The sequence below is a fragment of the Helianthus annuus genome, chromosome 14 (assembly GCF_002127325.2).
Source record: "Helianthus annuus cultivar XRQ/B chromosome 14, HanXRQr2.0-SUNRISE, whole genome shotgun sequence".
In the NCBI taxonomy this organism is placed as follows: Eukaryota; Viridiplantae; Streptophyta; class Magnoliopsida; order Asterales; family Asteraceae; genus Helianthus; species Helianthus annuus.
This window is the reverse complement of record NC_035446.2, coordinates 148,753,436-148,897,614: the sequence shown is the minus strand read 5'-3', so window position 1 is coordinate 148,897,614 and position 144,179 is coordinate 148,753,436. Positions and strand designations below refer to the sequence as shown.

The following is a 144,179-nucleotide window of genomic DNA, read 5'->3' as shown; positions in this document are numbered from 1 at the left end:
TTAAGATTTAAGTGAACCGTGTCACAAGGTTAAATCTAAGACTTAGCTATGAAATTTTACTTTCATCTACAATCAAAAGTTTTACACTCAAAAATTTTAACACGACTAGATAATATTTGTGGTCATATATCCTTTAGGAGCTTGATCTCCGGTGGTGGATATAGAGTGTAATAAGGGGTAACCTCCGTTGCCACTTAACGCTTCGACGGCAATGCAAATTTTCGAAAAAAATGATGTTTTTTTATTTCTTTACCCCTTTAGAAATTTGATTTTTGAAACGTTGCCTAATAATGATTTTCTAGATTCGTCACTTTTGATCTCCTCTCTAAATGAATAGAGATTTGATTAATGCTTTATTCTTTTTTGGAAGAAAAATATTTTGTAAATATTTTTTTCTCTTAAGATGAAGACAAGAGCTAGAAAGGAAGCTGACCTGTGTCATATCTATTAAATTGAAAACTCTTCCATCTTTTTTCACAATAATATAAAACATAACCAGAATTCTTAATACTCATATTAAAAAAATTATTTTAGCTATAAGACAAACCCATGTGATTCTTGCTTTATGTTACTGTTTTGATATAAAGAAATTAGATATCATTATAGTTTGTTTTTTAAGTGTTACGTTCATTCTCATGATTGAAAGGAAATTGAGAATTATCTCTATTCCAGCTAGGGGTGATTAATATACAAACACTAGGTTGGTTTGAGAAAAAGAAATGTGTTAGAAATAACTCGTTGATGTCGTCTTATGGATCATTTGGTAACATTACCAATATGACATAACTAGTTCCTGACAATTACTTGATGGTAGTAATTATAATTATTGATTAGTTTAAGGGGCAATTATGATTTTCCTTTAGGTACCTTTAATAGAGAATGTAAAGAGTTTTCATAACCGATCACTATTCATGATCATCATTCATTTTTTATGTTAAATATATATTGATCATAAGGCATGAAAGCTCCATAAGAACACTAATACTAAAATACTAAAATTCTCTCTAAGGTGATCCATCAACCCAAGGTACCATAACGAGAATCATGACCTGATCTTCGTCTTCAAAGATGACCACTCCCACAAGTAAGTGTCTCTAACTTGGTATCTATATTTACGTTATGATTAAATAAACATGATTAGGTTATATATTTTGACCCATGTTTAAAGATATAATCAACATGTGGTATCAGAGCAATGTTGATTATATGAATCCGATCATGTTAATTATTTGTTGCCCTGTTTTTGCTCAATCGATTTTATGTTTTGCGATTCATAATTATTGTTATCTTCAATGGCGTATTAACAAATCGATCTTATGAAACTGGAAACTAAATCATTAAAACATTGATTTGTTTCTATGGTCGGTGAATTGGTTTTCTTGAAGCAATCAGAACTAGCAAATCACCATGGTAAAATCAATTATTTCTTTAGTCAGAATTATGTGACGTTTCTTATTCTAGAAATACTCATTAGTTGCACTTCATGAATTGATTGAATGGATGATGTAATTCATTAAATATGCATAAGTTAATTGACTAAAATGATTTTTACCCATAAATTAAATATGCATATAATTTGGCTTTCATCCACATGTACTAATCGGTAACTAGAACGTTTCTTTATTTGTTATCTCCATATATGAGCAATACGTGAATGTTGATTTTTTTAGTGGATTCAAATAACAAAAGGGACTTATTCAAATTCTTAGAAATACTTATAAAGTGCAAATGCCCAACTAGTATTTCATCCCTAAAATAATGAAAGTCTAAAAGAATTTTATGATCTGTGATTTTGTCAAAAATCTAGTACTCAAATTTATTTTTTACTCTTATGTCTTAAAATAAAAAGTTTGGCATAAAACTATATAATGGTAACTTCAGTGAAAGATTAAGTGATTAATCCCAACGGTGCGCCATTTGATATGACATTGAAGTTTAAATGATACCATTTTATGTAATTATGTGTATAGTTATACAATTACTTGCGAATGGCCCAACTTTAATTTATGACATTTTATGTTATTAGATGTATTGTTGGATAATGAACCCAACAACTAATTGTTTGATGATACACATGATAAATTATTAGCCTAATTTACATAAATATTTCATTTATGGCCCAAAGGTGTTATGTTATATTTATGTGCTTTACCTTATTCTTTATGTACGTTCATCATGAAACATGAATTTTGGTCAAAGCCAAAGCGAAGCCAAAGTTCATGTAGAACATTGAGATAGTCTATATTCATGTGTGTTCGTAATATATGAATTTTGGTCAAAGCCAAAGCGAAGCCAAAGTTCATATAGAACACTAAAGATGGTCTATTATTTATATGGTTCATAATGTTTGAATTTTGGTCAAAGCCAACGCGAAGCCAAAATTTAGGTAGAACATTAAGCCGAGGTTTATTATTTTATATCGTTCATAATGCATGAATTTTGGTCAAAGCCAAAGCGAAGCCAAAATTCAGGCAGAACATTAAGTTGGTTTTATTTATTTATGTTCATAATACATGAAATTTGGTCAAAGCCAAAGCGAAGCCAAAGTTCATGTAGAAGAATAAGCCAGTCTATTATATATGTTCATAATGCATAAATTTTGGTCAAAGCCAAAGCAGAGCCGAATTTATTTAGAAGATCAAGACAATCTGTTATTTATGTACGTTCATAATGTCTGAATTTTGGTCAAAGTCAAAGCGAAGCCAAAATTCAGGTAGAACCTTAAGTTAGTCTATTATTTTTGGTGTTATAGTAGACTATATCTTCAATATAATAATTTGTGTCTGCCTTACTTGATTACCCCATAATGTAAATCACTCCAAGCTTCTTCTTAAGTTTGTATCTCATCTATTTCATCCACTCTAATTTCAAAACCTAAAATGTTTTGCTTATTAAAGAGTTTCTACAAAATTTCCTCTTGTTGGATTGTTGATTATTTCTTAAGATATGATAATCCTACTGCTCTTTTCTGATAAAAGTTTTACAGAAGAAAACTAGAGCATGACTAGTGGGATAAGTCAAACATTATATCTCTTATGATAATCAAGAACTCACTTAATTATTGTTATCATGTGAGCTATTCTAGATTCTAAATTTCCTAAGACTAATTTATTTTCTTTGTAAGAATCAAAATAACTCCTAAGACACATGCATTACTCTAGATTCTTACTATAAAGTTAGTGGCATATCTGAATACATCATCATGTACAATACCATGACCCATAATTTAAAGGTTTACACATGGAAATCAGTACACTTTTTCGGTGCATTACATATAACTTTTCCACTAATACCATAAGTTGCCTTAAGAATCATCTATACCACTCAAGAGTACCAAAGGAAAATGAGTGTGTTGATTAGCAGCATATATACAGGAAAAGGAATGCATGAAACTGGAAAATTAGATGTTGTTCATCTCACCGCCACTAAACCTAAAAGGAGGATACTTTAAAGATTTGGAGACAGTGTACAAGTTCTACTTCCAGCTATAAGTTTCTTCAAAGGAAAGTCTCACTGCAGACTTATGTCATTAAACTAGACATGAGCATCGAGACTATCCATAATTCAATGGGACAGCTGGCTAAGATAAGTAGTTAGATACTTATGATATTTAAGTCTGCTAATGATAATATTCCAATTAACACATGATGGGTTAAGCCTAGTTCTATACGGTTACTTACCAGAAATCAACAAATAATTAATATGAGAGTTAGTGACAAAATTTTATGTTAAGACTATAAGAACCATAATAAACTGTTTTATAATTGTGCTTTATGATACCTTATATATTCTGTAGATTATTCAGAATTTAGTATCAATATAAAAGCTACATTATGACAGTTGTGAGGTTTGCATGGTTAAAACAAAGTCACTCTTACCTTAAACCCTCATATTGTTTGTCATCTCAATCTGGATAGAAACCTTACAAGATAGAACTAGATGATGCTACACTTTTCCACAACCTTTTGTTATCATGAAAATGAAAATTTAACAAAAGAAAAATGAGACTTACAAATTCCATCCATTAAGACCAAATTTCATGAGAAATCATGACTAGGTTAATGAAGGATGAAATATTATCAAATCTCATTCTTAGTGACTTATGAGCATGTGTTATAAGCCTTAATATTTAATGGCTAAGGGAATAAATTAAGTTCCATTAGAAATTATATTTCATTGGAACTTATCCCGAAATGGAATATTCAGACATTATTCATTTATCATAATATTTACTTGTGTCTAATATGTCTCTAATGGATCAAGGCATTAAAGAAATTAATTCATATATACTATGATTCCTTCTAAATATGTCCCTCAAAATTTTTTTAAACATCTGGACATTAAGGAAATCAAGTTTAACATATATGACATGTTCCCACAGCACGTAAATCATTGAAACTTATCTTGTAGCATTCCTAGAGATCTAAAATGTTAGTGGGAGCATTAAATGTCTTTATCTTAACTTGCGAGAGTTGCAAGAGGTAGGGGAGTGAAAACTTGTTGTTACCTCAATTTGTACCACTCTAGATTATTGTGAAGCATCTTACAATATCTTTAAGAAACGATAAAGACTATAAGAAGAAGTTGATTACTGTTACCTTGATTTTGTAATATTCAAAAGAAACTAAAAGTCAATTTGGGGTAATCCTTATGTCTGCGGACAAATCTTACTCATGGAGGAGTCATAAGAAACTGTTAACAACAACCTAAATTACAATGACATAATATGTTGTTAATTAACAACGTAATTGTCTCTAAATGTTGTTGAAATTTTATCAGTGGACTCATAAACTTATTAACTCCATATAAATACTATATTGAAAACTTACTGTGAAAAGTCAGCTACCTTATTTCCTCGAACAATAACAGTTCGAGAGGTGCTGCATTATACTTCGATACAAAATTATTGTTCGTTTATGAACAAGAAGAGGAAACTAAATATTTGTATCGAATACATTTACATTCATGATATGCTTGCGGATCCGATAACTAAGGTCTACACTCGAAGTCTTTCTAAGAGCTCATAATAAAGACGAGTTTACTAAAGGCCTTACATAATAGCATATCGTACGTATGAATGATTAGTTATTATTTTTCCTCAATTACACAATTTTTTTGTCTATAAATACGTATGTGCACCTGATGACGTATAAACAAGAATTATACAAATTAATTTCAAAGGGCTTACCTCAGTCATTTTGGTCTTAAATTTACGTATGTTTTGATTTGGGGTTGTAACATGATTAATGGGGGTCTTGAGTTGACAATAACTCAATGACTGTATTTTTCTATTGCAATTTCAATTTGAAACATTGATTAATGTTTTAACTTGGCCAAACTTACTTATACATATCACAAATGATCACTCGGCCAAGTGGGAGAATGTTAGAAATAACCCGTTGATGTGGCCTTACGGATCATTTGGTAACATTACCAATATGACATACTAGTCCCCGACAATTACTTGATGGTAGTAATTGTAATTATTGATTAGTTTAAGGGGCAATTATGATTTCCCTTTAGGTACCTTTAATAGAGAATGTAAAGAGTTTTCATAACCGATCACTATTCATGATCATCATTCATTTTTTATGTTAAATATATATTGATCATAAGGCATGAAAGTTCCATAAGAACACTAATACTAAAATACTAAAATTTTCTCTAAGGTGATCCATCAACCCAAGGTACCATAACGGGAATCATGACCTAATCTTCGTCTTCAAAGATGACCACTCCCACAAGTAAGTGTCTCTAACTTGGTATCTATATTTACGTTATGATTAAATAAACATGATTAGGTTCTATATTTTAACCCATGTTTAAAGATATAATCAACAAAATGCATATGAATTCATTAAACTCATCTCAAATTAGAGAAATACTACGGTTAAAACGGGTCAATATTTACATATTGCAAGTGATTTGTAGTCTATATTTTATATTTCAAATATATTTCGTAATTAATTAAACTAGTTGCACTAACATAAACTATGGTGCATAAACTAATATATTATTATTATCAAGAAGTTAAATGATCCCAGACGCCCATTTTCAAATATCAATTACATATGCTTCAAAAATCATAACACGCCTCCATCAAACATATACACAAAACGTCCTCCCTTTTGCTAACCATTCCTTTCCAACTCTGCAATGTGTTTCCGTGATAGACAAAGTTTATATGACAATTAAAACATTAGTATGTTAGAAATATGATTGGATAACTAATTACACCCATGATTTTCTTTTTTATTTGAAATAAGATTGCATAACTAAAATATTAATATGTATTATTAAAAAACAATATACATTAAGAATTTATATTTTTATTTTGTATTAAGATTACGAATAATCCAAAACATTAGTTTATTTCATTTTCAATTTTGAATAATTTTGACGGTAAAAGAAGTAATAAGCCAATCATGGAGTTTTTTTAATATATTTTAGTGTGCAATATTTTATATATTACTTATATTTTATAAGCAAATACTTACAATGGCAGATACATGAATTTTTGGTAGAAGACGGTAATTAGCCGGAGCTAAAAGGTTTTTCTTAACTGTGAATATGTCCCTTTACTTTACACTAAAATTCTAAATTACTCTTCTTTATCTAAGTTTGAACGTAGAATCTCCGTTCTAAGTAGGCTCGCCCCATATTAATTGTCTTAGAGCTAAAAGAGTAAAAGGTGTGTTAAAAATACCAAAGACAGCCAATGACCTTGTGGTACAGTGGTGGAAAGTGCTTGAGTTCTCGAAAGAGGCTCAGGTTCAATCCCCACTCACTGCAAGTGAGGTGGTAAGGTTTACCCATCTTGGTGGGGTTCCTGACTGGGGTCACGGGTTCGAGCTTGGCAGTCGGGATTAAGTTTCCACGAGGTGCGAGGAAGGGCTCTGCACTGCACTCCCCCACATTCGAACCCGAGTGGCTGTGCTTTCGATAAAAAGGGTTGAAGCGCAGTCGGCAGTGGGTTTACAATCGACCTACACCTTTCAAAAGAAAATACCAAAGACACAAAAAAATTAATAAGTAATATAGTAAAATGTCATTTGAGTTCATGTGGTTTAGTTATTTTCGTCAATTTCATTTAAAAGTTTTTTTTTCCTCGCATCTGGATCTTTCTTGTTTCAAAATCTTGTTAGTTTAATCAATTTCTCGTATATGGGTTCCTGCAATTAATTTTTTTTCGTCATCTTGTTTAACTTATTTCAGAGTTAAAATTTTTTATATAAACTAAAAGTAGAGTGTTATATACAAATTTGTGAACTTCGATAAACAAAACTTCATTTAGGTGGTATTTGTTTTTTTTTAAAGATCTGTGTAGGCTCTTCTGTCTGCGTCATACAGACCATGCGCAAGCATTGTCATCTGCAGACTGTTTGTTTTTTCGAAGATGTTTCATCAAAAAAACATATGCGCGAGCTCTTCTTGCTGCAGACGTGGCCCAGCCACTTCTAAGATCTTCTAAGGTCTGTAGAGGGTTAAACATCACCACCCACTACCACCGTCCACCCCTACCACCGTCCACCACCCACCACCATCTACCGTCCACCACCTACCTCTGTCCATCACCACCACCGTCCACCACAACCACCTACTGTCCACGTCCACCACCCACTACCACTATCCACCACCAGTTTATTTTAGAAGTCTGCATACGTTAAAAAACAAACAACATTTTTCTTGCAAATTGCAGATGTTTGGTCCATCTCTTCTTCTACAGATGTGGTCCGCAGACTACAAACATTTTACCTTTTGAAAAACAAACATCACCTTAATGAATTTTACTAGTACTTAATATGTTAAAGTTAACTTTTCATTTAAAAAAATTTGAGTTTTTATAACAATATTGACCCTGCAGATTGTCTTGTTGTTTTCCTAAAAACAAAGATATATAATAATGATAATTAGTATTTTTTCCCATCGCGAGTTGCAGTGGAACCAGGAAATGAAGCATAATAAAAAATATACAGTCGATTATCTTAACTTCTAAGCTTTTGAGCTTCATAATAATATGATTGATTGTATATTAACATGAGATACAAAATTTACAATCAATTATTTTACGACGTAATATACCTAGGTCTAATCTAGTTTAATGACACCCTTATGAACTTCATGACGCGTGTAAAGTGTGTCTACGGCCACTTGCAATTCCGCTTAAGTTTTATGGATGTTACCACCTTCTCTGTTAGTTCAGTAATATTTTGTGTGATTTGACGATCCGACACGATGACATCCTCTAGCATCTTTTGGATTTGCTCAAACACGGTGTGATTTTCACCTGAATAAGACATTCTAACAAAAATACAAATACCATATACATAAGCAAAACAAAGTGAAGATAAATATATGTGATAAAGAAGGAGAGTAAGAAACCCCAAAACTAAAAACATGTTTCACAAATGAAACCCAAGATCACGACCATTGGTATTTGTTGTAATGTGGCTCAGACAAGGGAGGTTATCGTGGCTGCAAATAAAAGAATTGCCATGACATAACAATAACAACCCCCCCCCCTTTCATCATCATCGCCACGAAAATGAAACTTGTTACAACATCTTTTGTCTGTTAGGCCTAAAGTAGGTTATTGTGACTACAAACAAACCAATAGCCATGCCAAAACAACCATACCTTTTTTGTGACCATTGCCTTCTCATAGCAAAGTTGATAAAATTTGTCAAAAAGTGGTAAACCTTGCATTAGAAAGTTATATAAACAGCTACAGTAACTACTCCTCACAGAAAGAGGCAAAAAGGCTTAAATAGCCCAATGAAGAAACTTCATGATCTAAAAATTTATACAAACAACCATAGTAACCGAGCCTTACATAAAAATGATTAGTAAATAAAGGATAGTGGATAACCTTAGGCTTCGCGACAACCTAGGTTACTAAACACATATTGCAAGCATTAAACAAGTAACATATAGGACTGAATCAACTATCAAGCTCAAGATTCAGGGACAGTCATTTTCCCCCACTAGAATTTGAAACACGCATGACATTGCGGGAACCACATGACCAACATAGGGCTCATACAAACATCACAATCCAATAATGAAAAAAAAAACCTTAGGATTCCCAAAAATTGAAGTCAGCTGGGGTTGCCTTGTAAAATGCATATGACTATCACGGTAGTTTGACGACCATTACATGGCTAACAAAGCGAAAATTAGGGTTTAGTTTGGAGCTAAAGTAGGCATCATAGAGTAAACAATAATCAAACATCCAAAACCCTAAAGACATGTTGTAGCCAAAATCGGAAATTGCATGAACATCACAAAGTTAACAAAGCGAAAATTATGGTTCGGTTTGGAGCTCAGGTAAGCATCATAGTGTCAACAATAATCAAACATCAAAAACCCTAAACAAATGCCGCCACAAAAGATAAATTAGGGTTTCTCATACGGTATAAATTCATTTGCATGTCACCATCAGCGGCCCCAAGTTAGAGGTATAAACACATTTCTGTCGTCTACAACGACGGAAGAAACCGTCAACCAGAAACAGTGAGCTCCAAGTCATGAGCGGCCGGGAAAAATACCACTAAGCGACTGACCTATGTGGTAACGATCTTCGGAAACAGAACATTGATCGGGAATAGGACGAAGGTTGAAGACATAGACAAACATATGGCAAACACAAAAGACGCTAAAAGGTTTAAATAACCCAAAAATTAAACGTGTCGTTAGGGGAGACATGTGCCTACATACCAAACAAATGTATAAAAGACTTGTACAACCAAAGTTAACATGCTTAATAAGGAAGTACAAACTGCTATAGTAACCAACACCCACATAGAAGATTTGGTAATTAACTATGGTTTAAACTAGTTTATGTTTAGGTGAATTAGTGTTTTTTAATTACATAATATATGTAACACCTCGAAATTTTGTGTCCAATAATGTGTTGACACGTGTCATGAGTTTACACGTGGTATGAAACATTAAATAAAGGACTAGAGTTGACAAACCTTGAAAGTATGTAAATTCGAGGATTAGAAATGTCAACGAGGGGTAAATATACTGTATAGTAACCCTAAATGATGCTCGTACCTTCAAACGAATAAATCATGGATCGTACGGAGCGAAACGCGGGAGAAAGTGAGAGATTACAAGCTACAGGGGTTAATTGTGTCAACATGTTCAATTTATACCTCTAAGTGACCCTTTGACGAACCCGAGGCTTTGTAACAGTAAAATACGCTCACTAGAATATACGATATAAATTTCGCGAAGTTCCGGTATAAAACGAGAAAGTTATGATCAAATTCGTATGCAAGGGGTTAAAAGCGTCAACAATAAAAGTTAAGGATTTTCGGATAGTAATTAAACTAACCGGGGACTTAACAATGCGGGTAAAAGTCACGAGGCCCTTAATTGTAAATAATCGAGGGCCAAATCGCAAGGTTACCCCTTCGAAACCGAAAGGTCAGGTTAATGATTACAAAAGATTTGAAAATCTTGGAAATCAACCCTCAGGCGGGCCGCGTTAAGGAAACGGGTGAGCTAATGCGGGCCGCGCGCCATTTGAAGATTCGTTTACTGACTTAAGGATTCAGGCGGCCCGCGTCTGTGTTGCTTTAATCCTAAAGCGGGCCGCGTGAAGGTCCCAGATGCAGAAAGTTTGGACAGATTCAATGTTTGAGCTTGTAAACGATCATTGATGCATTAATTGAAGCATGGGCGCCCTCTACATGTCCCCTAGCACTATAGGACACCTGCTGATCATCCATGAACCATTGTAGAGTGAGTTGTAATGATCTTATGCCAAAATTTTCACTATAAAAGGCAATGCATTGCACCAATGTTCAACACACCTCAAACCTGCCTTCTAGTTCATCTCTGGAGCTCTAAAGCATTCCTCTAACATCTCTAGTCGTGCACCAAGCTTCTGTAAGTATGCCTACCCTTTTGTGGCTTAGTTTATGCATAGTTTAGCTTAAAAGTCAATCCGTCGTAATTAACGATTGACTTTGCGATAAATCACAAATGGTCCAGTGATTTGTCGAATCAAAGATAGTTATATGTTGGTAATCATGTGGGCTTTAAACCCCTAAAAGGGCACCCTCTGATTCCCACTCTAACTAGTCCGAATGTCGAGTCAAACGTGCTTAGAAAAAGTCAACAGAAATGCTCTTTTGCGATTTCATGCATAATTAGTAATGTAGATGGTGTGTAACCTGTTTTAACACTCATAAAATATGATAATAAGTATATTAACTAGTCTAAGCTTGTTTGATCCGACCATTTACTGTTTTGACCCGGTTCGGAGCCGAAAGTCGCAAAACGTTGACTTTTGCTTTGACTTCAGTTCTGACCCGTTAAAGTATGATTTAGATATGCCTTAGGACTCTCTTAGGACCAGGTTACATGATGGTATAGCCCTCTGTGACCGGTTCGTTGTTTATCCGAGTCTTCTACACCTTTCCGTTAAATGCTTAAAAGTTGACCGTAACGCCCTTTTTAATTTAAAACGAGAATTTCGGACATATGAAAGGATCATAACCTTAGTTACTGATTTCTAAGCATGTCCCTAAAATTTCACGTCAATCCGAGGTCCAGAATAGGAGTTATGCTAAATAGCGCAAATTACGGAAACTTTAGTAATTAAATAGCGCAATTAGCATAACGCCTATCTAAACCCAGATTTCGATACCAAACCTTTTACATACTGATGTAAAATAATATTTTGGGATTTTTAAAGATTTTTAATTATTTTTAACCTGCTCATAACCTGCGGTTATGGCAACGGTTTGGTAAATACCGAATATACCCTTTTCGGCCATAACTTGAGTTCTACAAGGTCTTTTGACCCGATTCCAGTTGCTACTGATTTTAAATAATAAATAAAGTATTTTGGACTTTATAAGCTGTTCGGGAAACATAGATTTCCTGTAGAACTCAGAAACCTCTTTATAAATATTTAAAATGACCGAAATACCCCTACGGGGCATAAAATGAACTTAAACTCATTACGGGCATTATGGAAGGTATCCTACTGATACCACAACCTCTTTAAAGCATATTGACTTGGGATACTAGTGTAGGACTCTTACGGTTACCCGTTGCGCCTTTTGCGCGCACGGTTCGGCTTATGTAACTAGTTTACATAAACTAGCCGAAACGGGTCAAACCATATTGTTTTGACCCCAAAATCCAGAGTGTGGTTATTATACCCATATAAAACAAGTCTTCAAACTTGTTGGGTCCAAATCACATTCCATTCCCGGTTTTCGCCTTTCACGCGATTAAACCGTAATTATCCTTTGAAACTGACCGGTCTAAGCTACGGCTAAATTAAAGACCCGTTAGGATTCTAATAGGTTATGTTAAACCTTCGTTCCAGAATAGGAGACCAGTAAAAGCTATTTTCAATTTATTCGATTAAGGATTTATACTTGCAAAGGTAAATACTTTTAACTTATTTTCCGTTATACGGGCTTGGGTTACGGTATATAGCATACCGCTTGATCGGGCATCAAATTCTCCACCATTGAGTGGGTAATTGAATAAATTTGATTGGCTCGTTTAAACAGTCTTGTTACTTAAAAGCCTTTGGGGGGTTAATGACCATGTCCCGGATATCCCTGGCAGCATTTTACGAAATGGCCACGACCTAAGCGCGGAGTGTAGGCGTACACTCGTCAGTGCATAAATAGTTGATGTGGTGTGTCTATTAATGTCACGGCCCCCGGCCCGGTTTGACCCGTTTCAGGAGCCGCGGGACAGAAGTCCCGTGATATTTATTTATGTGATTTATTTAGCAGCGGAACTTTTATCATCAGGATCGTTTTAAAGCTAAAGAAAACTTTCCCGATTATTTTATATTTCACAACTCGGGATAAAACCCCGGTAATTTACAATAACTTGGTTTTACTGAGAAATCTTTATTTTTACAAAACATAATTCATTATTTTATAATGTGCCACTATTTTAAGCCTGCACTGCTTCCCAGCACTTTTCCTGAATTACAATAGATCACCTGAAACATGTTTGAAAAAGGTTTTGTCAGTGGGAAATACTGAGTGAATCATTCAGTTTTCTGAAAACGACACATTTATTATAATTTACAGTATTAAGAGTTTTTACATATGTTTCAGATATCTACCAACTACCCACAGTATTTGTCACTCGACCGGATCTGTGACTGTGGTCATATCACCATTGGCTGCCCCAATGAATGACGTATATCACTTAATTTTAGGTTCGCCTACCTAATGTGATTAAAACAGTAGTAATGTGCACAATACCCCACATACTGGCTGTAATTTGGTGATTACATAAACTTAATCACTGTAATTTATAATTCTGGAAAATAATTTGGAGTATTGTAAAACAGTTGATAAAAAGAGAATGACTCACATTGCAGATTTAGCACGGACAGAATATGGATTAGCCTTGTTAACCTAATTTAATAATAATGCACACAAAACCGGGTTAGTGATCAATACAGCAGTTACGATAACTCACGAGATCAAATTCTCACAACGAACGACAAAGTGCGATACTTAAACATCCATCGATTTAACGACGAACGACAAAGTATCACCCTGATGTGGGCGGCACTTAAACATTCATTGGATATATTGATCGGTCGGAAAATGAATCGTAATAGCGATCGAGTTATTACCCTGTTTTGCGGCAGCACTTCGTGATCAGTGTGTGTTTTTTGTAGTAAACAGTGTCTAACTTTGTATACGTAAAGAATTTCAACGTCGAATTGAAGCCAGGAATCAAGTCCCAAGCCCCTGTATTTATAGCTAAATTTTGAACCTCCCGCGTGTCGCGACAGGATCACCCGTACCTGTCGCGTATCGCCTGGAATGTCAAACTAGCCTAGGGTAGGCTTGTCAGTTGTCACTGGTATAGGCTTGATGAATCAGTTACCTCGAGAATTCTCAGCTTAGACAACGAATAATTGTTGATAATTATCAACTAGGGTTTACCCCCTTGAGTTTTAGGGGCCCTGATCCTAATTCCGATTGTTCTGGAAATTTTAGGGTTAGTGCAGAATTACTTGGGTGTCTCAATTAGGGTTTTCTTATTGACTAATTATCATTCTAATTATTGATTTTAATGAGAGTTGTTACAATTAATCTTTAACCCGGACAAGATCCGGGCTACTGAACGCATAAGGAACATGTAATCCGTTCACAAGATTATAAATTTAAATAATTCTCCCAAGTTATAAAAGAGTTTGTGCCTTGTGCATTCAAATCAATTTTAATAAACATTTTACAAAAGTGTCGGTTGAATGTATTTACCAGTGTAAACTGACGTATTTTCCCAAAAAGACTAAATGCAGGTACTATGCGTAATTGGCTGGATATTTCTCCTTAGCATCATAAAGAGTCTCGCAAGCTTAAGATGCCTACGTCTGTTGAACAATATTTATATTTTTATTTGATCCCTTGTGGATACTTTTCGACTATTCGTAATACATTGATATTACAAACAATGGTTGAAATATAATTATCTTTATGCTTCCGCTGTGCATTCATACATTGTGTGGTTTGACTATATTGTTGCCAACTACGTCACGGTAATCCCCCACCGGGCCCACAGGTGAGACACGTGGAAATCGGGGTGTGACAGGTTGGTATCAGAGCCAACATTGAGTGAATTAAACACTATCCTTATGTGTTTAATCTCAATGACACAATTGCACATACTTGAGTCTAGACAAGAACATAGGACAAATTCGAATTGTTATTCCAGTTTGTCTTTTTATTGTTTATTGTGATTTAAAGTTTTGAAAGCAGGAAAAATGCCACCAGCAATTAGAAGAGGAAGGGGAGGAAGAGGCAAAGGGCCGATCACTCACAATGATCACGAGGCTGGTCCTTCGAACATGCGAGCACCTTCCAGTACAAGGAGTGAGGAACCACAGAGGCGAAGAAGGAACCTCTTTCAACCTGCAAGACATTCTACCTCGCACAGTTCAACACCTTCCTACCGTCATTCTTTTGGACCACACTCAGAAAATGACCCCAATAACCCTCAACCATCGTTTATACCTCTCCAACGATCTGCTTCGCACCGTTCTTATGGCGATCCTTCTCCTTTCTTCGTAGGACAGTTTAACCCAGCGGACTATGTCCAAGAGCCAATAGGGTATAACCCTTTAGGACCAGAAGATCACTTTTCTGAAGATAATGCAGTGGATATGGACGAAGATACGGATCCCGTCGAGCCTGCACGGGGTACTCCCAACCATCCAATCGAGATCTCTGATGGGTCATCCTTTCATGGAACACCCTATCAAGGTCCCGACAGTTATCAGGCGAGGTTTGACCAATGTAATTGGTACTTCACACCTTCACATCATTTCTTGCCTCATGACCAACAGCAACAACAGGATCCTTCTGAGGATTCGCGATTTGTGGCAGTTACGCCACCGCCTGCGCCACCAGTTCAACTAGTACTTCCTGATCCGCCAAGGCGTAGAAGATCAGGCGCGCGGATGTCCACCCGAGGAGGGGAATTCCATTTCAGCACCCCTCGCCACTCGAGTGCGAGTCACTTTCCGTCAGTGCCTGAAAAACCACAATTAGGTGAACCTTCGGGTCACCCTGCGGAGGTGAATTCTGCACCAGTTGCACCACCTCCACCACCTTTCGGCTATGATAACCCTATACCAGTGTACGGCGGTTCCACCGCGTACAATCCGTTTGAGCAGCCGACTCACACGCACTACAACTATAACTATGATGCCGATCCATACGTGGTAGCGGCTAACTACAATGCCCTCCATGGAACCTCTTGGAGACCAGATTACTCAGCTCATGGGTATCCAATACCTCCTAGACCTCCGGTTCAGCAACCGTCGCAGCAGCCACGTTTTTCTCCACCGGAGCAAGAAGAAATCCTACACCGTTTAAACCGTGTGGAACGAGACTTCGAACAAGAACGTAAGAGTAATCGTGGATTCCTCAAGGGCCTAGCAAACCTACTAAAAGGGAGGAAGAAACGAGATCATTAGTCTCCTTATGTATTGTTGTATTTACAATTTAGTCCCTGCGTGGACATTTATCGTATTTCAGTCCCTGCGTGGACTTATCTTTTAGTCCTTGTGCGGACATCTATCTATGTATTTGGTCTCTGCGTGGACTTGTTTTCCGTAAGCCTCTGCGTAGGTATTTACTTATTTAAAAAGTCCCGTTTGGGGCAACGTGTAATCATTACTATAAGTAATGGAATGTTATGTTATGAATTTCATTTTGTTATTATATATGAAATAAATCAAAAAAAAATCATTCCTTTTAAATTAATCTGCCTAAATAAAGAATCTTTAGAGCGAAACCTAGCCAGGTGTCATTTTAAGACCCGGCCAAGATGGTAAGACCTGATTAAAAGATTCAGATTTCCTGTTAACCTCTGTAAACATGTTAACATTCTTGGCAGATGTGATTCGTTAAAACCGCACGCGTCATTCTTATACGAGAATCCTTCTAAGGATTCCAAAGCCCAAATTAATGATTTGTAAATCATGGGTTAAATCGTCAATGAAGATGATCATATATTAAACATCCATTAGCGATGTAGTGCCTACGGGCCAAATTTATTAAACATCCATTAGTGATGTAGCGCCTACGGGCCATACTTATTGTCATATAAGACAAAAGACAGTTGTAGTCTATGACTCCCTGTCAGAAAAGGTAAAAGGACTACGGTTCAAACCTTCATGCCTTGATTCTCTGTAATCCCGGCTAATATTATAAAAACGTCCTTGTGACTAGGCTGTTGTGCCACTAACAATATTGTTTGTAATTAGGATAAGTTATATTCAAATCCTAAATTAAAGTGAGTAACAAATTAACCAGATATGGTCTCTGTTACCATGGTTAATGAATTGCCATAAAAGACAATTCCATAATAAACTCCTAAATAAAACTTTTTCGTTATCTTCTGTAGCAGATTCAAGTTACAATGGCTGATCCAAATGAAGTGAATAGTCATTCAAAAGAAGATGAAAATGATAACGCCCAAATTCATTTAACGGGCGCGGAATTAAAAGCTCTTGTCGACGGTGCTGTTAAGGCAGCCTTGGTTCGACAATACGAAGAGTACACTGAGTCCCGGAGCAGAACCATATCTAAACCACACTCAAAGCCGAAAACCCACTCAAAATCTCACAGCAAACCCCCGTCTAAGCCTAAAAAGGACGATGATAACCACTCATCCAATGAAAACAGTGTTCGTCCTAAGGAAAAAGTGTTTACTGATGCATCTCGCGCAAGGGGTTGCACCTACAAGTATTTCGTATCTTGCAAACCCCGAGACTTCACTGGGGAGAAGGGCGCGGTAGATTGTATGACGTGGTTAGATGAGATGAACACCGTGGTGGACATCAGTGGTTGCGCAGAGAAAGATGTGGTGAAGTTTGTTTCACAATCATTCAAGGGTGAGGCCCTGGCTTGGTGGAGGTCGTTGGTTCAGGCCTCGGGGAAGGCTGTTTTGTACAGCATGACGTGGGAGGAATTCATTTCTCTCATCAAAGAAAATTACTGCCCTCAACATGAGGTTGAAAAGATCGAGTCCGACTTCCTATCGTTGGTTATGACGAACCTTGACTGTCAAGCTTACCTCACGAGCTTCAACACGATGTCCCGGTTGGTTCCATATCTGGTAACCCCGGAACCAAAGAGAATAGCTCGTTTTATCGGTGGTTTAGCCCCCGAGATAAAGGCAAGCGTAAAGGCCTCTCGGCCAGCGACCTTTAGATCTGTAGCTGACATATCTTTGTCCCTTACTCTGGATGCGGTCAGACAAAGATCGCTGAGGAACAAAGAAGCTGAGAAGAGAAAGCGTGAAGATGATAGTTCACGAAGGTCGGGCAAGAAGCACCGTGGAAACGGTGACAACAAGAGAGGGTCTGAGTCAAGGAAGGATGGGCAACAATCTGGTGAGAAGCCCAAGTGCAAGAATTGCAAGAGACATCACTTTGGAAAGTGTAGACTCGAATCAAACTCGCAAACTCAGTCAAAGTCATTTGCTTGCGGGATATGCAAGTCCAAGGACCACAAGACCTTGGATTGCAAAAAGATAAAGGATGCAACTTGCTACAATTGCAACGAGAAGGGGCACATTAGAACCAACTGCCCTAAAAACGCCAAGAAGCCTGAAGAGGCCAAGAAGACTAATGCAAGAGTCTTCAGGATGGATGCGAAAGAAGCAGTGCTAGACGATAACGTGATCACAGGTACTTTCCTTGTAAATGATGTCTTTGCAAGAGTACTTTTTGATTCAGGCGCTGATAAGTCTTTCGTAGATCATAAATTTTGCAAATTGCTGAATATGCCTGTCAAAACCTTAAATGTGAATTATGAGGTAGAGCTAGCAGATGGCACCATAGAAACGTCTCCACTTTGTTAGATGGATGTGTGATATCCATTAAGAACCACTCTTTTCCTCTATCTCTACTTCCCTTTAAATTGGCCGGTTTTGACATCGTATTGGGTATAGACTGGTTATCTCACAACCAGGCCCAAATCGTCTGCAACAGAAAGCAAGTGGTGATAAAGACTCCGTCTGGTGAATCGCTTACCATTCGGGGAGATACCCAGTATGGATTGCCTGAGCAAGTGACTATGCTCAAGGCTTCAAAATGTTTAAAGAAGGGTTGTGTCATCTACATGGCACAAGTCATTATTGAAGAGCCAAAACCAAAGAAAGAAGACATTCCCGTCATTTCGGAATATCCAGAAGTTTTCGCTGAAGATCTACCTGGTTTGCCACCAGATAGGCAAGTGGAATTCAGGATTGATATCATCCCTGGAGTAGCACTTGTTGCTAGAGCACCTTACAGGTTAGCACCAACCGAAATGAAGGAGTTAAGGACACAACTGGATGAACTGCTAGCTAAAGGTTTCATCAAACCTAGTTCGTCTCCCTGGGGAGCACCTGTCCTGTTTGTCAAGAAGAAGGACGGATCGATGCGTCTGTGCATCGATTATCGCGAGCTTAATAAAGTTACGATAAAGAATAGGTATCCTTTGCCGAGGATCAACGATTTGTTCGATCAGTTACAAGGGGCAAGTTATTTCTCGAAGATTGACTTGAGGTCAGGCTACCATCAACTGAAAGTCAGAGATGAAGACGTACATAAAACCGCATTTAGGACTCGTTATGGTCACTATGAGTTCCTAGTGATGCCTTTTGGGCTCACTAATGCGCCGGCTGCGTTCATGGATCTCATGAATCGCGTTTGCAAGCCATACTTAGACAAATTCGTCATCGTTTTCATCGACGATATTCTTATCTACTCGAAGAACCGAGCTGACCATGAGAAACACCTTCCTGTATTCTTAAACTCCTACATCATGAGAAACTCTATGCCAAATTCTCTAAGTGCGAATTCTGGCTTCGAGAAGTCCAATTCCTTGGACATGTTGTCAGCGAGCGTGGTATCCAAGTGGATCCCGCTAAAGTAGAAGTTGTCATGAATTGGCAAGAGCCAAAGACGCCTACAGAGATTCGTAGTTTCCTGTGGTTAGCAGGATATTACAGGCGTTTCATTATTAATTTTTCAAGGATTGCTGCGCCCTTAACTTCCTTGACCAAGAAGAAAGTAAAGTTCATTTGGGGCACCAAGCAGTAAGAGTCCTTTGATATTCTGAAGCAAAAGTTGAGCAACGCTCCTGTACTGACATTGCCTGAAGGTACCGAAGAATTCGTAGTTTACTGCGATGCATCACACACTGGCATGGGGTGTGTGCTTATGCATAAAGGCAAGGTTATTGCCTATGCTTCAAGACAGTTAAAGGTGCACGAAAAGAATTACACCACCCATGACTTGGAGTTGGGTGCCGTTGTGTTCGCATTAAAACTGTGGAGGCATTATCTGTATGGTATCAAGTTTGTGATCTATTCGGATCACAAGAGCCTTCAACATCTGTTTAATCAGAAGGAATTAAACATGAGGCAATGCCGTTGGATGGAGACTTTAAATGATTATGATTGTGAAATCAGATATCATCCCGGCAAGGCGAATGTAGTCGCTGATGCCTTAAGTCGAAAGGAAAGGGTGAAACCCATCCGAATCAATGCCAAGAGCATTGAAGTGAAAAATAATTTGATTGAAAGGTTGTTAGCTGCACAGAGAGAAGCTGTGTTGGAAGCTAACTATCCTAAAGAAAAGCTAGGAGTAACTGAGGAGCAGTTAACTCTTAGCAAGGACGGAATTTTACGATTAAATGGACGAATATGGGTTCCAATTTACGGAGGACTACGAGATGTTAACCTCCAGGAAGCCCATAGTTCCAAATATTCTGTTCACCCTGGAGCTGATAAGATGTATCAGGATCTAAAGGCAAATTATTGGTGGATAGGCTTGAAAAAGTCTGTAGCCGCTTATGTAGCCAAATGCTTGACTTGTGCGCAAGTCAAAGCTGAGCATCAAAAGCCGTCAGGCTTGCTACAACAGCCTGAACTTCCAGAATGGAAGTGGGAATGTGTAACTATGGATTTTATTACCAAGTTACCCAAGACGAGGAAAGGAAATGATACAATATGGGTTATAGTTGATAGACTGACCAAGTCAGCACATTTCTTACCCATCAAGGAGACTTATAGCTCCAACATGTTAGCCCAGTTATACGTTGATAAGATTGTAGCCTTGCATGGCATACCTGTGTCTATTATCTCTGACCGAGATACTAGATACACGTCTCATTTTTTGAAAAGCTTCCAGCAATCTTTGGACACACGTTTGAATTTTAGTACGGCTTACCATCCTCAGACAGACGGTCAGAGTGAGCATACTATTCAGACGTTGGAGGACATGCTACGTGCATGTGCGATCGATTTGGGTGGTAGTTGGGATAAGAACCTACCACTAATCGAATTCTCCTACAACAATAGCTACCATACCAGCATTAAGGCTGCGCCCTTTGAGGCATTATACGGTAGAAAGTGTAGATCGCCCGTGTGTTGGGCGGAAGTTGGAGATGTCCAATTATCAGGACCAGAGATAGTCTTCGAAACGACGGACAAGATTGTCCAGATTCGAGACCGTCTCAAAGCTGCCCGAGATAGGCAGAAAAGTTACGCAGATCCAAAGCGTAAAGATTTCATTTCGAGGTAGGTGAAAAAGTGTTGCTTAAAGTATCACCCTGGAAGGGGGTGATGCGTTTCGGTAAGAAAGGCAAACTAAGCCCGAGATACATAGGACCTTTCGAGGTTATCGAACGTATCGGGTCAGTTGCCTATAAGTTAAACTTACCGGAGGAGCTCAATGGAATTCACAATGTGTTCCACATCTGCAATCTGAAGAAGTGCTTCGCTGATGAATCACTGGTAATACCACATACAGATGTGCACATAGATGAGAGCTTAAAATTTGTGGAAAAACCTTTGTCGATTGAAGATCGACAGGTAAAGAAGCTTCGAAGGAAGCATGTACCTATAGTAAAGGTCAAGTGGGATGCCCGTAGAGGTCCCGAATTCACGTGGGAAGTTGAATCCACGATGAAAGAAAAATACCCTTATTTGTTTCAGTAAATCTCGGGTCGAGATTTATTTTAAGGGGGTGAGGATGTAAGACCTCGAAATTTTGTGTCCAATAATGTATTGACACGTGTCATGAGTTTACACGTGGTATGAAACATTAAATAAAGGACTAGAGTTGACAAACCTTGAAAGTATGTAAATTCGAGGATTAGAAATGTCAACGAGGGGTAAATATACTGTATAGTAACCCTAAATGATGCTCGTACCTTCAAACGAATAAATCATGGATCGTACGGAGCGAAACGCGGGAGAAAGTGAGAGATTACAAGCTACAGGGGTTAATTGTGTCAACATGTTTAATTTATACCTCTGAGTGACCCTTTGACGAACCCGAGGCTTTGTAACAGTAAAATACGCTCACTAGAATATACGATATAAATTTCGCGAAGTTCCGTTTTAAAACGAGAAAGTTATGATCAAATTCGTATGCGAGGGGTTAAAAGCGTCAACAATAAAAGTTAAGGCTTTTCGGATAGTAATTAAACTAACCGGGGACTTAACAATGCGGGTAAAAGTCACGAGGCCCTTAATTGTAAATAATCGAGGGCCAAATCGCAAAGTTACCCCTTCGAAACCGAAATGTCAGGTTAATGATTACAAAAGATTTGAAAATCTTGGAAATCAACCCTCAGGCGGGCCGCGTTAAGGAAACGGGTGAGCTAATGCGGGCCGCGCGCCATTTGAAGATTCGTTTACTGACTTAAGGATTCAGGCGGCCCGCGTCTGTGTTGCTTTAATCCTAAAGCGGGCCGCGTAAAGGTCCCAGATGCAGAAAGTTTGGACAGATTCAATGTTTGAGCTTGTAAACGATCATTGATGCATTAATTGAAGCATGGGCGCCCTCTACATGTCCTCTAGCACTATAGGACACCTGCTGATCATCCATGAACCATTGTAGAGTGAGTTGTAATGATCTTATGCCAAAATTTTCACTATAAAAGGCAATGCATTGCACCAATGTTCAACACACCTCAAACCTGCCTTCTAGTTCATTTCTGGAGCTCTAAAGCATTCCTCTAACATCTCTAGTCGTGCACCAAACTTCTGTAAGTATGCCTACCCTTTTGTGGCTTAGTTTATGCATAGTTTAGCTTAAAAGTCAATCCGTCGTAATTAACGATTGACTTTGCGATAAATCACAAATGGTCCAGTGATTTGTCGAATCAAAGATAGTTATATGTTGGTAATCATGTGGGCTTTAAACCCCTAAAAGGGCACCCTCTGATTCCCACTCTAACTAGTCCGAATGTCGAGTCAAACGTGCTTAGAAAAAGTCAACAGAAATGCTCTTTTGCGATTTCATGCATAATTAGTAATGTAGATGGTGTGTAACCTGTTTTAACACTCATAAAATATGATAATAAGTATATTAACTAGTCTAAGCTTGTTTGATCCGACCATTTACTGTTTTGACCCGGTTCGGAGCCGAAAGTCGCAAAACGTTGACTTTTGCTTTGACTTCAGTTCTGACCCGTTAAAGTATGATTTAGATATGCCTTAGGACTCTCTTAGGACCAGGTTACATGATGGTATAACCCTCTGTGACCGGTTCGTTGTTTATCCGAGTCTTCTACACCTTTCCGTTAAATGCTTAAAAGTTGACCGTAACGCCCTTTTTAATTTAAAACGAGAATTTCGGACATATGAAAGGATCATAACCTTAGTTACTGATTTCTAAGCATGTCCCTAAAATTTCACGTCAATCCGAGGTCCAGAATAGGAGTTATGCTAAATAGCGCAAATTACGGAAACTTTAGTAATTAAATAGCGCAATTAGCATAACGCCTATCTAAACCCAGATTTCGATACCAAACCTTTTACATACTGATGTAAAATAATATTTTGGGATTTTTAAAGATTTTTAATTATTTTTAACCTGCTCATAACCTGCGGTTATGGCAACGGTTTGGTAAATACCGAATATACCCTTTTCGGCCATAACTTGAGTTCTACAAGGTCTTTTGACCCGATTCCAGTTGCTACTGATTTTAAATAATAAATAAAGTATTTTGGACTTTATAAGCTGTTCGGGAAACATAGATTTCCTGTAGAACTCAGAAACCTCTTTATAAATATTTAAAATGACCGAAATACCCCTACGGGGCATAAAATGAACTTAAACTCGTTACGGGCATTATGGAAGGTATCCTACAGATACCACAACCTCTTTAAAGCATATTGACTTAGGAAACTAGTGTAGGACTCTTACGGTTACCCGTTGCGCCTTTTGCGCGCACGGTTCGGCTTATGTAACTAGTTTACATAAACTAGCCGAAACGGGTCAAACCATATTGTTTTGACCCCAAAATCCAGAGTGTGGTTATTATACCCATATAAAACAAGTCTTCAAACTTGTTGGGTCCAAATCACACTCCATTCCCGGTTTTCGCCTTTCACGCGATTAAACCGTAATTATCCTTTGAAACTGACCGGTCTAAGCTACGGCTAAATTAAAGACCCGTTAGGATTCTAATAGGTTATGTTAAACCTTCGTTCCAGAATAGGAGACCAGTAAAAGCTATTTGCAATTTATTCGATTAAGGATTTATACTTGCAAAGGTAAATACTTTTAACTTATTTTCCGTTATACGGGCTTGGGTTACGGTATATAGCATACCGCTTGATCGGGCATCAAATTCCCCACCGTTGAGTGGGTAATTGAATAAATTTGATTGGCTCGTTTAAACAGTCTTGTTACTTAAAAGCCTTTGGGGGGGTTAATGACCATGTCCTGGATATCCCTGGCAGCATTTTACGAAATGGCCACGACCTAAGCGCGGAGTGTAGGCGTACACTCGTCAGTGCATAAATAGTTGATGTGGTGTGTCTATTAATCTTTAACCCGAACAAGATCCGGGCTACTGAACGCATAAGGAACATGTAATCCGTTCACAAGATTATAAATTTAAGTAATTCTCCCAAGTTATAAAAGAGTTTGTGCCTTGTGCATTCAAATCAATTTTAATAAACATTTTACAAAAGTGTCGGTTGAATGTATTTATCAGTGTAAACTGACGTATTTTCCCAAAAAGACTAAATGCAGGTACTATGCGTAATTGGCTGGATATTTCTCCTTAGCATCATAAAGAGTCTCGCAAGCTTAAGATGCCTACGTCTGTTGAACAATACTTATATTTTTATTTGATCCCCTGTGGATACTTTTCGACTATTCGTAATACATTGATATTACAAACAATGGTTGAAATATAATTATCTTTATGCTTACGCTGTGCATTCATACATTGTGTGGTTTGACTATATTGTTGCCAACTACGTCACGGTAATTCCCCACCGGGCCCACCGGTGAGACACGTGGAAATCGGGGTGTGACAATATATAACACATAATAATAAGAGTTAAATGCTATTTTAGTCCCTGTGGTTTGGGTCATTTTGCCAGTTTAGTCCAAATGTTTTATTTTTAACCTGTGGGTCCAAAAAGGTTTCACAGTTGCCATTTTAGTCCACTGGGTTAACTTCATCTATTTTTTCTGTTAACGAGAAGGCCAAATCGGTCATTTTATATGGCTGAATTGCCCTTTTAGTTAACAGAATTACATACAAAATGACCCAATTGGCCTTCTCGTTAACAGAAAAAATGGATGAAGTTAACCAAGTGGACTAAAATGGCAACTGTAAAACCTTTTTGGACCCACAGGTTAAAAATAAAACCTTTGGACTAAACTGGCAAAATGGCACAAACCACAGGGACTAAAATAGCATTTAACTCTAATAATAAACTATTTATGTTATTACATATCCTTTTAAGTTTCAACGTCTCTCATAAAATGTTAAATTACCGTTGACATAACCTATATCTTTAGTAGTATATTGTGATCAACATCATAGGACTACTGACTTAAGTCTTATCATCATTAGCAATTGCTTGCTATCACTAAGACTAGAAGGTATGGTTTGGATGGGTTTGGAGGGGATGAGCCGCCACGTAGACGCCACGTAGGAGTGGCTTGGAGAGGATGGACCTAGGGGGTGGGGGATGAACCCCTTTGTGTATATATATGTATATATGTATAGGTATATGTGAGAGAAGGAAGAAGGAGAGAGGCACGGCGGACCCGGCTGTGGGTCGCCGCTTGTGCTGGGCCGAGCCCCAGGGGGGCGGTGTGGGGGTCCGGCGCCGGGCCTAGCCGGGCATCAGCCGGCCCCCATACCTTCCAGTCTAACAAGTTACTTTGTTTTTCAATACCAACTTGCCATTAGTTTCTGGTTGGTGTTTAATAGTAAATAATAGTGCTAACAAGTTATGGATGGTAACAACTTTGTCTCTTGCCATTTCAACACTAATTCGCCCATTAATAGTAACATGCTGCCTTTCATCAATGATATAACGTTATCAACAAATCCGTACTACTTGTTGTAACAATCCATGAGCACTAAACTCTTTACTTTTGTAACACCAGCTTCAAGAATCAAACACTCAACATCTTGGGTTGGTCATAATAGTAACTTGTTTTGTTGTTAATGTTATTTGTTTTACTCACTTTTCTAATCCTCAAACATACAAGAGTGATTTATCTTGTTTCAAACATTCTTGTTTCTGAAATTTGTGATCGACACCTAGGGTTGTTCAAAAAGCTCGCGGCTCGGAGCTCGCTCGAAGCTCGCTCGGATTTAGCTCGGAAAAAGCTCGCTCGATTGGGCTCGGTTTAAAAGTGAGCCGAGCCGGCTCGGCTCGGTTAGAAAGTGAGCCTAGCTCGGCTCGGCTCGTAACGAGTCGAGCTGGCTCGGTTCGGCTCGCTTTGTAGCTCGGCTCGGTTTAGCTCGAATTATTTTACTTATAATAAGTTTTAATTTTATATACATTATAATATATTACAAAAAAAAAACTTATTATTATTTACATGTATATAGGTTTGTAATTTGATATTTATGGCATATTTGAAGATTGATTACCATACTAATGAACTAACATTATATTTTATTGAAATTAAAACTTATTTTGCGTTGTTAAACTTGATTTTGGTTTGAATTGTATTAGGTTGAACTTATTTTGAATATATTCTTTTAAATTATTGAATAATATTTTAGGCTATTAAATTTTAAGAGGTATATATTAGTTTTTTTTTTTTTTATAAAATCGAGCTAAACCAAGCCGAGCCGAGCTAGCTCGGTTTAAAACCAAGCCGAGTCCGAGCTTAGATTTTCAGCTCGGTTTCAAATTCGAGCCGAGCCGAGCCAGCTCGGTTTATAATCGAGCCGAGCCCGAGCTTGGCCTGGCTCGGCTCGGCTCACGAACAGCCCTATCGACACCAACATGAAATAATAGAGTAATTTATCTTGTTTTAAACATTCTTGTTTCTGAAATTTGGGATCCACACCATCATGAAAACACCAAACATCCTTCTTTCGTGTTTTGCAGTGGATCCTACAACAAACCAAAGCAAAAAAAGCAAATATGCGACAACACTAAACCATGGGTGTGTTCATGGTTTGATTCGGTCCTTTTTGACAAAGTTTATAACCCTAACCACTGTTTTGAAAAATGACATACCACAATGAAAACATAAAATATATATAAGACAACCGGTTTTAAATTTTAAACGTTCAACAAAACCATTAAACTGTCAAACTTCAAAATAAAACCATAAACTAAATCTTTAAAATGTGAAACCATCTTTAACAACCGATTTACTTGACATTTTTATATTAATTAAATTAAAGTAAAATGATTTGATTGATATACTTGTAAACACAACTAATCAATCAAATAACAATAATAATTGTCCCAAATATACCAATTTCATGATAAAGAAAAGAAAAAAAGAAGAAAAAACCCACAACTTTAAGGGGCATTAACGTAAATATGAGCAAAACAACATCTTCTCTTTTTCAACCAGTTTCTGTTTCTCTCGCGTTTACAAGACGTACACTTTTATCTCATCTCATCTCATCTCTCTCTCTCTCTCTATCTCTCTCTCTCACACACACACACACACACACACACTAATATCCATACAACAGGATTCAATTCACTTCAATCCAATAAATTCCCGATGTCCGCAACCTCACAATTATTTCCGGCGCCGGCGCCGCCGTTGATAACTCCGGAGATCCGAATTTAACTTATCTCCGGCGACTCTTTCACGATGGTTTACGGTGAGATCCAGATTTTATCTTGCCGTTATTGTATTCGGATCTCAATAATGAATCATAATCTTGGTTGAAAGATTATAACGTTTTAGATGGCTTTTGATCGATTTAAGTGATGCGACGTCGTTTCATACATGATTTAGGAACAATTGATACTTGCATTGAAAAGTCAAAATTGGATTTGGGTTATTGGGATAAAGATTAAAGAGGTATAGCAGATTCAAATTGGGGGTTTGTTTGTTTGTTTGTTGTTGAATTTTTTTGGGTATACATAAAGTCATAAACTTTAATTCAAAGATGAACAAGAATAATTCTTCCTTTGAATATTTGTTGGAGGAAGAAGAAGAAGAAGGAAATGGAATAAAAAGATTGAAGAACAATGAAGGAAAGTATGATGATGGTCAGATGAGATATAGATCAAATGATTCTCTTCTTCCTGGGATGTGTGATGATGTGGCTTTGATATGTCTTGCTTGGGTATGCCGATTCGATTACTCGTCGTTATCGTCGCTTAATATGAGGTTTAATTCGCTTATAAAAAACGGGTATTTGTATGAGTTAAGGAAGCAGTTGGGGATAGTAGAGCATTGGGTGTACATGGTTTGTGATCCTAGAGGGTGGGAGGGGTACGATCCGGTTAGTAAAAACTGGATGAGGTTGCCGAAAATTCCTTGTGACGAGTGTTTTAATCATGCGGATAAAGAATCGTTGGCTGTGGGTGGTGAGTTGTTGGTTTTCGGGCGGGAGCTTTTTGAGTTTGCGATATGGAAGTATAGTTTGGTTCGTAGGTGTTGGGTGAAATGTGAGGGGATGAATCATCCTCGGTGTTTGTTTGGGTCGGGGACGCTTGGGTCGATTGCTATTGTCGCAGGAGGAAGTGATCAAAATGGGAATATTTTGAGTTCTGCGGAGTTGTATGATTCATCGACGGGTAAATGGGAAATGTTGCCGAATATGCATTCACCGAGGAGATTATGCTCCGGTTTTTTTATGGACGGAAAGTTTTACGTGATAGGAGGGATGACGAATCCCAATGATTCGTTAACGTGTGGTGAGGAGTTTGATCTTAAAACAAGAAAATGGAGAAAGATAGACGGGATGTATCCTAATGTAAACCGGGCTGCACAAGCGCCGCCTCTTGTTGCGGTTGTTAGTGATGAGTTATACGCAGTTGAGTATTTAAGCAATATGGTTAAGAAATATGACAAAGTTAACAACTCGTGGGGTGTTTTGGGAAGACTTCCGGTTAGAGCTGATTCATCTAACGGTTGGGGTTTGGCTTTTAAAGCTTGCGGTGAACGGCTTCTAGTGGTTGGTGGTCAAAGGGGTCCAGAAGGTGAAACCATTGTTCTTAATTCTTGGAGTCCAAAATCAGGGGTCAAAGATGGCGTTTTGGACTGGCAGGTTCTTGGCGTTAAAGAACATTCTGGAGTATTCGTTTACAATTGTGCCGTGATGGGCTGCTGAAGACCTAACCATAGGTAATCTTAAGTCTAAACTTATATTTATCAGGGTTAACTTTGTCAAATTGGCCGCCACTTTTTTTTCAAACGTTATTGTAAGTCAAGTTCGGTACTTTCATAATCTGCAGCCTGTTTAGTCACAAGGGCTTTTCTTCATTGTTTTTTGTTTTTTTTTTATTTTTCATATCTTTTGTGTGCTTTCTTTGTTCCTTGGCAGCCTACTTGTTGTGCCAATAAACTGCAAAAGTTCATAATGAGGTTCATGTTGACTTTACTTGCTTGCATTGTTTCATGATCTCCTTTGTTAAGTCATTTAAACAACCTTGAACATATATCTTAAGGATAGATCATAAAATATTATTCTTAGTGTTCAGTTTACTAATGAGTACATAACCGTCGATAGCGAATAGCGACAAATAGCGACAAGGCACCTATAGGCTACGTAGCGAATAGCGACGACTATTTTATAAATAGCGATTACACTAGAAAAAGAATTTTGAAAATTTTTATATGTATATTACATCAAAATACCCTTGTATATATGCTATTTTACATGTATATTTAACAAAAACCTATAAATCCAGCTATTTTATAGCTATATCTAATTGCTATTTACATAAAAAAAAATGTCGCTATTCACGCTATTGGTCGCTATGACCCAAATAGCGACAAGGGGCCGCTTCGCTAGATAGCGCGCTATAGCGGTCACTATAGCCGCTATTGACAACTATGTACATAACATAGCTTTTAATAGCGGTAATAGCGACCGCTATGGTGTTTTGCGTAGCGATGCAATCATTGGCGCCATCTGATGTTTTGCGAATTAAAAGCGTGAAAATAGCGGATTTTTAGTTTTTTTTTGTTTTAATATAAACAGCGACCAAAATAAAAGCGTATTTGGGGTTTTTTGTATCACAATTGAAAAAAGAAGCATAGTTATATGCGTATTCTAGCTACTTTTGACAAAATATACGTGTAAAGTATTTCTAAAATTTTCTTCTAGTGTATCGTTAAACATGAAATAGCGCCAGCTATTTCATCACTATTGCTATGTAGCATATAGGTAGTTTGTCGCTATCGTCAAACAGTGATTAGCCTGTGTGTTTGGGGGATGAGGAAAAAAGATGTTTCCATTTTGTGTTGGATCCTCTTTTTGTACGACTTCGATTAACCGATTAGCAGTTATAGTTATTTTAGTAATGAGTGCCAGAAATTGATAGTTTGGTAATTTGGTTGTATAAGATTATTTGGTTAAAAGTAGATTACAAAGGCAGTATTTGGACATTTAGGGCATATGGTGGTGCATTAATAATGGAAGACATAATCCATCCAACTGCACAAATTATGTCCAAATTAGGTAAGGCACATGGTTATCATGTGCTACTTGTTGGGTATTATTGTTTACAACAAAATATGTTCCCCATTTAAATCTTTATATAGTGTTTGGTACTGGAACATTAGTGAAATGACCCATTTCATCATTATGGGAAAAACTGTTTGTTCTGCTGTAATAAATGAAATAAAACCTTACTTAAAAAGATGTGATCAATTTGTTTCATGGTTAGACCATATTTTGAGGCTTGACCTTTGGATTTTTGATAGCAACTTTGGATTGTGTTTTTAGTAGTTACGCCGTTGCAGGCTCGGTTTCAAGACGCAAAATCTATGTTGAACTACTATCTAGTGTGGCTCTAGGGCTTGAGGCACGACTAATATATTTATTTGCGTCAAGTACATCAACCCTAATCCGAACACACTTAAATTTGTGTAATCCAAACATAACTCGTTTAATCCATTGATCTGATTGAGTCAAACAAGTTAATAGGTTGTAATCGAGTTGTAGATGAGGTAAATGGGTTGTCTATGGGTGTAATCCACTCATGAGTTACTATGGATCTACTTACTAAACGCTTGAATTGTTTTGAGCTCATTTAGTAAACGATCTCAAACCTAAGCGTTTGACTAGGCTCGTGAGCAATGCGACTTGTTTTACACCCTTATGTGTTGTAATAAATGGGTTAAAAGGACTTGGTGAGTTGACATGATTTTTAAGTGGTTGACGAGTTGATTAGCTTAATTAAATGTGTTAAACAGGTCAAATAAAAAACTATCATTTAATTAATTGGGTTAAATATCTCATCCAAAACACTACTACACATTTATTAAACTAAACGATTTAGATGTGAAAAAAAAAAACCTATTATTTTTATGTGGTGTTCTTTGTAGTTACTCACACCTAGGAAATACAAAGTAACTTCAAAACTTTGGAGTAGATTTTAAAGTAATACAAATTACTTATGGATCTATTATGAACCGATGTCAATTAGTGAAAGTGTGACAACTATATTAATTTCTGGTGGCAAGGCAAAGCCTTTTAAAACATTAAAATATGAGGTCTTGAGTTCAAGGTTCACAAAATGCAAGAAGTTTGTCGTTCAAAAAAAATTACAATTCTTTTTCTGGGTTACATGTATAGGAAGTATAGAAGTTCATAAAGGGCCATTAATAGACATGTTTATATGAGATACTAACAATATCAATAAAAAGTTGCACAAGAAGAATAGTATGAACGAATTTAAAAAAAAAGAACCCAAATCGAAAAGCCTAGTGAAAGTGTACACTTTTTTTTGAAGAATGTATAGCCAGTCGCACACCAATGAGGTTTTACTCGAAGCAATTTAAATTTCAATGTGTTCTATTTAGTCCGTGTAGGAGAAGAACTCAACATTGAAAGCATAACCGGTATTATACTGATATTAACCATGAATACGAAGAAATTAAACGGTTGACAACCAAATTTGTAGGAGCCTATCAATATTTGTTCTCAGACCAATGTTGCTATCAAAATCTACATAGGCCGATTGAAGATCAAAATATCCCCAAGAAGAGTGATCAAACTCCTGAAACGTGCTAAGGCACGCGTTGTATGACCGACGAATTTAGAGAGGAGCATTCTCTAATTTACACTACACTTCTTTTCTTTTTTCCAAAAGGTTTATAACACCATTAATCAGGTAGGTGACACCTTAGGTGCATGAGTCATCTCCAACAATACACATAGTCTCAGTTGTTGTATCCTGTGAGACAAACGTGTACAAAAGTTTATTCGTTCTTGCAATCAAGTATCATACAAGAAGACACGATTCAAGTTCTCGTTAAAAACAACGGTAGAATCATATACTTACACAAAACTGTATTTTATCTCTATGTTTATTCGTTGTTGTATACGTTATCGTACTAGTCAATTTCCTATGAATAATGAAAGTATCTTTATTATTATTATTATTTTATTATTTTTCTTTAATAAAAGATTACATGTTTTCCTAGACTATAATATTATGATCAAATTTGAATATATGGGTTCTAAGATTTATACTTGTCATCTCACAATTAAATAAGGTAAGAAGTTCGTTATATAAGGCTATAGGGTGTGGTCATGACCCATATGACCATCATGACCCTCCATATCATCACCATGTCACTCACCTCTAATTCACCATCTAAAACCACTACCCTAAGGGTGTGGTCATGACCCAAACACTATCCCCTTATTTATTTTATAATTAATTTTTGTCTAAAGAAAAAGGAAAGTACATCATGAAAAATGGAAACTAGGACCATGGTTGCCATGGTTTAATCCATGGAAACCATGGTGGATCAAGCAATGGGGTGGTGTATTCTTCTATTCATGTTCCTACATGGCAAATCATGTTCCAACCATGACCCCCACACCCTTTAGCCTAAGAATTTTTAGACGCTAGCTGATTAGCTAAGATTAAAGGGTGTGGTTATGATCCTCATGACAACCATAATTCTCTACATAGGTGTCATGTCATCTATCTCTAATCCGCCATCTAAAATCACTGCCCTAAGGGTGTGGTCCTGACCCCTTTATTTTTTAAATATATTTTTGTCTCTAAATCATCAAGTGAGAGGGGTGGTAAGCGTAGTTCAATTCTCGCAAATCACCATCAATCAAGGAGGGGGCGGTGTACCATTTAATTAATGTTCCTATATGACAAATAATGCCCCAACCCACATCCCGTAGCCTGATCGGTGTATTTATAGTCCATCATAATACCCCTTTCACCTATTTATAGTATGTTTTTTAAGAACTTCATTTGCTGTTAATGGATATAGTTGTACAAGTGGGGATAGGCTTGAGATGGTCCAAATCTCGGTGCCGGTTACAAATTTATGTAATTGTAAACTGAATTTAGTTTTTAGTGATGTACAACTAACGAATATATTTTAAATTTTTTTAGAGTGGCTTACTTGAGGCATGAGTATAACTAACGAATATATTTTTAATTTTTTTTTAGACTAGCTTATTTGAGGCAAGATTAAAAATATGCATGGCTTAGGCCATGGAGTATGGGGCTTGGGTTGGGGTGTGGGTTGGGGAAAAACGTCCAAGGCATCACCTCGGGTGGGCTTGGGTTGGGGCGTCGCCCTTGGGGCTTGGGTTTCAAGCCGGGCGTGGGGCGGTGGAAGGGAGCTGACATGATGGGCTGTGTTTGGCCAAAAGAAAAGAGCCGTTGGGCTAGCTGTTGGCCAACGGCTATATTAAAAAAAAATTAATTTTTTCTTCCATTTTTTCACTATAAAACTCACATTTTTCTTCCATTTTTTACCACATTCAACCACATCTTCTATACATCTTCAAATTCTCCTTCTACAAACCGGCCTGAGTATGGAAGAAATGCCTCAAGAAGGCGTGCTCAAAAATCTAGATCTGATACGGCATCGCCTTCAGCTGGGAGTTCGGGCTCGCGTAGGGGAATATACAGCGAGCAGTTGGATGACATTTCATGCAAGTTGGATACATTCAACGTATTCCAACAACAAAGGGCCGAAATACGAAGGAGCAAAGAAGCTAGAGATGCCGCTAAAGATGCCCAGAAACAAAAACGGGATGATTTGAAATTTCTATCACAGCCCATTGATCACCTACAGGGTGACGAGTTAGAACTAGTCTTGGCGTTGAGAGAAGAGATAAAAAACAAATATAAAAGTTATGAATTTTTTTTTTTTTTGTAATTTTCTTTATTTAAAAATATTAAAAAAATAAATTTGTTGTTTTAAATAATATTCAAAAGGGTCAGCCCAGCGGGTCAGCCCAGCGAAGCCCACAAACCCACGCCCCCAACCCCCGCTCCCACCATACCTTGTTGAATGTGGGTTTAGCTCATGTCTGCCACCAAAACCACGTGTCAACTAATGCACCAACCCAAGCCTAACCCCCGCCCCACCATACCCCACGGTCTTATGGTTAATGTGTAAAACTTAAAAAGAATTGCAATACCCACTTTACCTGGCCTTAGATTATCCAACGGGGCAAACTTCATCCCATTATCCTATATAAGATAATAGAGTAAACTGCCATTTTGGTCTCTGTGGTTTGGGCAGTTTTGCCATTTTAGTTCAAATCTTAAACTTTTTTAAATCTGGGTCCCTGTGGTTTGCATTTTGTTGCCATTTTAGTCCAAAACTCAAAATCTTTCATTTTTTTACTATTTTAAGGCCCCTTTTTTGTCTTTATCTGCAGGGGTAGTTTGGTCATTTAATTTTCATTAAAGCAATTTATTTATTAAAAAACCCACATAATATAAATACCCCTCTATGGCAGGCAATTACATCATCATCGTCTTCAACCTCTCTATCAAAACCCTAACCAGAGATCACACCCAAAAAAAAACCCTAACCCACAGGAGATCGAAGAACGACAATGGTGGTTTGCACTTGTGGAGCCTCAATGTCACACCCCAACCGATGGCGGAATCATCGGGGCGCGGCACTGAGCGAAACAGATTGTTCAGAAGTTTCCACAACAACTATCATACAATTCAGTTATATAACACGTCCCATACCGTGTCCCAAATAATAACAAGTTATCATAGAAATCAACTAAACAATATGGGAACTGTTCCGACAACTCAGATTCTTAATTATTACAGACCGAATTTAAATATTGTTTTAAGACTTCTAGACGGCTAACTGTGGATCTTACTGACTACAGGTGCCAGTACAAGATCTACAGATAATTATGGCCCTGGAGCAGGTATGTGGACACTGTCCTAAGGTCACAGGCTCCTAGAAGCTTATTATTGCCTCGCTTCCCTAGCACGCTAGTAGCTTAAACACCTGTCACATACGTTAAAATAAAAGTCAATACATATAATGTAAAGGTGAGTACACAAGTTTGATATAGCATATAAAGTTCGAAAAGTTTACGCATAACCAAGCACGTACACAAGGGCAAACGATGCATGTAAATTATCAACATGGGACCATCGATACCAACGACTTCGAGTTGACTGTCCGAGACAGTTCGCAATACATGATTACCACTGTAATCCATGCAAGTAATTGTCCTTAGCAACCCCCGTGTGAACGGGTGCTGAGTCCAAACTATAGTACTACGTTGCTAAAGCAGGCAGATAGCACTCCACGTGTAAACATAATAAACAGCAATCATTTAGACAAGTAATACATGCAAGTAGGTTAGCGTTCAAATAGTTTGTGTTGTTTGTGAATTTGATAGATTACGTATGTAACACCCAAAAGTGCTGAAAGCAAAAAGGGATCGAGTATACTCACAGTGGTTGGTTGTGGATTGAAAGGAGCACAGAGAATAGGTTAGCCTGAATAGTTCGATAACAATACAATGAGTAATGCGGAAAAAGTGAACAGTGGAAACTGGATCGGATAGACCATTCGATCGGACGGCTGTTCGATCGAGTGGGCTGTTCGATTGGGTTAAAGTCCGTTCGAACGTCCCATTCGATCGGCCGGCTGGCTCGATCGGCTGGTTCTTTCAAGTGGATTGTTTCTTCCTTTGATGTGAAGGATGTGTTTGTGTATGATGGTTTGTATTTTTGAAGTTTTTGCAGCATCACCTTTCAAGTTGGCCGATCGAACGGGCTGTTCGATCGGTTAGCCCAACCGATCGGTTAGCAGCTGAGGGTTGGCAAAGTGTCACTCGATCGGGTGGCATGCTCGATCGGGTGACATTCCAATGTTTCGAAAAGGTTAAGTGTTGAAGTATAGTATCTCATGATTCGAGCAGTAATGTTCAATCGAGTGGCGTAGTCGATCGAACAGTACCTCGTCAATACTACACTTTTGTGAGTTGGTGGGTCCAGGTGCTAGTCGATCGGTTAGCCTAGCCGATCGGCTGGCGTAGTCGTTCGGTTGGGCTGTTCGATCGAACAGCCTAGCCGTTCGGCCAGCTTCTCGATTCGGTTAATCTATCACTTAACACTTGGTTATTCCCGTTAATTGTTGATGTTTTAGAGATATTTTGACTACGAGTTGAACCACAAAGCTGAAGTCCCTACTTAGTCTACTGACTCGAGCAGGAATCACCCAAGCTCGGTCAGAGACGGTTTGGAACCTAAGTTTAACGTTTAACCCGAAATCGGTATATCTCTCGGTAGAACCCGAATCTTGAACCATGTGTTTGTTTAGATTGATTTATAAATCGGTTCAAGTCTCGTTTTCACCGTTTTGAGTGTAAAAGAGTTGAAAGATAGATGAAAACCCATCTTCCAATCCTTTTCCACCGTGAAATGTTAAGATCTTTGGTAGATTTTAGGTTATTTATGTGGAAATCGGTTAGATCTAAGCTATTCATGGTGGAATGATGTCAAAACTTAGTGTTCTTAAAGAACACCATGATGACATCATCCAAGAACACCTAGATCTTGGTGATTTCGCGGTTGAAATCCAAGTTTTGAAAGATAGAAAGATGGAGAATCGATTAATGAACAAGATTGTACAAAGATTGGAGTGAAATACTTACAGGTTTGAGAGAAATCTGAGAAATGGCGAGAATAGAAGGCTGGTCGGTCAGAGCTTTTCCAAAAGTGGAAAGCTTGACAAGGACAGCCCTATTTATAGGCTTCCAAAAGTGGAAAGGGTTGGCTGATCGAACAGCATCCCTGATCGAGCGGCTGCCCGATCGAACAGCCTGTTCGATCGGCTAGCCTGTTCGATCAGGTTGCCCTGTTCGATCGGCTTGCCTGGTTTTGAGTGTTTCGCGACGATTTTTGATATTTCGAGTTCGATAGTGAGGAGTAGAGTAGGATAGAGTTTCTATTCAAATTACTTTCAGTCCCAACTACTATATCTAACATACAAGCATCCTTACAACCTATTTTCAAAGTCGGTTTCGATTGAGTTTGATTATCCTTCGATTCTTGATTGATTTTGATCGATTCACCACACACTTTAACATAAGGTAAGCATGCACAAGTAACACGTAAGGCACACACACACGTATAAAAGCATTAAAATTATCCACACTTGAGTTCGATGATTGATTTGATTAGCTTGATTATTGGTTGACTAGCTTTATTGCATTGTTACTTCCTATCATTCACAGTCGGTCGTTGATTCACAGTTCGATTATCGGCCGATTAGTTTGATTATACAACACTTACTCCAAATAATATGAAAATCAAAAAGAAACTAAAATGAAATTAATCTTTATTGATCTTTAATTCCAATAACAGTCAACTCTTGACTTGATTTTGACTTTTGGGAGAACACGGGGTGTTACAGTCTCCCCTCCTTTAGGGAATTTCGTCCCGAAATTAGGCCGAGAACCGTACATCGCCGTGTGATTTTACCAATTTGATGCTTCAGATCTATCTGAATAACTGCGGGTACTTGGCCTTCATGTCACTTTCGAGTTCCCAAGTGAATTCCGCGCCTCGTTTGCCTTCCCATCGTACTTTTACAATAGGAATGCGAGAGCGTCTGAGTTGCTTGGTCTGTCGGTCCATGATTTCGACAGGCTTTTCCACGAAGTGTAGCGTCTCATTGACCTGAAGATCGTCGAGTGGTATTATTGCGTCGTGGTCGGCTACGCATTTTCGAAGGTTTGAAATATGGAAAGTCGGGTGGACATTGCTGAGTTCCTCCGGTAACTCGAGTTTGTAGGCAACTTTACCGATCCTTTCCAGAATCTTAAAAGGTCCAACAAATCGAGGCGCAAGTTTCCCTCTTTTGCCGAATCGGACTACTCCCTTCCAAGGTGATACCTTTAGGAGTACGTAGTCGCCAACTGCAAATTCGCGGGGCTTGCGTCGTTTATCGGCGTACATCTTTTGTCTGTCCCGGGCCTTCACCAAGTTTTCCCTTATCTGGTGGATCTTGTCAGTCGTTTCTTGCAGAATCTCGGGCCCAGTCAATTGTGAATGACCGACCTCGTGCCATACAATAGGCGAGCGACATCTCCTACCATACAAGGCTTCGAAAGGTGCCATTTCGATGCTGGAGTGATAGCTATTATTGTACGAAAATTCGACCAACGGTAGATGTTTGCTCCAACTACCACCAAAATCGATAACACACGCACGGAGCATGTCTTCAATAGTACGAATCGTTCTTTCAGTCTGCCCGTCGGTTTGCGGGTGGAATGCGGTACTCAAATTCAGCGTCGTACCAAGAGCTGCTTGAAAAGTTTCCCACAATCTCGATGTAAACCGAGCGTCGCGATCAGAAATGATGTCTCGAGGCGTACCATGATTCTTAATGATCTCGTCGGTGTAGATTTGGGCTAACTTGGCCACCTTATAGTCTTCTCGTATTGGCAGAAAGTGGGCTGATTTGGTTAGACGGTCGACTATAACCCAAATACTGTCGTGACCTGATGGCGTGGTCGGAAGCTTAGTTATGAAATCCATAGCTATGCTTTCCCACTTCCATACGGGTATCGGCGGTTGTTCGAGTAAGCCTGAAGGTCTTTGGTGTTCAGCCTTGACTCTTGCACAAGTTAAACAGTTACCAACATATAGAGCAATATCCCTTTTCATCCCAGGCCACCAGTACTTGTAGCGAAGGTCCTGGTACATTTTGTCCGCACCGGGATGAATGGAATATCGGGATTTGTGGGCTTCGTTCATGATGATCTTTCGCAAATCTGTCCTCCTCGGAACCCAGATTCGGTCCAGATAATAGAATATCCCGTTGGCTTTGCTCGCGAGCTGAGTTCCATCGTGATAGATTCGTTCTTTCTTCAACGTACGCTCGTTAAAGCAAGCGTGTTGTGCTTCGCGGATGAGAGCTTCGAGGTTATACTGAGCCTGGATGTTTCGAACACCTATCACGTAATTCTTTCTGCTGAGGGCGTCTGCAACTACATTCGCCTTGCCTGGGTGATAACGGATCTCACAGTCGTAATCGTTGAGAAGTTCTACCCATCGGCGTTGACGCATATTGAGTTCTCTCTGGTTAAAGATATGTTGTAGGCTCTTGTGATCGGTGAAGATCGTACACCTTGTACCATACAGGTAGTGTCGCCAAATCTTTAAGGCAAAGACAACTGCGCCTAGCTCAAGGTCATGGGTTGTATAGTTCTTCTCGTGGATTTTGAGCTGTCGAGATGCGTAAGCTATAACCTTGTCTCGTTGCATGAGAACACAGCCAAGTCCAAGGTTTGAAGCATCACAATAGACAACGAAGTCATCGCTTCCGTCCGGCAGTGTAAGAACTGGTGCATGGCACAGCATGTGTTTGAGGGTTTGGAAAGCAGTCTCCTGCGCGGTTCCCCACACAAAAGGCTTGTCTTTATGAGTAAGGGAGGTAAGCGGTACAGCAATCTTTGAGAACCCTTCGATGAATCGCCGGTAGTAACCGGCTAATCCGAGAAAAGAGCGAACTTCTGACGGATTCTTTGGCGTAACCCATCCCTTGACGGCCTCAATCTTTGCAGGATCAACGTGTATACCCCGACTATTCACAATGTGACCCAGAAATTGAACCTCCTCCATCCAGAACTCACACTTGGAGAATTTGGCGTAGAGTTGGTTTCCCTGAAGCAACTCGAGAACCAATCGCAAATGCTGCGCATGTTCGGCCCTCGATCTGGAATAGATCAGGACATCGTCGATAAATACAATGACGAAACGGTCTAAGAACGGTTTACACACGCGATTCATCAGATCCATAAAGACCGCGGGTGCGTTGGTCAAACCAAAAGGCATGACAACAAATTCGTAGTGGCCGTATCGGGTTCGAAAAGCGGTTTTGGGTATGTCTTCCTCTTGAATCCGCAACTGATGGTAGCCTGAACGTAGATCAATCTTGGAGAAACACTGAGCACCTTGTAATTGGTCAAACAGATAATCGATTCTTGGTAAGGGGTATCGGTTCTTGATGGTCAGCTTGTTCAATTCCCGGTAATCGATGCACATTCGGAACGACCCGTCCTTCTTTTTGACGAAAAGGACTGGTGCGCCCCATGGAGAAGTGCTCGGGCGAATGAAGCCTTTTTCAAGTAACTCTTGGAGTTGGTTTGAGAGTTCTCGCATCTCAGATGGAGCGAGTCGATACGGAGCTTTGGCCACTGGGTTGGCTCCTGGAATAAGGTCGATTCGAAAGTCGATATCACGACTTGGAGGTAATCCAGGAAGATCATCAGGGAACACCTGAGGAAATTCTCGGACAACGGGAACATCCTTGACTTCAACTTTCCTTTTCTTGTCCGTCTCTGCTACAACAATGTTGGCCAAGAAGGCTCGATATTCCTTGCGGAGATATTTGCGAGCTTGAAGACATGACATGAGCTTGAGGTCTTTTGCAGTAGTTTCACCATAAACACATAGAATATCACCACTAGCTAGCACAAAACGAATCATCTTATCGGAACACACAACTTCAGCATGGTTTTCACGAAGAAAGTCCATGCCTACTATGACATCGAAACTTCCGAGCTGCATTGGAATGAGATTAATCGGGAATATATGATTGTTGAGCTCGAGAGTACAATCACGGAGCACAGAATTGACAGCAATGGTTCTTCCGGTAGCGACTTCTACTTCGAAGGGTGACGAAAGATAAGAGCGCTTACGTCTAAGAAGCTTCTCAAATTCAAATGACACAAAGCAGTTATCGGCTCCAGTATCAAACAAACATGATGCATATATACCATTCACAAGGAACGTACCATTGACCACGTTGTTATCAGCTTGAGCCTGGCGTGCGTTGATGTTGAAAGTTCTGGCGTGAGCGGCTTGTTGTTGAGGCTGTTGTTGTTGTTGTTGCTGGGGTTGTTGAGCTTCTTGTTTCACCACTCTGTTCGGGCACCGGTTTGCTAAGTGGTTAGGGTCACCACATGCAAAGCAGGTCCGAACATTGTTTGCCGGGGCCTGTGCAGCTTGAGGAGCTTGAGGAGCAGGTAGCAGGGCTTGGTTAACAGCGGCTTGAGCTTGCGTTTGACGAGGACCATAGCGGCAATTCGCAGTGAAATGCCCGTAAGCGTTGCAGTGGGCACAGTAACGGCAGGCCACACCCACCGGGTGATGATAAGAACATGTAGCACAGAGTGGGTGGGGGCCGGTGTACGCACGCTTAGCCGGCGGCGCATTGATCACTGGCGCAGTGCGCTGTGGTTGTTGCTGTTGTGGCGGTACGGACTGAAGAGGAGCAGCATTGGTTGCGGCGGCGCAACTCTTGTTCTTCTTTCTTCTTCTCGAGGACTTGGAGGCTTGAGCAGTAGGGTTGTCGGTTGATGCGGCAGTAACTTGATGCAACGACTTGGATGGCTTATCCCAGACACCAGCCTTAACTCGCTTGTCGTTAATCTCGGCAGCGAGTAGGTAAGTTTCCTCGATTGATGCGGGTTTGGCGGCGAACACAAAATCTGCAACACAATCCGGAAGAGCACGGATGTATTTCTTGATGGTCATCTCGGGAGTCTTGACCTGGTCTGGACAGATAATGCTCAGCTGTTTGAAACGGGCGGTGAGACCAGCGTTGTCGCCCTCCTTCTGCTTGATGGTCCAGAACTCATCCTCCAACTTTTGGCGTTCGTGGGGAGGACAGAACTCGTCCAGCATGATAGCCTTCAGTTCCTCCCACGTCAGCTCGTAGGCAGCGTCGTTCCCGCGCTTATTCCTTTCGGCTGTCCACCAGTCCAATGCCCGCGACTGGAAGACACCGGTAGCATTGAGAGTTCGAAGATGATCCGGGCATCCGCTTTGACGAAGGGTAACTTCCACAGAGTCAAACCAGTGAAATAAGCCTGTAGGGCCCTCTTCACCGGTGAACTCCTTCGGTCCACACGCCTTAAATTGCTTGAAACTGAACGGAGCTTTGCTGGATTCAGTGAGGGTTCGGGATTCTTCCGACGACTTGCTGGTGTTTTCGTACACCTCACTGACAGCTTTCGCTACAGACCTTGAGATGAGCTTGGCGAGACGTCGGTCTCTCTTTTCCTGACGGGAAAGGTTTTGGCGAGTTCTTGATGATGACGACATGGTCTGCAATAGACATCGCCATAGGGCTCAACACAACGAATTCGAATCTCGCACGTCTTAGTTTACTAAAGCTTAGAATCACGTCGCATCTCACGTCACATATGAACACATAAGCACATAATCATAGAGGCACATAAGCACAGAAGCAATTAGAGCACATAAGCAATTAAGCAAATAGAGCACTTAATTTCCTAAACACATACGCACTTTTATCACAGAGGCTGTCAGAAAACAGAAACCTATAACCACAAGTCGAGTGTCGTTCGTTTTGCATATCGGATAGCATCACATGGTATCGTCTAACTTAGTCGTATAGCGTAGCATAGCACACGGGTTTCGTTTAGATCACATCAACAGGGGTTTGAATCGAGGTAGGATAGCAACAAAAGTCACGCAGATTGATAACAAATGGAGTAACCAACAAATCTTAAAACACGTAAACAGGTAAATCATATAAAATCAACAAAGCAACACTCAAAATCGGAAAATGGATTGTCTGCGGCTACTAGACTTTGACTAACCATGGCAATTTAACTATTCACAGTTGACTTGTCGTCACTTTCGACTCTAGGGGACATGTTTCTGCCTCGATTCTTGGGCTTTATGCATGCGCATTCTAGGCCATACTCGTGAGTTCAGGTCGTTGGAGTCCGTCAATTGCCTTGGCGAGATAAAATACAGTCGGAATAATTGCCAAGGTTAGGGTTTCACCCCTAGCTCAGCAATTTCTTCCTTGTTTTAAGAAAATTTAGAGGAAAGTTTTTCATCAAATTACGGGTTTCAGCCCTAATTTGGTATAATTCTCCCCCGTTTGTTGATAGAAATTTGCACAAAGTAATTGGCAAAAATTTGTAATTTAGGCAGGAATTCGCGGGTTTCACTCCTAATCCCGTCCAAATTACAAAATTTGGCTCGGAGTTCGGATGCAATGATAGAATAGAAGGAAACAACATAAGATAAGCACATAAACTTGGTCTCTTGGTTCCTAGCTATAGTCTAGGTCTCTAAGACAGCGATCCGGACTAGATCGTGTCTAACCTAATTCCCTATAGTTATGGCTCTGATACCAATCTGTCACACCCCAACCGATGGCGGAATCATCGGGGCGCGGCACTGAGCGAAACAGATTGTTCAGAAGTTTCCACAACAACTATCATACAATTCAGTTATATAACACGTCCCATACCGTGTCCCAAATAATAACAAGTTATCATAGAAATCAACTAAACAATATGGGAACTGTTCCGACAACTCAGATTCTTAATTATTATAGACCGAATTTAAATATTGTTTTAAGACTTCTAGACGGCTAACTGTGGATCTTACTGACTACAGGTGCCAGTACAAGATCTACAGATAATTATGGCCCTGGAGCAGGTATGTGGACACTGTCCTAAGGTCACAGGCTCCTAGAAGCTTATTATTGCCTCGCTTCCCTAGCACGCTAGTAGCTTAAACACCTGTCACATACGTTAAAATAAAAGTCAATACATATAATGTAAAGGTGAGTACACAAGTTTGATATAGCATATAAAGTTCGAAAAGTTTACGCATAACCAAGCACGTACACAAGGGCAAACGATGCATGTAAATTATCAACATGGGACCATCGATACCAACGACTTCGAGTTGACTGTCCGAGACAGTTCGCAATACATGATTACCACTGTAATCCATGCAAGTAATTGTCCTTAGCAACCCCCGTGTGAACGGGTGCTGAGTCCAAACTATAGTACTACGTTGCTAAAGCAGGCAGATAGCACTCCACGTGTAAACATAATAAACAGCAATCATTTAGACAAGTAATACATGCAAGTAGGTTAGCGTTCAAATAGTTTGTGTTGTTTGTGAATTTGATAGATTACGTATGTAACACCCAAAAGTGCTGAAAGCAAAAAGGGATCGAGTATACTCACAGTGGTTGGTTGTGGATTGAAAGGAGCACAGAGAATAGGTTAGCCTGAATAGTTCGATAACAATACAATGAGTAATGCGGAAAAAGTGAACAGTGGAAACTGGATCGGATAGACCATTCGATCGGACGGCTGTTCGATCGAGTGGGCTGTTCGATTGGGTTAAAGTCCGTTCGAACGTCCCATTCGATCGGCCGGCTGGCTCGATCGGCTGGTTCTTTCAAGTGGATTGTTTCTTCCTTTGATGTGAAGGATGTGTTTGTGTATGATGGTTTGTATTTTTGAAGTTTTTGCAGCATCACCTTTCAAGTTGGCCGATCGAACGGGCTGTTCGATCGGTTAGCCCAACCGATCGGTTAGCAGCTGAGGGTTGGCAAAGTGTCACTCGATCGGGTGGCATGCTCGATCGGGTGACATTCCAATGTTTCGAAAAGGTTAAGTGTTGAAGTATAGTATCTCATGATTCGAGCAGTAATGTTCAATCGAGTGGCGTAGTCGATCGAACAGTACCTCGTCAATACTACACTTTTGTGAGTTGGTGGGTCCAGGTGCTAGTCGATCGGTTAGCCTAGCCGATCGACTGGCGTAGTCGTTCGGTTGGGCTGTTCGATCGAACAGCCTAGCCGTTCGGCCAGCTTCTCGATTCGGTTAATCTATCACTTAACACTTGGTTATTCCCGTTAATTGTTGATGTTTTAGAGATATTTTGACTACGAGTTGAACCACAAAGCTGAAGTCCCTACTTAGTCTACTGACTCGAGCAGGAATCACCCAAGCTCGGTCAGAGACGGTTTGGAACCTAAGTTTAACGTTTAACCCGAAATCGGTATATCTCTCGGTAGAACCCGAATCTTGAACCATGTGTTTGTTTAGATTGATTTATAAATCGGTTCAAGTCTCGTTTTCACCGTTTTGAGTGTAAAAGAGTTGAAAGATAGATGAAAACCCATCTTCCAATCCTTTTCCACCGTGAAATGTTAAGATCTTTGGTAGATTTTAGGTTATTTATGTGGAAATCGGTTAGATCTAAGCTATTCATGGTGGAATGATGTCAAAACTTAGTGTTCTTGAAGAACACCATGATGACATCATCCAAGAACACCTAGATCTTGGTGATTTCGCGGTTGAAATCCAAGTTTTGAAAGATAGAAAGATGGAGAATCGATTAATGAACAAGATTGTACAAAGATTGGAGTGAAATACTTACAGGTTTGAGAGAAATCTGAGAAATGGCGAGAATAGAAGGCTGGTCGGTCAGAGCTTTTCCAAAAGTGGAAAGCTTGACAAGGACAGCCCTATTTATAGGCTTCCAAAAGTGGAAAGGGTTGGCTGATCGAACAGCATCCCTGATCGAGCGGCTGCCCGATCGAACAGCCTGTTCGATCGGCTAGCCTGTTCGATCAGGTTGCCCTGTTCGATCGGATTGCCTGGTTTTGAGTGTTTCGCGACGATTTTTGATATTTCGAGTTCGATAGTGAGGAGTAGAGTAGGATAGAGTTTCTATTCAAATTACTTTCAGTCCCAACTACTATATCTAACATACAAGCATCCTTACAACCTATTTTCAAAGTCGGTTTCGATTGAGTTTGATTATCCTTCGATTCTTGATTGATTTTGATCGATTCACCACACACTTTAACATAAGGTAAGCATGCACAAGTAACACGTAAGGCACACACACACGTATAAAAGCATTAAAATTATCCACACTTGAGTTCGATGATTGATTTGATTAGCTTGATTATTGGTTGACTAGCTTTATTGCATTGTTACTTCCTATCATTCACAGTCGGTCGTTGATTCACAGTTCGATTATCGGCCGATTAGTTTGATTATACAACACTTACTCCAAATAATATGAAAATCAAAAAGAAACTAAAATGAAATTAATCTTTATTGATCTTTAATTCCAATAACAGTCAACTCTTGACTTGATTTTGACTTTTGGGAGAACACGGGGTGTTACACTCAACCTCACTGAGAACCTCATGGACAACACAAAACCCAGGTCGTTGTTTTCACCGGTGCAACAAACCATCAAGCTGTGGATTCGTTGCTTGGGCTGAGCCACCGAAGATTGAGAACCCGGCTGTGATGATTCCTGCACTATTGGACACCATCAAGCGGCATGAAGAGAATGCAAGACAGATGTTTGCTCGGAACATGAAGCTTGAAGAAGAAGCTAAAAAATTGGCACAGGAGAAGAAGATGCTTAAAGTTATCTTAGGTTTCAGTTTTTTATTGTTCATGTTTTACTATGTTAAGTCTGGTTAGGGTTTGACTTGTGTTTGGATTTTGTAAGTTTGGTCTGTACTATTGACCTGCTAATATGGTTGTTTTGTAAGTTTGTAATGGAAAGTTTGGGGCTTTTTGTAATGAATCATCTAATGTGTTGTGCATCTAATCTGTTATGACAATGTGCCGACATGTGGATCTAATGTGTTGTGCATCTAATGTCTTTTGACAATGTGCCGAAATGTGCATCTAATGTCTTATGACACCAAATGTGCAGTTTACCAAATGTGCACCAAATATGGACCAAATGTGCAGCCAAACAGTTTACCAAATCTGTACCAAACCGTTTAACATATGTGAGCCAAATGTGCAGCCACATGTGAACCAAATGTGTACAAAATATGCAGCCAAATACTAAATAACAGTTTAACAAAAGAAATGTGCAGCCAAACACCAAATATGCAGCATTTAACATACCAAACCAGATTTGCAAAGTGCAGTCTTTAACATTACATAAGTACTAAACATACATAAACACTTTCATGAACATAATGTACCAAAACATAAGTACCAAACAACCATTAACACTAAAAGTTAAGCAGTTTGACATGAACTAATGTACCAAAACAGTTTGACACAAACTATAAACATCACAGTTTGAAACAAACTGCAAAAATGTCAACTGTAGTCCATCTAAGCATGTGCTTGAACATTCAACCTAAGCCTGTGGCCCCCCTGACCTTGTGCCCCTTCCTGACCTTGTGCCCCTGCCTGTGCTTGTGCCTCTTTCCTTCTAGACTTGCCACAAGTTCTTTTGTTATGCCCCACACCCTTGCAGATTTTACATGTCACTGAGCCTCCCTTCCTTGGCAACTTACCAGTTGCAGGGATCATGTTGCTGACATTCTGAACAGATTCTGCAACTTTAGCCTTCTTTTTTTCCTTTGAAGCTGCAACTTTAGCCTTTGCAATCTCCTGTGCAGACTTCTTTCGTTTCTTTTTTGGTCTCCCAATTTGGACATGATACTTTGGTCAGACATACATGTTCTTTGTTTAGGGTTTTCACAACCCAAGAGCCTGCCTTTTTAACTTTAGAGACATAAAGCATCCAAGGGCAAGTGGGTGGTGTATTCTTTTTATGGTTAGGCCCATCTTGTGAGGGCCCAGTTGCATTTTGGGTACTTCCAGATTTACCCTTAAATGCAGTTGGTTGAGAGGGTCCTCCAGCATTTATTTCACAACTACTCAGTTTTGGAATCCCACCCATACATATGACGCGGAATCTGGTGTTGTCATTCCTTGTAATATGGAGTTGTCTCCGAGTTTCAATTGCATGATTCTTGACCAACATCTTAATACTATCCTTATCAGGAAATGACTGGCCAAGATAAAAGGGACATTCACCAGATGTTTTAGACATTCTTTTGTCTTTCCTAACACTCCTACAAGCTCTTTGAAGAACTGTGTCACCATCTGAATCAGTTAACTTTCAAAGCCATCTAAATCCACCTGATCATCATCCTCATCTACATCAACTTGTTGTTCATATTGTTCACTAATTTCAGCATCTACTTCAGCATAATACTCTTTCATATCAACACTATAATCTTCCACAACATTATCTTTATCAATGATGTAATCTGGATCTTCATCATCCTCATCCTGACCCACCTTATCCTTCCTATTCTTAGCCTTTACGCTTTTCCTATGAAATGACTTTACACGTTTGCTAGGGGTGGTCTCTACACCTTCTGCCTTTTCACCCTCACCTGCACTACCTTCACAGGATCCTTCATAACTACCATCATCACTCTGCCATTCACTATCTTCATCCTGCTGATCACTATCCTCACTGTCTTCATCCTGCTGATCACTACCCTCATAACTTCCCTCATCACTAAGGTCTACGTATTCAGGTTCCTTTTCAACATCCTTTTTTGAAAACCTGCTAACATGTTGAATATACACCTCTAGCACCTTGTTTTTTTCAACATAACTAATCATTCTCAATACATCCCTATCAGTGCCTAGAGGCCTTAAACCTAACATTAAATCTTCCCCTGAAACCCTAAAATGGTAAACCACAACATCCTCTTCTGAATAACCAAATGCTAACAACATATCATTCATCACTATCAATGAAAACATATCAGAATTCACATTATCAACGTAGTCTACCTTACCCCCGACGTATTCAAAATCATCCTCGTCAGTGAAATCACCACTATGGTTCACTTTCAGGGTGAATAAATCGGGATGATTTGCTGTGGAATAAGAAAAAAAACTTTCAATCAGAAACAGGGGTTTTTAAATCCAACTTATCAACTACAAATACGTACCGTATTTTACTTCTGGATCAAAATGGACGCCTTCTTTTCGAACACAGCAGCTAAAATCACCCCATCGTCGTCCATCGGAATCGCCTTGGCAAGAATGAAGATCGTCGGCGATGATTTCTGGGAGAGAGGAAGATTAACTGAGAATAGGGTTGAAGATGATGATGTAATGTGTCTGCGATAAAGAGGGGTATTTATATTATGTGGGTTTTTTAATAAATAAATTGCTTTAATGAAAATTAAATGACCAAACTACCCCTGCAGATAAAGACAAAAAGAGGACTTAAAACAGTAAAAAATGAGAGATTTTGAGATTTAGACTAAAATGGCAAAACTGCCCAAACCACAGGGACTAAAATGGCAGTTTACTCAAGATAATAATAAGATATCATGTACGTCATCCTTGATGTTAAATATGTACTCTTTTTGTTAATCATTTTTTATTATTTTATTATAAATTAAAAAAAAAAACATAAATTTTATACTTTTAGAAAGACTCGTATCATGTTAATATTAGAGGTTTATATTTTGCATTAATCAAACTGAAACAAATCAAATCAGATCGAACCAACCCAAATGATCATATAATTACAGACTAAATCAGTGACATGTGTACCCTCCTAATCATTAAAAGTTCAACTATTCCAATTGTAGGTTAGTGTTTTTTTATTAAAACTTTGGTACCACTAACACTATAATAAGTTGGATATATCATGTAATAAAATGTAATATTTTTAGACCAAACAATTTTAAACCTACCTTCCTGATACTAGCCTTTTTGGCCTAAATTTTTAATGTAAACCTAACCATTTGTGCTAGTTTCCTATTAGGAAACACTGTTAAGTGCTAACCTTCTCCCTTTCACTCTCATTAGTGACATCTTTACCCCCACCACCTTTTGACAAGTTCGACCTTTGACTTTGCAGTGGATACTTGCATCATAAGGCTTGGTACCTCCACTAGCCTCAACGCCAATATGTGGGTGGGTGCATGGCCATGTAGATTTCACACTAATATTTGGTCACAGTCGTCTCAAATGTCGTTTTTGTCCTTGATAAGCTTTTCCTATTTCAAAGCAAAAAAGATCCGTTTACATAAAAGTTGTCTCTGTTGAATAAACTAGTAAAGTTTTCATCGCGATTACCAAGTCATAACCTAGTCATCGTGCCGGATCATGAGAACAACTTATTTCAAAAGTAGGCATGTAAAGGCGTATTTCCTCAATATTAACACATTCAATTGAAAAGGGGGTGCACGGGTTCACAACTACAGTCAATGCCTGTCTTTTTCTACACAACTCAACAAAACATCATTCATAGGTGAAAAAATTATTTCATATGTACGTCTATCGACGCAATATTTACGCATGCGACTGCAAAGAGGGTGCACGAGTTCACAACTATAGTCAATGCCTGTCTTTTTTCTACACAACTCAAGAAAACATAATCCGTAGGTGAAAAAATTATTTCATATGTACGACGCAAACACATCAGATTTCATAATAAATTTGTTAAGAATTGGTCAAACGTCAATGGATTGATGGATAATGGATATGTCAAAGGAATACATTTCAATTACCCCAATTTCAAACTTCATCTTTATTACCTTTACTTTTTCTTTCTATCAAAGAAGACTAAAATGATTTCACTTTATATGGGTCCAATCCACTTACTTTGGCTTCCATGTACTTGGGCCCTAAAGATGTGCTTAATTCAATACTTGCACTATTTTTGAATGAATATTCTACAAGAAAATCAATAGAAACTTCATACTTGCATCATCATTGTAGTTTCATCTTAAGTGGATACTTTTTTTGCTTAATAGTGGAAGTCATTTAATTAGTGTTATCTAACCACAACACCTAAGCTTTTAGAAAGATCATAAACCCATACCATAAGGAATGAAATTATGTCATTTAGTTATTTGTAGCTTATAAATCCGCACCTACAATGGTTCAGATGATTATTGATTAGATCGGATAATCATATCGATGTCTCCTCGCAGCAGGGGCGAAACCAGAGGGTGTCAACAGGGGGTGGCAAAAACATGAGTTGGACTCCTAATTGTAATCAACAAAGTAAGGAATCTTATAATGATTTTTAAAACAATAATATATGAAGATTCATGTAATAATCATATAATTATTTGTATTAGTGTAATAACTCTATTATAAAGAGTCATATTACTAAAGTTAAAATCAGGATATGGGATTTTTGGTTACCTGTTTGGCTGTTTTGGTGGCACAATGTTGTGGGCCGAAAGAGACGAGAAAGCAGCAAGTGGTTAAATTAGTACACAAAGTCAATAATAATGGGATTGCGAGTATATTAATTGCTACCCACATTCTATCGTCTTCAAGTGCATTACACGTAATCAAACCCAATAAAATATATTGTTATTGTTAGTATCTTTCAAAGTGTAAATAATTGAGTTCGGATTCTTTTTTAATGTAATAAAATCACAATAAAACCCCATTTTTTCAGTTAAAGAGAACGGAAAGCATGAATGGGCTTAAAAGAGGGCGGTATGGCTCTAGTGGGAAAGTAGGAAGTAGGAAACGGTTGAAAAGTATTTTTTAACGAAGAATCTTACGCATAAATTCATTCTGGGGCTATGTTCAAGGTCTATTCGTTGACTGTTATGAGACCATGCCCTTTGATGTGTGGGAACCGGATGTAATTCATAAACTTTCCCTCTCTCCTCCCGTTAGGTTTAACCCAGGATTAAAGCCTCGATTTGTCCCTTCACCCAGATATCCCTCGAAAATGGTTCAAAAATCGAATTTGCTTCTTCAGAAGAGAGAACAAACCAATTTACCACGAGAGCAAGTTTTCATAACAGTTGAAAAGTATTACCATAATGTTTTATCCTTTCTATTATTAAAACAACACTAACTTGTACTATGTTGAAAGATTTATCACAAACTGTTATTTGACAAGAATCTACCTTTTATATATTATGACATATTGATCTGTTACTTTGGTTTATAAGACTATTTATTATCATCTAAATAGTTAAACACGATTAGTATATTACAATACATTTTATTTTAAACAATATGAATATAAAATATACGTCAACTTTTTATAACTTATCTATATTATAACGAAGACAAAGATGATGATACATGTTTACATACACCGTCTCTTCTCTTCTCCTATATTTGTAACTTTACGTGTCAACTTATCAGACATAGAAAGTACAAATATATATTATTCATGTTATGCGTTATATCAGATCTGATATAGCGAAATCAATTAATCCCCACCAATATTTAATTTTATTTAGTTTAAACCTAAATCAAGAAAATTCTATTTTTAATCTTACTTAAAATTCAAACCATCAAAGAACCTTAATTTTGCCATGTCTACAAATTTTCCTAGGTTTATTAACAATCAATGATGAATAAAAAAATTAAGAAAACATATTGTATTTGTATTGTATAACTTTTTACCTAGTGATGTGGACATATTATTCTTGGAAGTTAGATGGTATGCATTAATTAAATTATCTAAGATATGAGGAATATAATAATTGTGGAGTGAGTGACAAAGATATAAATGCCCCCCTTCCCACACAAACCACCCCACTCTTTTCATGCCCATCAACATATTATCTAACATCATAACTCACACTTTCTCCATTTTAGTTGCTAACCACTTCTATCCATCTTAACACCATGCCTCTAATTGAGCTTCATGATTCAACTTCATCACCAACTGAAGAAGTTGCAGTCTCTATTCACAAGGTTTTTCATCATTAAGTTCTCCTTTTTTTTCTGTAAATTTTGATCAAGATCTGTTTTTTGGGTGGATATTTATGATGGGTCATCTTTATTTTGATCATTTATTACTAAAGCTATGATATTTTTTAACTTAATCATGTGGGTATGTTATGTTATCCCTTTTGCAACTGTTTTTACTTTTTGTTCATTAGGAGTAACAAAATTGGGTAATGGTCAACTGAAGGTTTATGTAATTGAGTTTCTAAATTGGGAAATGGTTTAATTTTTGTATTTTTAGTTTAAAAAATTTATATGAAGTTGCCCCAAATTCTTGGATAAAAGATAAAGCTTCTTGTTATTATTACACCTTTGTGTCAAATTTGCATAAAAAAGAATGCTAGAATTGTAATAAAGTCTTGCTTTTTGAGCTAAAATGGCTCTTTCTTTATTCAATTTTGTAGCTAAAATGGCTCTTTCTTTATTCAATTTTGTATAAATTTCCCACCTTTTGATGTGGCATTTATCCTTTAGTTTAACTCTTGTTTGTTTTTAGGTTGAAGAAGATGTTATTGAGTCAAATTCAGAAGCACAGAACAACAACAACAAGCACTGGAGAAAACAGAATCTGTTCTTGGAGATACCTTCAAGATCATCTAATGAACATGTGATGATAAAAATGCCTCAAACATTAACTCCAACACCCAAAAAAGTCAACTTTAATTTAACACCAAACTCTTCAACAGAGGTGCAATCACCAGCTACTCACACACCAAAAACAAAATCATTAAAGAAAACTCTTTTAACCAAACTGAGTTTCAAAAACAGAAATATTGTTTCTGATACAGAAAAGCCAGTTGTTATTATAATTCCACCAACCCCTTCTTCTTTGCCTCAAGAAAAGTCTAATTTTTCAAGATCATGGTCATTTACAAAGATCTTTACCCCTCGTGGGAAGACGCCGGCTTCTCTACCCGTTACCCCTGTTGCTCATTCGGGCCTGGGCTCTGAACCCGTATCCGGAAGCTCGACGGGCTCCCTCAGTTCAGAGGTATGCTGATTTCTGTTAGAGTAAATTGCATTTTACGTAGCAAAATTGTCGACACTGTCCTTTAATTAACAAAATTACACTTGAAAATGACCATTATGCCCTCGTGTGAGTGACACGTGTTAACAGTTAACATAAAAAAAACTATTGAGTTAGGGCAAAAGGACACCGCATGATGAGAAACTGTAACATAAAGGACATCAAGTGCAATTTTGTTACTTAAAGAACAACGTCTGCAATTTTGCTCAAACTTAAAGGACATAAAATGTAATCTACCCTTTCTGTTATTCTATAACCATGTTTAAGGTTTAAGGTTTAGGGTATAAAAACACTATTTAGTATGGTTTTCTTGTATATTTGTAGGCTAAAGTCAAGGGACATATGGTTCGATCGCGATCAGCGCCAAATCTTGAAAAGGAAACAACTCTCAAGAGAATGGATTCGTTTTTTCGTGTGATTCCTTCGACTCCACGAGTGAAAGAGGCTGATGCCACCACTCCAACCCCTACTCCAACCGGTAACAACGAAGATGACAACGAAGTTGATGACGCTGAAGACATACCTGAAGAAGAGGCGGTTTGTAGAATATGTTTTGTTGAATTATGTGAAGGTGGAGAAACCTTAAAGATGGAATGCAGCTGCAAAGGTGAACTTGCTTTAGCCCATCAAGAATGTGCCATAAAATGGTTTAGCATAAAAGGTAACAAAACATGTGATGTGTGCCATCAAGAAGTCAAAAACTTACCCGTTACACTATTAAGAATTCAGAGTAGTGCTAGAAACCGAAGTTCTGGTGCAAGCAGAGCTACTCAAATGGATATTAACGCGTATGGGTAAGTTAACAACGTAACAAGCCTGTTTTCTTGATCAAATCATGTTTCTTGATTACCGTCTAGCTAATGTTAGTTTTCGTTCTCATATCGTTCAGCGATATCTATAGGGTTTGGCAGGAAGTCCCGATTCTCGTCATTGTTAGCATGCTTGCATACTTCTGTTTTCTCGAGCAGCTTTTGGTAAGACCGGCTAAAATTTCGTGCTTCACATGTGAAACATGTCTAACCGTTTGATAAACGTGTTATATGAAGGTTGGGGACATGGGTACAAGTGCAATTGCGCTCTCTCTACCGTTTTCATGTGTCTTGGGTCTTCTGTCATCCATGACATCATCCACAATGGGTATGTCATCTATCTAAATAGCTGATCAATAATACACAATACCTTACGGTCTTTGATTATTTTATAAACGAATCTTTCTCATTTTTCAGTTAATTGACATATGGTGTTTTTCTGTATACAGTGAAGAGACAATTTGTCTGGTTATATGCAGCAATTCAGTTTTCATTTGTTGTGATCTTCGCACATGTTTTCTACGACCTGGTAAGAAACATTACAATATTGAATATCCATGTGATACAAAAGTTGTAGCTCGTACATTATTTTTAGTCACAGTTTTTATACAACATTTGGATATAATGCCACGCAGATACGTATTCATCCAGTTTTATCGATTCTTCTTGCAACATTCGCGGGGTGTGGGGTCGTCATGTGTGCTAGTTCAGTTCTTGTTGAGGTTTTAAGACTAAGAAGACGATGGCTTGCTAGATCGAATAACCAGACTAATTCTGAGCCTGTTTTACATCAAGAAACGCAACCAACATCATCTTCGCATGTCCAAACTGAAATTCGCAATGTGGAAGCTTCTAGTGGGAACTAATGTCTTATTGAGGTTGCATTGGCTGTAGCTTAAGTTTTAGATTATAGTTAGACAGAGAGTATATTGGTGTGTAAGTTTTAGTCTGTATATTATTAGTAGAAACACTATGGTTTTCTGTAACGATAATTAGTAATATTGTATATTGGATAGAGGCTTATTTAAACAAGAGATATTTTATTTGCTGGATTTTTTTTATAAAATAGGTATGAATTTTTGGAGTGAAAATTGTATTTTGATTCGGATTTTGATTGTGGTAATTTATTTGGAGCTTTCTAGTATGTTTATGGTATACATGAGTTTATGAATATTTATTTATAGAGAAATAAAATAAAAAGGCTATGCCTCCAACCGTGGATCCATCAATCAGTTTTTATGCCTAGTCACCGGTTAAATATTCGAATTATATATTTTGTGGGAGACATGTTTTTCTATCTTCAATACAAAATAATTATATTAGCATATAGTTTCTTACTTTGTCATCTGAAAAAAAAAGTATAGATAACAATGTACGTTTTGCTCGGAAGATAACTTATTTGATACTAACAAATCAAATATCAACATCTAGATGCTATGCACTCGATCTTCTTCCTAAATTAAATAACTTATTTGATACAACAAAATCAAATATCAACATCTAAAAATCATATTGAACAGAGTATACAACAGGAGCAAATATGACCATGAAAATGGTTTACATGGATTCATTGTTTATTTATTAATTTTTTTTCACCAAAGAAAACACATTTTCATTTCCTCGTCATTACGATGAATTTTGCGTATCTAGTGAACGGATGGAAAGATACTACCCCGCGAAAGACTCCTATACCAATAACACTCACGAAGGATAATGTTAACTGGTTATAATAATGGCCACACCATTGCTAACAGTTCATCGTAGGCTATATCCACAGTTGATGACGCAACTACTTTCCCCTTGGTTTAAACTAGCTAGTAGTCTTCCATTGTATGGTGTCATTGTGGATTTAGTTGAATTGGGTATTAGGACTTTGTTAATCAACTTACTTATGTTATTTCATTGTAATAGAATATGTTTGTCATCATACATCATGTGTTTTTTGTTTATAAAAGGAGGATTTTGCATGCACAAATCATCACAGAAAGATGTACCAACTGCTTTGACAGTAACATTTGACAACATTAATCAACAGTTTTTGATGTGTAAATGGGCTGCTTTTGACAGAAAACAATTAAAACATGAATTTTAACATCTTTGAACACCTAAAACAGTGCACAGCAGGCCCTTAACAACCTCTATAAGCAACCAAACTTTTAAAACATGATACTATAATGTTTTAACAGCTAATACAACTTTTGGAAACACCTAAAACTAAGCATATTGATTTACGCACATTTTAAAAACCTACCGACTAACTGCAACCATTAATGTTAAATACTTAAAAATACCATGAATGTCAGAATGTCGAGTGGCCAAATACTTAAAAAACAATCATTCAAACTATAAATCCAGACGTTTTTTAAACCCCCCCCCCCAAAAAAAAAAAAAAAATTGTTCAAAATGATACCCTAAGGAAGCAATAGTAGACAGCCTTCACCAGATCCAAGCCGCCCTAAGTCATTCCTCACTAGATAAGATCAAAGCAGCCTGAGAACACAATTTCACTGCAAAACCAAACAACAATTAACTTTTCATGCTTATTTGTAAAAGTAAACATCACTAGAAACATACCTTAATAAAAAGTTTCATCAATGTTGAATGAACATGTTACCAATGAGGTAATAACATCCGAGGTACGACCGGGCTTGTTTTCGCCACTTGCAAACACGGCCGAATCTGTTGCAACCAACACATACTTTGACTTGTGATTAAGAGCAATTTTGAAAACAATTCTAAAACAACCGCCCAAAAGTATGAACTTTTCTTCATAGCATATATCAGGAACAATGACTTGCATAACAAAGGCACCCTCAGGGTCTAGAAGACCCTTGATTTTGTCAAATATTGACTTTTCAACAAAGTGGCGCGGGGGCACACAAGCCCCCCACCCCGATAGATCATCATGATCTATGATGTTAAGAAGAACAACATTATAACGTAAACCCTTATAAACACGGCATGCTTCAACAAGCTTAAGGTTTGATTTGCTTATACCATTGGACAATTCAGAAAGAACGCTTAAGGCACAGTATCCCGAAATTAAGGTCAGACCCTTCCACTCATCATCCACCAGTGAAGACCTGAAATAGGTATATGCAAAGCTCATAACATCTGGATCTTTATCTACACCCACTATCTCTGCACCAAACTTCTTTATAAAAATCCTTTCCAAGATACCAACTCCTATACCAAGAGATAGAACCCTTACTCTAGCATCCGAAGTCTCCCGCCTATTCAAGTGATTTTGAATCACCTTTAGACCATAAAGCATCGCCTGCAGAGGCGGAACAAGATTCTCAATGTCGATTAGAAACACTAACTCGGATTGTTTTTCCTTCAAATCTTTCAATGGACCAGTTTCAAGGAAGCCATTTTTGTCACAACTAAACCACAGTCTGCTTGAAGATATGCGGAATGTGTTTGTATCTCATCTGTCAGCGAAGATCGACCCCACACCCCTACGTTTTTTTGAGCTTCAGATCTTCTACATATATTTTATCCACTTCACCAGGTTGGTTGGGGACATGGGTACAAGTGCAATCGCGCTCTCTCTACTGTTTTCATGTGTCTTGGGTCTTCTGTCATCCATGACATCATCCACCATGGGTATGTCATCTATTTAAATAGCTAATCAATAATACACAATACCTTACAGGGTTTCATTATTTTATAAAACGAATCTTTCTCATTTCAGTTAATTGACATATGGTGTTTTTCTGTATACAGTGAAGAGACAATTCGTCTGGTTATATGCAGCAATTCAGTTTTCATTTGTCGTGATCTTCGCACATGTTTTCTACGACCTGGTAAGAAACATTACAATATTGAATATCCATGTGAAACAAAAGTTATAGCTCGTTACATTATTTTTAGTCACATTTTTTATTTTACATTTGGATATAATGCCACGCAGATACATATTAATCCAGTTTTATCGATTCTTCTTGCAACATTCGCGGGGTGTGGGGTCGTCATGTGTGCTAGTTCAGTTCTTGTTGAGGTTTTAAGACTAAGAAGACGATGGCTTGCTAGATCGAATAACCAGACTGATTCTGAGCCTATTTTACATTAAGAAACGCAACCAACATCATCTTCGCATGTCCAAACAGAAATCCGCAACGTAGAAGCTTCTAGTGGGAACTAATGTCTTATTGAGGTTGCATTAGCTGTAGCTTAAGTTTTAGATTATAGTTAGACAGAGAGTATGTTGGTGTGTAAGTTTTAGTCTGTATATTATTAGTAGAAACACTATAGTTTTCTGTAACGATAATTAGTAATATAGTATATTGGATAGAGGCTTATTTAAACAAGAGATATTTTTATTTGCCGGATTTTTATATAAAATAGGTATGAATTTTTGGAGTGAAAATTTTATATTTATTTGGATCTTTCTAGTATGTTTATGGTATACATGAGTTTATGAATATCTATTTTAAAAAAAAAGAAAAAAAAAAGAATAGTATACAATGTGATGAATCATGGATGGTCATTGTTTAAGAACTAGGGATGAGCTTTTTTTCCCTAATACCCGTACTCGTACCTGTATCCGTATCTGTACTTGTATCGATTTTAGGTATTTGGTACATGTATTGGTATCCAGTTTTATTGATTTTTGTATTCGGTACTTTCGGTATTGGTACGGGTAAAAACGGGTACTGGTACCGAATTTTATGTAGACCTTTAAAAGTTTTTTTGTATTATGTTCTATTTCGTATTATGGTATTTATAGTACTTGTATTGATTTCACATATATGGTACTCGTATCGTATTGGTACTCGTACCAATTTTACCTATTTGATACCCGTACTATATTGGTACTCATGTCAATTTTACCTATTTAGTACTCGTACAAGTGCTCAAAAAACTAAATAAAAACAAAATGGTACCAAAGCGGGTACCGTACCAAAAATACCCGTACAATACCTATATATTTGGTACAGTATTTGGTACCCAGTTTTGTTCAAACTCGGTACCGGTATTTTTGGTACCGGTACAGGTATAAGTACGAGTACTGTATCCTGTTAAGAACTACTCTTTTGGGGGCAACAGATATGATTTTTTTTCTGTACAATAATTAACCTACATATACATTTAGAAGTGAAAAGGAATAGTGTCATGCAAGTCATATACATTTAGAAGTGAAAAGGAATAGTGCCAGGCAGCTTGCCTGGCACATTCCTTGCCTGACACATTCCTATTGGACCGACCCATATTTAATTTAATTTTATTTCCAGGTTAAAATTATGCTTTCGTCCTTCGTTTAAAATTACGGTTTTGTCCCCAGATAAAAAAATTATAATTTTGCCACTAGCTTAAATTACGCTTTCGCCCCAAACTCAAAATAAAATTATACTTTTGCCCATAGCTAAAAATTACGTTTTTGCCCTCGATTCAAAAACTCATTTTCTATCTTATTCCCCGTTTAAAATTACGGTTTCGCCCTCCGTTAAAAATTACGTTTTTGCCCTCAGTTCAAAATAAAATATTGCTTTTCCCTCTAGCTCAAAATTATGATTCTGCCCCATCAGCTCAAAATTACGTTTTTGCCTACAGTTCAAAATAAAATTATGTTTTCCCCTAGCTCAAGATTATTAGCTCCCTGTCACTTCCCTATTGGACCAATCATTTTTTTTTAAATTTTATTCCCAAATTACGCTTTCGTACTTCATTTAAAATTACGTTTTTGCCCCCAGCTAAAAATAAAATTGTACTTTTGCCCTAGCTCAAAATACGCTTTTGCCCTTGGTTAAAAAACTTTTTTTTAATTTTGTTCCCAGTTTAAAATTACGGTTTCGCCCTCCGTTTAAAATTACGTTTTTGCCCCAGTTAAAAATAAAATGTTGTTTTTCCCTCTAGCTCAAAATTACGATTCTGCCCTCAGCACAAAATTACGTTTTTTTCCCACAGTTAAAAATAAAATTATGTTTTCCCCTAGCTCAAAATTATGATTTTGCTCTCAGTTTAAAATCATGATTTCGCCTGCTGTTCAAAATATAATTCCGATTTTGCCCTCTGTACAGACATACATGTTATGAAAGAGAAATATTTGCCTTATTGTCCCGCAACGCGAACGGGGCAAAAACTAGTATAATTACAAAAGCCTGAATGTTTTATTTGAAGATATTTTTTTGTCGAATCAATCATTCAAAAATATTTTTATATTTCAACCTCATAAACTGTTTATCTTGTAGTTTTGTATTATTTAATTTACTAAGTTTAAATACTAATTATAAAAATCAAATTATATCTAATTGTCATATTGAAGAAACACGGGTTCACCTGAAGAGGGATTCGAACCGCTTTCTCCGAGATAATGGAAAATCACACCTTGTTCTTCTTCTTGAACCTAGATCTGCAATGGAAAAGATAGAAAAGTGGGGATGTAGAGATTGCCGGTAGGAGAAGAATCCTTATTTCCAGCTACAAAAGTGTGGTGGCTCCATCTCTTGTGCCCTAATAATGAGGTGAACACCTCTTTATATAGGAGACATAGGTATCCCCTAACCTCAATGGGCCAGGCCCAGTTAAGGGTTATCTCTACAAGTCCCCAGCCCAATGTAGAGTAAACTATATCGCGTTGGGCCTCGCAATTAGGTTAGTAAGCAACAATAATAAATATTAATATAAAAGGCGATAAGTAACAAGAATGTCTGACCGTTCAGGTCAGGTCCAATACCATACCCCATCACATATGTTTCCATAATTTTGGCACAACATTTTTTAATGAATTGCTATCATTTAAGGGTCCATGTGGCATGTATCCTTGCAGATGAAATCCATTTCATTCATAGTTTAGTATGCTTCAACTCAATCATCTATGTCATCTTTGGCATTGAATTGCTCCAATATATCCATATTTTGGAACATATAAAGTTAACAATAACATGATCTACTATTTTCAGTTATGATAATTCAACATTAGCTTCTTCGTGATCTTAGGACGAGGCAATTCCTCAACGAAATTTTGTAATTGTCGACTGAGAGAGGGATATCATCCCTGTTAAAGTCAAAACATGTGGTAGTATCCGAAGAAATAATGGAGTCACACATGAAGCAAATGTCTTGACTCTCTTTGGATTCTTTGTTGATGCATGTATGTTCTATACAAACAAACCACGTCTTCATAATTTAGTACGTATAAAGTTCAACGCATAACACGAATATTGTAGATACTAGATAGATTCAAGTGTTGTAGTCGAATATTATAATCCTAATAAGTTATGGATAGTTGTGATTTGTCCACTGCCGTGATTTGTTCACTTCCATATGTTATATTGTTGTTTATTTATGATAAGGAGCTTGTCTAATAGTTGTCGGGTTTTTATTCGGACTATTTAGATAAACAACGCATAAAGGGCCTAAACTTTAAAGACGCATAACTTGAGATATGGGGCCCATGACCGCAAGTGATTTGACAAAGTTGTTAGACCCAACTTCCTTGATTTAAGGCTTCAATTTAATCATAGTTTAAAACATGAGAATCTTTGATTTAATCAACTTACGTGTCTGTTTAGGCACCTAATTTTAGTATTTACAGGGGTTGGGGGTTGGATCCATTTGGCAAAGCCATTGAAGTTAAGGTGTTAATAACTTAATATGGTGTTGCTTCCCTTGAGGTCAATGATCCTTTAACCAATACGTTTTGATGTTTAACGCTCTTTTGTGGGTGAGGTGGCATGGAACGCCACCCACAATATGCACTCTAAAAATAGATTGTAGTGATTTTTTATAAGAAGAGTGAGCATCTTCTATAAATACTTTTCTTATATCATTTTCTTCTCTAATCAATCCATGTAGGATAGAAGTATATCTTTTAGCTCTTTCAAATTTACTTTCTTTTTTATTCACCAGTATAAGATGACAATTTATAACTTTATAAAAAGAAAATAATTTATTTACACGCCCTTCTTTACTTTGTCTATCTATATATGTATGTATATATAGAGAAAGAGATATAGAGAGGAGGGGTGTACTAATATTTTTTTTTTAAAACGACGACTTTCTTGTATTAAGCTACTGCACTCCCTAAATTGAAGAGCTACGTTGCCTCATTTCGGCCAGACTATATTGTCTTAACCAGGCCCACACTGGCTTAAGAGTTTAGCTTGAACGTTCCCTCGCGAAACCATACCGCCAAAAATTATTAGAACATAAAAATATATCACAATAAAATTTGTAATAAGTTAAAACTGGATTTCCAATTCTTTGCTAGATGCTTCATGAAGGACTAAACCTGTCATCCGGCTATTTGTCCAGGGGGAAATTGTGCAAATCCTCTCAAAAAGAGGCAAACCCTAATAAGTTATAACCCGGAATTCGCTCCGAACTCCACACACGGGTCAGGTGCTATTTCAACATAAACACACAGAGAGCAAACAAGACACACAACATGAACAAGATGAAGATCGAAGAAGTTCAATCTACTACCAAGAAACAACGTATTGCTACACACACTCACATTAAAGGCCTTGGCCTTGAGGTATTTTGCACCCGCTCCCTTTTTTCCATATTTTTCAGGTCTTAATTAGGGTTTAGGGTTTATCGTGCTATAATTTTGTGATCTTGCTTATATGGTGCAACGGTGCTGGACTGATTGCTTGATGTTTATCTTTTATTTCACATAAAGTTTACCTTTGATAAATGTTATGTACTTTAGCTTTGGCTGATCTGTCCATCAGTTTTTAGGGTTTAATCACTAGGAATTGCAAGCAAGTGGGACTGAATTTGTTTTTTGTTTTTGTATTTGTATGCTGTAAATTGTTGTTTGAGTAAATTACGAAAATCGTCCTTTACGTATATGTATTTGCAAACTGTGTCCTTTGTCTTCGATAATTACAGAAAACGTACTCGATGTTTGCAAACCCTTACAAGTTATGTCCTTTAGCCCTACCTCAGTTAATTTTTGTGGTTAAATCTGACCAAATGAACCCCCCATGAGGGTATTTTTGTGGTTAAATCTGACCAAATGGACCCCACATGAGAGTAAAATGACCAAAATACCCTCATGTTGGGTCCATTTGGTCAGATTTAACCACAAAAAATTAATCGAGTTAGGGCTAAAGGACATAACTTGCAAGGGTTTGCAAACATCAAGTACGTTTTCTGTAATTATTGAAGATAAAAGACACGGTTTGCAATAAGTGACATACATAAAAGACGATTTTTGTAATTTACTCTTGTTGTTTTTGACAAATTTGGCGTGTTAAACATAGCTTGTTACAGATTAGTTTTTTAGCTTAGGGTTTACTGTTTTGTTTCTGTTGCATAAACATATGGACATACAGACCGGCTTATATATTGCGAGTGTGTGGAAGCATTGTTTTGGATTAAGGTTTGTAAACGAACTTCGGTTTGCTGCAAATCCTTTTTCTTGACAGTGTTATGGATTTGAATTTACTTTATGCTGGACATGTTGTGATATGGTTATCGTTCATATGTCCAGGCTACTGGAAAAGCGATTCCGTTAGCTGCTGGATTTGTGGGACAGGTGTCAGCAAGAGAGGCTGGTGGGCTTGTAGTTGATATGATTCGCCAGAAAAAGATGGCCGGACGGGCACTTTTGTTCGCTGGACCTCCGGGTACTGGTAAAACCGCTCTTGCCCTTGGTATTTCCCAGGAACTTGGTACAAAGGTATGCCGTTATTACACACACCGAATTGTCTAAAATTGGAATTGCTTTTTTTTCTAGTTCTAAATAAAAAGATTCTACGTATCCGTAGGTTCCGTTTTGTCCAATGGTTGGATCAGAAGTCTACTCATCAGAGGTAAAGAAAACCGAGGTCTTGATGGAGAATTTCCGGAGGGCTATTGGTTTACGTATCAAGGAAAATAAAGAGGTTTATGAAGGAGAGGTAAGAAGTGAAGTTCAACCTTTGTCTTTTCCGATTAAAATTAATTAATGCTTAATGATATAATTTGATAATTTGGGGAATATATGGTTTTAGGTAACTGAACTATCTCCAGAAGAAACTGAAAGTGTGACTGGCGGATACGGCAAAGCCATAAGTCATGTTATTATTGGATTGAAAACCGTTAAAGGAACAAAGCAATTGAAACTGGACCCGACTATTTACGATGCTTTGATTAAGGAAAAGGTATGTTGTCCTTTTTCTATGCTAGAATTCATTCATGCTAACGAAAGCTTTTTATATTTCGTTATCTTTACCAAGGAATGTAACTATATATACAGGTAGCTGTTGGTGATGTTATATATATAGAAGCAAACAGTGGTGCAGTTAAAAGGGTAGGCAGGAGTGATGCATTTGCAACCGAATTCGATCTTGAGGCTGAAGAGTATGTTCCTCTTCCTAAAGGAGAGGTTCACAAAAAGAAAGAGATAGTTCAGGTTTGTTTCTAGAACCTTATAAAGCTTTTCTAAGTTATTCAGTTGATGAATATATATATATATATATGTATGTATGTATGTATGTATGAATATTTCTTTTTTTTGGTCAGGATGTAACACTTCATGATCTTGATGCTGCAAATGCACGCCCTCAAGGTGGACAGGATATACTGTCATTAATGGGTCAAATGATGAAGCCCAGAAAAACCGAAATCACTGACAAATTGAGACAAGAAATCAATAAGGTATCCATTGTCCATATTTCTTTATGAACTATCACTCTTAATTGGTTAGTTAAGAATGCACGATTAACGAGCTTATGTTAATTGCAGGTTGTTAATCGTTACATTGAGGAAGGGGTGGCAGAGCTTGTCCCTGGTGTCTTATTTATTGATGAGGTACTTTTTATATCATTTTTAACACTGTTCGTATTTGTTATATTAATCTAACTTGTTTTGCAGGTACATATGCTGGATATGGAGTGTTTTTCGTACTTAAATCGTGCTTTAGAAAGCTCGTTATCTCCAATTGTAATCTTTGCTACAAATAGAGGGATATGTACTGTGAGGTGAAGTTTCTACATGTTGACCCCTTCTAATTGTTATCAGTGATCGTTATTAATAGCATTTGAGTTATTTTACGTTTCAGTAATAAAAAGATTTGATCTTTTTCTTTTTATATTTACCGACTTGAAAGTTTTGGTTTGCAGAGGAACTGATATGTCAAGTCCTCATGGCATACCGGTGGATCTTCTAGACAGGCTAGTGATCATACGAACAGAGACATATGGCCCAGCTGAGATGATTCAGGTATAAAGAAAGAGTTTAAACCAATTGGTATTACAGTATGACAGTATCTATTTACTAAAGTTATATAATATCAAGAGTTAATTGCTCGGATGGTCCCCGTGGTTTCACGTTTAGTCCCCACCTTTTGGAAATAGCAGGTATGCTCCCTATGGTTTGTCATTTTGTTACTCGGATAGTCCCCTGACATTTACTCAGGGGACTATCCGAGAAACAAAATGTCAAACCATAGGGAGCATACCTGCTATTTCCAAACTAACTGCATCTACTCAGGGGACTATCCGAGTAATAAAATAACAAATCATAGGGAGCATACCTGCTATTTTCAGAAGGTGGGGACTAAACGTTAAACCACAGGGACCATCCGGGCAATTAACTCTAATATCAATTTCAATTAAGAATTAAAGATATCTTATTGCTTGATGTGTTGGTCAGATACTGGCTATCAGGGCACAGGTGGAAGAGATATCTATAGATGAAGAAAGTTTGGCTTACCTTGGTGAGATTGGTCAACAAGCATCTTTGAGGTTTGACTTTTCTTCATTGTTCTTACCTTCATAAATTTCCCAATTCCTTTTTTCTTTTTTTGTTTTAATAATCTTGTTACGTGCAGGCATGCGGTACAGTTATTATCACCAGGCAGCGTTGTGGCAAAAATGAATGGTCGTGAGGGTATTTGCAAGGTGGTACCATTTCTCTTCTTTTTGCATATTACATCTTAAATTACATGTAAATTCACTGTGCAAATTCCATTTATACAGGCGGATCTGGAGGAAGTGTGCAGCCTTTATCTGAATGCAAAGTCATCGGCCAAACTTCTACAAGAACAACAAGATAGATACATCTCCTGATGAATCTTGAAATCGGGCTCAACTTCTGGTATAAAAACTTATATGCTGAATCTTTTCTAGACATCTAAAAGAAGTTGTAGGTTCCGTTCTCGAGCAAACATTTTGTTATGTGTGTGGCGTTGATCCCTGGGTTTTGGTGTACAAGGGATTTGAACACGTTTTAAAAATGATTTAGCAGAATGAGAAATGGGTTGTTTTTTTAGCTTTTCTCATTCAAGACAAACAAGAGAATCAGACTGTTTTAAACCCGGGTTGTATGTGAATATTGTTTCGGACTTGCTGTTCTTTTTTTTTGTCCAGATAATTGCATCATTGCTGTGATTCTTTTTAGGCCTGTAAACGAACCGAACGAACACGAACAGGGGCATGTTTGTGTTCATTCATTTAACTTTAACTGGATACGAACTGAACACATTTTCTGTTCATGTTCGTTCATTAAGAAAATGAGCATGTTCGTGTTCTTTATGTTCGTTCGTTTAAAGGCTAAATGAACAATTCACAAACATAAACAAATAAACAAACGTATACAAACATAAGTTAATAAGCATAAAGAACACATATGAACATAATTGACCGAACATAAGTAGTTTTTATCACTGTTCATCCCGGTTGTTCTATTAATAGGTTTAGATTAGAATAGTGATTGATTACGATAAGTTCAATTAGAAATCCTTTTTTATTACTAGGAAGTCCAACTACTAATTAGTTATTTTTATAAGAGTAGTTAGAAATCCCGCTTAATGTTTATATTTATGTAAAATTAGCTTACAAACCCATGTAACACGGGTTGAATATAAAAAAAATGTAAATCATAAACTTGTATCTAATCCTTATTAGTGAAATGAAATATTACATAAAGGTGTGAAACAAAAGAAAATTTACGTTTTCGACTATCCAAAATAGTTTTCCAAGTTTTCGCTTCTCTTCTGAGTCACTATAATCCATTTTATTATATACGATTAAAATTAATAACACTAAAAGTTAAAATAATGATGATGAGACTGTAAGTATTTAAAAATAATTGTAAATTATGTGGTTGTGCGAAATGAATCATAATTAAATTCTACTATGTATATTAGTGATATAATAAACACTTTGATATAAATACGACTTTTGGATATATGGATCATGAAGCGAGATATGTATATCATCATAATATAGAAAATATTACATACTAAAAAATCATACTACAAATAAATTATACGTTTAAAAAATAGGACTAAATTTTAAGCTATAATTTTGAGTGTCTAGACGACTTCATTAATTATTAGTTGGCATGTAAATATTCAAATAAAAATTTTATAACATTATATGATGTCTTTGTTTAACGTGATGATAAGTTGTTTAAAATGATTAAATTTAAGTTTAATATTTTACAGTTAATGTTATTAGAAAGTTTGACCATTTTTAAGGTGAAAAACACACGCACATGTATTAAAACTAAAGTTGGGAGGAGGCACCAAAGAATGAATGACATGTGGCAATAAAGATTTTCATTTATTAGTATAGGAAGATAACTACTTATGTATTTATTAAACTTTTAACAAACATAAATGAACGAACACAAATAAAGTTCACGAACATAAATGAACGAATAAAATGTATGTTAATGTTCGTTCGTTTATTTAAATAAACAAATATAAGTGAACTTCTCCCTGAACAATTCACGAATGTTTGGTTTATTTACAACTAACTCTCTTAATAAACACCCCCCCCCCCCACCCTCTTTAGAGTTTTTATGCATTGATACAGGTGGATCTATAGTGTTGACTGGGTTGTAATATTCAATAATCATATACATACAAATTAGTGAATTACAAATAAAATGCTTTGATGAAAATAGTAAGCCTAAGTAGTTAATTGTTGAACTGTCGTTAATTCTAAGTCAAATTGCGTTATAAATTATGGGTTAAATTGTGGGTCAAATTGTGGATCTTGGTTACATACGTATTGGATTAGATGGTATGTCACACTAAGGTCATGTAACACGAGTTCGTGTATCACATTTTGTTTTTCATTCCTGCAAGTATATGTCTCTGCACTTTTACCTCTCAAGTTTAAAGTCGTGAATTTTCTATCTATAATAATCTTCACTTTTGATCCGTGAGTTTTAATATTTATACTCGTGAATCTATTTAAAAGGAATCTTCTATACATATAATAAAGTAAACCAATTTGAGACACATGGCAATCAATGACACTATCTAGAAATCTATTTTCCCTCCTAAAATATAATCCCTTTAGTTTCATGGTTAACCCTAAATTCAAAATAATAATAATAATAATAATAATAATAATAATAATAATAATAATAATAATAATAATAATAATAATAATAATAATGATAATAATAATCTACTTGAATATTCTAATAGTCTACTTGAATATTGTGAATTTCATTTAAGTTTCGGTGTTTTATTGGATAAGATTTGAGTTTTAAAAGAAGAATATTTTATTTTCGGTCAGATGTAGAAATAATAAAGTATATTAAAATAAATAGATATATATTGACTTTAAAATATGATGTTACAAATAATATTGAATCCCTAAATTCAAAATAATAATAATAATAATAATAATAATAATAATAATAATAATAATAATAATAATAATAATACTAATAATCCTGAAATCTGATCTCCCTTCACATATCAATTTAATTTTATTATTATTTATCCGTTTAAAAAACATATAAAAGCAAATGTTTATAAATTATATATTTTATAGTAAAGATAAGTTTATAATTTCAAAGTAGAAAAATCACTTTAAAAACATAATCAACTTCAAATGGTTAATACCTTATCAACTTCAAACGTAATCAACTACTAATATATTTAGATTATTATAACAAAAATATTAGCACCAGAACAAAAAAAAACATATTCATTTATCGAACAACCAATTGATGAAAATCAATAGATTTATGAATATAAAACACGTATTAGTAATTAAAAATTATATTAAAATAAAATACTATATAAATTAATATTGTAAGATGAAAGGAGAGGGTGTCACGTGACATTATTTGAAATTCTTTATTTTATTTTATTATATAATTTGACATATTAAATAAAAGAAAAACTTTAAGGAACCCCGTGTATTGTACGGGTTGAATAAATGTAATTTTATATACCAAATTCATACTATAAATAAACTAATATGTGACACGTATCATTCATTGGAGTCATCTATTTTTTATTTTCCTAAAGAAAAATTAAAAACATCTTATCTTAAATTAACAATTTTAAATTCGAAGATAATACTTTGTTAGAAAAATAGAAGGATTCTATTTCAAATTCAAAGTAGGATACGATTTAATATTAATTTATAGGCTGTTTGGTAGCCTCTGAATGGTCATTAAGAGGCTACCTCTTAATAGAACCATTAAGAATTTTACCAATGAGAAGGTAGAAGAATGTGACATATGATGATTTACCATTCAGAGGTTACCTCTTAACCATTCAGACTTGAGGTTACCTCTTATTCATTCAGAGGTTTTAAACCATTAAGAGGTGGCATCTGAATGGTCATTAAGAGGCTACCAAACAGCCCCTTAGTATTTAATTAATATAAGATAACTATACAAAAGAGGCGGGAAAACAGGAAATTAGATGGTTCCAATAAATGTCATGTGTCACACATTGGTTTACTTATCTCTTTAGTTTCATAGATTATCCTAAATTAAAAAAAAATAACCCTAAAATCTTGGTAATAGTTAATCCTAATTTCAAAAAAAAAAAAAAAAATCCTGAAATCTTAGTAACAACTTTCCAAATCTTCAAATAATACATTTAATGAAAATATTCGTAAATTATCATTATTCATGTTACATCTTTTTTTTAAACATTAAGTGTCTTTGTAATTTACATCCATTCTATCTTTTTATTTATCATTAAATTTAAATGTAATGTAATACGTAAATACAATAATACGTGTTATATAATATATTTATTTTAGTATTATTTTTAGCGACAGTTTGATTACATTCTTCTCTGATAAATTTTATAATACTAACATACATCCTTTTTATATTAACTTATTTATGTCAATTGGTATATAAATGTCTCCCTCTTTAGTTTGTATTTACAAAAAATATTTATTAAATAGTTTAAATTGTTCAACCCGTGTAACACACGGGGAACTAACCTAGTAACTAAATATATTTATTTATATTGTTTTATATGAAACCTGAAGGCCTTTTACGACTAGAGTAGTTTTAATAATATTATTCTCATCATGAGACGCTTTTTCAGTTGGTGTTTGTTGATAAAAATTCAAAAATAAATTAGTGGTCAGTTGGTGTTTGTTGATAAAAATTCAAAAATAAATTAGTGGTTGAAAATATCAAAGTTATTTTTGAACGCCTGAACATGTTAACCGAAGAGAAACGTCACGCGCCTTCGGTCACGGCGCGTGTGATGACGGCCCTGTATTGCCATAAACTACGAATCAAAATCTATAGATCCTTAAAACAAGTTTTTACACTCCACCCCTTACACTATCAGCTAGTTACACAAGTCTGAAACTGATTTACATGTGAATATTTCAAGAATATTCTTCCACACTCCAAGGTCAACTTTAAAATATTAATTGAAGTTATTTTTTTTTACAAAACTTTAATTTAATTAAGTGAGTTTATAAATAAAAATATTTATACCAATGTCTTTTTATACAATACTATGAATCAACCTAGATTGTATGATTATAAATTTTTGGATGACTGAACAATGAAACTAAAATCTAGAGTGTCTAATGCAACAAATGTTTACGGTTCAGTTCACTTGAAGTACCAATACATGATTTATGGTCATTCACGTTTATTTTTTCAGTGTGTTTTAACGAATAATTTAAGACGGGTAAAAAGTGCTAGTATTGAACCTCGATTATAAGTGATTAAGTGGTATGAAAGGTTGATTGATCTTTCTAGATTCAATGATGTTGCAGATGCTCATTGACATGGATATGTGACAAACAATACTTGCGAGTATTCAACCCAAGTTTTTAATGGTAGATGGGCAATTGTGGTGGGAGGATTGATTTGATGAGGTCCATGTATACAATTTAGGAAGATCATTTTTGAAGGTATCATATGGGGATTAAAGGAGTGATTTAGACGAAGATGGTTGAGGCATGCTGGATAAAAAGTATACCGAAAATGGTTTATACAAACACTTTTATCGTTACATTCGGCAATTAGGAGCTATTTGACAACTTATTGTTAAGTGTTGAACCAGTAAATGGTCTGAACCATTAAGTGCTGAACCAGTAAGATGTCTGAACCATTAAGAGTCAGTATAATGCTTGATCGTCCAGAGGCAAATGTCTAACCAATTTAAATTAGAGGTCTTAACCATTCAGACTCAGTATAATGCTTAACCATTCAGAGACAAATGTCTAAACCATTCAGACATCTACTTGCGAAACAAACAGTCTGAACCAGTAAGAGGTCTGAATCATTAAAAACCCCGTTAAGAGCTAAACAAACAACCCCTAGTTTTGGTACAACTAATATAAAAATAATTTTTTTTTGAAAATTAAACTTCATTAAAAACACACCTCCGACCCAAACGGGCAAAAGGCCAACATACAAATGACCCCCGACCCAAACGGACAAATGGCAAAAAGATTACTAATATAAAAATAATTAGTGAACAACTCAATATTTATATCATTAAACGTTATAGAAAATCTGTATTCCAACTTTATTAGACATTCGTTCCATTTTTTTTCAAAATCTCGTGACTCGTGTTCTGTTTACCATTAAATGAAAGACGTTTATAACCTTAAATATCGGATAGTCAGCCAATTATCAAACTTCTACCGAAACACAGGGGCTGAATCGTAATTTAGCTGAAGTAAAAGGGTCTTGGAAACACCACTAGCCAATTACAAAATTTTAAGCACCTGAATTATGTATGGCGATGATAAATATTAGATGCCAATTTGTCATTTACCGTTAACGGCGTTGCTGCCCTCAATTGACTCGTTTAATCCAATATCCCACCTAATTTTTTATTTTATTAATTTTCTATTTCTGAACGCCATCGAATCCGTTATAAACACACTCCCCATTCAACTCTTCATTCATTCCGCAATCACTTGCTTCTGCTTCAATTTCGATATTCACGCTCCAGCAGAAGAAGGTACGTATCACTAATCTCACGTAATTTTGTTTTTAATCCGGTTTTGAAGTTGTTAATGACTCGTTTGATAGTAAGGCCAATGATTAAGTGTGCGTTACATTATTTTGATGTTGATTATTTTGTATGGAAGTTATATGAGTTGTAAGAGATTTAAAAATTATAATTACGTGTTATCGATTGACTTGTTTGATAGAATTATGAAGAGAAATGTAAAGTAGGTTTTGATAATCAAATTTAGTACGGATTTTGTATGTAGTGTTTTGTTACCGATACCGAAAAGACCGATACCTAATTTCTGAAGAAAATGAATGCCTAAACTATCGGTACAGTACCGGTTTAGAACAGATATGGTATCGGTACCGAAAATACTGATTCTGAATTTCTGAAAAGTGGTGCCGAATCTATCCGTATTCTATGGGTACTCGGTAGCAAATACTTATCCCTAGTTTCTTGTGTAGATGTATGTTTTTTTTTTTAAATTCAAAAAGTTAGGAATATAGTCAGTTGTAAAGTTGAGAGTTAATTACTGTTTTCGTCCTTGTGGTTTGTCAAAAATCACTATTTCAGTCCATTAGTTTAAAAGTTGCGATCTCAATCCCTGTGGTTTCACTTTCGTAACCATTTCAGTCCCTGTGGTTTCACTTTTGTAACCATTTCAATCCATTATTCTGTTAAGTACATGGACTGAAATGGTTACGAAAGTGAAACCACAGGGACTGAAATCGCAATTTTTAAACTAATGGACTGAAATAGTGATTTTTGACAAACCACAGGGACGAAAACAGTAATTAACTCTAAAGTTGAAATTGCACTGTTTGACTTAAAAGTCAAATTTCCTTTTTGGTGTGCTGAAAGGAGTGCATATGAGTGGTATTGTTTTGACTTGATTAGTGTTAATGGAGGTGGTAGTTAATAATGAATTTAGTATTTAAGACATTGATCTTGGTCTGTTATGCTTCAGGAATATTGAGATTGTGGAGTTTTGTTTGTGAAAATGGCGACCGGAGCTGCTCCTGCTTCCTTTATGAGTTTAAAGGGCAGGGACAACGGTTTAGGGTTTGCAAAAGCTTCGGATTTTGTTAAGGTTTCGGATCTGAAGAGGGTTAAGTCTCATAGAACCAAGGTTTTTGTGGTAAAAAACTCAAAGCCGAGTTCGGATATCGCAGAATTCCGGCCTGCTTCTGAAGGGAGTCCTCTGTTAGGTGCATGCTTTACTCTTTACTCTCGTACTTACAGTTATAACAGTATAACTTATAACGTATACATCACCGATTTTTAACGCTGCAACAACCATAGTAATTAAAAATAAAATTATGAATCTTTATTTCTTTGTGTTTGGTAGTGCCTGTGCAGAAGTATTGTGAATCCACACATCAAACCATCAGGAGGAAAACCCGCACCGTAATGGTTGGAGATGTAGCTCTTGGTAGTGATCACCCCATAAGAATTCAAACAATGACCACAACTGATACTAAGGATGTCGCTGCAACTGTCGAACAGGTTCTTTTTTGTTGTTTCTATTAATGTTGATAAAACTGTATGCATGTTCTAAAAAGGAATGTAATGTAGACGTATCACACCATCTGTTTGACAGGTCATGCAAATAGCTGATAGAGGAGCCGATATCGTTAGAATAACAGTGCAAGGGAAACGAGAGGCAGATGCGTGTTTCGAAATTAAAAACACTCTCGTTCAAAAAAAGTAGGTCTACGACTCTACTTATACTTTTTTGGAATTTATGCGTTTTCTTTTCTGGCTCGTATTATCTCATAAATCATGTACATTTGCAGTTATAACATACCTCTGGTGGCAGACATTCATTTTGCACCTTCAGTCGCACTGCGGGTCGCTGAATGTTTCGATAAAATTCGTGTCAACCCTGGAAATTTTGGTACAAATTTAATACCTCGTTTTTTTTAATAAATTTCTTTTTTCCCTTTTCAAATTGTTCATTCTTTTGACTTTATTTCGTGCAGCTGATCGGCGTGCCCAGTTTGAACAGTTGGAGTATACAGATGATGATTATCAGAAGGAACTTGAGCATATTGAGAAGGTCAAACTTTATCTTTTCTCTATTATCACTTTAAAAGTTTATGGAATTCAATGTATATGTGTTTTCGTTACACCAGGTTTTTGTCCCGTTGGTTGAAAAATGCAAGAAATATGGAAGAGCGATGCGCATTGGTACGAATCACGGGAGTCTTTCAGATCGTATCATGAGTTACTATGGTGATTCTCCTAGGGGAATGGTAAGCGATTTCTCTACCTTGCTTTCAACTTTTAAGTTTACTTAATTTTGCCTAAATTGTCATTTATGTCATACAAACGTTGATTTAATTTCACAGGTTGAATCTGCATTTGAGTTTGCAAGAATCTGCAGGAAATTAGACTTCCATAACTTTGTATTTTCAATGAAAGCAAGCAATCCGGTGATTATGGTTCAAGCATATCGTCTTCTTGTAGCTGAAATGTATGTTCAGGGTTGGGACTATCCTTTGCATTTGGGAGTCACCGAAGCTGGTGAGGGTGAAGATGGACGTATGAAATCCGCAATTGGTATCGGGACACTTCTTCAGGTTTTTATTATTCTTCACGCTGCATTCTTTTTACAAAAAATAAATGAGCTTTATAAATCCATATACATTGTTCATATAATCAATCATATGCTTAATTTGTATGGTATACAGGATGGTCTTGGTGATACTATAAGAGTCTCGCTTACCGAACCTCCAGAGGAAGAAATAGACCCGTGTAGGAAATTAGCCAATCTTGGTATGAAAGCATCCCAAATTCAACAAGGGGTGGTACGTTTTTATTTAAAAAATTTATTAATTAAATTACTTATGTCCACTGTCTTATATTTACCATATTACCGTAATTTTAATTGCATTTATATTTCCAGGCACCATTTGAAGAGAAACATCGACGCTATTTCGATTTTCAAAGGAGAACTGGTGATTTACCTGTGCAGAAGGAGGTTTGTTTGTGACTCTTCACAAAACATTAAATATTTTCTTAAATATATATTAAATAATTAAATGTATGACAGGGTGAAGAGGTGGATTATAGAGGTGTACTCCACCGTGACGGTTCTGTTCTCATGTCTGTTTCTCTGGATCAACTCAAGGTTTATTAAATTCTCGATTATGTAGACTTTATAATGCCATTTACGTATCCATTATAAACTTTTGCATTTTCTTTTTCCAGACACCTGAACTCTTCTATAGATCACTAGCTGCAAAACTTGTGCTTGGTATGCCATTCAAGGTCAGTTCATTCTTTGTCACATGATTTATAAGAACTCATGAATGTTCCGTAGCATATGTATTTGTTAACTCATTATATATGGTATTTTATTTTATGCAGGATCTTGCAACTGTAGATTCTATCTTATTGAGAGAGCTTCCACCAGCAGACGATAAAGATGCTGTAAGAAACCTTTCCATTAAAATATAATATAATATATACAATTACATATATTATATTATATTATTTTGGTATTAATCTATTTTTATTATTCATGATCAGCGCCTAGCTCTTAAAAGGTTGATTGATGTAAATATGGGAGTTATAACTCCTTTGTCAGAACAATTAACAAAGCCTTTGCCAAACGCCATGGTGTTGGTAAACCTGAACGAGTTATCAACCGGAGCTCATAAGCTTTTACCAGAAGGTAAAATTTTCAGTTTTTACTTTTTACCAATACCACCCAATTTTCAAGAATCAGTTTTGGTTCAATATGACATACTAAACTATTGTTATTTTCAGGCACGCGTTTGGTGGTGTCTGTACGCGGTGACGAGTCCTATGAGGAACTAGAAGTTTTAAAAAGCGTAGATGCTACGATGATTCTTCATGATCTGCCGTATTCAGATGAAAAAACCGGCAGAGTACACGCTGCTAGAAGGTTTTAACATTCACTAATTAGTAATAGAATAGTCATAGATGTTTTTGTTACAATACATACATATATAATTTGATGTCTTCTTGTTGACAGGCTATTTGAATATCTATCCGAAAATTCACTTAATTTCCCTGTTCTTCACCACATAACATTCCCCAAGGGTATTCCAAGGTAATAAAATAATTATTTTTTTTCTAGTTTTTACAATTATTTGTTAGTTTAAATCTGTTTTGTTTACTGTCAGGGATGATTTGGTGATTAAAGCGGGTGCAAATGCCGGTGCGCTTTTAGTTGACGGACTTGGAGACGGTATCTTATTAGAAGCACCGGATCAAGATTTTGAATTTCTCAGGAATACATCTTTTAATTTGCTACAAGGATGCAGGATGCGAAACACTAAGACAGTAGGGAATTAACATATTTATTATTTTTTGCTGGTTGGTTATATATTTGTTTTTCTCATCTTGAATTTGAATACATACAGGAATATGTCTCCTGCCCTTCTTGTGGTAGAACTCTGTTTGATCTTCAAGAGATAAGTGCAGAAATTAGAGAAAAAACATCACATTTGCCTGGTGTTTCGGTAATCACTAAGTCCCTTGTAATATACTTGACTTTGTAATACATCTCGCTTACGTTTGTCCTTTTATGGCAACAGATTGCAATCATGGGTTGCATAGTAAATGGACCAGGGGAGATGGCCGATGCAGATTTTGGATACGTCGGTGGTGCTCCTGGAAAGATTGATCTTTATGTTGGAAAGGTACACGACTCTTATAATCATATTCAAACCAACCTGTTTACACCTGAATTCATTTTGACTTGTTACCTGACTTGTCAATTTTGCACATTTTCTAATGATGTTCATATACTTACAGACGGTGGTACAAAGAGGAATTGCAATGGAGAATGCAACGGATGCATTGATTCAACTAATCAAGGATAACGGACGTTGGGTGGATCCTTCTGTGGAAGAGTAAGATGATTGGAGTGGATTCAAGGACATTTAAGGTTATTGTATTAAATAAAAGGTGATGATACTGGAAAGTGTTGTTATATTGTGATGACATAGTGTAGGTGTCAAGTATATTAATGTTTTATCATGTAGAGATTGTGTATGGGATCTAAAAACGTTAAAATGTGTCACATGGTAACCTTTTTAACACAACCACCATACTATTTCATTCGTTTTCTTAGAATTCTAAATTTAACAGGTGTATTGTAAATAATATATAAATTTTATAAGTTTGTACAGTTTACCAAAATTCATAACTTAATAAGTTTATTATTAGAGTAAATTACAACCGGTGTCCTTTACGTTTGCATCAAATTACAACCGGTGTCCTTTAACTAAAGAAATTACAGGCTTTGTCCTTTATGTTACTGGTTTTTAACACGTTATGTCCTTTAGACCTAACTTAGTTAAGTTTTTTTTGGTTAAGCCTTACTATGTGCGTCTCGCATGAGGGCAACATGGTCGTTTCATCCCAATTTTATATTAAAAAATGAAATAAATAAATCTCTTTTATCCCCTTCATTTTTTTTCAAGCCAATAAATAAATAAATAAACAATATTTTGGAATTAATCTTTGTTTTTTTATCAAACCAATCAAAAGAATTGACTACGATGATGTTGGAAGCTTACTATAAATTTCATCCATGTCGTTTTGTTCTAGTGCTTGTCATATGTAGAAGGCACCCATTGCAAGGTTTGCTTCACGTTCCTTTTTTCTGTAGGGTTTTTTTATCGAAGTTTTAAGAGACATAGACAATAGCTATGGTTTTTGAGATAAATATGCACAATCAGATGCAAGGGGGAAATCGAAGTTCATGTTAAATTGAGATGAAAAGACCATGTTGCCCTCATGTGAGAGGCACATGGTAAGACTTAACCAAAAAACTTAACTAGGTTAGGGCTAAAGGACATAACATGCTAAAAACTGGTAACATAAAGGACAAAGCCTGTAATTTCTTTAGTTAAAGGATACCGGTTGTAATTTGATACAAACGTAAAGGACACCGGTTGTAATTTACTCTTATTATTATAAAATTAAATAATTTATGCTCTATATAGATTTATTTTATAGAAACTAAATATATAAAAAAGTTATACATCCATTATTGAAAACTTAAAAGCTGTCTTTTCCTGATCCTCTAGCATGATGGGATACAGAAAATGTAACAACTGTCACGAAAAAATCAATAATTATAATGATAATTAGGTAATAAGAAAACCCTAATTGAAACACCCAAGTGATTCCGCATAAACCCTAAAATTTTCATAACAATCGGAATCAGGATCAGGGCCCCTAAAACTCGAGGGGGGTAAAACCTAGCTAGTAATTATCTTAAAATTCTTGCTGGAGAAGTAAAATTCGTTTGTTTGTCGACTCATCTAAGCTACTGGACACGAAACAAACCTAGGCTAGTAAATAGACCCGTCGCGCCACGCGACGGGCACACCTGTCTCTCTCGCGTGGCGCGAGGGAGTGCATTTTTCAGCTATAAATAGGGGGCAGTGGCACTTGAAGTTTGCTGTTAATTCGACGTCCAAACTCAATTTCTACGTTGAGTTATCACTGAAATAGTACACAGCACACACTAAACTCGAAGTGCTGCCGCAATCAGGGTAATAACTCGATCGCTATTACGATTCAACGTCCGATCGATTATAACTATCCAACGATTGTCCGAGTGCTGCTCAAATTGAGCTTGTACTTTGATTATTCATCGTGATTTCGACTTGAATATTTGAGTGCTGTTCGAATTCGGACTATGCTCTGTTATTCGTTGTGAATCCGATTGAATTATTAAGTATTGCACTTGATAATCTTTGTGAGGGTTTAATCTCGTGAATTGACGTAACTGCTGTATTAGTTACTAACCCGTTTGTGTGTGCATTGTGTTAAATTAGGTTTAATCGAGGCTAATCAGTAGGCTTATATTTTGCTCGTTAAATCTGCAATGTGAGTCATTCCTCTTTTATAAACTCTTTTCTCACAGTTTGTGAGTCAACTGTTTTACAAAACTCCAAGTTATTTTCAAAGTTATAATTACAGGGATTAAGTCTTTTTAATCACCATATTACAACCAGTATGTGGGGTTTTGTATACATTACTTATTTCCCGTCACACTTGGACAAACGGGTGGCCAAGGGGTGATCTGACCACAGTCACAGAGACCATTGGACAAATGGGCTAGCCAATGGATGGTCGAGTGACAAATACTGTGGGTAGTTGGTTTGATATCAGAAACATTATAATCGCTCTTAATACTGTAATTTATAACTAACGGGTCGTTTTAGAAAACTGAATGATTCACTCAGTATTTCCCCGCTGACAAAACCTTTTTCAAACATGTTTCAGGTGATCTGTGTGATCCAGGGAAAGTGCAGTAAAGCACTACAAGCTCAGAGAAGTGGCTCATTGTGAATAAATAAAATAAACATGATTTGGAAAATAAAGATTTCTTTGTGAAATCAACTTATTGTAAATTATGGGATTTTATCCCTAAACCTTTGTGTAATATATTAAACGAGCATTTTCGGTGAAAAGATCCTAAATTAAAAGACTTCCGCTGTCGCTTAAAATAGATACCGCAGGTTTCCTGCCTCGCGGCTCTGGAACCGGGTCAAACCGGGGCCGAGGGCCGTGACAGGGAAAAGGTGGTATCAGAGCCAACTTTTGAGCCACTGATCGAGCCACTGATTTAAATTAAGTATTTGAGGAAATACTTAAAATCTGCAAATTGCTATTCTGTGATTATATGTTTTATTAACTGATTATATGTTAGTTACAGTATGGGTAAACAAAAGTTCTCTGCTATCTACCACAAATTAGATATTGCATCCCAGGAAAAAGAAACCTCTTCCTCCAAAAACCCAGTAAACCTAGAAGAAGGAATCTTTGTCCGAAAGGCAAATTATGAAAATCCTCTTACTCCAGAGAAAAGAAACTCAATACTTAAAAAGAGTCAGGAGAAAAAGAAACCTCGAACCAAGAAAGTTAGGTTTAACCCAGAAATTCAGGAATTTGGCAATAGTTCACCTTGGGAAGATAAACTAGACGAGAAATGAGCAAATCTTTATATGCTAGCTACCGTAGCAGAAAATGCCAACCTCTAGATATCCAATAAGTTGGGCCTAGTAAAAAAAAAATCACTATCCAGTACATAAAATAAAATCCTAGTGTGTTTATTTCTGTTGTCATCTGTATAAATTGGTATGCAATAAAACTTCAGTGTTTGTTTGTTAAACTTTGTCCCAAAGTTTTAACATTACAATCTTGTAATTTGCATATATGCTATGCAGCATGAATGAGATATCGGAAGCATTTCAGAATCTCAACTTATATCCAGTGCCCATCGAAGTCTCTCACGACTTTACTGGTTACATTGCTGACATAGAAGAACCCGTGGAATTCCAAGCTCCTCCGCTGGAAAAAGCCAAACCTAAAAAGAAGAGAAGATACGTAGGGTGGAGAAAAGTACGCCGTAGGAAGCCAGCCACTAGGAGACTTCCTAAAATAGAAAATCCTGTGAGTGTGAGCAAGGGAAAGGAAATAGAAACCGGAGAAAGTTCTAAACAAGCAGAAACAGAAATAAGGATAGATCTAAAACAAAAGGGAATAGAGATTGGAGAAAGCTCAAAACAACCGGGAGAAATCACATTCTAAGACGAAATAGATCGTCTACTGGCCAATTGTGATGTTATAGAGCCTGTCAACAATAATCGCTTCTCTTATCCGGTTACAGCTCAAATTCCCATAAACCTAGCACCAATGATTCCAGACCCACTAATCCACACACGACCATTAGGCCAAATGGAAGAATGGTGGACCAATGACTGGCAATTCCAAAATATAGTCAATAGTCCTTATAGTTTCCTTCCTCAATTCGATCCAGAACCAATCCCCAATCCTCCCATGAATAATGAAAACCTAGCCGAACTCCGTCAGTTCAGTGAAGAACTGATAAGTACAGGTAATAGGATCAGGGAAATGGGGGAACAACTATCTTGGAAATACGATGAGAGGGAGTATCGTTATTAGAACTGTCAGTCAACCAACGAAATAGTGAAGTCAGGAAAGCATATTGTATAATAGTATAATTAGTAAACTAAAACTCTGTAAAATGGGCAATAAAACTTTGTAAGATACGGTGTGTATGGATGCATATACAATATACAACAACAAAATGAAAGTCGAGAAATCGACAATTTTGGTTATACTTGTATGTTGTGATAATTTATGTGTACACCTGTGCTGATGTTGTTGCCAATAAATTAGACACTAATAATTCCTACTAATTAGCAGATGGAAAACGCTAATAGTGAACCAATTAATGAAGTAAATCAGTCTGAGCAAAACCAGGAAGATCAATATATAACTAGACAAGATATTGAGCACTTTATCGCTCAAGGGATAGCCAATGCTATTCCAGAAATTGTGGCTGCTGTTCAAAAACCTGCTGAACAATTAATTCCTAGTAAACATACTCCGGAAGATAATGGCAGTAACAACATAAATGGAGGCGGCAATCATGATCCGCAACAGGCCCCACTCCCAAAAAGAATGAAAGTTGCAACGCCTGGTTGCACTTACAAAGAGTTTCTTGCTTGCAAACCCACTGAATTTGCAAGTAACGAAGGGGCAACTGCAACACTGCGATGGTTAGAGAAAACCGAAGCAGTAATTGCAATAAGTAAATGTGCTGAAGAAGATCAAGTCATGTATGCATCAAATTTGTTCAAAGAAGGGGCGCTAGAATGGTGGAACTCGGTCCTACAGGCAAAACGAAGAAGGATAGCCTATGCCATGGGTTGGGAAGAATTTAAGAGTCTTGTAGAAAGAAAATTCTGTCTCGAATATGAAAAAGATCAAATGGCAAACAAATTCCTAAGTCACCGCATGACCGGTATAGATTGTCGGGGTTATACTTCGACATTCTTTGAATACGCAAGAGTAGTGCCAACACTGGCTTCGCCAGAACCGGTACTCATTTCCCGTTATATTTGGGGTTTAATTAGTTAGATCCGTAACATCGTTAAAGCTGCGAGACCTCGTACTATTGACGATGCTGTGGAATTAGCTAATACCCTAATAGATGAACTGGTGCGCACAAGAGAAGAAGATCGCAAGAAGGAATTAGCTCAAAAGATTACCCAGGGATTTCGTGTGGGTAATACCAAGAAAAGAGGAACAGGGCAATCCTCATTACCTCCTTTCTGCAGAAATTGCAAAAAGAAACATTATGGACAATGCAATATAATTTGCAATTTTTGCAAGACAAAAGGACACCGTGAAGAAGACTGCAGGAAGAAAATAAGAATTTGCTATAACTGCAGAGAAAGGGGACATTTCCAATCTGAATGTCCTAAGTTAGCTAAACCTGCAGACAATAAAGCTAAAACGGCTGAAGGAGCAACCAAGAAGAATGTACGAGCATTCCAGCTAACCACTCAAGAAGCCGAACTTATTCCAGACGTGATAGCTGGTACGTTCCTAGTTCATGACGTGTTTGCAAAAGTATTATTTGACTCTGGTGCAAACCAAAGTTTTATTAATACTTCATTTTGCCAAGCTCTTAAGCTACCCTTAACCACTCTTAGGCAGATTTTTACGGTTGAAACGGCAGAAGGAAATTCTGTGAACATAGATAAAGTTTTGCAAGAAGTAAAAATAGAACTATTAGGCCATAAGTTTTCTACAAATATGTTACCAATGAATTTAGCTGGATTCGATGTGGTACTAGGAATGGGTTGGTTAATAGCCAACCATGCTCGAATCCTATGTGATAAAAATGCCGTAGAAATTCAAACCCCCACAGGAGAAGTAATTTTGATTACTGGAGATAAACTTCGAAAGCCATTGAAATTCATATCGGTAATGAAATTGGCTAGTTATTCGAGAAAACAGGAAATGGTGTATATGATTTCCGTAATCATTAACTCTAAAGATAAGGAACTTCAGGACATCCCCGTAGTCTCAGAATACCCAGATGTTTTTCCAGAAGAATTACCTGGATTACAACCTGATAGAGAAGTAGAGTTTAGAATTCATTTAATTCCAGGTACTGCACCAATAGCTAAAGCACCTTATAGATTAGCACCTACTGAAATGCTAGAATTGAAAAAGCAATTAGATGAATTACTAAGCAAAGGATTCATACAACCTAGTTCATCCCCTTGGGGAGCACCAGTGTTGTTTGTGAAAAAGAAAGATGGATCGATGAGAATGTGTATCGATTATAGAGAATTGAATAAGGTTACCATTAAGAATCGATACCCATTACCTAGGATTGATGATCTTTTTGATCAACTTCAAGGAGCTAGGTATTTCTCAAAGATAGATTTAAGATCCGGATATCACCAGTTGAAAGTACAAGAAGAAGACATACCTAAAACTGCCTTTAGAACTAGGTATGGTCATTACGAGTTTACAGTCATGCCCTTTGGATTAACAAATGCACCTGCAATGTTTATGGACATGATGAATCGAATCTGTAAACCATACTTGGATAAATTTGTGATCGTTTTCATCGACGATATACTTATTTACTCCAAAAGTCAAAAAGAGCATTGTGAGCACTTGCATGTACTCTTAGCTTTGTTAAGGAAAGAAAGGCTCTATGCCAAATTCTCGAAGTGTGAATTTTGGCTACAAGAAGTACAATTCTTAGGTCATGTGGTAAATCACGAAGGTATCCATGTAGATCCTGCTAAAATAGAAGCAATCACGAAATGGAAAGTTCCACAGACAGCAATGGAAATAAGAAGTTTCCTAGGCTTAGCTGGATACTATAGACGATTTATCAAAGATTTCTCTAAGATAGCCGTACCTTTAACTAAGTTAACCTGTAAAGCCACCAAGTTTGAATGGGGACCTAGACAAGAAGAAGCTTTTAAAATTTTAAAGCACCGATTGACAAATGCACCAATTTTAGCTTTACCCGAGGGAACAGAAGATTTTGAAGTATATTGTGATGCTTCAAAATTAGGATACGGATGTGTCTTGATGCAACGCAGGAAGGTAATTGCGTATGCTTCTAGACAATTGAAAAAGCACGAAGAGAATTATACGACTCATGATTTGGAATTAGGAGCCATAATTTTTGCCCTTAAGATTTGGAGACATTATCTGTATGGAAGTAAGTTTATTGTTTATACAGATCATAAAAGTTTAAGATACATATTTGGGCAAAAAGAATTAAATATGAGGCAAAGAAGATTGATGGAAATCCTGAGCGATTACGACTGTGATATCCAATATCACGAAGGAAAGGCGAATTTAGTCGCTGATGCCTTAAGTCGTAAGTTCCATGAAAAGCAGAAACGAGTCCGTGCTCTTAGATTAAATCTACAAGTAGATTTAATGGAACAAATCAAGGAAGTTCAGGAAACAACAATTAAGGATGATGCTGAAGGAGATGATAGAATTTGGAGATTCCATAAGAAACGAGTTTGGGTACCTAAGCAGGGAGAATTAAGAAATAAGATTCTAGAAGAAGCCCATAAATCTAGGTATACCATGCACCCAGGAAATAATAAGATGTACCAAGATTTAAGAAACAATTTCTGGTGGATAGGAATGAAAAAGGATATAGCTGAATACGTATCTAAGTGTCTAACCTGTTCACAAGTTAAGGCCGAACATCAGAAACCTTCAGGTCTACTACTGTCACACCCCAACCGATGGCGGAAACATCGGAGTGAGACGAAATGTGAAGATTGCAAGAGACTTCATAACGCTATTTGTGTCGAGGATTTAATAATTACTTTTTTTAATCGATTGAACTAGAATAAAACAAAGTTGAATAACGACAAGTGTAAAAGAACTAAAATTTCATTTCATTAATAACGGTTTAATACAAGGCTTGGAAACAAAATACAACATGTTTGAAAATAAAATACAGTACCACAAGTATTAAAGTTTAAATGCGTTTCTAGGCAATCCTACTAGATTCCTTGCATCATCAAAATCCTGCAACATGTATTAAAAACATAGATCAATACAAAAGTACTGGCGAGCATACAAGTTTGAAAAAAAATATGAGTATAAAAGTTTGTCTCAAATCCAACATGTCAACTTATATTCAAGTTGTAACTAGCATACATAAACAACCTAAGCATAACGAATAGCATGAATATACAAGTTGAAACTAGCATACATAAATAGCCTAAGCATAACAAATAACATGGATATACAAGTTGAAACTAGCATACATAAATAGTCTAAGCATAACAAATAACATGTATGATGGATTGAGTGGTTGAATACGTTTGATTGTGTGTATTGTGAATTTTGTTAATTGATACATGTTACACCCAAAAATATATTAAAGCGTAAAAGGGTCAAGTATGCTCACAATGTTTGCGTATGGAGATTCCTTGAAATAACGCGTGAGGAAAGGTTTGGGAAAACCGAACGCGCGTGAGGGATTACCTCTTTGCAAAGCTTTCGTTGGTATTCCCGTGAATAGTTGATGGTTGGATGAAGGAGCACCGAAGTCACCTCATATGGTAAACGAAGGTTATAGAAGTATAGTGGAAACAAATATATATTTATGTTTATTTTTATAAAAAAATGTTTGAATCCAATATGTTTTGTTTTTATAATTTTAACATGTTTCATTTTGCGGATTTTTACAAAAAAAAAAAAAAAAAAAACGGGCAGAGCTTCCTCTGTTTTTTGGACGGTCCCGACCACACAAGTTGTCCATCTATTTTCAAAATTCAATAAGCAATAGGTGCAACAATATACATATATAAATATATAGCTTCTATGCAAAATTCAAATTATAAAAAGTCGGTTCCGCGACTAGAATAACACTAACATAAATAATATAACGAATCTTTAAGACGTTTAGAAAATATATATATATATAAATAATTTCCTTTTTTTTAGCGAACATCGAACCAAAACGAACCGAACCGAGTTCACCCTAAACAAGACTGACCGAAGTTACAGTTGCCTTGCTTTGACTGAACTCGAGCCTGCTAAAACAAGCCAACTAAGCATGAAGTCTGACTCGACCCGCGTCTTGAACCAAACCAAATGAAACTGAAACCCGAAAACAAAACTGGCCGGTTGACTGTTTGACCAGCCTTGAACTGAACACCGAACCGAATCATTAATAAAACAAAACCAGAACCATAACAATCTGACTTTATAAACAGCCCCAATATTATATTTTCTTTAAAACTTTCAGTGCATTTTGTATAATTATGATCATTTTGCCATGAAAATGATTAAAACTGATGCTGAAGTTGTATAAAAAAAAATATGGTTCGGCTGTAAATCATAGATCTTCGGTTCAGTTGGATGATTATGACATTAGAAATTAAACTATTTTAACAAAGGAATTAAACGAGAGAATAAGGGAGTAAGAGAGGCATACCGAAACAACAGAATCAGCCCTGAAACTATCACCGGAGGGCAGTGACTGGTCGCCGAGCGTCGCCGTCACTGAAACGCAGCTATTGCCGCCGTCGGACCCACTCCTGCCGGCTGCCGTCTTCTTGCTTCGTTCTCTCTCTCTCTCTCTCTCTCTCTCTTTGCTCTGTGAACCTGCCGCTGAACACCACCACCGAAATGGTGGTGGTCGGCCGTTCCATCGAACATGGTGGAGGGTCGTGTGATGGTTTAAGAAGAAGACAAGAGGTGAGGGGGGTTTGTAACTGAGGAGTTATGTCCGGTCACCGAACTTCGAGAAGGAGACAGAGAGATCGACAGTGGGTGATGTGTTTGAGGGAAGCTCTCATCTTCATTTGTGTGTATATACAAGGATATAAGTTGGGTATATTTTTTTTTGGGAGGGAAGAAGATCATATGCGGCTCATTAAAAATGAGATGATCTAGGGTTCACTACACATTTATACTTAGGTTAATCCTTTGTTTTAAGTGGGCTTGGGCCCAAGGCCCACAAGCCCAATCCCGTGTTTTGAGTGGCCCAATCGTACTTGTGAATTCGTTTTCAAAACTCGAACAATATCTAAGATTGTAAAAATAAAATTTTAGATTTAAAAATATGTAAAATAGTGTCGGTATTCGTCGTTTCGTGTTTGATCACCGATTGCGTAAAAAGCGCGTAGAATGCGTCGTTCGCTATTTTAAATCCATTTTTTTCTATCCGGTTTCGGCTGTGGATACTAAAATAGAAAGTGAATACGAATTTTCTAAAAACATGAAATTACGGAAATACGAGGCGTTACAGTCTCCCCTACTTTAGAAAATTTCGTCCCGAAATTTATTTAAGAGGAAGATTTTGGGAAGGTTGGCATTTTCGAAGTGCGTTTTGGGTATAACTGAGAAATAGGTTGTGATTGATCAAAGTTTGTATTTAATAGGGTATGGGGAAACACCGAATTTCTCATGGCACGTTTTCACGAAAGTTCGGTAATATGGTAGGAACACTTATATAACACCGAATTTCTCATGGCACGTTTTCACGAAAGTTCGGTAATATGGTAGGAACACTTATATATAGGAAGTACCAGCGGCGTATCTACCATGTTTATACCGTATTACGCCCGTTTCGCTAATCGATGTCATGTTACGTTCTGTGTTACGATACACAGTAGGACCTACTATGGTTTTCATGCGTCTACCAATATAATCACGTATGCATCCGCGATTATTTTGGTATGTGCATGATCCGCATAGTTTGTACTAGTAGTGTACGGGTCAGGGTACGTTATCGTATTACGAGTATGAATGTGTGCGTGTGCTAACGTATAAAGATTTAGGTATGTAAGCATGATTGTGTTTAAGTATGAGAGAGTATAATGTAGGAGTGAAATCTTTGAACAATCACATGATATACTTAGTTAACCAAGATTAACGTATTACTGGCATGTGAGTAAACATGTCAAACCATCGTGTACCGCAATGTTGACTACCCCACATCGTCGCAACGAAAAGGGTGTGATGTTTTTAACTTAACATGACCACTAGAATATGGGCGGTGCGCTACTCCTATAGCGCTACACAAGCGCTATACATGTTAAGGTGTGGCTTCTTGCGAAGTTAATGACAGGTTTATCACATAAGAATGTTCCAGAAATCCCGAATCAAGTATAACTAGCATTAGCATATGTAAAAAAAAAAATCATTGAACAATCCACACAACATACTTTAGTTAATCAAGATTAACGCATTACTGGCATGCGAATAAACAGGTCAATCCATCATGTACCGCAAAATGTCTTAACATGACCTCAAGAATACGGGTGGGCGCTACTCCTATAGCGCTACACAAGCGCTATACATGTTAAGTTGTGGCTTTGATCAAAGTTAATGACTAATTGTCAACCATCGTGTACCGCAAAATGTCTTAACATGACCTCAAGAATACGGGCGGGCGCTACTCCTATAGCGCTACACAAGCGCTATACATGTTAAGTTGTGGCTTTGATCAAAGTTAATGACAAGTTATCACATAAGAATCACCCAGTAATCCCGAACCAAGTATAACTATTAGTATGTATGTATTGAATGGTTGGATGATAAATCGATTCTAGTATAACATTGGTTTTGAAATGAACGAGATAACAAGTATTAAATCACATAGATACCGAGATAGCATAAAAGAGGGGTTTGATAAAATATTGGAACGTTTCGGGTTTAGAAACTTCGACTATTCCAAAACGACCCGTAAGTCCTTTCGAATTACGGAGACATGCTTTGGCCTAATATGTAAAATACTCTCGTCGACAGGCGATTAACGGTATTTTACCCTTGCAGTTAGTACATGTCCCTAATTTGATCGAAAATACGAAACTTTGGCGAGATTGAAAATCGTAGAGCGGAACCAGTCACCAAGGTGAGGATATCAATCCTAGCTTGACAATTTCGTCCCTAAAACGTGGTTTATTGAACGAAACAAGATAAAATCTCGACTCGTCAATAAGGAACCACTAGAGTATAAAATGGAACTTCCCATCAAGATGCGGATATCACTCCTGACTTGATGGTGAAGTTTTGTGCAAAATAACATGTAAGGTGGATTGAAATTCGTCACCAAAGGCGGGAATCACCCCTATTCTAGTGAGTCGTTTCGATTGTGGAATATGAGTATCTTCAAGTCCTTTGCGTGTAATTTGCGTATAATGCCTTAGGATGAACGAATCGTTTAATTATGACGAAAAAAATAGAAAGAAGCAAAGTAGGAAGAATTTGAGTGTCTTAAAAGCATGAAACAAGAATGGTCAAGTATAGGTACCTAAACTATAGACTAGGTCAAAAGCATAGCAATTTTCCTAATTCCCTATAGTTATGGCTCTGATACCAATCTGTCACACCCCAACCGATGGCGGAAACATCGGAGTGAGACGAAATGTGAAGATTGCAAGAGACTTCATAACGCTATTTGTGTCGAGGATTTAATAATTACTTTTTTTAATCGATTGAACTAGAATAAAACAAAGTTGAATAACGACAAGTGTAAAAGAACTAAAATTTCATTTCATTAATAACGGTTTAATACAAGGCTTGGAAACAAAATACAACATGTTTGAAAATAAAATACAGTACCACAAGTATTAAAGTTTAAATGCGTTTCTAGGCAATCCTACTAGATTCCTTGCATCATCAAAATCCTGCAACATGTATTAAAAACATAGATCAATACAAAAGTACTGGCGAGCATACAAGTTTGAAAAAAAATATGAGTATAAAAGTTTGTCTCAAATCCAACATGTCAACTTATATTCAAGTTGTAACTAGCATACATAAACAACCTAAGCATAACGAATAGCATGAATATACAAGTTGAAACTAGCATACATAAATAGCCTAAGCATAACAAATAACATGGATATACAAGTTGAAACTAGCATACATAAATAGTCTAAGCATAACAAATAACATGTATGATGGATTGAGTGGTTGAATACGTTTGATTGTGTGTATTGTGAATTTTGTTAATTGATACATGTTACACCCAAAAATATATTAAAGCGTAAAAGGGTCAAGTATGCTCACAATGTTTGCGTATGGAGATTCCTTGAAATAACGCGTGAGGAAAGGTTTGGGAAAACCGAACGCGCGTGAGGGATTACCTCTTTGCAAAGCTTTCGTTGGTATTCCCGTGAATAGTTGATGGTTGGATGAAGGAGCACCGAAGTCACCTCATATGGTAAACGAAGGTTATAGAAGTATAGTGGAAACAAATATATATTTATGTTTATTTTTATAAAAAAATGTTTGAATCCAATATGTTTTGTTTTTATAATTTTAACATGTTTCATTTTGCGGATTTTTACAAAAAAAAAAAAAAAAAAAAAAAAAAACGGGCAGAGCTTCCTCTGTTTTTTGGACGGTCCCGACCACACAAGTTGTCCATCTATTTTCAAAATTCAATAAGCAATAGGTGCAACAATATACATATATAAATATATAGCTTCTATGCAAAATTCAAATTATAAAAAGTCGGTTCCGCGACTAGAATAACACTAACATAAATAATATAACGAATCTTTAAGACGTTTAGAAAATATATATATATATATAAATAATTTCCTTTTTTTTAGCGAACATCGAACCAAAACGAACCGAACCGAGTTCACCCTAAACAAGACTGACCGAAGTTACAGTTGCCTTGCTTTGACTGAACTCGAGCCTGCTAAAACAAGCCAACTAAGCATGAAGTCTGACTCGACCCGCGTCTTGAACCAAACCAAATGAAACTGAAACCCGAAAACAAAACTGGCCGGTTGACTGTTTGACCAGCCTTGAACTGAACACCGAACCGAATCATTAATAAAACAAAACCAGAACCATAACAATCTGACTTTATAAACAGCCCCAATATTATATTTTCTTTAAAACTTTCAGTGCATTTTGTATAATTATGATCATTTTGCCATGAAAATGATTAAAACTGATGCTGAAGTTGTATAAAAAAAAAATATGGTTCGGCTGTAAATCATAGATCTTCGGTTCAGTTGGATGATTATGACATTAGAAATTAAACTATTTTAACAAAGGAATTAAACGAGAGAATAAGGGAGTAAGAGAGGCATACCGAAACAACAGAATCAGCCCTGAAACTATCACCGGAGGGCAGTGACTGGTCGCCGAGCGTCGCCGTCACTGAAACGCAGCTATTGCCGCCGTCGGACCCACTCCTGCCGGCTGCCGTCTTCTTGCTTCGTTCTCTCTCTCTCTCTCTCTCTTTGCTCTGTGAACCTGCCGCTGAACACCACCACCGAAATGGTGGTGGTCGGCCGTTCCATCGAACATGGTGGAGGGTCGTGTGATGGTTTAAGAAGAAGACAAGAGGTGAGGGGGGTTTGTAACTGAGGAGTTATGTCCGGTCACCGAACTTCGAGAAGGAGACAGAGAGATCGACAGTGGGTGATGTGTTTGAGGGAAGCTCTCATCTTCATTTGTGTGTATATACAAGGATATAAGTTGGGTATATTTTTTTTTTGGGAGGGAAGAAGATCATATGCGGCTCATTAAAAATGAGATGATCTAGGGTTCACTACACATTTATACTTAGGTTAATCCTTTGTTTTAAGTGGGCTTGGGCCCAAGGCCCACAAGCCCAATCCCGTGTTTTGAGTGGCCCAATCGTACTTGTGAATTCGTTTTCAAAACTCGAACAATATCTAAGATTGTAAAAATAAAATTTTAGATTTAAAAATATGTAAAATAGTGTCGGTATTCGTCGTTTCGTGTTTGATCACCGATTGCGTAAAAAGCGCGTAGAATGCGTCGTTCGCTATTTTAAATCCATTTTTTTCTATCCGGTTTCGGCTGTGGATACTAAAATAGAAAGTGAATACGAATTTTCTAAAAACATGAAATTACGGAAATACGAGGCGTTACAACTACAACAATTAGAAATGCCAGTGTGGAAATGGGAACTCATAACAATGGACTTTGTTACTAAGTTACCCAAAACCAGAAAAGGTAATGATGCGATTTGGGTGATTGTGGACCGATTAACCAAATCAGCTCATTTCCTACCAATGAAAGAAACCTTTAGTATGGAAAGGTTAGCACAGCTGTACGTAGACGAAGTGGTATCCCTACATGGAGTTCCGCTCTCCATTGTATCAGACAGAGATAGTCGTTTTACTTCTCATTTCTGGACAAGTTTTCAGAAAGCAATGGGAACTCGACTAAATCTAAGTACAGCATATCATCCACAAACAGACGGACAGAGTGAAAGAACAATACAAACTTTGGAAGACATGCTCCGAGCATGTGTAATAGATTTTGGTGGAAACTGGGATAGCCACCTACCTTTAATTGAATTCTCCTATAATAATAGTTATCATTCGAGCATCGAAACTGCTCCATTCGAAGCACTGTACGGACGCAAGTGCAGAACCCCAGTTTGTTGGGCAGGGATAGGAGAAAGTCAATTATCAGGTCCTGAGATTGTACAAGAAACTACTGACAAAATAACTCAGATCAAGGAAAGACTTAAAACAGCTCGAGATCGCCAGAAAAGTTATGCTGACAATCGTCGTAAGCCATTAGAATTTCAAGTCGGAGATAAAGTACTTTTAAAAGTTTCTCCTTGGAAAGGAGTAGTACGATTCGGTAAGAAAGGAAAGCTGAGTCCCAGATACGTAGGACCATTTCCAATAAGCCAACGAATAGGACCAGTTGCTTATCGTTTACAACTACCAGAAGAATTATCTGGAGTACATGATGTATTTCATGTATCTAATCTCAAGAAATGTCTATCAGATGAGTCCCTGGTAGTACCTCTTCAAGATGTAGAGGTGAACGAAAAGTTGAAGTTTATAGAGAAACCACTACAGATCGAAGATAGAAAAGTCAAGTTTCTCAAACACAAACGACTGGTGTTAGTCAAAGTCAAATGGAATTCAAGGAGAGGACCAGAATACACTTGGGAGCTAGAATCAGAAATGAAGCGCAAATATCCTCATTTATTCCAATGAATCTCGAGGACGAGATTTTTCTTAAGGTGGGGAGGATGTAACAACTGTCATGAAAAAATCAATAATTATAATGATAATTAGGTAATAAGAAAACCCTAATTGAAACACCCAAGTGATTCCGCATAAACCCTAAAATTTTCATAACAATCGGAATCAGGATCAGGGCCCCTAAAACTCGAGGGGGGTAAAACCTAGCTAGTAATTATCTTAAAATTCTTGCTGGAGAAGTAAAATTCGTTTGTTTGTCAACTCATCTAAGCTACTGGACACGAAACAAACCTAGGCTAGTAAATAGACCTGTCGCGCCACGCGACGGGCACACCTGTCTCTCTCGCGTGGCGCGAGGGAGTGCATTTTTCAGCTATAAATAGGGGGCAGTGGCACTTGAAGTTTGCTGTTAATTCGACGTCCAAACTCAATTTCTACGTTGAGTTATCACTGAAATAGTACACAGCACACACTAAACTCGAAGTGCTGCCGCAATCAGGGTAATAACTCGATCGCTATTACGATTCAACGTCCGATCGATTATAACTATCCAACGATTGTCCGAGTGCTGCTCAAATTGAGCTTGTACTTTGATTATTCATCGTGATTTCGACTTGAATATTTGAGTGCTGTTCGAATTCGGACTATGCTCTGTTATTCGTTGTGAATCCGATTGAATTATTAAGTATTGCACTTGATAATCTTTGTGAGGGTTTAATCTCGTGAATTGACGTAACTGCTGTATTAGTTACTAACCCGTTTGTGTGTGCATTGTGTTAAATTAGGTTTAATCGAGGCTAATCAGTAGGCTTATATTTTGCTCGTTAAATCTGCAATGTGAGTCATTCCTCTTTTATAAACTCTTTTCTCACAGTTTGTGAGTCAACTGTTTTACAAAACTCCAAGTTATTTTCAAAGTTATAATTACAGGGATTAAGTCTTTTTAATCACCATATTACAGCCGGTATGTGGGGTTTTGTATACATTACTTATTTCCCGTCACACTTGGACAAACGGGTGGCCAAGGGGTGATCTGACCACAGTCACAGACACCATTGGACAAATGGGCTAGCCAATGGATGGTCGAGTGACAAATACTGTGGGTAGTTGGTTTGATATCAGAAACATTATAATCGCTCTTAATACTGTAATTTATAACTAACGGGTCGTTTTAGAAAACTGAATGATTCACTCAGTATTTCCCCGCTGACAAAACCTTTTTCAAACATGTTTCAGGTGATCTGTGTGATCCAGGGAAAGTGCAGTAAAGCACTACAAGCTCAGAGAAGTGGCTCATTGTGAATAAATAAAATAAACATGATTTGGAAAATAAAGATTTCTTTGTGAAATCAACTTATTGTAAATTATGGGATTTTATCCCTAAACCTTTGTGTAATATATTAAACGAGCATTTTCGGTGAAAAGATCCTAAATTAAAAGACTTCCGCTGTCGCTTAAAATAGATACCGCAGGTTTCCTGCCTCGCGGCTCTGGAACCGGGTCAAACCGGGGCCGAGGGCCGTGACAGAAAATAACCTAAAATCCATCAACCCATGTGTATAGTCGCATGATACGATGTTTGTGTCAATCACAATCGAGCATTGCGGATTTCATGCACCTTGACTACATTAAGGTGGTGTTTTGGCATCTGAAGACTGTTTTTCTAAAGACGTTTCATTAGAAAAGTCTGTGCGAGCTTTTTTTAGTGCAGACTTGGCCCAACCACTTTTATCATCTTCCATGATCGTCCGAGTATTCCCATTGGATGTAACGCATCTTTCATCGCCTTGATTCCAAAGGTACGTGATTCTTCTTTGGTTAAACACTTTAGGCCTATTTCATTGATAGGATTGATGTATAAAATCATTGCAAAGTTACTAGCTAGAAGGGTTAAACCGGTCATTCCGGAATTGGTGAGCAATATACAGACTGGGTTTATAGAAGGTAGATCCATCCTAGAAGGGCCCTTAATAGTCAATGAAGTTTTGGCATGGGCAAAGAGTTATAAGAAACAAATTTTTGTCTTTAAAGTTGACTTTGAAAAGGCTTATGACTCCATCAATTGGAAGTTTATTTTATCAAATTTAAAAGCTATGAACTTTCCGTTGATTTGGAGAAAATGGATTGGGGCGGGTTTAAAGTCTGGTAGGGCTTCGGTTTTGGTTAACGGTTCGCCAACTAAGGAATTTGGATTATCTCGAGGGTTGAGACAGGGTGATCCCCTTTCACCTTTTCTCTTCATCCTTGCTTTAGAGGCCTTAGATGTAATTATGAAGAGCGCAATAAAGAATGGATTGTTTAAAGGTGTGTCTTTACCAAGGGATGGGCCGATGATTTCCCACTTGTGTTATGCGGATGATGCCATCTTTTTAGGAGAATGGTCGGTAGAAAATATCAAGAATCTGAATAGAATACTTAGATGTTTCTATTTATGTTCGGGTTTAAGAGTAAACCTAGGAAAGTGTATATAGAAGTTATGGCGAAATGTCTTAAGTGTAAGGCCGGGAAGCCTCCTTTTAATTTTTTGGGTATACCAATTGGGGCCAATATGAAAAAAGTTAAAAACTGGAAGGTAATTGTTGATAAGTTTAATTCAAAGCTCTCGTCTTGGAAGGCTAGATCTCTATCTATGGCGGGGAGAATCGTTCTAGCGAAAGCGGTTTTAGGGGCATTACCAAATTATTTTTTCTCAATTTTCCTAGCACCAAAAAAAGTAATCAATGATCTTGAAGCAACAAGGAGAGATTTTCTTTGGGGATTCAACAATGGGAAGAACAAAATGAGATGGGTTGCATGGGAAAAGCTAGTAAAGGCGAAACGGTATGGGGGGTTGGGTATCGGTGACATACGAAGTGCTAACTTAGCACTTCTGGCAAAATGGTGGTGGAAATACAAAGAGAACCTGAAGTCCTTGTGGGTTAGTGTTGTAGACAGCATACACTCGAAACGGAATTCAGTCTCCATTATTCCTACCAAATATAAACTCAGCAGCACTTGGAAAGACATATGTAGCATCGAGAAGGTATTCATGGCCAATAATTTATCACTGAACAAAAACTTGGTTGTTGATCTAGGTAATGGAAAGAAAACGAGATTTTGGTTAGATGCTTGGTTAGGAGATCAGCCATTGAAACTTCGTTCCCCAGCGATTTTCGCCTTGGCAAAAGAAAAGGAAGTATGTGTAAAGTTGGAGGGGGGTATAATCAATTGGGGTTGGGATTGGACGCGAAAACTGAGGAACACACAGGAGCTGCAGCAACTTGAAGAATTGGAACGAATTCTCTTGGATCAGAAGACTTCAGACAAGGAAGACGTCTGGAAATGGGGTCCGAGAAATAATGAGATAATATCAGTCGCTTTATTAAGAGATGAGATTAATAAAAGGTCTTTGGAACCCAACGACGTACCATGGAAACACTGGAACAAATGGGTACCGCCTAAAGTTAATCTTTTCATTTGGAGAGCAATAAAAGGACGCATCGCAGTTAAGCTGGAACTAGCTAAAAGGGGAGTTCAACTGGAAAATCAGATTTGTTCTAGATGCAATAAGGAAGAGGAGTCGGTGAATCACTTACTATTGAGTTGTTTAAAGTCCAGGGCAGTATGGTGGAACGTTCAGATTTGGCTGAAACTTCCGGTTCAGTTGAATACTAACTCGTGCGAAGATCTATTTGATAAAATAGAAGAACTCAACGGCTCAAAGGTATGGAAAAACTTAATTAAAGCTATATTCATGATAACCTTATGGCATATTTGGAAGTTTAGAAATGACAAGGAATTCAATAAAAAGGAAGGCTTGATATCAGAACTGATTGAAGGCATAAAAGAATTGTCGTACCTGTGGATAAAAGAAAGAGCAAGGTTGAAGAATTTAGTATGGGAGAGGTGGAAGGAGTTCAATGTTAGAGACATCATAAAATGAGTTTGTAGTCTGGCTTGTAGTTGTTTGTTTTTTCTTTTTATATGTTTTTGTTTATTGTACTTTGGGTTTTACAGCTTGATGGCCCGTGTTCTATAATCATAGAATTTCTGCCGTTCAAAAAAAAAAAAAAAAAACTTACAGACGGTGGTACAAAGAGGAATTGCAATGGAGAATGCAACGGATGCATTGATTCAACTAATCAAGGATAACGGGTGGATCCTCCTGTGGAAGAGTAAGATGAGTGGAGTGGATTCAAGGACATTTAAGGTTATTGTATTAAATAAAAGGTGATGATAGTATGATACTGGAAAGTGTTGTTATATTGTGATAACATAGTGTAGGTGTCAAGTATATTAATGTTTTATCATGTACAGATTGTGTATGGGATCTAAAACGTTAAAATGTGTCACATGGTAACCTTTTTAACACAGCCACCATACTATTTCATTCGTTTTCTTAGAATTCTAAATTTAACAGGTGTATTGTAAATAATATATAAATTTTATAAGTTTGTACAGTTTACCAAAATTCATAACTTAATAAGTTTATTATTAGAGTAAATTACAACCGGTGTCCTTTACGTTTGCATCAAATTACAACCGGTGTCCTTTAACTAAAGAAATTACAGGCTCTGTCCTTTATGTTACCGGTTTTTAACACGTTATGTCCTTTAGACCTAACTTAGTTAAGTTTTTTTTGGTTAAGCCTTACTATGTGCGTCTCGCATGAGGGCAACATGGTCGTTTCATCCCAATTTTATATTAAAAAATGAAATAAATAAATCTCTTTTATCCCCTTCATTTTTTTTCAACCCAATAAAAAAATAAATAAACAATATTTTGGAATTAATCTTTGTTTTTTTTATCAAACCAATCAAAAGAATTGACTACGATGATGTTGGAAGCTTACTATAAATTTCATCGATGTCGTTTTGTTCTAGTGCTTGTCATATGTAGAAGGCACCCATTGCAAGGTTTGATTCACGTTCCTTTTTTCTGTAGGTTTTTTTTATCGAAGTTTTGAGAGACATAGACAATAGCTATGGTTTTTGAGATAAATATGAACAATCAGATGCAAGGGGGAAATCGAAGTTCATGTTAAATTGAGATGAAAAGACCATGTTGCCCTCATGTGAGAGGCACATGGTAAGACTTAACCAAAAAACTTAACTAGGTTAGGGCTAATGGACATAACATGCTAAAAACTGGTAACATAAAGGACAAAGCCTGTAATTTCTTTAGTTAAAGGATACCGGTTGTAATTTGATACAAACGTAAAGGACACCGGTTGTAATTTACTCTTATTATTATAAAATTAAATAATTTATGCTCTATATAGATTTATTTTATAGAAACTAAATATATAAAAAAGTTATACATCTATTATTGAAAACTTAAAAGCCGTCTTTTCCTGATCCTCTAGCATGATACGATGTTTGTGTCAACCACAATCGAGCATTGCGGATTTCATGCACCTTGACTACATTAAGGTGGTGTTTTGGCATCTGAAGACTGTTTTTCTAAAGACGTTTCATTAGAAAAGTCTGTGCGAGCTTTTTTTAGTGTAGACTTGGCCCAACCACTTTTATCATCTTCTAAGGTCTGCAGTAGGGGTGTTCAAGATCGGATAATCCGGTTTTCGGATATCCGAAAATCGGATATCCGAAATTTCGTATAGTGAAATATTGACATCCGAACCCGAATCCGAAATTTCCGGATATCCGAAATTTCGGATTCAGGTTCGGATATCTAATCGGATATCCGAATATCCAATTTTTTATTTAATTTTTATTTTTTTATTTTTTTAATATTTGGAACCAGATTTTTCGGATAGTTTCGGATATCCGAATATAAATTTCGGATATTTTTCGGAATATTTCGGATATTTTTCGGATATTTCGGATATTTTTACGGATATTTCGGATATTTTTCGGATACTTCGGGTATTTTTCGGATATTTCGGATATTTTTTCGGATATTTCGGATATTTCTCGGATACTTCGGATATTTTTCGGATATTTCGGATATTTTTTCGGATATTTCGGATATTTCTCGGATACTTCGGATATTTTTCGGATACTTCGGATATTCGGATATCCGAAAAAATTAAAAATTAAATTTTCGGATATTTTCGGATAATCCGATTATCCGAAAATTCTCAAAATCACTATCCGAATCCGAATCCGAATTTTCGGATTATCCGATTTTCGGATATCCGAAAATTCGGATATTTCGGATACTGGTTTTCGGATATTTCGGATTCGGTTTCGGATTCGGATTCGGATTCTTTTGAACACCCCTAGTCTGCAGAGGGTTAAACACCACCCTAGCCCCGTCCAATCATGTCTTGTTATGTCAATTCTACACCCAATTCTACATGAGTATTGAGTAAGATGGCTTCGCTACATGTGAAAACGAGAGATTGTTGTCATCTTGTTGTAAATGAACACACAATCACAACTATCCATCCATATGGTAATTCTTTTAGCTTAAAATTCGTTCTAGTGAAATTGATTTAAATTATGCTTTTGGATTTTACTTTTCACGAATTACCATTTTTGATGTTCACTCTTTGCTCCTGGATTTGAGATAACTTAAAAAACCAAAATTTAATATATAAGCCCAACGTTACCTAGGGTCATCCAAAAAAACAAGGGGCTCACTTGAAAAAAACTCAATTGTAAACGGGCCAGCACCGATTGCTTGCTTGTTATTTAAACTATCCACCCCTTTCCGCTTTACAAGTGAAAGTACGAGGGAGTTAAGTGAAACATCCCTTTCTTTATCAAACACCAGAACCGATTTCCCCATTTCCGCTTTACAAGTGAAAGTACGAGGGAGTTAAGTGAAACATCCCTTTCTTTATCAAACACCAGAACCGATTTCCCCATTTCCGCTTTCATCAGGGTTCCGATCACAAATCAACCATGATCAGCATCCTTGCTCAGGTCAGGTTACCTTCAAATATATACAAATCATCCATCTCCGTACGCACACGCAGTAATAATCTGGTTTATTATTGCAGGAGCGTCTCCTTGGCGCTGCCCTAGGAAGCATATTCTCCGGCATTATTATTTTCGAGCAACGGAGAGACATCTACAGAACCATATCACACATTCAACCCCCTAAATCTCACGTAATTACATCAATTATGTTTCGTAATTTTTAATTCCATATATCTAATTGTACGGCAATTTAGGTATTATTAATTTTTAGATATAACTGGTTTTAAAGTATTATTATAATGATTGATGAATACAGGTGAAAGAGCCTGTTTCCAGTAAGAAAATTGATATTGCACACTATTGGAACAAATCAGTGGATCAGATGTTTGGACCTGCTATTCAGGCTCTTAGTTCGCGCCCCCGCTAGTCCGGTTTATGGAGATGTTTTACTGCATATTGATCGATCAAGTACTTGCATTGACATTCTAATGTATGTCTTTTTATGATTTGTACTTGCAATGTGAGTAACTTATCCGCCTATTAACCGTCCTCCTCGTTACAAGATCAGACGTTTATAAATCAATCTTCAACCGTAATTACATAATACATACATTAATCAGTGATGATTTTATGGCATACATGATACATCTCATATTCTAGATTAAGAAATGAAGAGTGGCAGACATGTAATGAATTGATAAAAGCTTAGCTACACTACATGTCGTTAAGCTGATGGTATAACTGTACTATTGTTTTTTCGCAAATTGTTGCGGCGGGTGGTCACCACATAGTAGGCACCCATGGCTAGGAGAATTAGGAATACAAAACCAAAAATGATGGCTGCAATGCATCCGGCTCCGACTTTGGCCTGGCCCGCTCTGCTTTCATGTGCTAAAGTTGACTGAACTGTAGCAGCTAGAGGCAATGGTGAGCAGTTAGACTCTTCACATGGCAGTTGAAGTCCCAGCTGTTCATTAGGATGAAAGAAACTATAAGCGGATGGTGATAAAGCTATTAAGTTCTCGTGATCTAGCCCGTGAGGCGCTCGATCTTGAGCTCCTAAGGTAGTGTAGAAGAGCAGGGTGGTTAGAATGAGAAGAAATGAAGTTTTTTGTGTCATTGTTAGTATGTTGGTGTTGGTGTTTGAGTTGACTTTAAGTAATGTGGGGATTTGAGGTGTTATATATAGTGGTTTGGTGCTTAGTTGTACATCCCTCATTTTTAGTGACATGCAGCACATTTAGAAGGTTGTGTGAGGGAACAAAATGATGAGTTTTAAGTTGTAGGGCTTCACATGATGGCAAAATGACCTTAACACCCTCCATTCCCTTTTACTTTTGATGTTTGTTAGGAGTTTTAACTCCTGTTTAGCTTTTGAGAAAGGGGCAGAATGGTCATAAGCATATGGCATGTAGAAGAAGTCATGATAGTGTGTGTAATTATATTTGTTATTAGAGTGAAACGCATGCGGGAGCTGAAATCAATGGTTATTTCTTTTAGCCCCATGAAAACATCATTTGTGCCTCTAATGGACACCTAACCTCTCTCACTTGTTCCCGTCAGTTACCGATTCGAGAAAAAAAAACAAAGTCTTTAAATCCTAGCGACTACCTTCATCTTCTTGTATGGATAGTCACGGTGACTATTCGGCGTTTGATTCGTTTGAATCAGGTGAAAGTGCGCGGTATAACCCATTTGTTGAAGAAGCACAATTCTCAAATTTTTGTCATCTTGTAAGCTCCCAAACCCATAACAGAGATGTTTTAACATATATTGATATACATTATAACATGCCTTCCTTCCTTTCGCGTTCGATACCTTTGGTTGTCTGGCCCCTGTGGCGTCCGGTTTCTTGAAGCGGGTTCAAAAGGCAGCACTTGCACATGCGACAGTGTCTGTAGGCCATAGTTATGTGTTTAGCCGAGTAGGATTTGCAATTCAAAAGGGGGTGGCGGCGCAGCTTGTTGCCCGTCTACCAACCCATGATTTGTAATTTGCTCTAACCTTCTAATGAAAACACAAAAACATTATGCATTCAGATTTAAAAAAAAAAAAATTATAACATGTTATTTGAGTCCATATATAATTAATCTATCAAAAACAAACTAAAGAAAATAGTAGTTGTCAAAGTATTGTTGTTCCATATTTTTGGATTCTAAAACTCCAAGATGGTTTATAAAATGGCAGATGAAATGTATATGATTTTCTTAGCAATAAGGAAGAGACAGAGGCTCAAAAGCGTTATTGCACACTTTTACAAGTATTGTGGGTGTGGACGATGATCATAATGTGACATGTTGATATTGCACTGCGCTTCATGGTGCCTCTTTCATGAATAAACCAGATAATCATGGTGATTTGTACAACTAAGCAATGTTAAATGGCATAAAGTTCAAGTAGCAGTTACGTTTTTAGCAACCGAAAACATGCAATGTTGTGATTTGTAACATGGATCCAATTACAAAAAAAAAAAAAAAAAAAAAAAAAAGAAACCAAGCACAACCATAATTTAAAACTAGAACATTTGATGTGATGTGGTAACTAACTAAAATACTTGGATGTAGTGGAAGAGGAACCAGATGATTTACCTTCAATGATATGCATATCAAACAATGTAGCTCAAGTTGGTGTTGGTCGCCCCTTTATGGCAGGATGATCAATGATGTTGTAGTAGATCCCGATAACTCTTGTCAAAACTTCTGCGAGTATAAGTATGAAAGTATTCAGAAGAACGTTCCAACAACACAAGGCCAACAACTCTACTGGATTTTACTTAACCCACGGCTGCAATATTGAAGTGATGATATGGAGACTATCTTAATAGGAAATATCCACAAAGTAGTCCTATACAATAAAAAGAACTAGATATCCCCATCAGTTTATCCAACATAAAGATATTCAAGTACAAAACTATTACAAAAGAAACAAAGTTATCCTCGTCAAGAGCATCTTCGGACGTGAGCTTGGAAGACCGTCTTTAATATTTATGGCCCCAAGTCGGACTTGTTTAGGTAATGCGAACTTTGGTGTATTCACTAGTGAGTATATACGGATATTAGGAGTTTTTTACCAGACTAAGGCATTTAGTTTACTAGTGAATATTTTGTGGAATGCTTATTTCATCTATACAATAACTAGTATGCTCTCTATATTCTCAAGTTCATGTTAATAAAGAAACTTTAGTTTATTAGTTTATTTTGGGCTTTGGCCCGTTAGTAAGCCCGTATAGCCCGGCTATATAATGTTTAGAGTAAACTGCCATTTTGGTCCCTGTGGTTTGGTCACTTTTGCCACTTTAGTCCAAAACTCAAACTTTTTGCATCTGGGTCCCTGTGGTTTCAGTTTTATTGCTATTTTCGTCCAAAAATGAAATCAGGTTATATTTATCTTATAAAATCCTGCTATTTTGTCCTTTTCCGCAGGGGCAAAATGATCATTTATTTTTTATAAATAAATACCATATTTTATAAGACAAATATGACCTGATTTGCCCATGAGGAAAAGGACAAAATTGCAGGATTTTATAAGACAAATATGACCTGATTTCATTTTTGGACCAAAATGGCAATAAAACTGAAACCACAGGGACCCAGATGCAAAAGGTTTGAGTTTTGGACTAAAATGGCAAAAGTGACCAAACCTCAGGGACCAAAATGACAGTTTACTCTAATGTTTATTTTCTTTTCATTTGTACACAATGCTTTCTATTGAATAAATCCTAGCCACTTTTGATCCTCTATGTTCTATACATGTTTATCGATTAACATGGTATCTGAGCCAAATTGATCCATGATTATTGACAGGAGAAGTTGTTGCAAACACCAAGTTTTCATATCATTGGAAGTGTCCGAGTGATATTACATCTCTTGCCGCCACAAGGTGTTAAACCTTTTCGATAATCTGTTATTACCGTGAAGTAATAGTTGGTTTGTGATTTTATTGCAACAAAGCCCTTTTTTATTGGTTGATGAGTTTTATGATCGGCTGACAGCATGATTCCACTCATGGTGGTTTTATGATTTATGAATTCGACAACAGAAGGTGTATTATAAAATAATTTTGGGTATTTATCTTTTGGGTTCATTGGTATGTGATTTTGCTGCTGGCTTGCATTAGTCTTCGTGTGTTGGCGGTTCGTATGTTTGTTGGATTCTAGCAAAAAAAAATTTACTTTAGAGAAAATTTTTGATATTGGTGAAAAGTTGGTCTTAAGAAAAGTTTGCTTTTGGAGAAAAGTTTCTTTGGAAGAAAAGTTAGTTTGGACGAAATGGTTATCTTCATTCGACTTGATTGGCTGGATTTGAATTTTGTATTTGGTTGCTCGCATTTGTCTTGTTGTTCTGATTAGGTTTCAATTATTTTTCATCATGGATAGTTCTCTTTCAGATCCACAGGTTTCTGAGCAATTCAGACTGTTTCTAAATTCATGCATGTCTTCGTCTAGTAACTCAGGTATTCCTTTATCCTTTTGGATTTTGGATTTTGGATTCTGGTGCATCTCATCATATGTCACCCTACTTGTCATCTTTTGTATCTTTGACATCTAGTTCATGTGCGTCTGTTATGTCTGCGAGTGCTACATCGATGCCAATAGAAGGCGTTGGATCAATTGTTACTCCACATATATCTCTCACTAATGTCTATTATATTCCAAATCTTGCTTTAAATCTTGTATCGGTTAGTCAGTTGTGCAAATCTGGTTATTGGGTGTTCTTTTCGGATTCTGTTTGCTGTGTATTAGATTCATGTTCTATGAGGGTGATTAGGACCAGTCGTAGGGTGGGTAAACTTTATGTCTTGGATGGTCTCAAAGAAATTGATGTAGCTGCATCTAGTGTTGACTTGTCTTCTTTTCGCTTGAGTCATTCATCTCCAGATTTTTATCGGTGGCATTCTCGTTTGGGACATGTGTCAGCATCGCTTTAAAGTTTTTGGTTTCTACAGGTGCTTTGGGTCAATTGAGCACTTGCGATCTTTCCGATTGCAGTGGTTGCAAACTTGCTAAGTTTGTTGCTTTGCCTTTTAAAAAAAGGTATATCTTGTTTTGCTGCTCCTTTTGATACTGTGCATTCTGATGTGTGGGGTCCGTCACCAGTCTCTACTAAGGGTGGGTCGATTTATTATGTTTCTTTCATAGATGATTATACTCGTTATACTTGGGTGTATCTTATTTGCCTTTTAAAAAAAGTATATCTTGTTCTGCTGCTCCTTTTGATATTGTGCATTCTGATGTGTGGGGTCCATCACCAGTCTCCACTAAGGGTGGGTCGATTTATTATGTTTCTTTCATATATGATTATACTCGTTATACTTGGGTGTATCTTATGAAGCGTAAATCTGATTTCTTTGACATTTACAAAGACTTTAAAGCCTATATTAAGACACAACATTCGACTGTGATAAAGTGCTTCTGGTGTGACCAAGGGGGTGAATATACCTCCAATGCTTTTAGACAGTTACTTGCGTCAGATGGTACAATGCATCAGTCATCTTGTACTGATACCCCTCAGCAGAATGGTGTTGCTGAAAGGAAACACCGACATCTTATGGAAACTGCTTGCTCGTTTCTTCTATCTGCTGATGTTCCGAGTGTTTTTTAAGGAGAAGCACTCCTAACTGCCCAACATGTGATTAATTGGATCCCTACTGCTCATAATTCTGGGATGTCTCCTTTTGAGAAACTATATGGCGAGCTCCCCGATTACAGTGAATTAAGGGTTTTTGGATGTACTTGCTTTGTTCTCCGTCCTCATGTTGAACGAGACAAATTGTCAAATAAGGCAGCATTATGTGTATTCCTAGGTTATGCCAGTGGTTCGAAAGGGTATGGCACCGGACAGAAAGGGTATCGTTGTTTTGATCCTGTAAGTAAGAAGGTATATGTTTCAAGGCATGTTATCTTCCTCGAGCATATTCCATTCTACTATATTCCATCCACATCGCACAATGTAACGAAGCCAGATCTTCTGAATATTGATCCTTTTGTTTGTGACACTGGTGCATCAACATCGTCTGATGTTCTAGCTATATCTACTGAACCTGATGGGCTAGTAGAACCTGATCGGTCAGTTCAAGACACCCACACTTCGTCAGACACAACTTTAGGTCCAACTATACCTGAGACAACTCCTTCATCTGTTGAGACAGCTCCACCTCTAAGGAGGTCCACTCGTGAATGTAAGTCCACCAAGCTACCAGATTTTGCCTACTCTACTTACTCGGCTTCGTTTGCTTCCTTTATCGCAAATATACATCATCTATCTGAACATGCATCATATAAAGAGGCTGTCTCTAATCCTCTTTGGCGGGATGCTATGGTTGAAGAGGTCAGTGCTCTTCATCAGACACAAACGTTGGATTTGGTTCCGCTACCACCTGGTAAACATACAATTGGTTGTCATTGGGTATATAAGATTAAAACGAAGTCTGATGGGTCTGTTGAGCGATATAAGGCCAGACTTGTAGCAAAAGGATACTCTCAAAAGTATGGTATGGATTATGAGGAGACCTTTACCCCAGTGACAAAAATGACTACAGTTCGTACTCTCATAGCTGTTGCATATGTTCGTCAGTGGAAGATTTGTCAAATAGATGTCAAGAATGCCTTTCTGAATGGTGATCTCCATGAGGAGGTCTACATGACTCCTCCCCCGGGAACTTCTCATCAGCCCGGTGAAGTTTGTCGGCTTCGGAAAGCTCTATATGGCCTCAAACAGACCCCTCGTGCCTGGTTTGAGAAATTCTCTACAGTCATTACTTCCCTTGGTTTTGTTCCTAGTAATCACGATTCAACATTATTTACTCGATGTACGAGTACAGGACGCATTCTTCTGTCTCTATATGTGGATGATATGATTATTACAAGAGATGATTATGAAGGTATTGAGTCCCTGAAGCGTGATTTAGCTCACTGTTTTGCTATGAAGGATTTGGGCATGTTACGCTATTTTTTGGGTATTGAGGTGGCACAGTCTCAGAAAGGATACCTCATTTCTCAGACAAAGTATATTTCTGATTTGTTTCAGCGGGCAAGGCTTACTGATAACAAAAATGTAGACACTCATCTTGAAACCAATGCACAGTATTCTCTTATTGATGGTGTTCCTTTATCTGATCCGAGCCTATATTGTACTATTGTAGGCAGTTTGGTTTGTCTTACAGTTACTCGCCCTGATATAGCTCATGTCGTTCATGTGGTTAGTCAATTTGTTACTGCTCCTACTTTTGTTCACTAGGGAGCTGTTCTTCGTATTCTGAGATATCTCTGTGGGACTCAGTTTCAGAGTCTCATGTTTCCTTAGACATCTTCGCTTGAGTTGCATGCCTATAGTGACGCTGATTGGGATAGTGATCCTAATGATCGTAAATCCACCACTGGTTTCTGTGTTTTCCTTGGAGATTCGCTAATCTCATGGAAAAGTAAGAAACAAGATGTTGTTTCTAGATCTTCTACTGAGGCTGAGTATCGTGCTATGGTTGTGCCTACATGTGAGATTGTTTGGTTACGTTGGCTTCTTGCAGATATGGGAATTAACATTTTTCAGCCTACTCCTCTACATTGTGATAACAAAAGTGCTAAGCAGATTGCAAAGAATCCTGTTTTAATGAGCGGACAAAACATATTGAGAATGATTGTCATTTTACTCGTCAATATCTTCAGCGTGGGACAATTCTGCTTCCTTTTGTTCCATCATCCTTGCAGATTGCGGATATTTTTACCATGGCTCGGTCGACATCTCGGTTCCGATTCTTATGTGACAAACTCTCAATGCTCATTACTATTGCATTGTGAGTTTGAGTGGGGATGTTAGCGTAAAAAAGAAAGTTTAGTTTATTAGTTTATTTTGGGCTTTGGCCCGTTAGCTAGTAAGCCCGTAGCCCGGCTATATAATGTTTATTTTCTTTTCATTTGTACATAATGCTTTCTATTGAATAAACCCTAGCCACTTTTGATTCTCTATGTTCTATACATGTTTATGGATTAATAGTTCAAACATGGGCAAGAGAGGTAGTCAAGAATAATTGGCGTAATCGAATAGTACTAACATTTGTCGTTAAAAAAAAAACTAATGTAGTGTTATATTTAATATCGTATATTTTCTTTCTAATTCATAAATCCGACAACTAGAAAGTGATTCTTATTTTTCAAAGTCCAAAAATAAACTCAAAAATATTCCTATCTGTTAGAAATAGAAAAAAATAATTTAGAAAAATAAAAGATCCCTAACATCATCTCCATATTTAAGTATTTCCTTTTATTTGTTCTTGTAAAGCCTATAAATAAAGGCTCGTTTTTCCCTGTTTTGTATGCAAGAATCAAATCAATAAAATCAGTTCCATTTGATTATCTTTGTCTCTGATTATCATTTACAACATGGTATCAGAGCAGGTTTCTTCTGATCCGTGGATGCTTTGTTCTTCAATCTCAAATCAGTAAGATCAAAAACAAACTTTGGAATATCAAATCTCCAACCAAAAAAAAAAAACCAAAACCCCAAAAACGTTCGATCAAATCAATCGTTCAACAAACCGTTCGACCAAACCTTTCAAATCTGTGATTTCTCTGTTTCTTCGTTGCTCCTTCTTCATAGGTTCACATCGGCCCAGATCGTCCAGATCCAAAATCAAAATCAAGTTTCGAAAAAAAGGTCAGAGATCCGTTCCATAATAACAGTCTTCGTCCTCACAGTCTTGGTTGCCCCCAACGAACCATCCTCACGAACACTCGTTCTTGTTCCTAAATCTATTCAGATCATCAGGATCAATCCCGCTTTCATAACCCACAAACCAAACTCAACAAAGTTCAAATCTTTACCATCAAATCCCCAATTAAACCCAAAAAAATTCAATCTTTTTTTCAAAAAAAATCACCTTTCTTTAATTTGAGATCATGGGTAAGGTAGCGGTAGCGGCGGCGGTGGTGGGTGCCGCCGCGGTGACTGCGGCGGTGGTTCTGGTGGTGCGTTACCGGATGCACGACTCCTGCAAGTGGGCTAAAGCAATGGATATTGTTAAAGAGTTTGAAGAGAAGTGTGCAACTCCGGTTTCAAAACTCCGGCAGGTTGCTGACGCCATGACGGTGGAGATGCACGCCGGACTTGCTTTTGATGGCGGTAGCAAACTCAAGATGTTAATCAACTATGTTGACAATCTTCCCACTGGGGATGAAACTGGAATTTTTTACGCTCTTGATCTTGGTGGTACAAATTTCCGTGTTCTTCGTGTGAAATTGGGTGATGTTGATAATGTGAAAAAAGAATTTCAAGAGGTTTCAATTCCACCAAATCTCATGATCGGGATATGTGAAGATTTATTTGATTTTATTGCTAGAGAACTTGCAAAATTTGTGGCTACAGAAGGTGAAGATATGCAAATTCCAGCTGGCACACAACGGGAGCTAGGGTTTACTTTTTTTGTTTCCTGTCAAGCAATTATCAATTGCAGGAAGGGCTCCCTTTCTTTTTAAATAAAAAAAAATATTAAAAAAAAAACAAAAAAACAAGTATCAACATTTCCGCTCAAAAAAAATCAAAGCTTCAAAGCTAAAAAAATCAAAACCAAAACTAAAACCAAACCAAAACAAAAAAAACAAAAAAACAAAAACGCAAATCAAAACTAATGCCAAGACCTAAATGGCCAAGTTGAATTTTTTCAACTTGAGGGGAAACCAAAACCCAAAATCGGTTGCCATGTCGAAAGACGGTAACTCAATAGATCAAACTACCATGTCAAGGAGACGGTAGCCAAACCAAAAACCAATCAAAACCCAAAATCAAAACCAATCCAAGTTGAATCATGGATATCCCACAATTCAACTTGAGGGGGAGTGTTAGAAATAGAAAAAAAATAATTTAGAAAAATAAAAGATCCCTAACATCATCTCCATATTTAAGTATTTCCTTTTATTTGTTCTTGTAAAGCCTATAAATAAAGGCTCGTTTTTCCCTGTTTTGTATGCAAGAATCAAATCAATAAAATCAGTTCCATTTGATTATCTTTGTCTCTGATTATCATTTACAACACTATCATATATATAACAACAGAATCGCTTGTTATGTTGTATTTAAGCCAACCCACCCCATCATCTCTAAGCAATTTCTTTCTTTATTAGTGTTGGTCACATGATAATTTAGGGATGAATTGAGTACCAAGACAACTGCATGTGAGGTGAGGAATCAATCACCATCCTTTCTTTCATTGTTTTTAGCCTTAACTTTGGAATTTGGTCATGTCTCAAATTTCTAAAGATGGAAACGGGGTGGGGTGTTTATTATTTGAACTTATAATGTTTTTTTTTTTAATTTTTGAATTAGTCGTCGTATTTGTATTTTATATGAAAGATTACTATACCTAGTATAATCTCACTTATAGCCAAACTATTGATAGAGTCTGAGAATGGTGAGATGTAGACAAGCCTTACCTCTATCTCAGGGATAAAAAGACTGCTTTCAGTGAGACCCTCAACCTTTAAACCGTATCCAAATGTAAGAGTCGAATAAACATACAGAAGTATATAACACAAATGCAAGTGATAAGACACATAAAATAATATTTATAATAATACCAAGCCTCTAATGAATAATATTACCAATACAACTCTAGAAAATGATTAAAAAAAAAAACATACTTCAACTAATTTTAATATTTATTTTTTACTTTATATTTAAATAAGAAAGGTTCCACCTAATAACACAAGGAAGGAAGGTTCTACCTAATTAATAACTCGAGAATAGATTCTCAATCAATGGATAATGAAGTTAATTCGTTCACAATTAAAAAAAAAAAAAAAAAAACCATTTTTTCTGCTATAATATAAACTAGATGTCCAGATGATTCAGTAGCTTATAATTATAATGCTAAAAACAACCACAGTATTACAAAACTAAGGTTAATTAAAACGACACCTTTGAAAAAAAAAAATAAGAAACCCATAATATTTTTTTGGAGAAAAACATAACAGAAGAAAGAAAAAAGACCACTTACATTAAACACTCAAGATTCACAATGAAAATGAAAAATAAATAGAAAAAAAAATTACACATCCCAACGGGAAATAAAAACATGTATCTACAATTTAACACTTGATCATCGACCCTCATATATCCATCCATTTTAACGACTGATCAAATTTTATTGGATAAATTTTTCATCTCTCGATCATGCATTGCTTCTGAATGAACCAAGTGCTTTAATGGCCCCTGCTCTTAGTACAAACTGGTGGTAGAACGCTGCCGCGGCTGCGCCAATGAAGGGTCCAACCCAGAAAATCCACTGCAAAATATTTGACATTCATATGAATCAATATAAAAAAAATGAAATGATTTTTTTTTTGTGACAATGCTAATATAAAAAAGCGCGTACTTGATCATCCCAGGCCTTTTCGTTGTTGTAAATCACCGCGGCGCCAAAGCTTCTGGCGGGGTTGATTCCGGTACCAGTGATTGGAATAGTTGCCAAATGTACCATGAAGACTGCAAACCCTATGGGCAATGGTGCCAACACCTTCATAAAATTTAGAAATTAAAAAGTGTTGAGAAAAAAAAATAATATAAATTGATTTAAAGATAACAATAAATATTCACTTCACTACATATTAAAATGGAAAAAGAATAGTGGGTGAAAAAGATTTTTGTCATTTTCTAATCAAAGTGATTCCTTTGTCCCCCTCTTTAACAATAAACCTACTTTATTCTTTCTATAAAAAACTTCAATAATTCAGTTTACTTTTTTTTATTTTTTATCAAATTAAATGTAACAGGATTTATCTTGAAAGAAGTTTAACCAGATAACCCTAAAAACCACATAAACATTTGTATACAACAAAATATGATATAATTACATGTAATGATATAGATAAAATAATGATTAAAATCTAGCATTATAGTTTTGTATATAACAAATATGAATATATGATGTGTGAGTACTTACCGGGACGTGAGAGTCGCGAGCGCTTCTCTTAGGATCAGTAGCCGAAAAAACAGTGTACACAAGAACAAAGGTGCCGATGATTTCGGCACCTAGTCCAGTGCCTTTGTTGTAGCCATCAGCTAACTCATTGGCCCCACCGCCATACCTATTGTAGTATGAGCTTTGGAAAGCTTTGACCAAACCCACACCACAAATGGCACCCAAACATTGTGCTACCATGTACCCTAATGCCCTGATCAATGACACCTTTCTTGCCAAGAATAGCCCGAATGTCACAGCCGGGTTAATGTGTCCTCCTGCAAGTGCACATTAGCCACAACCCCATTAACTCTGATTTAGAGTAATGATTATAAACACCTTTTAAAAAATAACTAAAAAATATCAGTTTTTGTATGATTTATTATCTTCTAATGCATTTTGCCTATACTTGTTTGATTTTCAAAGGTCAAAACAAAAGTTATAAACCTTCTAAATATATTTTTTATCACTTAATATTGCACACATACCCTCAAGAACTTTTTATATTAATATGAATACCCGTCCTAAATATTTCAGATATTCAAGTTTTCCAGGCAGGTCAGGGTGTGGGTTTTTCCAATAAAAGCTAGACCGGGATATAAATCGGGTCAGGTTAGGTGTGAGTTTATCCAATAACAGCTAGACCGGGATATAAAGGGTGCTACTTTCTACACCCCCTAATTACTTTTTTCACCCCCCTCCTCTCACATACTTACATGTGGGGCCCGCGTGGGACCGACAGTTTTCCTCTCACAAGGGAGGGTATAATCAGAAGGGAGGGGGGTGTGTTTAGAATCAACCTAATATAAAACGTGAACTTGTTTTAGATAATTACAATCTTGCCATTAATAATTAATGTTTGGAATTTTTTGCTTTTATCTTTTGTCCATATTTTCCATTTTTATTAGAAAACCACCCACTTACCCTTGAAATTCTACCCATTGTCAAAATTAACCCTTGATCTTTTAACCATTTAATACACTAAGATACCGTTAACCCTTGACAGTAGTTTAAGCAACTCACACACCCATGTAATCTACTCTAATTTTTTTTTTGTGTGTGTTGACATTAGTTTAGACATATTAAACTCTATTATCAAATGGTATATCTAAAAATATATGTGTATATGTATGTATACTAACCAGAGATACCGGCGGTGCAGTAAACAAGAACAAAGATCATGCCACCGAAAGCCCATGCGATACCAAGGATACCAACACCACCACACTGATCAGTGTCCAACTTCGGGTCAGTCTGGACCTTGTAGCCAATAACTGTCAAAACGGTCACATAAAGAAAGAGTAGTGTGGCAATGAATTCAGCAATAAGAGCTCTGTAGAAAGACCATTTGGTGAGCTCTTCGCCGTCGATCAACGGTGCCGGAGGTGGATCATGGTAGTCTTTGCCGCCGTGGTGCTCCGCCACTTCAACGTCTTTGGTCATGATTGTTGTTGATGATCAAATGCTTTGGAGAGATGGATGTGTTTTGGTGTGAAGTGTGTGGTGGTGAAAGCTTGCTATTTAATGGGATAGTGAGAGAGATAAGAGTTCTATTTATTTTTTTAATGATTTGGTTTTTGTTTTTTTTTTTTTAATTTTTGTTTGAAGAATATTGTGGAGTTTTTTAATCTGGTTGTAATAATTGTGTTTAGAAGAAGCTGGAAATTCTCGAATCTTCAAGTTAATGAATTATTAGTTTAATTCATGTAATGTATGGATGATCATGTTAGAAATTTAACCTAACTTAAAAGAAACTATACTACACCGTAAATAAAAAAAATTAATTTTGCCTAAGTTGGCTAGATTAATTTGTACTACATTTTTTACTGGGTTAATTGCCCGAATGATCCCTGTGGTTTCTATAACTTTCACTTAAAATTAGTTGACAATTAAAGGCTAACATAAATGATTATATAATATTTATCTCATTTATGATTATACAATTTTTTATCTCATTTTCTATTTTTTTGTGTCACTAAATTTATAAAGTATTAAGTAGAAATATATTTTACGTTTCTTTTACTTCTTTATTTAAAATTGAGTCCGTGTATCGATGACGATTTTGCAATTTTTGGAAACATATAATTAATCTGCAAGCTAGCCTGTGTTCTTGATCAGAACAAATACTTGTTTAGAATTTTTAATGTTTTTTTATTCAGAAATTCAATGATTAAAAGAAATACTGATAAAAAGATTTATAACAACGCATGGCAGCTCATATTTAAAAGCAATGTCCCTCTATTCATGCTAGGTTTCAATAATTATTTTCAAAGCTTATCGTTTCAAACCTTTATATACTAAAAATTAGCTGTTCGATGATTGTTGCATACATAGATTATTCAGCCATTTAACATAGAAAAGTATTAACAAAAATTAATATTAATGATTCAAGTTTGCATGATGATATATTAAATAATAGTTAAGTTTTCATATTATATATGGTTATTGAATTGGCGAAAACCAGTTCGAGTGGTGTAGAACGAGGGTAACTCTCTAACTTGGAAGGGGTTATTGAACAAATTTCGTTAGATGGAGCTCCCGATAAGCGGGTTTGGAAGTTTGGGGAAATGACGAAGTTCTCGGTCAAAGGTATAAGGATGATTATTGGCGATTATGTTTTTTTTCGGGGTCTCAAAAGACTAATTGGTATAAATTTCTTCCTAGAAAAGTTAACACTACTTGCTTGGTAGATGTTGATTAACAGACTTCCAACTAGAGTAAACTTGGATGGCAAAGATATCGATTGTCCAATAATTTATGTCCGGTATGCAATGACTTCATGAAGATTTAAGAATAACGGCCATGTTTTGGTGCTTGTTCGGTTACTTACCATATTTGGTGGCTTATTGTGTCATGGCTAGGCCTCCCTATGCTGATGTCCAGAAGCCCAGCCAAGTTGATGATGTGGTTGAAAGTATCGAAAGTTCAAAAGCAAGAACGAGTTAATCAGGTCGATAATCGTTGTCAATTGATGGGCTTTATTAAAGGAGTAGTAAAGTTTATTAAAGGAGAGGATGGACGTGTTTTGGTCAAGGCACATGACATTAAGTCCAGATGACAAACTTACTTCCATAGTCTTTTCAACGACGGTAGGGCATACCAACAGGATAGCAGCAATCCCAGGACTGAAAGGCGACAACAGAATAATTGCTACTGCAGGAGGATCACACATGAAGAAGTGAGCATGGCACTTAGGAAGATGGGAAGAGGCAAGGCAGTGGGTTTGGACAACATACCGATTGAGGTGTGGAAGTGTTTGGGGGAAGAAGGAGTCCGATGGTTAACACTTTTGTTCAATCGTATTTTCAAGACCGGAAAAATGCCAGATCAGTGGAGGAGTAGTGTTGTGGTGCCTTTATACAAGAATAAAGGAGACGCTCAATGTTGTGGGAACTACAGAGGAATCAAACTGCTAAGTCATACTATGAAGCTCTGGGAAAGGGTAATTGAAACTAGAATTAGAAGAGAAACTCAGGTTTCAGTAAACCAATTTGGATTCATGAAAGGGAGGTCAACTACAGAAGCGATACATATTCTAAGGAGAGTGATGGAAAAATATAGAGCGAGAAGCAAGATTTACATATGGTGTTCATCGACCTTGAAAAGGCATATGACACTGTCCCACGGCAATTGATTTGGGATAGTTTGGAGGGTCGAGGACTACCTAGGAAGTATATAGACATAATTAAGGATACCTACGATAGAACGGAAACTAGTGTCCGCACGCCTGTAGGGGATACAAACTTCTTTCCTGTGGAGGTAGGACTCCACCAAGGGTCTGCGTTGAGCCCTTTTCTTTTTGCGGTTGTCTTGGATGAGTTGTCCAAAATGATTCAGGAGACAGTTCCGTGGTGCATGCTTTTTGCAGACGATATTGTGTTGATTGCAGAGACTAAACAGTGCCTGAACGCGAGGGTAGAGGAGTGGCGAGTAGCTCTAGAGAGCAAGGGCCTAATGATTAGTCGAACTAAGACTGAGTATCTACACTGTGATTTCAGTGGTGTAGCAGATGATGATGACACCCAAATTACCATTGAGGATCAATTGGTCCCGCAGGCAACTAAATTTAAGTATTTGGGGTCATTTGTACAAAGGGATGGTGACATAGATAGTGATGTAACCCATCGCATACAGGCTGGCTGGTGTAGATGGAAGGCAGCCAGTGGGGTATTGTGCGATAGGAGGTTCCCAACTAAACTAAAAGGGAAATTTTACAGGGTAGCAGTCAGGCCCGCTATGCTATATGGAACAGACTGTTGGGCTATCAAGAAGACATAAGCGCGCAAGATGGAGGTAGCAGAGATGAGGATGTTGAGGTGGATGTGTGGACACACGAGGTTAGATCGGATAAGAAATGAGGTTTTTAGGGAAAGATTAGGAGTGGCTAGTATATCGGATAAGATTAGGGAGGGGAGATTGAGATGGTTTGGGCACGTAAAGCGGAGGCAAACGACGACACTAGTTAGAGTAGTGGAAACTCTTACTGTGGAGGGGAGGAGAGGAAGAGGCAGACCCAAGCTGACATGTGATGAGCAGATTAGGCATGATTTACTAGAGTTGCATCTGTCTGAGGACATGGTCCAAGATAGGACTTCGTGGAGGCGTAGGATTAGGGTTAAGGAATTCTAGAGGATATTGCAGTAAGGTCTTAGGTGTATTTTAGGGACGTAGGTTTTTCTTATTCTTTAAGGGACTTTAACGGTGATTGACCTCTTGTGTTTATGCCCAAATGTTGTTGTATGCCATTATACATGATTTACATTATACTGTGCCACTCTAATCACTTTTTTGTTATAGGTGACTTCTTTTTCTATATTCTTTGACTTGATGTTTTGGTATGTTGTTCGTTTTGGAGCCGGGGGTCTCGCTGGAAGCAGCCTCTTTATCCCTAGGGATAGAGGAAAGGTCTGTCTACATCCACCCTCCCCAGACCCTATAAGTAGCTTTGCTATTTGTGGGATTTACTGGGTATGATTGATTGATTGATTGACTTGATGGGCTTTATGGAGATTCAGAAACGACTTGGTATTCAAGAAAAACCGTCACAACAAACAAACAATTTGGACAATATCATAAATTTTTCCTTCATATGGTATACTGGTAAGACCAAGCAACGTTTCTTAGATTGTGTGGTTTTTTAAACCCTTTATTGTATTTGTAATCTTTTTATTGTCCTAGCGTCTTGCTAGAAGTGTATTTTTAACATTATGCCGCGGTTCCATTAACAAAGCACTCAACGAGTTATTTGTAAAAATCAATCACTTTTAAATATTCATTGCTAAAAGACCAGGGATTTATATACTTAATAAATAGATAGTGTTTAATATCTAATTTTATATCGAACAAATAAATAGAACTTGGTCATATTCGATCCCTTAGTAAAATCTATAATAAAAAGGGCACATTTTATATGAAGTATATGACACAAAAGAAAAGGAGGATAATATTTAGATTATTCTATTTTAAAGTGTAGAAACCAACTATAATAGACCATTGACGGAGGTATCATTTGGTTACATATCAACATCATGACAAGTCATTTGAGATAAAAAGGATAAGTTGAATATAATAAAATCCGTTACTTCTATCTTTTTTTTCATAAAAACTTATAAAATAAAATACGTAAACGTTTTTATCATAGTTTTTCTTTTCAGTTCTGTGCTCAAATAAAAAGTTCATTATTGACATAAAAAGTTCTGTGCTCTAGTGTTTTCATATTTGGCCTCTTGTCTTTTCTTTGATCATATTATATTAGGCACGATGTGAATAAGCTATACTTTGAGTATATTTTGTAAATACAAAGTGAATATATATACTCTTGTGAAAACTTAAACTTGTATATCATTCTCTCAATCAATACAATTTACCTATTTGAGAACCATTTTGTTATTATAAGCCAGGATTGAAGGATTTTATAATTTGGAATTGTTTAGATATATCTCTTTTGACTCATAATTACTTTTATATAAAAGTACATTGGTGATCATCTTCAAATCTTTAATCATTAATCATTAATTAGATAATTCAAATATAAAACAAGAACGAAAAAAGTGAACCATAAAATGAGCAAAGGCTTGTTGTTATAGTCGGAGAACCATCATACGTTTTTATTAAACAATAAAATTCTTTCTAAACGAGTATGTCGGCTGGTGGATATAACTGTTGATAGTTATTCAGATACATCAACATAAAAATTAACTTATTACTAGTGATGATTATCATGTTAGAAATAGCTCAGTTGTTGTAGATGCGTACTTACTGCGTATGCATACTTACTCTTGATATCAGTTGCTACTAGTAGCAATTGATGTTGATAGTTAACAACATGGACCAAGTTATTGTTCGGCACGTTTACTACCAACAAATGGTTGCCACAACCCTCGCTTAAACCGTCAGTTTTGAAGATGTTAGAAACTAAAATAGTCTTGTACAAGTGTATACTATAGACATCATAAATTATTAACAATGTTTATTCTCATTTCTCTTACACTTTAAGCTATTTCAAACTAAGAATGACGATGATGACCAAAGGGTTTGTAGTCTCCAGGTACCAATGTGTTGGACATGTATCTCTTCTAATAAAGTTAAGTGTTCTGGTCTCATTATTAACAATTATATGTATATATATAAGTATGATTAACGGGTATGTGTTTTAGCCGATCTAAAAATAACATTGATGATATTAAAATCACAATAATTTATATAATCTTAAACTTAAAGGTCGGTGACTTTTACCTTTTTGATCCTCCTTTTCTTTTACACTTTGGCCATCATAGTTTCCATTGATTGTTAGCCTCGGTCCCTCTGCATCCCTTTTCTTTTAATATTCAATTGTTTGGCTGTTACTAAATGAGACGTTCATATGGTCAAATGGTTGCAGTCTTTCAATTTCCATATTCTCTTTTTTTTTTAAAATATTTTGTAATTTTTAATTGACAAAAGAACTAACCCTCTATTCTTTCATTTTGATATTTTTTTCAAAAAATGAGTCTATATATAATGCATTTTCATGCTTCACGTTTCTGCGTTAATGATATAAAACTCATGTTTCAACATAGTTTTTTTTTTCGGAACGAGTCTGGTCAAATATAATATGCTTTCATGCTTATTTTTACGTATGTTTTCGTTTGGTTTACGTTTTGACGTCAACTTTGTTCGCAAACGAGTCGGGTCAAATATAATACACTTTCATTCGACGCTACAAATTCGAGTTCTTGTACGTTTGACATTACTAAATCTTGAAGGTAAGGGCAGTGTAGTGGTTAGGTGGAACCCTCACTAAACGAACCAACCCGGGTTTGATTTCGTTTCTTTTGTAAACGCAATGCTTTAGACCGGATACATCGACACACGCATTTTCGTATAGTTAATGGATTATATAATGTGTTGCCAGCTATAAACAACTAAACCGTTGCCGCCGCAACGCGCGACCGAGGGCAAAAATCTAGTATTAATAATAATTAAACAAATTTCTTTTTTTTTTAACGGACAAAAGCAAATTTTATTTTATTAGGATAATAATTAAACAAATAAGGCTATTTAAATATAAACATTTGATTGATAAGTTTCTAAAAAAGTAACTAAGGGTGTGCGGAGTGGGACGAGGCAAACTCGGCAAACCCTTTTGCCGATCGGCAAACACCGCCGCCGAGGTTTTGCCGTTGCCGAACAACTCAAGAATCGGGGGAGGATCACCGATGCGGGGAAGGTGATTGAGAGAGAGAGAGAGGGTATTGTGGGTGGGGTCCATTCCTATCTCAACCAATCACAACTTTTTCTTTATTTTTAAATAGTTTACCAGTTCACCAAGTGTCTAAACCATTGCCAACACTTTTCACCAAAGTTTAAACACTTTTGGCTGATTGACATGGCGCGCTCTGATTGGTCGGTTTTTTGATTTGCCACTCTAAAGTGTTTAACCACTTCTTACACCGTAAAATCAAAAGAAAATACTTAGGGTGAAGGGAGTGGTTAAACAGGTGAAAGTGGTAAACTTTAAAATGGACCAATCAGAGAGTGTCACGTTAGAGAGGAGAAAAAGTTTAAACTTTGCTGAAAAGTGTTAGCAATGGTTAGACACTTGGTAAAGTGGTAAACTTTTTATAAAAAAAAAAAGAAAAAAGGTGTGATTGGTTAAAAATGACATGGACCCCACTCCCCCCACACACACTCTCTCCTTCCCTCATTTCACCGCTTCGGCAATGAAACACCGATTGGGAATGAAACCGTGCGGCAACATTGGTTGGTGGTGGTGTACACCGATCGACAAACCCTTTCACCGCTCGTTTGCCGCACCCACTCCCTTCACCCTTAGGGGGTTCGGGGCGTCTTCGGGGACTTCAAGCGGGGAGGGATTTTGCCGATTAGGGGGGTACCGCCATTAAGGCGGGGGATGAAATCGGGGAAGCAAATGGGGGTGGAGGCACCGAAGAGAGGGGGAGGAGAGAGAGAGGAGAGAGGGAGAGGGGACCAATCAATGCTTTTCTTTTTTTTTTTTTTTTTTTAAAAAAAAAAAACCAATTCACCTAAGAGGGGAGTGCCGCCATCAATTTAGGGTGTTAGGGGAGTTTAAGAGGGGAGTTGACGTGGCACACGAGGATTGGTTTGGCGTAAGAGAGAGGACTCACCTATTAGGTGAGCACCCCCTTCACCCTTAGTTATTAGGGTGAAGGGGGTGCTCACCTAATAGGTGAGTCCCCTCTCTTACGCCAAACCAATCCCCGTGTGCCACGTCAACTCCCCTCTTAAACTCCCCTAACACCCCCATTTGATGGCGCCACTCCCCTCTTAACTCCCCTTATTTTTTTATTCAAAAAAAAAAAAAAAACAAAAGCTTTGATTGGTTGAAAGTTGGCTGGCCCCACCACCTTTCCCCTCTCCTCATCGTTCAACGAGCAAATTCAAGCGGTAACCCCACACCCAAAAGCTACCCGATTCGGGACCCCGCGGGGATGGCGGCGGTGTTCCCGATCGGGGAAAGCCTTCACCGAACCGCTCCCCGATTGCGCCCCGTACACCCTTATATCATCGAGGGTTTAACACTATTCTTGGGTTGGTGGCGGCCGTGATGATATGCTATCTAACACTTGTCAATAAAGTAGTGAAGCCACTTAAACTTTTGATTTTTGCGAACGTAATACAACTGACTCTCGGAATTAAATTAAAATTTAAAACCGCCCACTTCCTCTCCACCACTCGTTTATATTTACTATTCAATGATGTTTTAATAAATCTTTAATGTTTTATAAACCGAACATGTCGGTCTGAAAAGCTAAACTAGGAATACAGTTTACATGATAGTTAAATCGTCAATACCATATTAACCAACAGAGTTAAATAAACACTCGGTTCGTTAAACAAGTAGTTTTCAAGAGGTTAAGATATAAAACAAGTACCATAGTTAGTAGCTAATAGATTGCACATAAATAAACCATCAACGGTTTTAATAAATTAGAAAAGACACTGCTAAAACAAAAGCAAACTCGATCAGTAAGTGAAAATGAGCTTATACTTGCTTCTCTTTTTATTGGCTATAAAAATGTTTTTAAAAGTGGTATGTATGTCCGGTTAGGCCACTCGGGGCGGAAGCGTTATCGAGATCCATAACGCGTTGAACTACCACGGCACACCGCCGCCGGTGGTTTGATCACGCGTGGTATCTTCAACGCGTTGTTCAGATCACACGTTGAAAAGTTTGAAATTTCGACCGTTGCACGTATATGACCGTTGATGAACGGTAACTTTTAATAAAAAAAAAAAATTAAACCATTTATCTATATATATCTACATTTTAACCATTTTTCACACACCAAACTATATCTTTTTTAAACTATTTTAAACCCATTTCACACAATTTTTATATCTTTCTCAAATGGAATTCCCTACGGATTCGACGTTTCCGATGTCTAGCGATACCGATACCGAGTCGTCTTCCGACAACGACACGCTAAACTTTTTTGTGTCGGTGTATAACGAGCTTGATGCCGAGTCGTCCCGCCCAAAGAAGAAGATGGTCGACCGTGATCGGATTGGGTACCGGATCCTCCTACACAAGTTCAAGTTCCACAAGATATCAATTTACAATTGCGTAACGAAGAAACTCACTTTCGGTTGAGATTCGATTTAATCGAACTAGTAGGTTCTCTAGGTTTGGAGTTTCCGGATTCGGACGAGTAGTAGGTTTTTTTTTTAATTGTATGTTTCTAGTATGTTAAATTCGAGTAGGGTTTTTTTTTTTTTTTTTTTTTTTTTAAGTGTTTTATTGTTAATTTCTAATTTAAAATAAAAAATTAAAAAAATTGGGAGGGAGTGATAGAATTCCATCACTAGTGATTCCACCCCTCGTACATTTCTATCACTAGTGATGGAAATTTGATTGATGACATGGCATTACTTGATTGGATAGTGGGAATGATGGATTCTATCACTAGTGAACCACCCCTAGTCCCCTTAGAATGTTGAATCATGTGAGCAGCTTATTCAACAACCGATCCAAACTATTTCAGTGGTTTCATTTATGACTTGTGAAATCAAAGTCACTATCTTCAAAAAGTTATATTATATTTAGGCCTTTAAACGAACTGAATTTTTAGTGAACGGTTTATTTGTGTTCGTTCGTTTAATAATTGAAGGAATACGACAAAAAAAATCGTTTGTTTAGTTAAATGAACAAACATGAACAGTGGCCGCGTTCGTTCATTTATGTTCGTAAACGTTCGGTAACGTGTTCGTTTGTGTGTTGGGATTTTAGTTTATATATGTATATTTAGTGGATGGTTCAAATAAGAAGATTTTTTTTGTAAAAAAAAAGAGTTAACTGTCATTTTCGTCCCTGTGGTTTGGTCACTTTGGCCATTTCAGTCCATTTTTCAAAAATGCGCCATTTTCCTCCCCGACGTTCTGGAAAGGTGCCATTTCAGTCCAAAAATCATAACCCAGTTAAGTCGGTTTGTTAATAAGGACTGATTGTGTAAATTTGTAACATAAAGGACCATTTAAGTAAAATGTATAAATATTAATATAATTATAAAATATATAATATAATATATATATATATATATATATAATGTATACATATATATATATATACAGATCAGACGAGAAAGGGAGAGGGTGAACCGGAGCCGGAACCGGAGCTCCGGTGGTCACCACCGCCGCCGCCGGAACCACCACCATCAACGTCATCATCGTCATCATCGTCATCAGACGAGAGAGGGAGAATGTCGGAGAGAGAGAGAGAGATAACGACGAGAGAGAGAGAGAGAGAGAAGGAGGCGGGAGAGAGAACCGGCGACGGTGGGGGTGCCTGACGGGTGGTCCTTTAGACAACCCTTAAGTATGTTAAAACATGAAATAATCCTCCATTTAGCCGTGTAATTATCTTGGATTAGATAACTACGATGCTATTGTTTCAGGTGCGAATAAGGAGATAAGAGATGGATAAAAGGCAGCTCATGAATGCTTTGGTGGAAACGGGTCGAGAGAAGAACACAAGACGAAACAAAGGAGACAAGGCTGCTGAGTACCGTAAATTACGGTCCTACCGTAATTTACGGTAGACATGATTTTTGTTGTTTCTTGCACCGTAAACCAGGCTTGACTCACCGTAACACTTTGATGACCACCGTAAATTACGGTGGAGCCGTAATTTACGGTGGTGCCTGAACGTGAAAAGTGTAACTGCCACAATATACTCGTTTTTTGTGTGTCTTTTGGTATTATCTCATCATTGACGGTTCTTGGAGACTTGGGAGGCGAATTTGGAGTATTTGCTTGCTTTGTGAACAATTCTAAACATTCGGTTTGTGTTTTTAATTCGTATGAGCACTAGATTAATGTTGATGATGATTCACCGAGCCATGTCCGGCTAAACTCTTCGGTGATCATCTTAGGTGAATGTTTCTAAGACTTTTGTGTGTTAAATTTCTGCATTTCTAGAATGATATCTTGCGTTGCTTGAATGTCATGGTGTATGTTTGATTGATTGTAGCGTGTTAATCTATATTACAATTTCTGGTCTCGATCGTACGTTCTTGGTGCCGTTGGCAACCGAGATATCACGGGAAGGGTTAGGGTTGGTTATTGGTTAATAGGTCATCGGGAAACAACCTCGCATTATCTAATCCGAGTACTTTGTTCCCTTTTATCACTTCAATCACACATACACGAGTTATGTCTATGTAACTCTTTCTAGTGAAATTGCACACAACTGTTCGAAGAAACTGAAACCTAGGGTGATCACTGTTCTCTCCTAATTGTTTACAACCTACTTTGATTTGAATTAGTTCTTAAATTAGTTTTCCAAAACAACAATCCACAATCTTGAATTTTAAATTCCTGCAATTTAGTTTAATTTTAGTATAAATACAAAGCTACACAATCAACACATTTTCCACATACTCCCTGAGTTCGATACCCTACTACCGCTAACTACAGTTGTTTAGGGATTAAATTTGCGTGACCCACGACATCACGTCAAATTTTGGCGCCGTTGCCGGGGAGTAGTGCGCAACGTGTGTTAATTTCATAGTTTTGTTTGTTATTTTCGGGTTTACGCTGGTTGTGTTTAGTGTGCAGGTACTTGAGGTGTATGCATACTAGAGGCTCTCACAGGTCATCACCGCTATCGTTTGATCCGGAAATTGAAAGAACGCTACGACAAAACCGAGTTTTAGTGAGAGAAAACAAAATCATTGGTTCACCTACTTCACCCATTACACCGAGAAACATCATGGCTGATTCTCAGATTCCACTTACAACCAGTCAAACAACCTCATCCTTTATACCTACTTCCACCCAACCATCACCAAACACTACATTACCTAATACCACCGCTGGATTTACACCAACCAATTCCACTCAACCAATCACCACTCAAAATGAGCCTACCATCACTTACGATCCATCCACCACAATCCCACCATTATCTCACTTCTTTCCCCCAACTACGGGTCAATCATCATCTACCTTCACAATTGCACCCAATTCAACTATTGTGCATACTACCCCATCCTTTAGACCACAACAATCGGGTTTTCAGTATTCAAACATTCCATTTGGGCAAACCTCGGGAATGCAAGGGGGTGATTATGATGAGGGATTTGAAGACTTTGAGGGGTATGAAGATGATGGGTACGGTTATGGAGATTATGGTGATCAAGGGGATTTTGGGTATGTTCAAAGTCAATCTCAAGGGATGGCGAGTGTTGGTGGAATGCAACATCAACAACTTATACCACAACACATTCGGCCAAGACCACAAGGGCCACCAATGCCACAACCGATTCCATTGCAACAGGTCCGGCCACAACATGTACACCAACAACCATTTCAAAGACCGCCTCAGCGCCCACCGATGCGACCACAAGGGCAAGTACCAAGACCGAATGGGCCGATTATTCCGAGAGGTAGGTATGGTGTGCCACGAAGACATCTTAGAGAACAAGCAAGGGGAATAGAGGCACATTTCAGGCCAATCATTACTCAAAACCCCTCACCGGTGGTTATCCCTCACAACAACCAAGGGAGAACTTTTGAAGTAAGAACAAACTCGTTGCAAAGTTTACCGAAGTATAAAGGGTTAGCAACGGAGGAGCCGTATTTCCATCTAGAGGCCTATGACTCAATTTGCAACACTTTTGGGAGTCAAGGTTTCTCGGCCGATGAAGTCAAGTTAGTCTTATTTCAGTTTTCTTTGGAGGATAAGGCAAAGAAGTGGTTCTACACTTTGCCTTCGGCATCAATATATACATGGGGGGAGATGCAACAAACCTTTTTGGATGAATTCTATACCGCCCAAAAGACTAATGATGCGCGGAAGGGGTTGAGAAGCTTTCAACAACAACACGGTGAGATGTTCCATGAGGCGTTTGAGCGTTTTAACATGATGATTAAAAACTGCCCTCATCATGGGATTGAGTTATGGGAGTTAATGAACGCTTTTCATGAGGGGTTAAGTGCCGAAGATGCACGGGATTTAATGTCTATCACCGGAGGGACATTTGGAACAAATTATGAGAATGAAGATTGGGAGTTTTTGGAGAGTATGGCAACTACATCAAAAAGGAAAGCCCAAGCTTCGAGGAGAGCTCGACCGACAACTAACCGACCACAAGTGCATGCCATAGATGAAGGTAATGTTCAAACTACTAATCAAATTTATGATGTGTGTGCTTTGTGTAATGAAATAGGTCACGCGGCTGAAAATTGCCAAGGAATGTTGGAAGGGCAATATGAGGAAGTTCATGCGGTCCAAGGTCAAGGCCAAGGAGGAGGTGGTAGGAACTACAATAACATGAATTCTAATACCTACCACCCCGGGTTGAGGAATCACCCGAACTTTAGATATGGGAACCCATCAAATCAAGCGAACCCAAATTTTCAAGGTAGCCAAGGTAATTTTGGTTCACGGCCATCTTATAATAACCAAGGTGGGTACCGGGGCGGAAATAATCAAGGGTATCAAAAACAATACCAAACGGGTCAAGATCAAAGGGGATCTTCGGGTGGAAATGAGGTGATGGAGATGCTTAAAAGCATGCAATTGGAAATGCAAAAGCGAAATCAACTTGATGAAGTGCGGATGCAAAAAGATGAGGTTCGCGATAAAAGCATCCAGTCACTAACGACTCAAATGGGGCAATTAGCAACCGATGTGGCGGAACTAAAGAAAGGTAAGGGTCAACTTCCAAGCGACACAAAGGTAAACCCTTCACACGGTTCGTCACGAGGTAATGTTAATATTAACCATGTTAGTGTGTTAAGAAGTGGGAAAGAGTTTAAGGCCAATTTGTCACCCGAATTGGTCGAGGGGGTGGTTGAGGACATCACGGGAATGGAAAGTGATGATGAACCTTCACCGGTTAAACCAAAAGAAATAACTATTAAAAAACCGGGGTTGGGTGAAAGTGAAAAGAATGAATGTGAAAAGATTGAGGGTGAACTGAGTCAAGTGCCATTCCCATCGGCTTTACTTGACCCGGGAAAGAAAAATGTTATTGTGTCAAGGGGTCCTCAAAAAGAGGAAATGTGGGATATGTTCAAACAAGTTAAAATAAATCTCCCACTTCTTGATGCAATAAAACAAGTTCCCGCTTATGCAAAATTCTTAAAAGAATTATGCACACAAAAGAGGCAAAACAAGAAAAAAGTGCCTAAGCGGGTAGATTTGACCGGGCAAGTGAGTGCGGTGTTGAATGGGGAGCTTCCTCCTAAGCTCCAAGATCCAGGCACGCCATTGATTAATGTACAAGTTGGTAATTTTCAAATGGCTAAGGCATTGCTAGATCTTGGAGCCGGAGTTAGCATTTTACCGGGGGGATTATACGACCAATATGACTTTGGTCCATTAGCAAGGGTGGAGACGACGGTTGTTTTGGCCGATTTGTCTCATAAGTTGCCCCGGGGTATGGTTCAAAATGTTATTGTTAAAATTGATGAGTTTTACTACCCGGTGGACTTTTTGGTTTTGGACTACTCATCGGCGGACCCTAAACAACAACAGAACATAATTTTGGGTCGGCCATTTTTAAGCACCGCACATGCTATTATCGATTGTAGATTTGGTACGGTTGATATGGCATTCGGAAATCGAAAAATGCGTTTGAATGTTTTTACTAACAATTCTAATGCTAACGGTGTTGATGAGTGTTTTATGGCAGACATAGTAGAGGGATGCAACCCGCATGAGTATGAGGAGGATGGTTTGGATATTTGCCTGTGTGACTTTTCTGAACAGGTACATGCTTATGCACTACGGGTTGAAGAGGAGGCACAAGATGTTATGGCGATGAAAGAAGGTAGACCACCATGGACCCATCAATTCGAGGGTCTACCGGTGGAAATCGATTCGGGTACAAAACCATCGTTGGAGGAACCACCAAAGTTAGAGCTCAAGGACTTGCCCGGCCACTTGAAGTATGTATTTTTAGGGGATAATGATACTTTGCTGGTCATTATTGCCTCTAATTTGGAAGTGGCACAAGAGCAAGCCTTGATGGAGGTGTTAAAAGCAAACAAGGGTGCTATTGGATGGACGATTGCCGATCTTAAAGGAATTAGTCCATCTATCGTCATGCACAAAATTATCACAACCGAGGATGCCAAACCGACACGAGAAGCTCAAAGGCGGTTGAACCCGAACCTAAGGGAGGTAGTAAAAAAGGAGGTAATTAAATGGTTGGATGCGGGAATCATCTATCCGATTTCGGATAGTGCTTGGGTGAGTCCCACCCAAGTTGTGCCTAAGAAGGCCGGCATTCAAGTAGTCAAGGACGAAAGTGGTGAACAAATTGCCACCCGACCGGTTACCGGATGGCGGGTGTGTATTGACTACCGAAAACTGAATGCCGCCACTTCTAAGGACCATTTCCCGCTACCTTTTATTGACCAAATTATTGAAAAATTGTCGGGTCAAAAATATTATTGCTTCTTAGATGGGTATTCGGGTTATAATCAAATTGCCATACACCCGGATGACCAACACAAGACCACCTTCACATGCCCATACGGCACTTTTGCCTTTAGGCGAAGGCCGTTTGGGTTGTGTAATGCTCCGGCAACTTTTCAACGATGTATGATGAGTATTTTCTCGGACATGGTTGGAGAGTCGCTCGAAGTGTTCATGGATGATTTTTCCATTTTTGGCACTACTTTTGATGCTTGCCTCAACGAATTGCAAAAGGTTTTAAAAAGGTGCGTTGAGAAAAATTTGGTGCTAAGTTGGGAGAAAAGTCACTTCATGGTGCAAGAGGGCATTGTGTTGGGACACGTGATTTCGGAAAGGGGGATGGAGGTGGATAAGGCAAAGATACGGGTAATTTCATCATTGCCACCTCCTAAAAATGTTAAGGGTGTACGGTCATTCTTGGGACACGCGGGTTTTTATCGACGTTTCATTAAGGGTTTTAGTGTTATCACCAAACCCTTATGCAATTTGTTATTAAAAGATGTCCCGTTTGACTTTACTAATGAATGTATGCAAGCGTTTACTGTTTTGAAGGAACATTTGGTCAAGGCGCCTATCTTGCAACCACCTGATTGGTCAAAGCCGTTCGAGATAATGTGTGATGCAAGCGATACCACTATTGGTGCAGTTTTGGGTCAACGGGTTGACAAGAAGCCGGTGGTTATTTACTATGCAAGCAAAACTTTATCCGAAGCGCAACTTAATTACACCACAACCGAGAAGGAGTTACTAGCGGTGGTGTATGCTTTGGATAAGTTTCGCTCGTATATTTGGGGAAGCAAGGTAGTGGTTTACTCGGATCATAGTGCGGTTCGGTACTTGATGGAGAAAAAGGATGCAAAGCCGCGGTTGATTCGGTGGGTCTTATTGTTACAAGAGTTTGATCTTGAGATCCGAGACAAAAAGGGATGTGAGAATGTTGTCGCGGATCATTTGTCCCGAATCCCGTTGGAAGGTGTAGATGATGCAAGTGAAATCAATGAACGGTTCCCCGATGAACAATTGTTGGCCGTTTCTACTTATGTCGCCCCTTGGTATGCTCATTATGTTAACTACTTGGCCAAGGGTGCGATTCCAAATCATTGGACTAAGAAGAGACGACAACAGTTTTCTAGTCAAGTGAAGCAATATATATGGGACGAACCCGACTTGTTCAAAATCGGGGCTGATCAAGTGATAAGAAGATGTGTTCCCGAAACTGAAGTTTTAGAGATATTGACCCATGCTCATTCATCCGCATGTGGGGGCCATTTTAGTGGGAATAAGACAGGCTATCGGGTGTTATCGAGTGGGTTTTATTGGCCCACGATTTTCAAGGATGCTCGTGAGTATGCCCGAAATTGCATCAATTGTCAAAGAATGGGAAGCATTTCGAAACGTGATGAAATGCCGTTGCAACCAATTTTGGTAGTGGAGGTATTTGATGTTTGGGGAATAGACTTCATGGGTCCTTTCCCAAACTCAAATGGGTTTTTATACATATTGGTTGCGGTTGATTATGTGTCGAAATGGATTGAAGCTATTGCCACAAGGACCAACGATCATTCCGTTGTATGTAAGTTTGTGCAATCCAACATTTTTTCTCGTTTCGGTGTACCTCGGGTGATAATAAGTGATGGTGGTTCACATTTTAAAAATTTCAATTTTGGAAAGTTGTTGAAGAGATATAGTGTGAATCACCGTGTGGCTACACCGTACCACCCACAAACAAGTGGTCAAGTGGAGGTATCTAACCGGCAAATCAAAGAAATTCTAATGAAAACGGTTAGAACGGATAGGAAAGATTGGTCAAGCAAGCTTGATGATGCATTGTGGGCATATCGCACGGCTTTCAAAACCCCACTTGATACCACTCCGTATCGAATGGTTTACGGGAAAGGATGTCATTTGCCTATGGAGTTGGCACATAGGGCATATTGGGCAATTAAAACAGTGAATGCGGACTATGATGAAGCGGGTCGGGCGAGGAAGCTTCAACTGAATGAAATTGAAGAGATAAGGGACCAAGCGTATGAGTGTGCATCCGCATACAAAGACAAATTGAAAAAGGTTCATGATGCGAAGATAAAGAAGAAGAACTTTGAAGTGGGTCAAAAAGTGTGGTTATACAATTCAAGGTTGAAAATGTTCGCGGGGAAACTAAAGAGCAAGTGGATGGGCCCTTATGTTGTCCGACGAGTGGGAAGGTTCGGAGATGTTGACATTCAAGACGAGCGAACATTGAAACAACAAACGGTGAACGGTCACAGGTTAAAGCCGTATTTGGATGGCAATGACATCAACAACTTGGAGCTTGACAAAGCGGGCTACATCCTACGCCCGGTTGAGGAGGAACAATCGTAAGAGGCCCAGGTTTGGTGATAGTGTACATAGTAGTTTTGTTTTGTTTTGTTTGTATAGTTGCATAATTGCCATAGTTCCTCGAAGTCCGTGTTCGAAACAAGTGTGGGGAAGTTCGGGTCGCGAATTGCTCTTACATCGTGTTGAGGATAACACGGGATTTTGAGGGGGTAGGGTGATTTTTCCATTGAAATAATTAAAAAAAACATAAAAAAATCGAAAAATTTTAAAAATTTAAAAAATTGGTCATATAAACTTCAAAGTTTTGCCAAAATGGAGATGCCCAGTGTCCACCGTAAATTACGGTGGAGCCGTAATTTACGGTGGTGGTTAAAAAAATTTTGGAGTTTTATGGTGTAAACCTCCTGTTTTACGGTGAAAATTGAAGCCCAGTGTTTACCGTAAATTACGGTAATGCCGTAATTTACGGTGGTGAAAAAAATGGTTGGGGTTTACGGTGGAAACAGCCTGAATTACGGTGAATATTTGACATCCAGGTCTCACCGTAATTTACGGTGAGACCGTAAATTACGGTACGGTGAAAAATGTTGTCGGTCGCTAGGATTCCGTATGTATATAAAAAAAAAAAAAACAATAAAAGCTAAAATAAACAGCCTTTCACGTGCATTAAACCCCATCCATCCATTTTCTCTCCACTTTTTCACCAACCTCTTCTTCTCCAAGAACCTTCATTCTTCTTCTTCTTCCACCTTCTTTTCTTCATAAAATCCTCAATCTTTGTCCAAATCAAGTGAGGTTTTGGTCTAAATCGGCTAATTTTTCACAAGCTTTGTGATTGTGAGGAGGAATTTCAGAGAAAACGCGGTTTTGGGGTCGAAGTTTGAAACCCTAGGTTGAGATAATTTGGGGGTTTTGGGATTTTTAGTTTCACAAGCATCCTTTCATCTTGAAACAAGGTATGAACACTTATTTTATTATATTATGGAGATGCATTGTGAAAAACAAGGTAATTTAGGTTATATGTTCTTGCCCATTTGCTTGTTGCTAGAATATGAGTATGGAATTGTTATTGAACATGGTTGATGGTTGTAGATGTAGGAATTATGGTTAAAGTAGTGAACTTTTGGGATGTTCTACATTGTAGAGACACCATGCCCAATTTTTGAAAAATCCTTGATACATTTTGGGTTCACTAACATCTACAACCATGGCAACAAGCAAGTGTGGGGATGATTTGTGAAGAGAATGTTAATTTTTGTGTTGTTTTGTTGTTTCTTCATGTGTGTAGGAAATGGCAAAGACAAAGGAAAAGCCGGGGTCAAGTTCATCCTCATCAAGAGGCAAGGGCAAGGAGAAGGAGCAGCCATCGAAGAAGAGGCAATATCTGGGTAGGGTTAGTGAAAGCGAAAGCGAGGAAGAAGAAGAGATGCAGTTAGACCCAAGAGATAAACCGGTGTGGAATTCGGGGTCGTTGGATGACCAACCCGAAATTTGGCAGCCAACTCTGTATAACGACTGCATGAACAAGTTAAAGAATAAAGCGGCCGCATTCATCTGTGAAAGAGATGTTGATGAGCCTCAGTTGGGCCAGTTCGGGGTGTATGACAAGTTCCGTGCTTTGGGTTGGGAAGGAGCACTCAAGTGTTGGGATAAGGATAAGAGCAATTTGTTTTTGACTGAGATTCAGGAGTGGATGGCAACGCTTAAATGTCACAACTTCCACAGGCCATCACAAATGAAGTTGGTTGGGACGGTACATGGGGTACCAGTTGAAATGTCATTCGATACGTTGAAGAAGTTGGGAAAATATGATAGCCTTCCAACTAGGGAGTACATGATTCCCACGCTTGATGATTTATTGCTCAAACCCGAGAAGCACGTGACATGGAACAGTATGTTGGCGGATTTGTTTTTGCCCGGTAGGTATGGTGGCGTGTTGTACCGAAAAAATCTGAAGATAGAAGCCAAGCTCTTGCATACGATCTGTTTACTTAATGTCATCCCAAGGAGAGGGGATAAAGAGCAGGTGAGGTTTCCAGAGATACCTGTTCTGTATTCATTGATGCATGGCTCCCCACGCTTTCCAATTCGCTACCTGATCATGCACCATTTGTGGATATGCCGGAACAAATACGGGAGAGACATTGTCCCGTACTGCCGCATCATAACGGGCTTAATGAAACAGCAGAAGGCACTCACATCTGAAGACCGCGGTTTAACGAAAAGGCACTTGCCTTTTACTTTGGATAGGTTGGGAAACGTTTGGACATACACTTCGTCTGAACGTTATCACAAGCTGAAATCGGAGGGTCAACGGTGGAGGGCGTTGAAATTAGGTGCAAGGGAGTTGTTACCGGGAGAACCGGATGAACCTGAAAGCGATGAAGAGTTAATTCCGAGTGGGGATGATGATTACGCAGTCGAGCCAACGGGTGGTGCAAATGTTGGTTTTGGGGCTTTTCATGGTGGTCATGGTGGCACATTTTACGACTATGCGCAGCAACCATATGAGCCGGGGTGGGCTTATAGTGGTTCAATGCAGGAGGTGATCGAGAGCCAACGCCCGCCGGCGGCCATCTTTGATACTTGGTCGGGTTCGGAGAGGTCGTTATTTGATCAAGGCACGCGGAATAGCGCTAGTATTGAGCGGGCGCTTAAACATAGCTTCGACCGCAATGAATTATGGCACCGGACCCACGCATATTCGCAGGAGGTGGAAATGAATAACCGATATCACGATGATCAGATGAGGCGGATGCATGCGGATTGGCATGCCGGAAGGCCGGTGGTTGAGGATCCACAACATGTGGATTATGCCTCATTGCCACCGTATGATGGCAGCGTTTCGTATCCGACTCCACAACTCCACCATTCTCAGTGGCTTGATCCAAGACGGCAAGAGGGACCACAACAACAAGAGGGAAGCAGTAGCGGCTCGTTCGGGTTTGGAGAATGGAGCGATATGATGTCGTCTATTTTTGGGCCCCCAGGACCGCGTTATTATTGATCAGGTGGTATTCTCTCTCTTGTATAGTTTGTATATATTTGTTGGTTTATGTTGATTATGGTGGGAGGATGGGTGGTGATTGATCATATAATTGATTGTTGGGTTTGGTTGGTTGGTGGTGTTGTGTTTAAAATGAAAAACATAAAAAAAATATAAAATGAAAAAAATACAAAAAAAAGAAATTTGGGGTTTGAGATGAGAAGCTTCTTGTGGATGTTGATTGAAGTAGTGATCAAAACCTCCCAAGCCATACATTGGGGACAATGTATCCCAAGTGTGGGGATGGGGGGAATTTTTTGAAGATTTTTGAAAAAATTTTAAGCCGAGCAAAACAATGTGAAATCTTGTCGCCCCAATTTATCCCCAAGTCAATACACCGGCAACCCTTATTACCCTTTTCATTCTTGGTAAGAGTTGTAGCCACACGTGTATATAAATAATCTTTGATGAGAGTGGCTACGGGTGGGGGTGTGTTAGAACTTGTGCTTGAATGCAATTTGAATCTTTGTTAGACATGAATGTAGAAAGGATAAGGGCATTAGGTAGCCTCGTCGGTTGTGTGAGTGAGTGTGGGATTTGGGGGGTTGGACCTCATAAGTTATATATATGAGCATGGTAGTGAGAGGGGCGGGGGTTTGGTCATTTAGTTGCCCAATTTTGTGCCTAAAGCCTATCATTTGTTTCCCCTAGCTACTTACTTGAAAATGTACCCAAATTTGACCCGGTCTTATAGCATTAGTGATATAATTAGTAGTTTATGAGTTTGAAATAGTCATGGTTAGTGTATTATCGTATTGTGTGCTTGAAAAAAAAAAAAAAAAAAAGGAAGGTTTCATTGTCTTGTATATAGTAGTATGCATTGTTAGTTGTTTTTGGTAGTTGTAATAAAAAGACCGGGTCGAATTTTCGCTACTCATATATATTCCATTTCCTACCCATACACCTAGCCACATTACAACCTTTAAGCCCCTTTTGATTTGCATTCATGTTTGACCCGTTATAGGAGGATAGTTGATTCAGGTACAAGCTTATGATTGCGCAACCACCCGTTTGCCTAGTGTGTGTCTAGCTTATCTTTGCTAGTTTCCACTTGTAGCCGAGAGGAGAGAAATTGTGAGGGGTGTATTGCTTGGGGCATTAAAAAAGGGGTTGGTAAAGAAATTGCATGATTTGTTTGGCTGATTTGATCACTTGTTTCGAAACTATGTTGATGAGTTGCTTGGGACAAGCAACGGTTAAGTGTGGGGATGTGACGGGTGGTCCTTTGGACAACCCTTAAGTATGTTAAAACATGAAATAATCCTCCATTTAGCCGTGTAATTATCTTGGATTAGATAACTACGATGCTATTGTTTCAGGTGCGAATAAGGAGATAAGAGATGGATAAAAGGCAGCTCATGAATGCTTTGGTGGAAACGGGTCGAGAGAAGAACACAAGACGAAACAAAGGAGACAAGGCTGCTGAGTACCGTAAATTACGGTCCTACCGTAATTTACGGTAGACATGATTTTTGTTGTTTCTTGCACCGTAAACCAGGCTTGACTCACCGTAACACTTTGATGACCACCGTAAATTACGGTGGAGCCGTAATTTACGGTGGTGCCTGAACGTGAAAAGTGTAACTGCCACAATATACTCGTTTTTTGTGTGTCTTTTGGTATTATCTCATCATTGACGGTTCTTGGAGACTTGGGAGGCGAATTTGGAGTATTTGCTTGCTTTGTGAACAATTCTAAACATTCGGTTTGTGTTTTTAATTCGTATGAACACTAGATTAATGTTGATGATGATTCACCGAGCCATGTCCGGCTAAACTCTTCGGTGATCATCTTAGGTGAATGTTTCTAAGACTTTTGTGTGTTAAATTTCTGCATTTCTAGAATGATATCTTGCGTTGCTTGAATGTCATGGTGTATGTTTGATTGATTGTAGCGTGTTAATCTATATTACAATTTCTGGTCTCGATCGTACGTTCTTGGTGCCGTTGGCAACCGAGATATCACGGGAAGGGTTAGGGTTGGTTATTGGTTAATAGGTCATCGGGAAACAACCTCGCATTATCTAATCCGAGTACTTTGTTCCCTTTTATCACTTCAATCACACATACACGAGTTATGTCTATGTAACTCTTTCTAGTGAAATTGCACACAACTGTTCGAAGAAACTGAAACCTAGGGTGATCACTGTTCTCTCCTAATTGTTTACAACCTACTTTGATTTGAATTAGTTCTTAAATTAGTTTTCCAAAACAACAATCCACAATCTTGAATTTTAAATTCCTGCAATTTAGTTTAATTTTAGTATAAATACAAAGCTACACAATCAACACATTTTCCACATACTCCCTGAGTTCGATACCCTACTACCGCTAACTACAGTTGTTTAGGGATTAAATTTGCGTGACCCACGACATCACGTCAGTGCCGTTTTTCCGGTGAGTTGCAGGCGGCGGCAGTGGTGATGAAGGTCTGATGATGATGATGAAGATCGCGATGATGATGATGAAGGTCGATGATGAAGGTCTGATGATGAAGGTCCGGTGAGTTGCAGGCGGCGGCGGTGGTGAGTATGCAGGTAAGGTGAGAATGCAGGTCTGATGATGAAGATCGCGATGACGATGATGATGAAGGTCGATGATGATCGATGATGATGATAACAGATGATGACGATGATGACGTTGATGGTGGTGGTTCCGGTGGCGGCGGTGGTGACCACCGGAGCTCCGGTTCCGGCTCCGGTTCACCCTCTCCTTCTCTCGTCTGATCTGTATATATATATGTATACATTATATATATTATATATTTTATAATTATATTAATATTTATACATTTTACTTAAATGGTCCTTTATGTTACAAATTTACACAATCAGTCCTTATTAACAAACCGACTTAACTGGGTTATGATTTTTGGACTGAAATGGCACCTTTCCAGAACGTCGGGGAGGAAAATGGCGCATTTTTGAAAAATGGACTGAAATGGCCAAAGTGACCAAACCACAGGGACGAAAATGGCAGTTAACTCTAAAAAAAATAAAAAAGAAGAATTTTCAACCAATAAAAATCTTCATTTTAGTTCATTTAATTTTTGTATTTAATATTAGTGTAAGGGTATATTGATAAACTTAGATAGATCATTAAATAGTAGTATTTTTTTAATAGCTAACTATATTAATTTGTAACTTAATTATATATATTAATGGAACCCATTAAGTCTAACCGATTTGCAAATCAATATTCACCGTCAGATATGGCTGAGATTAAATCTGAGCCATTTAAACTCACAAAAAAACCGCTATGGTGGCGGTTCACGGCGGTTTCAGTCGGTTTCTTTAATTGGTGGTTACCTCCACCTTTTACTGTCCATATCTCCACAACCCAAGGCTCCTACAATCTTCGGTAGTGCTCCTATAAACCAGGATCGTGTTGTCAATTCAGTTGAATTGTAATCTTATATAATGTACAAGCCTACAAACAAAAACTCTTATTTTCAATTGAAACATTCTTGAAAACCATTTGAGCAATGAACAGAGATGGAGCTATGTCTAAGCCAAAGATGGAAACACTTCCAAGCCAAAGAAAACATAGGAGTAGTTCTCAAGTCGATCCATTCAAATCAGGGGGTGCTTTTCTTCGATGATGGATTTGCAACCGCACTCACTATCCTATCCGTCATCATCGGTGACGGCAGTTGAAGTGTGTTTCAACAAAGCATGAACAAGAAGGTGATGGTAATTTTTCTATCTTTTTTCTCTAGTAAGATAATTGGCAAAATTGCATTGCATATATGTCATATATTTACATTCTCACAGCACAGGAGTGAGGATGATGAAGCAAAAGGGTATTTGTTGAGCATGCTAATCGTATGTGCAATGTACAACAAGCTGCGCAAGAAGACAGTGCAGGGAACTACGCCAAAGCGTTCCCCTTGTACATGAATTCTTTGGAATACTTCAAAACTTTGCAAAGTACGAAAACAACTACAAGATCCGTGAAGCGGTCATGCAAAAAGTTAATGAGTATTTGCGTCGCGCAGAGGAAATTAGGGCTGTTCTCGATGAGTTCGTGCAGGCCCCGCTACGAGTGGTGATCATGCAGCGATGCCGAAAGGCGGAGAAGATCCTGGCAAGGCAGAAGCCAACAGTAAGTAAAAGTGACCTAGAGATCCATGAGAGGTCTACAAAGGTTTGGACCTTTTTATGTCAACAGATGAATGTATCTTATGCTTGTTTGGCAGGAAATTAAGTTGATTTAACTTTTAATATTGCTCCTATAAATCATGTAAAATGTTTTTTATAAAGAAACTTATGACTTGTAGAACCCTCAAGGCTTCGACTGCAACTTGTATTATTTGTAATAATGTTCTCTATGTACATACAACTTGTATTTTATTTTTGGGTATACTGAAATCCCATCCCTCATGTGGTTCCATATTTCATAGTATGATGCGTCTCAATAAAGAAATTAGAGTCTCCCACGACATCCCCGCCAACACCCAACATAGCCGCCGCCACCACAACCATCGTTGTTGTCGCCTCAACAACTGCCGACAATCTTTGTTCTCAGCACCACCACTGTCGCTATGACCTCGCATCCTGATTTTTTGTTAACAAATTTATAAAACAAACATGATCATTTTATTAATCAAATGCATGGAAAAAAATTCTGATTGCTTCAACTTCTATTTCATTTGACAAATTCAGTTTTAAATTTAATCCTTCTGAAATATTTTAATTTTTCTAAGAAATTCAGTATTTCTTGTGTTCCAACTTTCAAGATTACAATAAGGCCTTTTACAAGGGTTGTGTTAATTATTCTAGGAAGCATGAGATGGGTTGCCTTAATTGTAAAAGGGATGAAGATGTTTATTGGACAAGCGTATGAACAATATGGAGGAGATTTATTTTACAATCCCATTTTCAGTATTTCAACCATTACAGTTTCATATTGTTTTGTGGTTGTGTTAATATAGATCTATTTTGTTAAGATGTTAGAAAACCCCGTCCACCGGACGGGTATTAATCTAGTTATATTTGCGTATGCACATTTATATTAATAAAAACCTCAATTCCCTATTTATATAACAAATGTTTTATTTTAACTATGGCTTATGTTAATTACAGAACTGATTTTATTATATTAGCATTAGCATAGGTATATAATACAAAATATTTACATCACATCAAAATTCCAAAGACAAAAATAAACTGAAGACGCACAAATGTATAAACATTAACTTTACTTGAATCAATCTCTGATGACGTCCTCTTAGAATTGAACCTATATAAACATGTGATTTAGTTATATTTGACCTTGGTTCGGTCTTCAAAGCCTTCACCTCTTTCTTCCCTAATAGTGGCCAACCTCGGTGCACACGACGGTTTGATTGGAGGGACAATTTGCAAGGGTGCGGTCTCTAATACGGATTTAGGTCGCACCATTCTCATTGATCTTGTCATGTCGTTCAACGTCATCATGTTGGGTTGGGTTGGGTTGATACTATGTACAATCTGTTTCCCTCCGATGAAAGAGAGAAATTTGAAACCTAACTTTCGACGTTAAAAATGATCACAACAGGTTGTAGTTTGAAGATATTTGAGGCCAAGGGTTTGAGTATTTATAGGCATGTTTTGATGGAAGATCTAAATATATCAACCATAAGAAAATATCTTAATTTCATGGATGGTCTAGAGAATAACCAGGTGTGTTCAATGTGGGCCTCTATTTTATCTTCAATAATTCTTCATTGATTTTTTCATCTCAAACGTAATAAGAGAAACAAGGTCATGTCAATGTAACCATTATTAACTATCAAGCGTTATTTACTTATTGTTGTGTGATGATGTTTTATTAACCATATCGATATCGATGAATGCCATGAAGTGGTGGATGGTGGATGCTGGCGAGTCAACGAAGGTGGTCAATGGTGATGGATTAGTGGTGATCGGCGGATATTAGTTGTATTTCGCTAATATATGCTTGTATTTGGAGGATGAAAAAAAACAATAAAACTAAACAAATAATGATAATAAAAAACACGCGGCTTCCCTGACTCTCCCCCACACCCGACAGTCTTAGTTTTCTTAAAATGTTTCTCCACATTAATATTTTAATTACCTTTTTCTCGTAATTTTTTCCATTGATATACAATGTTACGAATTTCAAACATGTAAATAACAATGCAACACAATAATTGAGTGTTTTTTGTTTGGTTGTACACGTCACTAGAACAATAAATTTCGCAATAGTTATTTTTGAAATCTTCTATATAAATAAATCTTTGATTGATATATCGATTTCATTAGATCTTTCTAGAACTATAAAAAGACAAAGAAATCCCTCCCCTCCTCATTTAATGTTACGAATTACGATGAAAATTCGGAAATTTATATAAAATCTATAATTATTTCGAATAAATAAATGTGTCCGTACCCACAAGAATATGTGTGTCTCGGTTGTTGGGGTTGTTTTTTTCAACTAAAATTAACAGAAATATGAGTAAATTTATACAAACGTCTTAATTTTTTTTTTTTTTTTTTTTTTTTGGTAAAGGGTTACCCCGGTGAATCTATTAAAATGCAACCACAATTAAGTACAAGTAGTGAGGATGTGTTCCACACTAGTTCATATACAGGACATGCCCCATATATGTAAAACATAACAAAAACCAACGACCTATAACACCCCATAACCTAGTCTACTATACATCAAGACACGACATCTAGTAGACAAAACAAACGTCTTAAAATTTTCCAAAATAGTATTCGCATCCGTAGAATCTCAGAGAGTTTACTTGCACACTCAAGTTGGCATATGAAATTAGAAAACAACAAAATAAATTGCAATATAAATAGGTGAAGGTTGTGACCGGTGGACCGGTAGGCACTCAATGGGCCTAGCTCTAAAGTAATCGCTTTAGGCCCAGTTTTATAGACTTCAACAATTTTTAATACATGTACTGGATGTATTTGGGCTTTATTGTCCTGTTAGCCTGTTGGGGTGTTGGATATTAAAACCTTATAAAGAAGCAACTTATATGTCCATATATATCTTATAACTTTAGTTTTAGAAGGCTTTCAAAAAAAAAATGGAAATTTTCCTTTCTAACCCTAAACTTTTAATCTTTTGACAATTTAAGTTTAAAGTTTTAATTTTTGTTTCCTTTTAAACCCTAAGGTTTTAATCTTTCACAATTTACCCTAAAGTTTTAATATTTGACAATTTAAGTTTAAAATTTTAATCTTTGTTTCCTTTTTAACCCTAAAGTTTTAATCTTTGACAATTTAAGTTTAAAGTTTTAATCTTTGGTAATTTAACCCCTTTGATTAATTTGATTTTTTCACTTCTAATTCAAAAGTTTCCATCTTTTGCGATTTAACCACTTTGATTTTTTTTTTACTTATGTGTTGTAATATTGGCTTTGGGGGTTTTTCAAAGAAAAAATGGTTATGCATATGGTTGTTGTAACCTTGGTTTTGGGGGTTTTCAAAAAAAATTGATTTTTTACTTTTCACCCAAAAGTATTTTATAAATTACTTTTAACCCAAAACTATTTTTTTTACTTTTAACACAAAACTTTTAATCTGTTGCAATTTATCCTCACAGCTTTTTTTACTTTCAACTTTGGTCCTTTATATTTTTCATTTTCCGCAAATTTTTTGCTTTATCATTCGTTCTAAATTTTGTGACTTAACACACCACAATGTGTGTCTTTGGTTTAACGTTTTTACGTTTCGTTCTAAATTTTGCGGGTGAACGTTTTTACATCGTCTATTTTTTCCTGTTTGATAGGTTCAACATAACGTGCGCGCACTAAATCGACTTAGTTATCACTAAAGAATCCCCGCCGCATTGCGGCGGGTCTTAATTCTAGTTATTACTAAATGAAAATACGTTCACTAAGTTGTGTTAATAGTAAACTGCCATTTTGGTCTCTGTGGTTGGATATTTTTGTCATTTTACTTCAAGTCTCATATTTTTTAAATCAGGGTCCTTGTGGTTTCACCTTTATAGGCCATTTTAGTCCAAAATTCAAAAACTTCCTTTTTTGACTATTGCAACCTGCCTATTTTGTCTTTTTGTGCAGGGGTATTTTTGTCCAACTGATTTTCATTTAATATATTCTTAAATAATAAAACTAAATAATCCGTTATTTAAAGCTCCGAGCATTCTATTCAACTACAGAGGAGATCTCCAGTTTATTTGCAAAGCAGCATGAACAATTAAAGGCGATGCAGAGAACACTAGAAAACGAAGAGAATTATGAAAACATATCAGTCGATGTTAATCCCAATACTGATAACACAAACCAGATAGATTCTCACCACCAAAATAAAGAAGCAATCGAGTCTCAATGCAGCGGTGGCATGAAGGCGGCAGATTCAACCACTTCCACCAAGAAGAGACGCGCAAATCAAGCTGAGACATCACGTGATGAAGCTAGTGTAACCGAGAAGCATGAATGCGATGTCCAAAACCAAGAAACTTGTGAAGAAATTTTGACCATAGTGGTAAGGGTTCTTTTGGATCTGATATCGACGATGGCACTGCGGCTGCAATCGAAACCGAACAAGAAAGGGTTAATAATACCAATGGCAGTGAGAATCTTAACCAATCTAAGGACCCGATTGAAGAAGATACAAAAGCAGGAGACACTATTAGAACAACTGACCTTTTGGCTTCGGAAGTTGCCGGGAGTTGGGCTTGTGATACCGCTCCATCATGTCACGGAGAGAATGATTCTCCGGGAAGTGGGGGTGGCACTCGTGGGCTTGTGATACCGCTCCATCATGTGTTGTTTCTTAGAGAGACAAAGAAAGATGAGAGGGATGGGGGAATGGATACGGGATTATTTAGTTTTATTATTTAAGAATATGTTAAATGAAAATCAGTTGGACAAAAATACCCTTGCACAAAAAGACAAAATAGGCAGATTGCAACAGTCAAAAAATGGAGTTTTTGAATTTTGGACTAGGCAATAAAAGTGAAATCACAGGGACCCAGATTTAAAAAGTTTGAGATTTGAACTAAAATGGCAAAAATGCCCAAACCACAGGGACCAAAATGGCAGTTTACTCTTGTGTTAATCTTCTCAATAATTAAAAGAGATATTGGATTTAAATAACCTTAATTTTTACTAACTGGCCGGTAACACTCTCAACTTTCGATTTGTATTACACCAGTCCCAACTTTCGAATTAGGCCATGGGGTATGGGGCTTGGGTTGGGGCGTGGGCTGGGGGAAAACGCCCAAGGCACCACCCCAGGTGGGCTTGGGTTGGGGCGTGGCTCCTTGGGGCTTGGGTTTCAAGTCGAGCGTGGGGCGGGGGAGCAAGGTGACATGGCGGTTTGTGAATGGCCAAAAGAAAAGAGCCGTTGGGTGTCACACCCCAACCGATGGCGGAATCATCGGGGCATGGCATTGAGCGAAACAGATTGTCCAGAAGTTTCCATAACAACTATCATTACCATTCAATTTATGTAACACGTCCCATACCGTGCCTCAAATGGCAAAACAAATTGTTACAAATAACATCTAGTCAAATATTCTGTTCCGACAACTCAGATTTAAATGCAAATATAAAATAATATTGTTCAAATGCTTCTAGAAACTCGATCTGTGATGTGTGCTAAACAAACTATAAAAACTAACTAAATTAGACTCTCTAAGCTAGACACAACAAAGCTTTAAATTCTAGACTCGACCTAAACCACACAATCGGCAAGTGTACCGATCAATGTAGTATAACCTAGGAAGTCCGGATATCGAACCACAGGACTCTATGTATCACGTAAATTAGACTCTAACAGACGCTAACAGACACGACTTAACTTGTTTTAATTGTTTGGGGGATGTTACGGAAACTAAGGAAATCTATATTAAACTACTAAATTAAACTAGAACTAGACTAAAGACGAATAAAGACTGAGGACTTTTCTTATATGAGAATGAGACCACCTAGACAAGAATCCTGGATTGTTTTTAAGAGAATACCGATTAAGTTAAGTGCACGAGTTATGGAACCGGGATCTTAAAGTACTAAACCTATTAAGAACCATCGAGGCCCCTCGACCCTTCTCAAGGAGAAACCTGTGGAACTACCTAGGCCGTTAATCCTACCGGTTATTAGACGCCTTTCCAGTTGTCTAATTATTGTGTAAGTACCCTAATATTGACCTATTC

General features: G+C 37.4%; 10 protein-coding genes, 2 long non-coding RNA genes and 1 other non-coding gene across 16 annotated transcripts; 7 read left to right on the top strand and 6 right to left on the bottom strand.

Moving 5' to 3' along the window:
* Window positions 1-27,317: 27,317 nt before the first annotated feature.
* On the top strand, window positions 27,318-29,363 carry LOC110904313 (F-box/kelch-repeat protein At5g60570). Its single transcript, XM_022150160.2, has one exon. The coding sequence runs from the start codon at window positions 27,924-27,926 to the stop codon at window positions 29,091-29,093; it is 1,170 nt and encodes a 389-aa protein (XP_022005852.1). The 5' UTR covers window positions 27,318-27,923; the 3' UTR covers window positions 29,094-29,363.
* An 18,621-nt stretch (window positions 29,364-47,984) lies between these two features.
* Window positions 47,985-48,632, bottom strand: LOC110907577 (nucleolin-like). The gene has a single exon (XM_022152539.2). It carries the CDS (start codon window positions 48,630-48,632, stop codon window positions 47,985-47,987), a length of 648 nt encoding a protein of 215 aa, XP_022008231.2.
* Window positions 48,633-52,370: 3,738 nt separating this feature from the next.
* On the top strand, window positions 52,371-58,822 carry LOC110904308. 4 transcript variants are annotated; one of them, XM_022150156.2, is made up of 7 exons: window positions 52,371-52,586; window positions 53,116-53,610; window positions 53,971-54,440; window positions 54,548-54,620; window positions 57,974-58,064; window positions 58,185-58,264; window positions 58,372-58,822. In XM_022150156.2, the coding sequence occupies exons 1-7, from the start codon at window positions 52,518-52,520 to the stop codon at window positions 58,528-58,530; spliced, it is 1,437 nt and encodes a 478-aa protein (XP_022005848.1). In that variant the 5' UTR covers window positions 52,371-52,517; the 3' UTR covers window positions 58,531-58,822. The 4 variants fall into 4 exon arrangements, with proteins under 4 accessions (XP_022005848.1, XP_022005847.1, XP_022005845.1 ...); XM_022150155.2 differs by having other exon boundaries at window positions 54,536-54,620; XM_022150153.2 differs by lacking the exons at window positions 57,974-58,064; window positions 58,185-58,264; window positions 58,372-58,822 and adding exons at window positions 54,693-54,783; window positions 54,905-54,984; window positions 55,091-55,507.
* A 3,958-nt stretch (window positions 58,823-62,780) lies between these two features.
* LOC110904307 (ruvB-like protein 1) lies at window positions 62,781-66,745 on the top strand. The gene is made up of 12 exons (XM_022150151.2): window positions 62,781-62,937; window positions 63,901-64,089; window positions 64,178-64,309; window positions 64,403-64,552; window positions 64,648-64,803; window positions 64,914-65,048; window positions 65,136-65,201; window positions 65,265-65,371; window positions 65,513-65,612; window positions 66,045-66,136; window positions 66,223-66,292; window positions 66,371-66,745. Exons 1-12 carry the CDS (start codon window positions 62,848-62,850, stop codon window positions 66,458-66,460), a joined length of 1,377 nt encoding a protein of 458 aa, XP_022005843.1. The 5' UTR covers window positions 62,781-62,847; the 3' UTR covers window positions 66,461-66,745.
* A 5,654-nt stretch (window positions 66,746-72,399) lies between these two features.
* On the top strand, window positions 72,400-77,695 carry LOC110904306 (4-hydroxy-3-methylbut-2-en-1-yl diphosphate synthase (ferredoxin), chloroplastic). Its single transcript, XM_022150150.2, has 20 exons — window positions 72,400-72,603; window positions 73,565-73,805; window positions 73,946-74,103; window positions 74,198-74,304; window positions 74,394-74,494; window positions 74,580-74,656; window positions 74,733-74,852; window positions 74,949-75,179; window positions 75,291-75,407; window positions 75,506-75,580; window positions 75,653-75,730; window positions 75,811-75,870; window positions 75,970-76,032; window positions 76,132-76,276; window positions 76,372-76,510; window positions 76,601-76,678; window positions 76,752-76,911; window positions 76,992-77,090; window positions 77,166-77,270; window positions 77,386-77,695. The coding sequence occupies exons 2-20, from the start codon at window positions 73,598-73,600 to the stop codon at window positions 77,485-77,487; spliced, it is 2,223 nt and encodes a 740-aa protein (XP_022005842.1). The 5' UTR covers window positions 72,400-72,603; window positions 73,565-73,597; the 3' UTR covers window positions 77,488-77,695.
* A 7,634-nt stretch (window positions 77,696-85,329) lies between these two features.
* LOC110906078 lies at window positions 85,330-87,325 on the bottom strand. Its single transcript, XR_002573642.2, has 3 exons — window positions 86,903-87,325; window positions 85,871-86,016; window positions 85,330-85,485 (listed from the first exon to the last, which is right to left on the bottom strand). It is a non-coding gene; the product is annotated as an uncharacterized LOC110906078 (long non-coding RNA).
* Window positions 87,326-89,945: 2,620 nt separating this feature from the next.
* On the bottom strand, window positions 89,946-91,924 carry LOC110906077. The gene is made up of 3 exons (XR_002573640.2): window positions 91,529-91,924; window positions 90,487-90,632; window positions 89,946-90,101 (listed from the first exon to the last, which is right to left on the bottom strand). It is a non-coding gene; the product is annotated as an uncharacterized LOC110906077 (long non-coding RNA).
* An 8,197-nt stretch (window positions 91,925-100,121) lies between these two features.
* On the top strand, window positions 100,122-100,889 carry LOC110904305. Its single transcript, XM_022150149.2, has 3 exons — window positions 100,122-100,282; window positions 100,360-100,470; window positions 100,596-100,889. Exons 1-3 carry the CDS (start codon window positions 100,262-100,264, stop codon window positions 100,704-100,706), a joined length of 243 nt encoding a protein of 80 aa, XP_022005841.1. The 5' UTR covers window positions 100,122-100,261; the 3' UTR covers window positions 100,707-100,889.
* A 114-nt stretch (window positions 100,890-101,003) lies between these two features.
* On the bottom strand, window positions 101,004-101,399 carry LOC110907576. The gene has a single exon (XM_022152538.1). It carries the CDS (start codon window positions 101,397-101,399, stop codon window positions 101,004-101,006), a length of 396 nt encoding a protein of 131 aa, XP_022008230.1.
* Window positions 101,400-109,169: 7,770 nt separating this feature from the next.
* Window positions 109,170-109,745, top strand: LOC110904304 (hexokinase-1). Its single transcript, XM_022150147.2, has one exon. It carries the CDS (start codon window positions 109,170-109,172, stop codon window positions 109,743-109,745), a length of 576 nt encoding a protein of 191 aa, XP_022005839.1.
* A 1,439-nt stretch (window positions 109,746-111,184) lies between these two features.
* LOC110904303 (aquaporin PIP2-2) lies at window positions 111,185-113,752 on the bottom strand. Its single transcript, XM_022150146.2, has 4 exons — window positions 113,368-113,752; window positions 112,208-112,503; window positions 111,641-111,781; window positions 111,185-111,550 (listed from the first exon to the last, which is right to left on the bottom strand). Exons 1-4 carry the CDS (start codon window positions 113,666-113,668, stop codon window positions 111,437-111,439), a joined length of 852 nt encoding a protein of 283 aa, XP_022005838.1. The 5' UTR covers window positions 113,669-113,752; the 3' UTR covers window positions 111,185-111,436.
* Window positions 113,753-126,033: 12,281 nt separating this feature from the next.
* LOC118487010 lies at window positions 126,034-126,139 on the bottom strand. The gene has a single exon (XR_004880177.1). It is a non-coding gene; the product is annotated as a small nucleolar RNA R71 (small nucleolar RNA).
* Window positions 126,140-131,708: 5,569 nt separating this feature from the next.
* On the top strand, window positions 131,709-134,176 carry LOC110904302. Its single transcript, XM_022150145.2, has 2 exons — window positions 131,709-131,947; window positions 132,280-134,176. The coding sequence occupies exon 2, from the start codon at window positions 132,283-132,285 to the stop codon at window positions 133,996-133,998; it is 1,716 nt and encodes a 571-aa protein (XP_022005837.1). The 5' UTR covers window positions 131,709-131,947; window positions 132,280-132,282; the 3' UTR covers window positions 133,999-134,176.
* Window positions 134,177-144,179: the final 10,003 nt, after the last annotated feature.

What these genes read in the sequence shown, in the direction of transcription:
- LOC110904313 (XM_022150160.2), top strand. Translation starts at nt 27,924, where the DNA reads ATGAACAAGAATAATTCTTCCTTTGAATATTTGTTGGAGGAAGAAGAA.
- LOC110907577 (XM_022152539.2), bottom strand. Translation starts at nt 48,632, where the DNA reads ATGAATGATATGTTGTTAGCATTTGGTTATTCAGAAGAGGATGTTGTG.
- LOC110904308 (XM_022150152.2), top strand. Translation starts at nt 52,518, where the DNA reads ATGCCTCTAATTGAGCTTCATGATTCAACTTCATCACCAACTGAAGAA. An exon ending in TTGCAGTCTCTATTCACAAG is followed by an intron (nt 52,587 to 53,115) that starts GTTTTTCATCAT and finishes GTTTGTTTTTAG; the next exon opens with GTTGAAGAAGATGTTATTGA. An exon ending in CATGACATCATCCACAATGG is followed by an intron (nt 54,784 to 54,904) that starts GTATGTCATCTA and finishes TTCTGTATACAG; the next exon opens with TGAAGAGACAATTTGTCTGG.
- LOC110904307 (XM_022150151.2), top strand. Translation starts at nt 62,848, where the DNA reads ATGAACAAGATGAAGATCGAAGAAGTTCAATCTACTACCAAGAAACAA. An exon ending in GTGTCTTATTTATTGATGAG is followed by an intron (nt 65,202 to 65,264) that starts GTACTTTTTATA and finishes CTTGTTTTGCAG; the next exon opens with GTACATATGCTGGATATGGA. An exon ending in AGAGGGATATGTACTGTGAG is followed by an intron (nt 65,372 to 65,512) that starts GTGAAGTTTCTA and finishes TTTGGTTTGCAG; the next exon opens with AGGAACTGATATGTCAAGTC.
- LOC110904306 (XM_022150150.2), top strand. Translation starts at nt 73,598, where the DNA reads ATGGCGACCGGAGCTGCTCCTGCTTCCTTTATGAGTTTAAAGGGCAGG. An exon ending in AACACTCTCGTTCAAAAAAA is followed by an intron (nt 74,305 to 74,393) that starts GTAGGTCTACGA and finishes GTACATTTGCAG; the next exon opens with TTATAACATACCTCTGGTGG. An exon ending in GTATCGGGACACTTCTTCAG is followed by an intron (nt 75,180 to 75,290) that starts GTTTTTATTATT and finishes TATGGTATACAG; the next exon opens with GATGGTCTTGGTGATACTAT.
- LOC110904305 (XM_022150149.2), top strand. Translation starts at nt 100,262, where the DNA reads ATGATCAGCATCCTTGCTCAG. An exon ending in TGATCAGCATCCTTGCTCAG is followed by an intron (nt 100,283 to 100,359) that starts GTCAGGTTACCT and finishes TTATTATTGCAG; the next exon opens with GAGCGTCTCCTTGGCGCTGC. An exon ending in TTCAACCCCCTAAATCTCAC is followed by an intron (nt 100,471 to 100,595) that starts GTAATTACATCA and finishes TGATGAATACAG; the next exon opens with GTGAAAGAGCCTGTTTCCAG.
- LOC110907576 (XM_022152538.1), bottom strand. Translation starts at nt 101,399, where the DNA reads ATGACACAAAAAACTTCATTTCTTCTCATTCTAACCACCCTGCTCTTC.
- LOC110904304 (XM_022150147.2), top strand. Translation starts at nt 109,170, where the DNA reads ATGGGTAAGGTAGCGGTAGCGGCGGCGGTGGTGGGTGCCGCCGCGGTG.
- LOC110904303 (XM_022150146.2), bottom strand. Translation starts at nt 113,668, where the DNA reads ATGACCAAAGACGTTGAAGTGGCGGAGCACCACGGCGGCAAAGACTAC. An exon ending in CTGCACCGCCGGTATCTCTG is followed by an intron (nt 112,504 to 113,367) that starts GTTAGTATACAT and finishes GTGCACTTGCAG; the next exon opens with GAGGACACATTAACCCGGCT. An exon ending in CTCGCGACTCTCACGTCCCG is followed by an intron (nt 111,782 to 112,207) that starts GTAAGTACTCAC and finishes AATTTTATGAAG; the next exon opens with GTGTTGGCACCATTGCCCAT.
- LOC110904302 (XM_022150145.2), top strand. Translation starts at nt 132,283, where the DNA reads ATGGCAAAGACAAAGGAAAAGCCGGGGTCAAGTTCATCCTCATCAAGA.